The 144,179-nt window shown below is 35.1% G+C and overlaps 9 protein-coding genes, 1 long non-coding RNA gene and 1 pseudogene across 13 annotated transcripts; 6 read left to right on the top strand and 5 right to left on the bottom strand.

Moving 5' to 3' along the window:
• Positions 1–12,272: 12,272 nt before the first annotated feature.
• On the top strand, positions 12,273–12,581 carry LOC150037593 (secreted RxLR effector protein 161-like). Its single transcript, XM_090310774.1, has one exon. It carries the CDS (start codon positions 12,273–12,275, stop codon positions 12,579–12,581), a length of 309 nt encoding a protein of 102 aa, XP_090166900.1.
• A 49,555-nt stretch (positions 12,582–62,136) lies between these two features.
• LOC150037592 (uncharacterized) lies at positions 62,137–62,895 on the bottom strand. Its single transcript, XM_090310773.1, has one exon. It carries the CDS (start codon positions 62,893–62,895, stop codon positions 62,137–62,139), a length of 759 nt encoding a protein of 252 aa, XP_090166899.1.
• A 2,426-nt stretch (positions 62,896–65,321) lies between these two features.
• LOC120070760 (peroxisome biogenesis protein 3-2-like) lies at positions 65,322–76,712 on the top strand. Its single transcript, XM_039022638.2, has 9 exons — positions 65,322–65,426; positions 65,499–65,718; positions 65,853–65,914; positions 66,939–67,100; positions 67,194–67,393; positions 67,487–67,617; positions 74,449–74,576; positions 75,449–75,661; positions 76,255–76,712. Exons 3-9 carry the CDS (start codon positions 65,901–65,903, stop codon positions 76,511–76,513), a joined length of 1,107 nt encoding a protein of 368 aa, XP_038878566.1. The 5' UTR covers positions 65,322–65,426; positions 65,499–65,718; positions 65,853–65,900; the 3' UTR covers positions 76,514–76,712.
• Positions 69,009–73,360, top strand: LOC150037591 (uncharacterized). Its single transcript, XM_090310878.1, has 2 exons — positions 69,009–69,964; positions 70,074–73,360. The coding sequence occupies exon 2, from the start codon at positions 71,283–71,285 to the stop codon at positions 71,967–71,969; it is 687 nt and encodes a 228-aa protein (XP_090167004.1). The 5' UTR covers positions 69,009–69,964; positions 70,074–71,282; the 3' UTR covers positions 71,970–73,360.
• An 8,958-nt stretch (positions 76,713–85,670) lies between the features above and the next one.
• Positions 85,671–87,709, top strand: LOC120071551 (microbial collagenase). Its single transcript, XM_039023880.2, has 4 exons — positions 85,671–86,053; positions 86,678–86,872; positions 86,960–87,019; positions 87,206–87,709. Exons 1-4 carry the CDS (start codon positions 85,787–85,789, stop codon positions 87,491–87,493), a joined length of 810 nt encoding a protein of 269 aa, XP_038879808.1. The 5' UTR covers positions 85,671–85,786; the 3' UTR covers positions 87,494–87,709.
• A 1,496-nt stretch (positions 87,710–89,205) lies between these two features.
• Positions 89,206–90,839, bottom strand: LOC120071552 (putative glutathione S-transferase). Its single transcript, XM_039023882.2, has 2 exons — positions 90,378–90,839; positions 89,206–89,776 (listed from the first exon to the last, which is right to left on the bottom strand). The coding sequence occupies exons 1-2, from the start codon at positions 90,684–90,686 to the stop codon at positions 89,414–89,416; spliced, it is 672 nt and encodes a 223-aa protein (XP_038879810.1). The 5' UTR covers positions 90,687–90,839; the 3' UTR covers positions 89,206–89,413.
• LOC150037590 (uncharacterized) lies at positions 89,494–90,990 on the top strand. The gene is made up of 3 exons (XR_016527737.1): positions 89,494–89,635; positions 89,713–89,795; positions 90,333–90,990. It is a non-coding gene; the product is annotated as an uncharacterized LOC150037590 (long non-coding RNA).
• Positions 90,991–100,632: 9,642 nt separating this feature from the next.
• Positions 100,633–106,197, top strand: LOC120071942 (cyclin-dependent kinase D-3). Its single transcript, XM_039024379.2, has 8 exons — positions 100,633–101,009; positions 101,508–101,806; positions 101,921–102,029; positions 102,316–102,441; positions 103,681–103,916; positions 104,000–104,323; positions 105,405–105,526; positions 105,913–106,197. The coding sequence occupies exons 1-7, from the start codon at positions 100,905–100,907 to the stop codon at positions 105,454–105,456; spliced, it is 1,251 nt and encodes a 416-aa protein (XP_038880307.1). The 5' UTR covers positions 100,633–100,904; the 3' UTR covers positions 105,457–105,526; positions 105,913–106,197.
• An 869-nt stretch (positions 106,198–107,066) lies between these two features.
• On the bottom strand, positions 107,067–111,709 carry LOC120071819 (protein DETOXIFICATION 16-like; annotated as a pseudogene). Its single transcript, XR_016527717.1, has 8 exons — positions 111,371–111,709; positions 110,190–110,732; positions 109,974–110,060; positions 109,810–109,866; positions 109,408–109,646; positions 107,402–107,520; positions 107,212–107,298; positions 107,067–107,132 (listed from the first exon to the last, which is right to left on the bottom strand). The product of XR_016527717.1 is annotated as a protein DETOXIFICATION 16-like (transcript).
• Positions 111,710–114,069: 2,360 nt separating this feature from the next.
• LOC120071818 (protein DETOXIFICATION 16-like) lies at positions 114,070–118,344 on the bottom strand. Of its 2 annotated transcripts, none has more exons than XM_039024206.2 (8): positions 117,781–118,344; positions 116,474–117,018; positions 116,305–116,391; positions 116,156–116,212; positions 115,735–115,973; positions 114,738–114,856; positions 114,536–114,622; positions 114,070–114,454 (listed from the first exon to the last, which is right to left on the bottom strand). In XM_039024206.2, the coding sequence occupies exons 1-8, from the start codon at positions 118,072–118,074 to the stop codon at positions 114,395–114,397; spliced, it is 1,488 nt and encodes a 495-aa protein (XP_038880134.1). In that variant the 5' UTR covers positions 118,075–118,344; the 3' UTR covers positions 114,070–114,394. The 2 variants fall into 2 exon arrangements, with proteins under 2 accessions (XP_038880134.1, XP_038880135.1); XM_039024207.2 differs by having other exon boundaries at positions 116,474–117,088; positions 117,781–117,918.
• A 16,224-nt stretch (positions 118,345–134,568) lies between these two features.
• On the bottom strand, positions 134,569–138,899 carry LOC120071236 (protein DETOXIFICATION 16-like). Of its 2 annotated transcripts, XR_016527933.1 has the most exons (9): positions 138,510–138,899; positions 137,632–138,176; positions 137,455–137,541; positions 137,327–137,383; positions 136,475–136,713; positions 136,093–136,256; positions 135,781–135,899; positions 135,212–135,298; positions 134,569–135,130 (listed from the first exon to the last, which is right to left on the bottom strand). XR_016527933.1 is itself a non-coding variant. In XM_039023384.2 (8 exons), the coding sequence occupies exons 1-8, from the start codon at positions 138,801–138,803 to the stop codon at positions 135,071–135,073; spliced, it is 1,488 nt and encodes a 495-aa protein (XP_038879312.1). In that variant the 5' UTR covers positions 138,804–138,899; the 3' UTR covers positions 134,569–135,070. The 2 variants fall into 2 exon arrangements, 1 of the variants encoding a protein (XP_038879312.1); XM_039023384.2 differs by lacking the exon at positions 136,093–136,256.
• Between the last annotated feature and the right edge of the window lie 5,280 nt (positions 138,900–144,179).

The following is a 144,179-nucleotide window of genomic DNA, read 5'->3' as shown; positions in this document are numbered from 1 at the left end:
GTACCAGTCCCTAGCTCAGTTACAATTTAAACTTCAAACTATTACCTGGAACATCAGTAAATCTGGACTTTTTTCTTTTTGTCTTCTGCTGACCCTTTTATTCCTTACCTTTATACTCAATGTACCCCTGGTACACTTTGAGCTCACTGTTGCTCATTTTTTTTCCCTCTTCTTAGGAGTAATCTGACTAGGACTTCCTCTAGATTACACCCCTTCCTCTGAATTCACTGGAATAGACTTCATGTTTACCACCAACTGAACAGATGTGCTATACATTCTATTTCCAGCGAAAAGTCTATGTTTACCTGTATACTGACTTCCACTCAGGTACTAGTAGTGGATTGAGTACCCTATCGACCTTTGCCTTCCAGGCTTCACTTGTTGACAAAACAATATCACATAGCACTTTTCTTATTTTGCTAAACTATGCCTTAGTCAATTAGTCTAGAGTGTCCGTTCTGCTCACTCTCTAACATTCTTTTCTACGTTACCACTTAACTGGGAAGGAACTCTTCTGGTTCTCTTCTTACGATCATAACTTGCATTCTTAGTTGAGAGAGAATCTTTACTCAATCCCTCAACATCAATTTATGGTTAGAATAGAGTGTTCTCAACACTATCAATCACAACTTTTTCCTTATTTGCACAATTCTAATTCAAATACCATCATGCCTTAGGTACTATTGCTCAGATACCTTCTCCGTGTCCTTCGGTATCGAGCTATTCAAATTCTAAGGCAAAGCCTCAGTACCTTCTGTATGTACTTCTGTACTGAGTTATTGACATTCTAGTCTAAGCTCCAGTACCTTCTTCGTGTACCTCAAAACTAAGCTATTTATACTTACTTGCTTGCATATTCTTATCTCTTAACAACTTAGTTGCCCAAATGCATTCCTTACTAACGCATCCTCATGATCATTATAATCATAGTATATATACAACATTGATGTGAGGTGCGTTGTTTGGTAACTATTTGAGAATAGTTATCATTAATAACTTTCTGTGATCATACATTGCTAAACATTCATAAGCTTTAGCAATTTACTTAAAACTTTTAAAGCATTTAGAGTCACTCACTCCCACTGCTGGGACCATATAACCAAGAAATACAACCTGGTCTAACCAGAAATCACATTTGCTGAACATGGCATACGACTGCTTTTCTCACAGCATCTGCAAAACTATCCTCAAATGGTTCCCGTGATCTTTCCCACTGCTCGAATACACCAATATGTCATCAAGATGACACACTGGATCTATTGTAACTCTTATTTATTAATTCTTGTAACTGAACTTTCAATTCTCTAAGTTCTTCTGGCACCACGCTTAATGGTACCTGATAAGTAGGTGTTGTATCTGGAATTAAATCGATAGTAAACTCAACTTCCTGGTCAGATTATAAATCTGATAACTTTTCAGGGAAAACATCCAGGAACTCTTGTATAATTGGTACATCCTCAGGTTTCATCTTCTCATCCCATGAAACCGTCATATGGCCAAATAGGCTTCACACCTTTTACTTAGTAGCTTCCTAGCCTTCACTGTAAGCTTCCTGAAGTATTCCTTTGCTTCTCACAAATACTGTCTTTTGCTTACCAAATTTCACGAACATTATCCATCCTTCAATCAATTCATACGGTTGTAACATTTATTCGAAGAATCCATGCTCTAGAGTGACATCAATTCTAGGAAATCTAATGGAATCACTTCATAACCATACTTATCAACCACTACCCCAGAGCCTATAGAACTCTTATACTGTTACAACCCTTCCACACCATAACAACAACCATTTAGGGACATGCCCTCCACAATCTTTCTTATAAGTAGTGCGACATGCTAAGTAACAATAAAGGTATAGTACCATAATACATTAGTTCATAAATATACTGATACCTAAAGTTACTTTACCATTCATAACATTAGGTGACTCCTCTGCCTCCCGGTAGGACACTTCTTAAAACTCGCCCTGACACTGAGGGCGTCCTGCTTCCTTTCTCATTTTCCTTCTTTACATCTGTAAAGTCATATCATGTTTTATCTGAACTCCTCGACCTAGCTGGGCATTCCTCCTTGAAATGTCCCGCCTATCCATACTGGAAACATACATTTTTCCCTTTACAACAGGTCCCTCAAAGATGCTTACCACAATTCGTACATAAGGGTTTTACCCGTACCAGCTACCAGCCCGGTAGGATGCCAAAACCTTGACCTATCATCCATACAAATCATAAGTCTTGGCTTCTTCCTTCCTACCCTATGCTGACTTATAGCTCCATGTCCTTTTCAATACCTATTAGGTCATTCTCAACACCATACTTCCTTTCTGAATCCGCCAGAACGAATTCAACACTTTCCGCCAACCCTTTGGCGATCTTGTTAAATATTCTTTTCCTATCTGTGGAATCCTCGATTCCCCACCCGAAGTCGTTTCCTGATTTACCGGGTCTTTACCTTTCCATTCACTAACATTTGGATTCCCTCGAATCTCGGAACTTTTAAAGGTAGGGTCAGGGTTCCCATTGTCTGTCTGCATGCTCTGCTTGCCACTTTTCTTGACATCTTCCTCTTACTTAGTTAGTACACATGCTAAAGAATCAAGACTCAGACATGTATATATAAATTTTTCCCCTCTCTTCCCAAATTCTTTTGCTTTGATACCAACTTGTCACACCCCGCACCAAATTACCCTCCTAACCTGGATGGAATAGTGACTGCAGTAGTTACCAACCCTTTTGCTGGAACTTACTGCCTATTTTACTTGTTAACTAATGCTCAAATCCTGAATATAACTCAAAACTTAATACATTTACACTACAGGGTTCTGCAACATTGATTATGCATGGATATCACCACCTAGTGAACCCCATCAAGAATACTAGTCACTAGACAGACACATGTGTACTAGCTAATATAGGTCTTCAATTATGCTTCCCTCAACCTGTTTCTTTGAGTGGCAGAGCAGCAGCAGAAAAGTCTTATGGGAACTGACCGCTACCTGGAAAGGAAAACATTCGAAAGTGTGAGCTAGAAGCCCAGTGAGTGACTTAATAAAACATAAAACTTATGTTTAAACTGAAAGCTTGAAAACATAATATTGGAACTTAGAATACACCAAGCAAACGTGTACTTACAACCTTTTAAACCAATGTATCTGAAACCTGAATCTTAGTTGAGAATGAACATTCACTGCTCTAATTCCCAATGTCAAGCCATGGCCAAATTAGACCTCTACCTCAACCTGTTCACATTAAACTATGGCTAGAAGAGATCCCTACGTCGATCTCTTTAAGATACCGATGGCATCTCAAGCAACATCTCTAAGACATAAATGTTGATAACAACTTTTATACATCAATAATCATCATTACATCCTGGTTGAGAACGAGCATACACCGCTCTAGCTCCCATCGTCTATTACCAGCCAAAAGACCTATACCTCAGTCTTTCATTCAGACCTGCCTACATACACACGAAGTTTGTTACATACCGTCAACACATTAGATACATCTATTCAGATACCTTCCCTACAAGTATCCTTACTCATTATGTTTAGAAATACCAACGCATGTACTTTGGCAACATTAGGTATTTAAAACATAGTACGTCAAGCTTCATTCAACCTTAGCTTTAGCTCTAACACATGCTTCATATTTTGTGAAATAAGTTGGATTAAAACATATTAAACTAGCTTGTAAAACCACTAGCATGCGTTAGACATGAAAAACATACTTGAAAAACTAATACATTAGTAAACATCAAGTGTTGATAAACATTCACAAGCATTAGAAATTTCAAACTATCCTTCTAGCCTAGAAAAATATATGACTGCCCTTATCCTTAGTTGAGAGTGAACTAATAGTTCTAACCCTCAACGTCAACCTTAGTCGGAGAGAACTCTTTTGCTCAATCCCTCGATGTCGTATTACCTACGTGCACGTGGTTATAACTGAGTACCTCGTACCTTATGTACTTGATTAGGATACCTTCTCATTGTCCTTCAGTATCCTCGGGTACTTCTGCTCAGATACCTTCTCAAACGTCCTTCAGTATCGAGCTGCTAAGATACCTACTCATATGTCCTTCGGTATCAATTTGGTCGGATACCTTCTCAAAAGTCCTTCGGTATCAAATTGGCCAGGTACCTTCTCAAGTGTCCTTCGGTACCAAATTGGTTAGATACCTTCTCATATGTCCTTCGGTATCAATTTGGTCGGATACCTTCTCAAAAGTCCTTCAGTATCAAATTGGCCAAGTACCTTCTCAAGTGTCCTTCGGTACCAAATTGGTTAGATACCTTCTCATATGTCCTTCGGTATCAATTTGACCGGATACCTTCTCAAAAGTCCTTCGGTATCAAATTGGCCAGGTACCTTCTCAAGTGTCCTTCGGTACCTCGTTTTAAGTAAAACTAGTCATAACATTTGATTGAAAGGATACCTTCTCATTGTCCTTCAGTATCCATCACGTAACTAGTCACAACATTCAGTTGAACACTAAAGATTAGTGCTCAGATCATCATACTAATTCATCCATCATACTAGTTTATCATAAAAATAAAGTTACTTAAACATGCTGAAAGCATTTGGAAAAGATAACATATTTAAATCATATCAATTCCATGGAAAACATGCTTTACATAGCATGAGAAACAATTCCACAGTTACGTTGCTTGGCACTTCATCTATACACTTAGCATGAGAATAACTTTAAAGAAATCATAATTTCTAAATTATTAAAAACATTAATTCATCACAACGAGGATCAGAGGTTAAGGCCACAAAACGAGGAAAGACCACCGACTAGGCAATATCCCATGCCACTCAGAGAAATCGATATGTTATTTGAAGGTCCGACTAGAGGATATTCGACTAAAAAAAGGAAGGCAAAACTTCAGGAAGGAACAAACTAGAAATAAATTGTATCTTCTTTTTGCAAGACAACAAAAAATGGTTGACCATAAAGTTCACAGAAGATGAGGCAAACTTCCTCCATCAATCGCATAATGATGCTTTGGTAGTGGCCTTAAAAATAGCCAACATGAAAATGCATCGAGTCATTATTGACGGAAGAAGTTCAGCAGACGTGTTACCGCTCATGGCATTTAAAGCCATGGGCATAGGTGGGGAACACAAAAGCTGAGCACTACACCATTGGTGGGTTTTGAAGCAAAAAAAATAAATCCTGAAGGGAGCATACAACTTCAAGTGACGTTTAGAGAAGGAAGCAACCTCGTGACAAAAATGGTGGAGTTTTTTTTTTATAGTAGATTGCTCCTCAACCTATAATACGATATTGGGACGACCCACCTTATATAATTTAAAAGTCGTTTCATCCACATTCCACCAGGTAATGAAGTTCCCAACCACAAAAAAGGTTGGAAAGGTCAAGGGAGAGCAAAAAACAGCAAGAGAGTGCTACTATACTACTTTGAAGGCAACATAGGATATGAAGATAGATGAGAAGCAGGAATAAGGTCGAGGTCGACCTAAAAAAATAAGACATTTTCGCTTTGAATGTTTCTCTTTTTTCAGTTGTAGAGTTTGAAAGAACCTTCCTTGTTTCAAATTACTTTCTTTCCTTAACAATAAATAAAGCATTTTCGTTTATTTATACATCGCTCCTGCAGAAGGAAGGGATTAGATAGATTAGAAAGTGGTTTGAGAGGCTAACAACTTGAAGTAGAATGTAGTGAGAGGTTAACACTCGAGCGGCACGACTCGACCTTAAACGCCGAGGTCGGCAGGCAAGGAAGCCCTTTCACCCTTCGAAGAGACGTTCAAAGGCTCTTTGCAGGTAATATGTGTTAAAAAACACTTTTTGATTCGGTTTGAGCCCACTTCTATCATGAGAGGAAACTAGAAATAAGCCTACATGAGCATGACCTTAAAGAGAAACTGCGATAAATGGTAGGAAGGGATCTTAGCGTTCGAATAGTACAGCCTAACCTTAAGAACCTGAGGCTGAGGCCAACCTTGAGGTACTAAGGAACTTTGTCATTAGACAGTTTGACCTTGGTTCCGCAAGGAGTGTACCTAAGGATAATGATAATAATAATAATGGAATATATATGTATATATACGTGTGTGTGTGTGTGTATAGGATTGAAATATTTAAAAGAAACAGAAACATGAATTCAAATTCGCTAACAAATGTTGGCCCAATGACACTTACAAAGGAAAAGGAAAATACAAACACGAAAATTAAAGTGAAACATTGAATCGCGGCTAGGCCTCCATAGTGTTGTCTTCCCCTTCTCCGCTTCCGTCAGAATCATCGGATGAATGAGGCATCAGGGTTGTCACAGCAGAAGACATACTTTTGTCAGGAAAAACAGTGGAAGATCTTGAAGTTGTTATTAAAATATAGACCTATGTACATTCTTAATGTAATGAAAGGTTTTATATCTATCTTTTATAAAGAACAATTCGTATAGAAATATCTTTTTTTCATAAATGAAGTGTTCATTAAAAAAAGAAGTATTTTAACTGTTCTACTAAAAAGCAACGTATATGTTAAAACCAACCAAGATAAAGCCATTTCAAATATTTAAATAGTTAAACAGCTGAAAAACAATAAGACAAACGGTTCCTTCAAGTACTAATCTTTGGTAATTAAAATTTTGTCACATAAAGTCTCAATGAGATTAAGAAAAAGATTAAAAGCGATCATCTAAATAAGTTAGAAAACAAATATTTTAACATTATGTGTGACTTATCTTGGAGATAAGATGACGAAAATTTTAAGAATCAAAGAACCCTTAAAAGCTTGTACATTCAGGTCTTTATGATCTGGTGAATGTCAAAGCATAACGAATGGTATGAATATTATAGTAATTATTCAAAGTACAGTTATATTTACTTAAATTATAAGTTTAAAACACTTGAAAGGTTCAAGGTGTATAAAATTTGTTAGGTAAAATAAATGAAAGACTTCGATCAAATCGAGGTAGAGAGTACAGAGAATTTAAGATTTCCAAGGCTATTTTGATAGAACATGAAGTCCAGTGACAACTCTCTACACCTAGTTGCCTTAATTGTTTTAGAGATACACATTAGTGACTATTATATACTCTTTAGTTTTGGAAATACACAATAGTGACTGTTATATATTCTTTTGAACATCATTCCATTTAAAGGTGTTTCTAAAATTCCACGTGAGATATGGAGAAATCATAAATATTGTTTATGACATGTAAATGAGGTTTACATATTTTCAGAAATTTAAGGAACATCAATATAAGTATTAGTATCGAACCTTAACGTATTGGAATATTGTTCAAACAGTATGCCTATTTAGGGTTGGCAACGGGGTGGAGCGGGGCGGGATCAGGGATGCATTTTCCATCCCCGTCCCCGCCCCATTCCGCATTTTGGGGAGTCGGTTTCAAGGTAAGGGAATCCTCGTTCAGGGATCGGGTCCCCGCAGATAAATATACTCTTTTTATATTTATATTTTTAATTAATTATTTATTTAAAATCAATTAAATCTTGGTATTTATATTCAAATTTTAAATATATAATATAACAAAGTAGTAGTATTATTATTTTATTTATTTAAATTAATAAATAAAAACATTTAGATTTAATAGAAAGTTTAATATAATTATATTGTGAAATAAATATAAAAAAAAAAGTAAAAAAAGGTTGAAAAATAACACAATATATATATATATATATTTATTTATTTATTTATTTGTTTGTTTTTTTGTTTACTAATGTTATTATTATTATTAAAAATATTAAAAAAATCGGGGACGAGGATGGGGCGGGGATATATATATATATCCCTGTCCTGGCCACGTCCCCGGTCGAGGATCTGGTTTTTATCCCCGATTTGACCCCGAATCCTCGGTCAAACCAGGGATTCCCCGCCCCAAGGCCTGCGGGGACCCGACCCCGTGGGAATTTTTTACAACTCTATGTTTATCGGTAGGCGACCAAAAAGTAGAAGCTTTTCAAAGTGGCTGGATTACCCATGGCGGATAATTGTGTAGGAGGCCACAACAGTTGCATGTTTGCATATGGCCAAGTAAGACGTTCAAACTTTCCTTGTTGATTCTACAAGTTGGGTAAAGCTTCTAGCATTTTCTTTTTAAGAATTCTGAAGATCACGTGTATCAAAGTAACATATAGATAGATAAATATTCATATAGGTCTTGAATTCTGGTGTGACTGATGGTGGATGTTATTTGAGCACACTCATTTTTATGAGTATATATTTCTCCAATTTGAGGTCCAAGCTTCAGTGATTATAATTTTTATGTCTAGACTGGAAGTGGAAAAACTCACACCATGCTGAGAGATATTGAGGGAGGTACACAAAGGCACATTGTCAACTGTGGGATGACACCTAGAGTAGTTGAATATTTATTCACGAGAATCCAAAAGGTCTGCATCTCTTTGTTATGTTCAATTCGGGATTTAGAAAGGTTTCATTGGGATGGTCTTTTGATTTCTGATTCCAAAGCCTTTTAGTAGTTACATTGTATAAGTATTGCAAAATTTTTCAGTAACAATAATTAATTCAATTATGATCTCTTAGGAAAAAGAGGCTCGGAAAGATGAGAAGCTAAAGTACACTTGTAGATGCTCATTTATGGAAATATATAACGAACAGATACTTGATCTATTAAAAATTAATAAGCTAGATACATTATGGATAACACATTCCTAGATACATTTCTAATTTCAAGATACATGTAATTGTTCAAGTACATGAATGGTATGTATATATGTACTTCATTTATTTTGTGTCTTTTAGGAAGTGTCTCTTGAGTACTATATAAAGAGTTCATTTTTCTCATTTGTATGCAAGAGAAAAGAATAAAAAATCAATAGAAGAAAATTGAATTTAAAAAAAAAAAACTGAAAAAAAAAATTGAGTTCAAGAGAACAATATTCTTTTCTTGTGCATTCTTGAGTTTTGTAAGAGAATAAATTTCTTCTCTTAAAAGTTTGTGAAATTTAGAGTGGGCTCATCAACGCTTCCAACAAAATGGTATCAGAGCAAAAGGATTGAAAGATGTCATCTAACATGTTGTAGCCTCAACTTCCTTGCTTTTAGGGAAAAAATCATAGATGGTGGAGCCAACAAATGAAGGTTCTTTATAGATCTCAAGATCTTTGGGATATTAATGACAGAGGATATTCAGAGCCAGAAAGTGAGGATGGTCTTTCACTGCAATAACTCAATGAGTTGAGAGATACTAGAAAAAAGATAAGAAGACATTATTTTTCATCTACCAAGCTGTGGATGAAGATATTTTTTAAAGAATATCAGGAGTCTCTATTGCTAAAGCAGCATGGGATGCGTTGAAAAATTTGTACGAAGGAGAAGAAAAGGTAAAATTGGTCCAATTGCAAACACTTCAAGCTGAATTGGATACCATTCGAATGAAAGATGTTGAAACAATTGAAGATTTTTTCAACCGTGTTATCTTAATTGTTAATCAATTGATATCAAATGGAGAAACAATCGAAGATTGAATGGTGGTTGAAAAGATCCTTAAAAGCATGACTAGAAGATATAAGCATATTGTTGTAGTAATTGAAGAATCCAAAGATTTGTCAACTCTCTCCATCAATAGCTTAATGGGATCTCTTCAATCTCATTAGCTCAGATTGAAGTTGTTTGATTCTACTCCTTCAAAAGAAGCTTTTCATATGCAATCCTCTTCTAGAAGGCGATCTGGTGGAAGAAGAGGTGGACGTGGCGGTAAAGGCAATGGACGATTCAACACCGTAACAAATTCTGAGTCAGAGAGCAGAGACAATCAATCTTCTTCAAATAGAGGAAGGAGAAGAAGTTCAAATTGAGGAAGAGGCGAAAGTGGTGGTCGTGGAGATTTTTCTCACTTACAATGTTTCAATTGTAGACGTCATTTTCAAGCAGACTGTTGGTCTAAGAAGGCTAATTCTAATCAAACAGAAATCACTCTAATGCATGAGCAACAGGATAATGATCAACGTCTTCTCTTGCTCACATTCAACGTCCAAGAAACAAGCACCGAAGAAATATGATATCTTGATAGTGGTTGCAGTAACCATATGACAAGAAGAAATGATATTTTTATATCTTTAGATGAATCTCATCAAAATGTAGTGAAGACTGGTGACAACAAGAATCTTGAGGTCAAAGGAAAAGGAGATATTTTTGTCAAGATAAAAAAGGGAGCAAAAAGAATTACTGATATATTATGTTTTAGGTCTCAAACACAATCTTTTAAGTGTTGGGCAACTTCTCCTAAGAGGACATTATGTTATCTTTAAAGATAACATATTTGAGATTAGAACCAAGAATGGAGGTCTCATAACGAAGATACGCATGACTCACAACAAAATGTTTCCAATTAAAATATGCTATGAGAGCTTGTTTGTTTTGAGACTTTAGTAAATGACTCTTCATAGTTATGACATTGTCGATTCGGACACCTGAGTTTTGACACTTTGTCTCACATGTGTCAACAACGTATGGTGAGAGGCATGCCAAATATTAAAAAGGAAGATCAACTTTGTGAAGCATGTGTTTTCGAAAAGCATCATTGAAATTCATTTCCAACTAGAGGTTCTTGGAGAGCATCAAAACCTCTCGAGCTTGTCCATACAGACTTATGTGGACCCATGAGAACCACTACACGTGGAGGTAACTGTTATTTTCTCACATTTATTGATGACTACAGTCATAAAACATGGATTTATCTCCTAAAAGAAAAGAGCTCTACTTTCGAATGTTTCAAGACATTCAAAGCAATGGTGGAAAATGAAAGTAACTTGAAATTGAAAGCATTGCGTTCGGATTGTGGAGGAGAATATATAGTCTTTGCAGATTTCTTGAAGGAAAATGGAATCAAGAATCAAAAGACTATTCGAAGAACTCCTCAACAACGGAGAGGAAAAATAGAATAACAATGGAACTTGCAAGAAGTATGTTGAAGGCCAAGAAGCTTCTAGATCAAGTTTGGAGAGATGCAATAACTTATGCTGTTTATCTCCTAAATTGAGCTTCAACTAAAATTGTGCAAGGTATTACTCCTCAAGAAGCATGAAGCAAATTGAAACCAACTGTTAGTCATCTAAGAGTGTTTCGGTGTATTGCTTACTCTCATATTTCAGATGAGAAAAGAGGTAAACTAGGTGATAAATCAGAAAAATGCATTTTTGTTGGGTACAGTGAGAACTCCAAGGCTTACAGATTATACGACCGTGTAAGTAAGAAAGTTATTATTAGTCAAGATGTCAAGTTCGATGAAGCAAAATTCTAGCAATGGGATACATCAAATAAAGACCAGAATCCATTACTTATGAATGGCAAAGAAGATGCTCGAGACTTGGAGCTTAAAGAGACTCAACCACTGACTTCACCTTCTTTATCACACTCCACAAGTGATGAAGAAACTACTCCAAGGAAGACAAGAAATATTCAAGATATCTATAATACTTCAAGAAAAATACAAGATGATGAACATGTTGATTTTGCTTTATTTACAGATGTTGATTCTATATACTTTGAAGACGCAATTCAAGATGAGAAATGGAAAGATGCAATTGATTAAGAGATTGATGCAATCAGAAGAAACAAGACATGGGAGTTAGTCAAATTACCAGAGAATAGAAAAGCTCTGGGAGTCAAATGGATCTATAGAACAAAACTGAAGCAAAATGGAGAAGTGTAGAAATACAAGGCTAGACTCGTAGTAAAAGGTTACAAACAAAAGTTTGGTGTGGATTATGAAGAAGTTTTTGCATCAGTAACTCACTTGGAGACTGTTGTTTGATGTTAGCCCTTACAGCACAAAATAATTGGAAAGTTCATCAAATGGATGTCAAGTCAGCATTTCTAAATGGATATTTAGAGGACGAAATTTATGTAAAGTAGTCCCCTGGTTATGCCAAAATTGGAGAAGAAAATAAGGTGTGTCGATTGAAGAAAGCATTGTATGGGCTAAAGCAAGAACCAAGAGCCTGGTACAAATGTATCGATGATTTTTTCTTGAAGGATGGTTTCAGAGGATGTCCATATGAACATGCTCTCTACACCAAAGAAGACAAAAATGGTACTTTCTTGATGATTTTTTTATATGTTGATGATTTAATCTTTACGGAAAATTCAAACATGATGATTGACGAGTTCAAAGAGAGCATGAAGAAAGAATTTGAGATGACTAATATAGGTTTACTCCATTACTTTCTTGGATTGAAGTTAAACAACTTGATAATGAGATTGCAATTTCCCAAAAGAAGTATGCAAAAGATTTGTTGATAAAGTTCAAAATGGAGAATGCTTATCCTGCTAGTACTTCTATGGAACTGGGTTTAAAGTTAAGCAAGCATGATGATAGTGAAACTTTTGATGTCACCATCTATAGAAGTCGTGTTGGAAGTTTAATGTATTTAACTACAACTAGACTTGATCTTATGTTCTCAGGAAGTTTATTGAGTAGATTTATGGCATCACCGAAGAGAATTCATTGGGAAGCTGGAAAGATAATTCTTAGATATATTCTTGGAACTGTTGATCATGGAATCCACTATAAAAGGAATGTGGATAATGTTCTTGTTGGCTACAGTGATAGTGATTAGGGAGGAAATATTAATGATTTCAAAAGTACTTCTGGGTACGTATTTAATATTGGTTATGGAGCAGTTTCGTGGGCATCAAAGAACAGGATGTTGTAGCATTGTCAACAATGAAAGCTGAATACATTTCTTTGTCTGCAGCTAGTTGTCAAGCACTTTGGTTTAGAAAGGTACTACATGAATGAAGTGTCCTTAAGAGAAAGGGACCGTCAAGTTCTGTGACAATAAATCATTTATTTCACTTTCGAAGAATCTAGTTTTTCATGGAAGAAGCAATCACATACAGATCAAGTATCATTTCATCAGAGAATTGATCAAAGATGGAGAAGTATATATCAAGTTGCAAGACACAAGATCAAGTTACAGACATATTGACAAAAGCATTAAAGACAAACTTATTCTTGAAAATGAAAGAGAAGCTTGGAGTCAGGGAAGTCTAGCTTAAAGGGACATGTTAGAAATTAATAAGCTAGATACATTATGGATAACACATTTCTAGATACATTTCTAATTTCAAGATACATGCAATTCTGGATACATGTAAGTTCAAGTACATGAATGGTATGTAAACATGTACTTCATTTAGTTTGTGTCTTTTAGGAAGTGTCTCTTGGGTACCATATAAAGATTTCATTTCCCTCATCTGTATGCAAGAGAAAAAAATAAAAAATCAATAGAAGAAAATTGAGGTTTAAAAAGAAACTGAGTTTTAAGAGAACAATATTCTTCTCTTGTGCGTTCTTGAGTTTTGTAAGAGAACAAGTTTCTTCTCTTAAAAGTTTGTGAAATTTAGAGTGAATTTAGAGTGGGCTCGTCAACGCTTCCAACATGATCTTCTGGACCATTCAATTCTCATTGGAAAAGATAATACAAAAGAAAATACAAATTTAGAGTGGGCTCTTAAAAGTTTCTTCTCTTAAAAGTTTGTGTAATATTCTTATTCTTTTTTTATCATTACTATTGTAAGAATTAGGGCAAAGGTGTATAAAGCATAGGGCTGTAGCATTCAATTATCATTTAAAAAGATAATACAAAAGAAAGGAAAAATAGAGGAAAGGGAAGTCCAAAGGATGTTTTCATTCCCAGCCAACTTCGGTCTTCAACTTGGTATTAGAGCCAAAAATAGCCGACGCCACCTTCACCGGAAACAACACCTCCACCGCACCAGTCAAGTTCACCACACCACCTCTTAATCAACTCACCACCACAAAACTTGAACGAGAGAACTTCATGTTGTGGAAGACCCTCACGTTGCCGATCCTCAGGAGCTACAATCTCGAAGGTCATCTCTCCGGTCAGATACCTTGCCCACCAATGTTTATTCCAACCATCTCTGAAGCAACTTCAAGTTCTCAAGTGGCCAGCGATGACAGAGTGAGTTCATCAAAGGAACGATCACTCAACTCGCAATATGAAGCTTGGCTTACAGTCGACCAACTCTTGTTGGGATGGCTGTACAACTCGATGGTACCAGATGTGGTTGTTCAACTTATGGGATATGAAACTGCCAAGGAATTGTGGTAGGCTATTCAAGAGATCATCGGAGTTCAATCAAGAGCTGAAGAAGATTACTTAAGATAACTTTTCAACAGACAAGAAAATGAGGCCAAAAGATAAGTGGGTACCTCATATTGATGAAGTTGCACTCCGAAAATCTTGCACAAGCCGACAACCCTGTGTTGACAAGAGCCCTCATCTCACAAGTCCTTCTCGGTTTAGATGAAAAATACAATTCAGTGGTAATAGGCATCCAAGGTAAACCAGGTATATCATGGCTAGATATGTAATATGAGTTATTGTCTTATGAAAAACGATTGGAGTATCAAAACTCTATAAAAATACATAGTTCTTTTGAATAACAACCCTTTGTCAATGTAGCATTCAACAGGAATCCAAATGGTGGTAAACACACTTCAATCCCTCATACAATGGAAGTCAACAGTAGAAAAATAGCTCCAAAAGCAGTAACAACAGTCACAATCCATTTAATGGACAAGGTGGTGGTCGTGGTCGAGGAAGAGGCCGCAACAATAACTCAAACAGACCAACATGTCAAATGTGTGGGAAGTACGGTCACTCAGCCTTGGTATGTTATCATTGTTATGACAAAGAATATTCACAGAGTACTGGACAAGGCAGAGGAAACCAAGGGTCAGTCGGCCCCAACAATAATACTACTGCCTCGTTCACAGCAGCTCAGCCCTCCAACCCCTTCATGGCCACACCAGAAATAGTAACAAATCCAAATTGGTATATAGATAGTGGGGCTACCAACCATGTCACTCCAGACATCAATAATCCAACCGAATATGGAGGTAATGTATTGGTCACTGTAGGTAATGATGAACAATTACACATATCTCATACTGATCAATCTTGCTTGTCTGATGGAAGGAATGAATTTATCTTGCATGATGTCTTGTGTGTGCCTAACATGGCAAAAAATCTCATTAGTATATCAAAGTTAGCCCATGATAATGTTGTGGTTGTTGAATTTCACACTGACTGTTGTGTCATTAAAGACAAGGATATGAGCAGAACATTGCTGAAAGGGGATCTTGACCGAGGGCTATATAGACTTCAAAGGGCTGGAGTGATACATAAGACTACAGAGGGCCTAGGATCAGCTCAGTACAAAAATAACAAGTCAGCTGCCTTAATTCTATCAGGAGTTAGGATCAATGTAGTTGAATCAAAAGCTGTTTGGCATAGAAGACTAGGACATCCATCTGTAAAAACCTTAGAATATGTGATTAGAGAATGTAAACTACCTATTAAATCAAATGAAGGAAATGAGTTTTGTCAATCTTGTCAATTGGGAAAGTTATCTGTCTTACCATTTCCTAATTCTCAGTCTCGAGCTTCTAACATACTTGAATTAATACATACTAATGTATGAGGGTCTACTCCTATTGAATCTACTGATGGATACAAATATTATATTTCATTCTTAGACGATCACAACAGATATGTGTGGCTATATCCTCTAAAATAGAAAAGTGAAACACTGGCAGCATTTCAACACTTCTTACAACTAATACAAACTTAATTCAACACCGGAATAAAGAAATTACAGTCAGATAATGGGAAAGAATATGACAAAATACACCATCTCTGTCAGTCCAAAGGAATTTCAGTTCGAAAGACCTGTCCGTATACCTCAGCATAAAATGGCAGGGCCAAGCGCAAGCATCGACACATCATAGAAACAGGGCTCACGTTGCTTGCACAGGCATCTATGCCCTTAAGCTTTTGGTGGGAGGCATTCTCCACTGCTGCCCACCTTAGTCTTGTCAGGTAAATCACCTGCTGCCATTTTATTTGGTTCTAACCTTAATCTTCTTAATCTCAGGACCTTCGGGTGTGCCTGCTACTCATACCTATGGCCTTATCACAGTAAAAAATTCAAATTACACTCGGAGAAATATGTGTATATTGGTCCCAGCTCACTTCACAAAGGGTATAGATGCTTCAATCTATCAGGTAGGATCTATACAAGCAGACATGTGAAGTTTGATGAAAAGGAATTTTCATTTGCAAATCAATTGTGCACCACGATCATCCAGACGACCAGGCCAACAATCGTTAAACAACCATCGTTTAGTCCGATCGCCCAGACAACAGACTTTACAAGAGACACCACGATCGCTGAGAACGATCACCCAGATGACAGACAATGCGATCGTTCAACCCCCATCGTTCAGGACGATCGCTCAGACGACAAACAATATGATCATTCAGGTCCCATCGTGTAGAACGATCGCCCAGATGCCAGACGATACGATCGTTCAATTCCTATCGTGTAGAACGATCGTCCAGATGCCAGACAATACGATTGTTCAATCTCCATCGTTTAAAACGATCGCCCAGTCGAAAGACAACATGATCGTTCAGAACTCATCGTATAGACTAATTGCACAGGCAAAAGACAAAACGATCCCCCAGTCCTCATCGTGTAGACCAATTGTATAGACCAAAGACAAGACGATTGCAGTGAGTCCATCGATCGTGGATAGTTCATCGTCCAACACGATCGTCCAGGCGATAACCCCACCCTACCTACACACCTCAATGAATCAATAGTTCCGAGTCTTCAACCAATCCTCAATACTCTATCTTAATCATCGTCTCTTCCTCAAGCACAATCAGCCTATCAATCAGACCAAACCTTACACTCCACAAACCAGACATCCTCACAATAGTATGCATCACACCAAAACCCATCTGAGACCCTGCCTCAAACATTCTCTAAAGACCATATCAGACCAACCTTGCCTCAGACATTACATCCTCACTCTACCTCATCCTCTTCAAACTCATCCCAGCCAACCGTCACCACCCGTCCCCCACCTGCTCTGACTCATCTTATGATCACTCGAGCAAAAGCTGGCATCTTTAAACCAAAGGCTTGGTTCACAAGCAAAGCAACTGATTGATCTCAAATAGAGCCCACCAGAATCAATACAGCACTTGTGACCCCTCAATGGAAAAAGGCGATGGATGAAGAATACATGGCACTGATGAGAAATAAGACATGGACACTCGTTCCTCCATCTCCATCTCAGAATGTTGTTGGAAACAAATGGATATTTCGCCTCAAGAGGAACATGGATGGCACAATACAAAGGTATAAGGCACGACTAGTAGCCAAAGGCTTTCATTAACATCATGGAGTCGATTTTTTTGAAACATTCATCCTGGCCCTGCAGGCCTTCCCTTTCCGCCGGAGCTTCATGGGCGTTGCCCCGTTTCCCAATCAGATGTTTGGATGTGAGCTATACTCCGCGAGGAGCCAAACGGGCATATGGCCTTTCCATTTGACCTCTCTTCCCACAGAAATTTTGATTTTCTCTCTTCCGAAAGAAAAATCTGTCAATACAATAAATGACGAACCTCGGGATGTTGCAACTTGCGCGAAAGCCATCGACGATAATACTCTAATCTAATAAGGGTGTATTAGAGTGAAGTCCTCAACGATATGGGTAGTCATTAGTGCTGCTATAACACACGGTTAGATGTTGAGGCAACTTGATTTCAATAATGCATTCTTAAATGGACGACTAACTGAGGAAGTGTATATGAGCCAACCACCAGGATATGTAAGCATTTAGTATCCACGTTTGCAAGCTAGATAAGGCAATATATGGTCTGAAAGAAGCACCACGAGCCTGGAATACTGCCCTCAGCTCCGTTCTCAAACAGTGGGGATTCTATTAGTCAAGATCCGACACTTCTCTCTTCTTCTACTGTAAGGAAGGCTCGGTAATATATATTCTTGTCTATGTGGACAATGTCATAGTCACAGGTAACAATACTAAACTTACTGAATATCTCATACAACACTGGACATACATTTTTCATTTAACGACCTCAACCAACTTTGATATTTTCTGGGAATTCAAGCACACTATCTTGAATCTGGCCTACTGATAAATCAGTCAAAGTATGTTGATGATTTACTACAAAAGCTTAATATGTCTGATGTGAAACCAGTACTTTCGCCAACAGTTCAAGGTTGCAAACTGTACAAAGCTGCTGACCAACCTCTTCTGAACCGTTTATATATCGAAGTACTATAGGAGCCTTTCAATACTTAATGCACACAAGGTCGGACATCATGTATGTTGTCAATCAACTCAGTCAGTTCCTTCAATCCCCAACTGATGTCCATTGGTAAGCAGCAAAAAGGGTACTTTTGGTATATCAGTGGCACCAAACACTATGGAATATACTTTCAACCGAGCTTGAACCTCCACATCTCTGCCTACTCGGATGCCGACTGGGCATCTAACCTTGATGACAGAAAATCAGTGGCAGCCTACTGTACTTTTGTGGGAAATAATATCGTCTCCTAGTCCTCGAGGAAGCAAGCAGTGGTAGCAAGGTCGAGCACCGAATCCGAATATAGAGCACTTGCTCGTGCCACCTCAGAAGTCCCCTGGCTTTAACAACTACTAGATGAGATGGGATTACAGTCCAACACTAGACCTACTATATGGTGCGACAACCTAAGAGCAGAAGCCTTAGCTGGAAATCCGATGTTTCATTCTCGAACCAAACATATCGAAATTGATCTTAACTTCATTCGAGATCATGTTCTCAAAGGACATTCAATAACGCACATTTCTACACATTACGAGCCAAACTAGGAGTACTTGAAGTACTCTCTAGTTTGAGAGGGGATGTTAGAGAAGAAATTAGAAATGGAAAAGGAAAAGCCAAGGTGGATGAAGAAGGGATGACTCACCAAGGTAGTTAAAATTTAGTTACCAGTCACCAATCATATTGTGCCACTTGTAATATTCTTATTCTTCTTGTACCATTAATATTGTAAGAATTAGGGCAAAAGTGTATAAAGCATAGGGCTGTAGCATTCAATTCTCATTGGAAAAGATAATATGAAAGAAGGAAAAACAGAGGAAAGGGAAGTCTAAAGGACGCTTTCATTCCTAGCCAACTTCGATATTCAACTTTACTGAATGTGATACCCTTGGAAGCATAAATGGCATTGTAGAACGTAAGCAAAATCTTTAACTTTCTTAATTATGATGTTATTTGTTCAGTTTTTACAAGAGATCCTGTTCGAAATGGAATTGAATCAAAATGATCATGAATAGGAATGTCCTGAATCAGCAACATTTTGTCTTCATTTTTCCTCCTTTTGATTTATGAATTTATTTGAATCAATCGTTTAATTTTCCTACTATCCTTTATACTGTTTAGTTTGGATTTGGATTTGCAATAACATTTTTTTCCTAATACGTTACAGATAAGAGAAGACAGTAAGAAAGGGGTTTATGTAGAGAACCTCAAAGAAAGAAGTTACAAGTGCTCGAGATGTTCTTCAGCAGCTTATTCAAGTAGGTTATGAATGGCATTTTATAAATATATTGAATGGTGGGCTAAAATCAGTTACTAATCCTTATTAATACGACACTCAAAGCTTTTTTTTTCAACCATTCAATATTCATTATATGCACATCAGTATAAAAGGTCCAGGAGATTACAAGATAGGTAAATTTGCTGACTTTAATTGTGCATGTAAAATGAAAGTTCCCCATTATGATTTCAGAGTGCTGCAAACAGAAAGGTGGCATCCACCAATATGAACTGTGCTAGCAGTCGTTCCCATAGTGTATTTACAGGCATAATTGAGAGTAAGGTAAATTATCCATCTTTACCAACATCTCATCCTTCCGCGCTGCTACTATTCCACATAAAGCGAAACTCTCCTATACTGCTGTAGAAAATTTTTCATACTTTCTCCATTAATTGTATGCCACATCAACATGCTTTTAAAACTAAAGTGAGATTCACTAACATTAACGTGGAGTCCACTAATATTTATGAAGAAAAATCTATCGTATGAATAAAGGGTGTGTGGTACTTTGGTAGTACTAGAATTTTCCTCCCATAACAGGAAGACAATGCAATTCACTCTAAAGAAACGAGTAAAAAATTTCAGCACTTTTCACCATGTTATCATATCATCTTCATTTGTATGAGCACTTGAAATTTTTTTTTTCAAGGTAATCGAGTCTTTTCTTTAAGTAAATCAAAAGAGACATAAAAACTCAAAATACAAGAAATTCGAAGCAAAAAGATACAAGAACATAGCCAAAACAACATAATAGAGAAAAACATACAACCAGGAGTAAATACAAAACAACAAACTTAATAAGTCTCTATAAAAAGCAATCCAAGTTTAAGAAAAACATACACCGAGTTTGAAATATCTATTTTAGGGGGAAAAAAATATATCAATCAGTTTCACTTTCTTCCATGAGCATGCACGTGCTTTCCACCTATGCGTTTGAGATTTTTATTCTTGAGCTTTGTGTACTTCGTGTATCAGAATAAATAATAAAAATCAGTGTCTATCGTGGTTTTTCTCCCTATACTAGGGTTTCCACGTAACTGTATTGTTATTCTCTTCCCTACTCTTTTATTTTTAACATGGTATCAGAGCAAGGGGACGAAACCCTAGTCATTATGGAAGAGAACCATCCACAGTCGCCTTCAGCTGGTGGATCTTCAAGTTTTGATATGAAAACTGCTATTCGGGCCGCGGTAAAGGAGTGTTTTCAAGCTGCCTTACCGGAATTAATTTCTGCCGTCCAGTTGTAGTCAACAGAAAGTTGTCGTCAATGGGAGCCACACATGGACAGATCTGAAGAATACATAAACAGAGCCGATCTGGATTGTCTCGCGCCACCGTGATCCCTCAGGTATGGCCAATGCAACCTCTCAGACCCATCTGAGGCAGATCAGATCTGGCTTCGATCGGGGACGTCCGCATCCATAGCAACCCTTCGGCAGACAGAGTTTCTTCCGATCGCGCCTTCGACCTGCAGCTTCCGATCAACGAACAGGGTGGGCTTCAGACCTTCGACAGCTTCCGATCGCGCCTAAGGATTCGGCTTCGACTTGCAAAAACTCGACTACGTCGGCGTACCTTAGGGTTTTCGCGTTAGAACCGGCGAACCCACTCGTTCGGCAAGGAGAACAGGACCTCTCTGATTCTGCCCTAGGAGCATTCGACCAACAACAAGCCAAAAACCACCTTCAGCCGGTGACCCCCCCTCCAGCCGCGCGACTACCTTTCAGTCGTCGATCTCCTTCCAACCGTTAATGGCTGCCCTATTTCCAACCGGTAGTGGCTCGACCCAATACCCAGATGAAAACCCGATAAATTCTTTTCCTATTTTATCTACTAGAAATATCCTACCTGTGTTTCCCTCAACTGACAGTACGACAAGCCTGAGTACGGTTGGAGTCAATACCATCGCCCAGTCAGGCAATATACAGTCTTTTGGTCTTATTAGTGTGAACAGTAAAAAAACCTTGGATTGTTGACTCAGGGGCGACGGATCATCTTACTGGTACCTCTGATCAGTTTCTCTCATATTATTCAAGTGCTAGTAACGAACGAATTAGGATTGCAGATGGGTCGTTCGCACCTGTTGCAGGAAAAAGGGATTTATCTCCATTTGGGGGCTTGGTTTTGCGAGACGTTTTGCATGTTCCTAAAATTTCATATAATTTGTTATCCATCAGTAAGATTACAAGAGATTTGAATTGTCAGGCAGTTTTTTCATTCGACTCTATTTTATTTAAGGATCTAAGCTCGGAGACGACGATTGGTACTGCCTGGCACGATGGGGGACTCTACTTCCTAACTGATGATGTTTTCTCTAGGAATGATTATAGGACTAGCCTTGTCTCCTTAAATTTTTCTACCTTTAAGAATGATTTTCTGTTATGGCATTACCGCTTAGGGCATCCAAACTTTCAGTACATGAAACACTTATTTGCACATTTATTTCGCAATATTAATGTGTCTTCTTTAAAGTGTGAAGTGTGTATTCGTGCTAAACAGAGTTGTGTCTCCTTCCACTCCCAACCCTATAAACCATCCAAACCCTTCACCTTAGTCCACAATGATGTTTGGGGTCCCTCACCAACCACAACCTCCACAGGGAAACGCTGGTTTGTCACTTTTATAGACGACCACACCCAGCTTACTTGGGTCTTTCTTCTCATTGATAAGTCCGAGGTGTTGTCTGTATTCCAGTAAATTTATGCCACTGTGGAAACCCAGTTTAATGCCAGGATTGGTATTTTGAGAAGTGGCAATGGGTGGAAATTCTTTAAGCTTCATTCCAGGAGTTTCTTGCTTCTAAATGGATTATCAACAAGAGTTCGTGTGCCTACACTCCCCAACAAAATGGGGTAGCAGAGAGGAAAAATCATCATTTGGTGGAAATTGCTAGGTCCTTAATGCTATCCACATCACTCCCGTCTACCTTGGGGTGATGCCATCCTTACTGCTGCTCACTTAATCAACCGAATGCCTTCTCGAGTCCTCAATTTTCAAAACCCCTAGTCATACCCTACGACTCATTTAGTCTCCGATGTACGACTTCAAGTTTTTGGCTGTGTTGCGTTTATTCACTCCCATGGTCCAAACCGCACGAAATTTACCCCCCGTGCTCAAAAGTGCATCTTTGTTGGGACTCCATCCGCGTGGGTATAAATGTTACCACCCATCCTCTCACAAATATATTGTTTCCATGGATATCACCTTCCTTGAGGATCAGCCCTTCTTCCCTGTTAGCCATTTTCAGAGGGTGACCTCTAGTGAAGAGACTAACTGGTCCATATATACAATTCTCTTGGAGTCTGCCTCTATTCCCGAACATGTTGGTCATATCCTTCCTACCAATCAAGTCCCATGGATAACATACTATAGGAAGAATCTTAGGAAGGAAGCAGCGTCACCTGTTGCATCTCCGGCTCCAGTCCATGAGTCAAACCCGACATCAGGTATGTGTATTCCTGAAATTAATGAGATTGATACTTGTACTAACGAGTGCAAAGAGGAAAAAGGAGGGAAAGGTGCTGATAGCACCACTATAGCATATGGGAAAACGACAGTGAATGATGATTCAGACACAATTCTACCAAATGAGTTTAGGGATATATGAAGAGATCTGGTTGATGAAAGTGTTGTCAGATCTTCATCAAGACAATGAGCTCTTAATGAAACTGTTTTGTGACGATAAGGCAACAATAAGTATTGCAAATAATCCTGTTCAGCATGACAGAACAAAACACGTTGAGATCGACCGACACTTCATCAAGAAAAGACTTGAAAATGGAAGTATATGCATTCCTTATGTTCCCTCAAATCAGCAAATTGCATATGTGCTCACAAAAGGATTACCGAGAAAAAGCTTTGATTACTGTGTCAGCAAGTTGGGTCTTATTGATATTTACGCCCCAACTTGAGGGTGTGTGTCGAAAAAGTAGCTTGTAACCCTAGGGCATTTAAGTAATTGTGTGTACCCCAGGGCTTCCCACTAGTCTATTTATTTGGTCTATTCTCTTGTACTTTATGTATCGAATTAATAATAAAAATCAGTGTCTATCGTGGTTTTTCTCCCTATACTAGGGTTTCCACATAACTGTGTTGTTATTCTCTTCCTTACTCTTTTATTTTTAACAATATCAACAAATCTCTTTTTACATTAGGGTATGCTTTTTAAGATTTTATCTCAATTTTTTAAATTTTTACCAACCAGAATAATTTGTTGAACTCAAGTATTTTTGTTATGGAACGTGTTTAAGACTACAGGCTTGTGATAATGAACCTAGTGAACATATCCAATGATAAGTCACTTCACGTACCTTACAAGGACTCCAAGCTTACATTTTTGCTTTAGTATCGAAATTTAGTTTGTTATATCAACGAAATTTTATTTCACTTTTATGAAATTCAGAAACTTGATTTCTTTGAATCATTACGTAGTAATACTTGCTAGGAGTGCGAATAAAATCCCACATTGGTTAGGAATGGAAGTGATCGTGGGTATACAAGTGTGGATAATTATCTCCATTGATGTGAGTCCTTTTGGGTGGTACCAAAAGCAAAGCCATGGGGATTTATACCCAAAGTGGATAATGCCACTGTAGAGATAGTTGGAGGGTCGTTGTTGTTAGACATAAGCCTATTCCTAGTTAATTAGGGTTTAATGGGAACCCTAATTGAATCCCATCGATCCTACTTAGGGCATTTGGAACTTTGGTTGAGGAAGATAATAGCTGCCACTTTAGAATCATCATCAATCTTTCAATGGAATCCGGTATGTATATATTCTTGACAATTTGACATGAATGATTCTAGGGTTTATCTATTCAATATAGATATAAAGTAATTATGCGAACAAGTGGTATCAGAAAATGTTTTTCATATTACATTGTTGGTTTATATTTGTTTTCCATTGGGATTGTGATTCAATTTTGATTTTGGTTAAAGAATTAAAGAATAAAGTTCTAAAAAAAAAATTGAATACGGTTGAGCAACAATTTTATGATGGCAAAAGATTGCGACTTATGTGCAATCGAAGGGTTATTGTTGGAGTATTCAATGAATTTAGTAGATTTTCTCAAAAAAAGTAATCAAGATTCATTGGCTATAAAGAAAAAAAAATAAAGTATATGTGTTCTTTGGTTTCGTGGGTTTCAATAGAAAAAAAAACACATAGTGCAGAAACAACCATTTTTTTATGTGTCTTTATCATTTAATTATGTCAACGGAATCCGCAAACAAATACTATATCGACTGCTATTTGGAGATTAAAATTTGCGGCAAAGAAAGAGAATAATTTTGTGAAATTTTGGTCAGCGTTTCCTATTTGATTTTGCCGGTGATTCTTGATCTTGATTATTGATCATTTAGTGAATTTATATCTAGCCTTTAAATTAATAAGGTTTTTGAATTTGAATCTAAAGTTTTACTAGTGATTTAAGTCAAGATTTGAATAATCATGTTGTAGATTCAAGATTAATTGATCATGCTATGGTTTAAATTTAAATATGATTGATAATGTGGTGAATTTAAATTTAAATTTGATTGATGATATTTAGCGATATTCACATGTTTTGTTGCTTTAATTGTATTATGTATATGTAATTATTAAGTGAATACTAGTAAAGATTATTTGGTGTTGTTCCTCTTTTATTTTTGTACAATAATATTATTATATTATTGTATCTTATAGTTTAGATTGAGTTGGTGAAAATAATATGTTACCAAAGTAGCTTCTGTTATCTAGATTACTTTAATTCTAAAATATAAGATGTGCATATTCGTGAATTTATGCAGATAGTTATCGGCCCAAAGGAAGATAATTATTTGGCCAAATTGTGGATATGCATGTGGCAATGAGTATGTGGCAATTATAAGGATTGCTCATGTGAAAATAGTCGGTTCAAAGAAAGACTATTTTTTGACAGAGTTAATTGTTAGTACTTTGATTACTACGTTGAGAGTACCATTTACAGTTGGTGTTTTTCCCCAAAGGTTGGACATTAATGTTGTGTTAGGTATCTTGTTAAAGGGGCCCACCACATATGTGAAATTATTTTGTTATATTTTAATTGTGAGCATATGTTTTGTTGTTTATTATTTCAGTTGGTCTTACTCAAATATCTGGAAATTCGAGTTCAATCCCTAAGTTGAATGGATCGAACTTCAAGATTTGGAAGGAAAGTCTAGGGAAACTTCTCAGGTGTATGAATTTAGACCTTGCATTAAAGACCGATAAACCTACTTCTACTGAGGAATAGCCAAATACAGCTAATATAGAGAAGTGGGAACGGTCAAATCGCATGTGTCTGATGATCATTAGGCACTCCATTATGGAGTCTTTTCAGGGCTCTATCACGGAAAGTGAAAATGCCAATAAGTTCCTTGCTCAAATTGAGAAATATTTTGCTAAAAATGAGAAAGGGGAAGCAAGTAGTCTTTTGACTTCTTTAACTTCTATGAGGTATAAGGGCAATGGAAACATAAGGGACAGATAAATTAAAGGCACTTTATATCGAGATAAATGAAAATTTACTCGTACATCTGGTACTTATCTCACTTCCTACATAATTCACTCAGTTTAAGATAAGCTATAATACTCAGAATGATAAATGGAGTATTAATGAGCTTATCTCACAATTTGTGTAAGAAGAAGATAGGATTAAGAGAGAAAGGACAGAAAGTGCTCATTTGGCAACATGCTCTCGTGATAAGAAGAAAAGAAAATTTGTGGATACTGTAGAAGGGACATCTCAGCAGAATAAAAACAAGAAAAAAACAACTGAAAATCCTTGTTTTTTCTGCAAAAGGAAAGATCACTTCAAGAAAGATTGTCCCAAGTATGCCAAGTGGCGTGTAAATAAGGGTAAACTTGTTACTTTGGTCTGTTTTGAAGTTAATTTAGCTTTTGTACCTACAGATACTTGGTGGGTAGATTCTGGTGCTAATACTCACATAAGTATATCAATGCAGGGTTGCCGTGGAGCCGGCCGCCAAGTGATGATGAAAGATTCATCTATGTAGGCGATGACAAAGAAGTTCCAGTTGAAGCTATTTGAAATTTTAGACTACTTTTAAAAACTAGTTGTTATTTGGATCTGAATGCGACTTTTGTTGTACCATCATTTAGACGGAATTTAGTTTCTATTTCCAGTTTGGACAAGTTTGGTTTTTCTTGTTCTTTTGGAAATAATAAAGTTAGTCTTTTTCAAGATTCTAAGTTTATTGGTACTGGTTCTTTAATTGATAATCTATATATGTTTGATTCTTTTACTTCATTTAACTAGACCCTGTTATCTAATTCATGTGGTACAAAGCATAAATTAAATGAGAATTCCGCTATGTTATGGCACAAGCGTTTAAGTCACATCTCTAAATAGAGAATCAGAGACTTGTGTCAGATGGAATTCTTGATTCCTTTGATTTAAGTAACTTCAACGTTTGTGTGGAATGTATTAAGGGAAAACAGACAAAATAAGAAAATTAGGTGCCAACAGATGCTCAGACGTCTTAGAACTAATACATATAGACATTTGGGGTCCATTCCCTATGGCCTCTTGGAATAAACAACAATATTTTATTACGTTCATAGACGACTATTCAAGATATGGGTACCTATATTTAATTCAAGAGAAGTCTCAATCTTTGGACATTTTCAAGTCTTTCAAAGTTGAAGTCGAACTTCAACTTGGAAAGAAAATTAAGGTTGTCAAATCTGGTCGTGGTGGTGAATATTACGATAGATATGATGGATCAGGTGAACAACGTCTAGGGCCCTTTGCCAAATACCTAGAGGAATGTGGAATCATCCCGCAATACACTATGTCGGGCAAACCAAGCATGAATGGTGTAGTGGAGAGGCGAAATAAAACATTTAAGGATATGGTAAGAAGTATGATTAGTTATTCTTCTCTACCAAAATCCCTCTGGGATGAGGCACTAAAGACTGCAACATATATCCTTAATAGGGTACCTAGTAAAGTAGTAGTAGTTAAAAACTTGGACAGGAAAGAAGCCTAGTATTAGGCATCCTCACATCTAGGGTTGTCAAGCTGAGGCTAGGCCTTATAGGCCTAACGAAAGAAAATTGGACTCAAGAACTATTAGCTGCTATTTTGTTGGGTATTCTGAGCACTCTCAGGGTTTCAAGTTTTATGATCCCACTTTTAGATCATTGTTTGAGATAGGAAATGTTAGATTCCTTGAGGATGTTGAGTTTGGGGGAGAAGATAACATAAGGAAAGTTATCTTTGAAGAGAAATTGGTTTCTTTTCCTCATGTGATTATAAATGATGTTCAGGCTTTAGTTCCTGACTTCATTATTGAACCAATTATAGAACAAGACAACAATGAAATCCTCGTTGTTGAACCTGAAGTTCAAACTCAACAACCTCAAGAAGTGCCATTAAAAAGATCTACTTGAGAGAGAAGAAGTGTAATTCCAGATGATTATATTCTGTTTCTTCAAGAACATTAGGATGATGTAGGCATAATGGAAGATGATCATCCAATCAACTTCCAATAAGCTTTACAAAGTTCTAACTCTCAAAAGTGGATAAGTGCTATGGAAGAGGAAATAAAATCCATGAAAGACAATGACGTTTGGGAACTTATCGAACTGCCATCAGGAGTGAAACCCATAGGTTGTAAATGAATATATAAAAAACAAAAAGGATTCACATGGCAATATCGAAAGATATAAGGCTCGTCTTGTTGTAAAGGGTTTTACTCAAAAGGAAGGCATTGATTACAAAGAGACTTTCTCTCCGGTTTCATCGAAAGACTCTTTTAGGGTAATCATGGCACTGGTAGCTCACTTTGATTTAGAGCTACACCAGATGGATGTAAAAACTGTGTTTCTCAATGGGAACATTGATGAGACGATTCATATGGTGCTACTAGAAAACTTTGTGTCTAGTAATTCAAAGTCTATGGTGTGGAAATTAAAGAAATCCATCTATGGTCTCAAGAAAGCCTCTCGTCAATGGTATCACAAAATCCATGAAGTGATAACCTCATTTGGTTTTGAGGTGAACATTGTGGAAAATTGTGTATATCACTAGTTCAGTGGGAGTAAATCAATTTTTCTAGTTTTATATGTCGATGACATACTCATAGCTAGTAATGATGTAGGTTTATTGCATGACACTAAGAGATTTTTCAAAAGAAATTTTAAGATGAAGGATTTTGGTGATGTTTCTTTTGTATTATGAATTGAAATACTGCAAGATCGTTTTCAAGGTACTTTGAGATTGTCATAAAAGAACTACAATGATAAGATCTTGAGTAGATTTGGCATGAAAGATTGTGCTCGGGAGATACCCCGATCGCTAAAGGTGAAAATTTTCATTTAGGTCAATGCCCCAAGACCACACTCGAGACTAAGAAGATGTAGAAGGTTCCCTATGCATCAATCATTGGAAGTCTAATGTATGCTCAAGTATGCACGCGTCTAGATATTGCGTTCATAGTTGGAGTGTTAGGCAGATATTTGAATAACCCGGGGATGGATCATTGGAAAGCAGCCAAACGGGTTATGAGGTATTTACAGAGAATAATAGATTATATGTTCACTTATCGGAGATCAGAAGTTTTGGAGATCATTGGGTATTCTGATTCTGATTATGCTGGATGTCAAGACACTTTGTGATCCACTACAGGCTATATCTTCATCTTGGCTGGAGGAGCTGTATCTTATGGCTTCTTTTACCATGGCTGCGAAGTTTATAGCATGCTATGAGACATCCAATCATGGAATATGGTTGCGAAATTTTGTCACTGGGCTGCGGATAGTGGTTGGCATAGAAAGACCACTAAAATTATTTTGTGACAATAAGTCGGCAATGATGTATTCCGACAACAACAGAAGCAATGCGAAGTCAAAGCATATAGACGTAAAGTTTCTGGTTGTTCAAGAAAAAATTCAGAATGGTCAAATTTTGATAGAACACATAGGAACAAACTCTATGGTGGCAGATCCATTGATTGCAGGTTTACCACCTAAAGTTTTTCATGAGCATGTTGCTCATATGGGTGTTAGTCACTTTTCTGATTCAATGGTTTAGTGGGAATTTGTTATTAAGGATGTTCTTTGACCTTATTTTGTTTATTTTCTATATAGAATAAAGTTGATGGTTTATGTTTTATTATTTGAACTCATTTATCATGCATGCAGTTTAGCATAAAGTTTTTTAGAATGTTCTCATTAACGAATTTGAACCAGTTGAAAACAGGCATGATTTAGATCACTTTGCATGTAGTTTCCATGCTATCCATCCATAGTTGATCTATGTCATTGAATGTATTGGAATTGGTGATCAAGGAAGGTTTAGTTACAAGGGTAGTGACGAAAGTTACCTTGATTCTGTGCTAATACAGGAGATGGACCAGATTGAACTAAAGGAAAATTCTATTATTGAAATAACTTGTTTATTCGTGCTTAAGGTTTATGTAATCTAATTATATCAGGTACACAGACATAGCCCAAGTGGGAGATTCTTAGACATATTTAAATAATAATATGTTTAATTAAAGTATGGGCTATGTATGTGGATTAATAATTTATTCACATTGGGTTATTTTATTGGATTGGGCCCTATTATGTGATCTAATTAATTAAGGCCCTAGATTCCTAATTGAGTATGAACTTAATGGGTAGAAGCATATTCCTAGTTAATTAGGGTTGAATGGGAACCCTAATTGAACTAGTATATTAAGGGACCTTAGGGCTATAGTCCCTAACATACCAAAGCAATAAGCACTCAGTCTTTCTTGAATCCCATCTAAAGAGAGATCCCACTTAGGGCATTTGGAGCTTTGGTTGAGGAAGATAATAGCCGCCACTTTAGAGTCATCATCAATCTTTCAATGGAATTCGCTATGTATATATTCTTGACAATTTGACATGAATGATTCTAGGGTTTATCTATTCAATATAGATATAAAGTATTTATGCTAACAGTTGTCCCTATCAATAATGGGAAAAATTACACTTCATTAAAAAAAGTGATGAATATGACTTGATTAATTAAACGATGAGTTGTATCATAATGCAGGTTTAGGATTATGGTATTGAATATTCAAGTTGTTTGCTAAATGTTACCTAGTGCGTACATGTTTTAGAACACTATGCATACGACCAATGTAATTTTTGTTTGTTTGTAGACTTGTAGTCTTACTACAACTTATTTGTTGCTTTATGAACTTATGTTGTATCAAGATTCTTTGGGAAGAAATGCAAAAACGATCATAATTGTACATATCAGTCCTTCAAGCTGGTTAGTGAACAGCTACTGTGCCAATTCCCACTTCATCATGTGGATAGTTTTTTTTTGGGTTCAGGTTTTCTTCTGTATTATTAATAAATTTCAAGCTGGTTTGGGTTTGTTGAAGAACAATGTATGTTTGGTAGTCTCTTTTGTATGCTTTCTTTTCTCTGCTGAAGATGGTAGACAATATGGGCTCGTCATCCACCAGATATTTATTAATTATTAATTTTATTTGAAAAATTAATTAATTGAATTAATTTTTGTAAAATTAATATATTTTCAATTTAATTAAAAGAATTAAAACTGTAAATAGTTTTTTATTTTCAAAATTATTTGAAAATTGAAAAGAAAAAATGAAAATTGAAAAACTCACAAAAGTGAGATTTTCCCCACTTTTAATTGAAGGACCTCCACTAGATCCACCAAGTAGGTGGTGCTTCATTTGATGAAGATTTGAAGCGTGATGTAGTTGAATAAAAATAGAGAAGATTCAGCTGAGAAAGGGTATGCAATGTTGTGAATTTTTATATTTGAGAGGCTAGAGAAGTGTTCTTCAACAAACCCAAAAATTTATTGATCTCCTCTCAAATTCTTCCCTAAATTCATATGATTTTGAGTCCCATAACTCAATCCAAGGTCTAGAGGATAGTAGGGAAGATCTTGTGATGGGACAAGTAGATGAGAAGATTGTAGCTGAATTTGTGAATTAAAGAAAGTCTTCAAAGGTATTGTCGAAACCCTCTTTTATTTTGAATGAGCACGCTTGATTTGTTACTACAATTAATGAATTAGAGTATTTAATGATTCTGTTTTCTTCCGCTGCATGCTTGTTGAAACTAACAGTTGAGAGAGGGAAGAGAGGAGGGGAGGGGGGAGGGGGCAGGTTGGCCTCGGAGGCCGAGACCGACCCAGGGCAGAGAATGAAAAAGGGGAAGCATTGCAAGTCTTACTTTGAGAAACAGGTGAGGAAAAGCCAAGGGCTAATAAATTCTCCTCCGCAGCGTATGCTAGACATACTTGGAATCAGTATCCAATTTTCGGACAGTACTAGTGAAAGATCTTGCCACTCTTGAAAATGGAAATTCACGAGGAACTTTAAAAAGAAAAAAAAATGAGGTTAGAATATGTCAATAGAAGGCCATCCCAAATGAAGAAAAGAGAAAAAAATCTTACTATATTCCCCAAAAACTCGTTAGAACCACATAATATAACCCATTTTCATTCTTATCAAATTAGTCACGGCTAGCATAAAACCAACTATTTTTCCAGTTTTTTACTGATGTACGACCCCCAAACAAGATTTATCCTGATTTATAGTATAGTACAAGAAATCACCAAGTTCTGGGCTATGATTAATTTGAAAAAGTGATAAAAATAAAGTTTGAGCAGTTAAAGGGGACCCGTCACCAAATTTCTGCCAAAGAGAGCAACAACATGTGAGCTGACTCCATCCATTTGGCAACATTTGCGTAGGAGCAAGGTGAACAATAGATAGAAAACTTTGAAAAATGTAAGGAAGGGGGAGACAAACTCCAAATTGAAACATAGCAAGGCATACAGCAACCTCCCTTGGAGGAGGGTTAACAATAGTTTCATTCGACGCATGAACCCTCAATCGTACGAAAAAGGGAATACCATACTCGTACCAAAGAGACTCAAGTTGTCCATCGGTCATTGAAGATAGTAAACCCTCAATTGATACATAAGGTTCTTCGACAAATTGACCAAAGGAAACCGATGTCTCACAGTAGGAAGAATCCTCACTTTCCCCATCCCACTCATAAGGTTCATCAACATCATCACCAAGACTATGACTAGAGGACATTTTAAAGAGAGGGAAAGTGACCAACCTCATAAAGAAGGAAAAAAGAAGATGATAAGGTGAAGCAAACAACTCATTCTAACCCTTTATTTATATAAAAAGAGGGGAAATCTGGATTCAAAATCCAAAGATCAAAAGTTTAAATTTGATTTTTTTTTTAAAAAAAGAAAGGAACGTAAAGACTGAGGCACCACATGCCAAGCTTGCGCTCTGCAGTGCCAGGCACATTAGAGAATAATATGCATTAGAAAAAAAAAGTACCTCGAGGCCGAAAAGGCATCGAGCCTGAGCAAACGCTTTATAGTGCCAAACCTGCGCTCTATGGTGACCTTGAGCCAAGCCCGTGCAAGGTCCACACCACGACCCACAATTTTCACGACACCTCCAATGCTAAAAGCTTCCTCCAAAATCGGTAAACAGATCATCAAAATATAAATTATGTTAATGAAAAGGAATCTATATATATATATATATATATAAAATAAATAGTATACATATGAAATATATAAAAGAATACATAAACAAATAAATGAACCAAGGAAAGCCTAAGATCAAGCCTCAGAGGGGTTGATAAGTTCATTCCTACGATAATCTAGAATTAAGAACCATGGAGCCTTTGAACCAAGGAAAGCCTAAAACAAAGCCTCAGGGGGCTTGATAAGGTCATTCCTAGGATAACTAGGGATTAAGAACATTAGAGCCTTTGAACCAAGAAAAGCCTAAAATCAAGCCTCAAAGAAGTTGGGATTGGTGCTAAATCTTTATATTCTCGTAGTTTGTAAATATTGTATAAACAAACTGTTATTAATAAAATAATTATTATTTTATAAGCATACACTCAATCCAATAAAATAAGATCCTATGTTATTTTATGTAATTTAAACAAGTATGTAGAGACATACAGGTGGATCTTATTTAAATAGTAACCTAAATGGTCTGTATTAGATGGATAAGGCTGGGTAGCTTATCCTTGTGACACTACGGATACAACATGCTTTGTAGATGTTACAAGTGTTGTAAAGTGTTACAAATGATCTGATCCTGATCATTCATGTGGAGACATGTGAGCCGGGTATCCTATACAAAGAGTTTGTATATGACCAGACCACGAAATGATCAGTCTCATTATATAACGTCATAAATAATAGAGACTTACATTTCACTAAGATGACCATAGGTGACATGACCTGAATCCTAAGTGGGTTGTGAACTTCTACTTATGAAGGCGGGGGTATCCTGTTTGCCAACTCAATAAGCCTACCATTTTGGGGATTCGTCTGATTGGGGAGCTGGGAACACAGCTACACAAGACGAAATTCACTCATTCCCTGATGTTGGGGTAAGTAGATAAATTGCACCCTTAAAGGCTGATTATGGGACGTAAACAATGTGGCCACACCCTCTCTTGGCTCGAGAGGGACTTAGTCATAGTTGAACTATGACTTATTGTTCATTAAAGAAATCAGTAGTACTTAAGGAATTAGATGTGACTCAAAGGCAAAAATTTAATTTTGGTCCAGTTGTACTTACGAGCAATTTGTGAAGGGTCATCGCATTGTTGATTGATTATATCCAATGGACACAGAAATATATCTGTAATACGAAGAATGCAGTTGTCGGTCTTTAGTGGAGTGACCGGTAGTTAATGGATATTGCGTAATTTAATTAAAGAGTTTAATTAATTATCCAAGCACTATCGAAGCTTCAATCTATGGATCCATAAGGTTCCCTCTGTAACTCAACAGAGATTTAGTTGAGAATTAATTTTGGATTAGTTTGAAGTGTTTAAATTAATTGAGAAAATTTATTATATATGATATAATTAATTAAATTAATTATAGGTGATATAATTAATATAATGTAATTGATACATTATAATATAAAGTATTTTAAGAGGAATTTTGAATATGATTCAAATAATAATTATATGAATGAGATTCATACAATTAAATTTAATATTAATATGATTTATGTTAAATATCATAAATAGCTGAAAGGAATTAAATATTTGAATATGATTCAAATATTAACTATATGGATAAGATTCATATAATTTATTTTAATATAAATATGATTTATATAAAATATCATGGAATGTTGAGAGAAAATAAAACTATAGGTTATATAGTACTTGATACAGTCTAAAATTATAGGTTATGTATTATATTTGATATAACATATAGTATATATATATATATAAAATAAGGTTGTTATTATATATGTGTGTGTATATAATAATAATTATTAATTTAATTTAATTTAATTAATTTTAATTTTAATTTAATTAAAAGGAGGGAGTTACAACTCCCCTCCCTTTAATTTCTCTCAGCCAAAAACATGGAGATGAGGTTGGTTAATCAATTGATTTTCACTTCTTCTTCCTGGGATTTCTAAGAGAATAGTTCTCTCTGCACAAAAAATCACAGAGAAGAAAGATTCTTCTCTTTCTCTTCTTCCTCTTCTTCATCTTCTTCCCTCTTCTAAATCTAGGCCCACAACTCTTGCTCAATCCTCAACCCAAGAGAATACAGAGGATTTGTTTTGTGGTGGTGTCCTGAACGGAGAAAAGATCGTGATCTAGATCGAGGGAGACGTGAAGAAATTGGCATTAAGGGTATATAATATTTCTTCCCCAATTTTTCATAAAAAGTATGCTGTAAAATGTAGATTTATTTATGCATAATGTTCTTCTTGTTATTCTGTAATTTCTGAAATTTTGTGAAAACTAAAAATGGGATCGATCCCCGCTTCCGTTGTGAAACTGTCACTGGTTTTCCTTCAAATGGTGCTTAATAAGGTCATTCTTAGGATAATCTAAGGATTAAGAACCTCGAAGCATTTGAACCAAGGAAAGCCTAAAATCAAGCCTTAGAGGGCTTGAAAAGATCATTCCTAGGATAATCTAAGGATTAAGAACCTCAGAGTCTTTGAACCAAGGAAAGCCTAAAATCAAGCCTCAGAGGACTTGATAAGGTCATTCCTAGAATAATCGAGGGATTAAGAACCCCGGGGCCTTTGAATCAAGGAAAGCCTAAAATCAAGCCTCGGAGGGCTTGATAAGGTCATTCATAGGATAATCTAGGGAATAAAGAACCTGGGAGCCTTCTTAAAGAGAAAATCCAAAAGTTGGAGTTGATGAGCTCGACAGGCTTTTCCACTAGAATTATAAAACAAAGATAGAAGAGTTGATTTTTTTAAAAAAGAAAAAACCAAATAGCCTAGAACTCCGAGGTGCACGTTGTGTAGGGCCGAGGTTATCAGGTAAACCATACTCCCAAGTAGGGACAAATAATTTTTTTTTTCAATAAATTGGTTTTTCAAAGTCCCAACTAGGGAGTGAGAGTTACTATTATAGATCATTTTCAAACCAAGAATTTCGAGCTCGGGAAGACGTGAGGGATGTAAGAAACGAATCAATGGACTGAAAAGGAAGAAAATGAGAGTTGTTGGGACAAAAGCCTAACTTGCCCACCTCGGCCTCGGGTGGGTTGGGCTAAATAACCTAACTTGCCTCCACCGAAAAAAATAGGTCCAAGTCCTTTTGACTGCCCTAAATCAACTTTCCCTAATCACATATACTCTTCCTAATCCTTTATGGGTTTAAGATTCACTCTTTCTAATCCTATTTAGGCTTAGGTAATAGGCATATCTCCAGGTAAGTTATTCTCCTCCATCTCTAGCTTGCTCTATCCCTTTGCTAAATACTGACTTAAGCATTGGAGTGGCAAGCGCCATACCAGTGTTTACTTTTCTTATTTTGCAGGTCATCTTTCTTTCCCAAAATTATAAATTTACTGTCAAAGGCACGTGAAGGTCAGCTTAGTCCCTCTGCTCGGATTTTGTCATCAACAATTTTAATTAATATAAATTATGGAAAGAATACAAGGTTAATATGATTAAAGTAAGTGGATTACGAATTCTTGTTAATTTTAAAGTAGCTACAAATAACTTAGCATGTTGAATTTTGTAAATTTTCAGTAACAAAAAAAAATGTTTTATTGAAAAAAATACCAAAACTAAAAGAAAAAAGACGAGTCTAACTCAAATGATGAAGACACATGTTCATTTCTTTGAAGTCAAAAGTCTAGATTTTTAACTTGACATTTTTCGTATTAATATATACATATTAGATAGTTGATTTTAAATAAATAAATAAAAAAAAGGTAAATTTGTTAGGTTTTATGTCCTAAAACTCATAGATGGTAAATGTTGTTGACCGTCTGTCTTCAATAAAGATTTATAGATGTTAATTCAATAAATATTATTGTTTGTGTTGTTTGTCTTTTTTTGTCTTAATAACCCTAAATCATATAAACTAACATCCAAGGCTGCCTTATGAGTCTTGAATTGTATATGAAGACATACGGGGATCAATGTTCAAGATATAACCTGAAGGGTCTATAGTATAGGGATAAGGCTGGGTACCTTATCCTGGTAACACTATGGATACGACCACTTTGTATTTGATACAAACGCAATGTTCCAATGCATTTGTGTAGTTGACATGTGAATAGGGGTAAATTTGCATAAGATCGAACCGCAAAATAGTAACCACTAGATGTAACACTGTTAACTAGTTAAATTCCTATAGGATGGCCTAGGTAACTTAGTCTTAATCCTGAGTATATTATGAACTCATGTTCACAAGGGATTGTCCTTTGATTCGTATGAGTGAGAGTGGTCAGTTCGTTGACCCAATATGCCTACCATTTTAGGAACAGAACCGAGTGGGAAACTGGAAACATAATAATACAAGATGGAATTCACCCATTCCCGTCTTCCAGGTAAGTAGATGAGTGTTCCTTTAAGTGTTGTCTTCGAGACTTGAAAAAAGGACCTTACCCTCTCATTGGCCTGAGAGGGTTTCTATTTATTGGTTGGACCATAAATAGGTTGTCATTGAAGAAGCACTAGTACTTAAGGAGTCAGAGGTAACCCAAGGGTAAAACGATAATTTGACCTAGTTGGAGTTACGAACACTCGTGAAGGACTAACTTGTTGTTATTGGTCATATCCATGGACACATAAATATATTTGTAGTAAGAAGATTGCAGTTGTGGGTTTTTAGTGGAGTGTACCCACAGTTAACGAATATTGATTAGCTTGGTTAATGAGTTTAACCAACTAATTTCATATCGTATCATATGAGCTTCTGACCTACAGGTCCATTGGGTCCCCTTGTTAGCTCACTGTAGGATATTTAAGAGAGATAATTTGAATTGTTCAAATTAATTTGAGGAAACCATATATTAATGTGATTAATATATAATTGATATGAATATGTTCTATAATTCCAATTAAATTAGAAATTAATATTTGAATAAGATAGGCCCGAATTGACGCCGAAGACCTATTCGAGGTCAAGGTCGAGATTGTTAGGATCATGTCTGGTCTTGATCCACAAGAAGATTGGCTGGGATGGGGAGCCCGGGCCCTCGATAACCCCCATGGAACGGGGAAGCACTCCTACGCTTTCTTTCGTACTCCCTTCTTTCTCCCCCTTCGGTTAAAGCAAGCCCGTCCAATCCTTTATGCATTACCCCTTTCCTGCCTTCGACTTCAAGCAATAACCAGCTCGCTGAAGGGTGGGTTTGAGCTAGGGGTTACGCAAGTCCGAGCTTCTTCTTGTGATGACACTTTGGATCAAATCATTTGAACCGGGTCCAGGGGTTGACTCTATGGCTATTGCGCTTTTTCCGACAGCTGCTAACTCACTGGCACGCTTAACGCCCTTTGCGCCTGGTCTTTCAAAGGCTTGGGCTTGAGCAATTCTGGGTTTTATATATAAAAGGTGGGAGAACTCCATTCTTCCTTGCCTCTCTTTGAAAATGCTCTTAAATAGCGGTTACGCCATCAATAGCGAAATCGATGGCACTCGCCTTCTTTCAACATTGAATAAGTAACTTCTTTCCTATTCGACGTTTCTCGCAGTTGTCAGCTCCGATGCTTTGGTTTTTTCTCCTTTACCCTCTATCTAATAATATAATAATGAAGGGTCTTTTTGTGTTCGGGCTTTCGAGTTGGATATCACCATATACTAGTGCTAGTGCGGGTGAACTCGATGGGAGAGGAAGAGATCAAATATGGCATTCCTGGTCTTACTGTGCATTCATGCAGCAAGATTCAGATTGAATGGGCATAGAGGGAATGGGGTCTAGTTCCATTTTCAAGGTGAAAGCCTCGAAATCGAAAAAGGCTTAGGCATTTCCTAGCAACACAAGGCGAATGCGAGTGAGGGATAAGCTTTCCCCGTTCGCTAGACGAGCGGTTACTCTAGCAGCAGATACGTTCTAAATCGATTCTTTCACTATTCTATCACCCCCGGTTCACTTCACTCCCTAAAGGTGGATTAAGACTAAGGCTACTCTCGGGAGGCAAGGAAAGGGATATTCAATCAACCAAGCAAAGAACCACTACCACAGTCTTCACCAAGACAACAGGAAAGAAGAGTCAAGGGCAGGGTAAGAGTTTCCCTTGACTCAATTAATTAATTTAAGAGAATTAGATTCACAAAGAATTGATTAATAGAGATGTATGCACATATACATACGATGTTTATGATATATATATATATAATTGGATTTAATGTATAAATAGTTATTTAATTAATGTGCAAATTAAATTAAATAAGTGTTAATTAATTAATTAATTGTGGAAAAGGGATATAGGAAAAGGATTAGAAAAAGGGATCGACCCTCCTCTATATAAAGACCTTCCTATGGCCCATTTGTGACATACTGACAAACAAAACACACAAGTGTTATTGTGCAAAAATTTTCCTAAACCACAAAGAGAATCTTTTCTACTCTCCAAATCCCTTTTTTCTCATCTTCCTCTCCAAGTCCCTTTTTTTCTCCTCTTCCTCTCCAAATAGTTGAATATCACCTATCCCTCTATTAAAATCCTAGAATAATGAGGTTACTCTCGTGGTAGTATTCGAGATTGTTCAAGAAATCGATCGTGATCAAGATCGTTGGAGGAGCCATTCGTTGGAACTTAAAGAGGATTGTTCGTGAAGCTTAAGAATCTATAAAGATAAGAATGGTTCTAATCTTATTCTCTGAAGCATGCTATATTACATGTTTATATTCTGTTTTAATATACTAAATTTGTTCATGTAAAAAAATTGAATTGCAGGATTCAAGGCGTTCACAATGCTTTCGCTGCGAGATTCGATCCCTTCAAAATTTACACTAAATTAAAACTAGAAGTAAAAATGGTTAAGTTTGAAACCTCAAAATAAAAGAACTGGCCCTATTTTAAGTTGTAGATCTCATTATCTGTAATTACTATGTATATGTTAATTATAGTAGCTACGAAAACACTACAAGAAAATAGGTTTCCATCGACGTCGCTATCGTCGACGCTACAAAAAGTGTTGGCATAGGTCATATATGTTGACACTAATATGGACGTTGGCATATATAGCCTTTCTCGATTCCACTCTTGACCGACGTCAGGAAAATTCACCTATTTCGACGCTCGTGTTAAGGCGTCGGGATAGGTAGCTTGAAAAGCATCCCCGTAAAGGCTATCTTGACACTCATTTAAAATGGCATCGGGATAGCCTTCCTTTCCCAACATCATATTGAACTGTCAAGAAAGAAGGTCTTTCCCGACGTTGCATTTAGGCATCGAGAAGACCCAATTTTAAACCTAATCTTCTCACATTTCAGATTTCATTTTCCTCTCCTTCTTTTGTCCAGCCGCATAGCCTCCCTTCCCCAAAGTGCTTAGTTGTCCATCCTTCACTAACACGCTGACTCCTCCTCCTCATACCCTTACCAAATCTTTTCTTTTCTTTTTTTTTCTCAAGTTGTTGTTGCTCTTCCTCACGTCGCCTACTTTATTATTATTATTATTATTATTTTGATTTTAGCATTTATGTTTGGTTTATTGAAATTTGTTAAACTTTTATATGTCAAATTTTTATGTTACAGTGCAGGTGGCCAGTAACCTCTCATAGTTGGAGAATCAGTCTTTGAGCGAGGACGTTGTCCTTGGATAAGTGCGAGAAGAGACCTTTCCAAGTCAGTCCCTCAGGTCGGTACTTCCATGGCCATGGTAGCCCCGTGTCATTACCCCCATTGGCATAGGAAGATGGTTCCACGCAGCGCAAGGCATCTCTTCCTGCGGTCAATTACGAAAAGACCTTCCTCTGAGATGTGAAATGAACGGAATGATCAGTGTTGGAGATGTTTTTTAATTGCTTAAGTTTAAATTTAATTTTTGGGTTAATTTGTTTGAAATTTGTTAAGAATTTGTATGTACAAGTTTTAAACAAAGAAAAAGGATGGGTTTATTTGCTTCAATTTTAGTACTTGGTTTGTTTTGCTTAGTTTTTTTTGTTTTAAGTTTGAATTGAGAGAAAACTTTACTTGTTGGATAAAGGGAAAACTTTCACTTTTTTTATTGGATTGAGGGAAAACTTAAACTTGTTTGTTGAATTGGTTTATTTTGTTTAAATCTATTTTTTGGGTTAATTGCTTGAAAATTTTAAAACCTTGTTTGTTGAATGGGTTTATTTGGTTTTAAATTTAGTGGTTTGTTTGCCTAGATTTATTTTTTTAAAGTTTGGATTGAGGGCAAACTTTGTTTGTTGGATCAAGGAAAAACTTGATTGTTGGACCGAGGAAAAACTTGATTGTTGGATCGAGGAAAAACTTACTTGTTAAATGTATTGAAAATAATGGGTCAAATTTAGATTGTTGAAGGTTCTAAACAAATTAGAGAAATAAGCAAATTAGATTGTTGAAGATTCTAAATAAATTAGAGAAACAAGTCATTAACATGAAACTTTGCATGTTCCATTTGCTTCTCTTGAAATAATTTGATTGTATGGTGGTTTAATTTGTTTGGAGTTTGATGTGTTTTCAAATAAAGTGCATATAGCTCTTTAACTTATGAATATGTGTTTTTTTTTTTTTAAAAAAAAATCTCTACTTCAAAGCATCAATTCTACATTAAATCACTAACAGACTTGATTAGTTTGTTTTCAAGCAATATATAGGTATGAACAATAAGATTCAAGAATTGAAGAACAACAAGATTAGTTTGTTTTTATTATGATTATGCAACCTATTGAATGCTAGCCAAAATAGGTATGAACAACAAGATTCGAGAATTGAAGAACAACAAGCCGAGCTAGAAGGCTTGAAAGATTTGATCAAGCAATTTATGAACTCACAAGAAGGAACGCTAAAATAAGTATGAACTAAAAGATATTTTGCTTTTTTTAAATATATATATATATATATATATGTAAGAGTTAGTTTTGAGAATTATTTTGCTATCCTGCAATTATGGTAGCAACTAAAATTATTTATATGATACAATAGAATGTTATTTGTTTTTGTTATGATTTTGAATGTGGGGGCTAGAATAAAGTTGGCAAGCTTTGAGTTGCTATTCTATAGTTATGGTAGCAACTGAAATTATTTGTATGATGCAGTAGAATGCTCTTTGTAATTGTTAAGCTTTTGAATATAGGGCTAGAATAATTTTGTTGTTCTGAATATAAGGTAAGATATTTTTTTTTTTAATGTGGGGGTGAGATGTGTTGTTATTTTGAATGTGAGTTGACGTTGTAAGTTAATAATTTGTGATGTAGTTTTGAATGTTGAGTTGAGAATTGTGAGTGTTGGATTTTTTTTTTTTTTTTTTTTTGAATGTGTTAAAGAAATGTTCGTTAATGATTTTTTGTGATGTTATTACTGTTTTGAATGTAAGTTGAGAATTATGAGTTAAAATTTTTTGTGTTATTGTTATTTTACATATGTGTTAACGAAATGTGAGTAGATAATCTTTGTGTTGTTATTGTTGTTTTAAATATTGAATATTGAATTGTGAGTTAACGATGTTTGTATTGTTCTTGTTGTTTTGAATATGTATTGAGAAATGTGAGTTAATGATTTTTGTGTTGTTTTTGTCGTTTTGACTCAATGAATGTGTTTTAATTATAATTTTAACTTTTTTTTTAATTATCAAGACCCAGGTTACTTTTAGTTAATATATGTGTTGAATGAGAAATTTTGGCGAATCACAAGTTGCCACATCACCAATGAAAGCCCAAGCCTATTAGAAAAATTATAAGTTGGATTGGGCTGAATAATTAAAGTTGCTTGGGCCCAACCCAATTCAAACCCATGGTGAAATTTTAGGTTAAAATTAAAGATTAGCTCAAGCTCAGTATTTTGGCCCAACAACAAATGGGTCCAAGCCTGACTTTAGCTCAAACCCAATTTGGGCCCAATAAAGTAATTAGGCCTAAGCCCATGTAAGACCCATGAGAAATCTCTATAAATAGAGGTCTTATCTCTTCATTTGGAGGGAGAATTGAAGGCAAAATCTCTTTGAAGATCTGAAGTCTGAAGCTTATAGGATTTGAAGAACATATCTCCTCTAAAGCTTTGAAGATTAGAAGACACTAAAGCTCTAAAGATCAGAAGACATATCAAAGCTCTGACGATCAGAAGACATTGAAGCTCTGAAGATCAGAAGACATATCAAAGTTCTGAAGACTGAAGTCCTCCGAAGATACAAGCAATCTGATCAACCTTGAAGACTGAAGTTCTTTGGAGAAACAAGCATTCTGAAGACCAAAGTTCTTTGGAGCTACAAGCATTCTTCCAAGACTTTAACTCCAAGATCATCACGTGCTTCGCTTCATCAAATCAAGCATACGCATTCGATTGAGAGAGAATAAGAGGATCAAGTACTAGAGATCGAATCACATCGCATCAAATCAACATCAACATCAACACCAACTCAAGTTCAACTCCACGAAACAAGTTTCTCTGGAAGCCTCATGTGAGCACTAATCCTCAAAGAAGATCATCAAGCCCAAAGGCCGATCATCCAAGAAGATCAACAAGCCCAAAGGTCGATCATCCAAGAAGATCATCAAGCCCAAAGGCCAATCATCCAAGAAGATCAATAAGCCCAAAGGTCGATCGTCCAAGAAGATCGTCAAGTCCAAAGTTCGATCATCCAAGAAGATCATCAAACCCAAAGGTCGATCATCCAAAAAGAACGTCAATTCCAAAGGCCGATTGTCCAAGAAGATCAACAAGCCCAAAGGCCGATCTCCAAGAAGATCGTCAAGCCTAAAGGCCGATCATCCAAGAAGATCATCAAACCCAAAGGCCAATCATCCAAGAAGATCAACAAGCCCAAAGGCCGATCGTTCAAGAAGATCATCAAACCTCAAAGGCCGATCATCCAAGAAGATCAACAAGCCCAAAGGCCAATCATCTAAGAAGATCAACAAGCCCAAAGGCCGATCATTCAAGAAGATCAACTAGCTTAAAGACTATAGTTTATTTTGAAAGCATCAAAATATTATATATTAGAGATTGTACTCACTTTCCACAAAATTAACACAAATACAAAGTTCAAGTTCCACGAATAAATTCCTTTTGAATCTCGTGCAAACAAATTGGCACATCCAGTGGGACATCTCTACCTCCCATCTCTCTCTCATCATCCAAGTCAATAAACCTACACATGGCACCAAAGAAAGTTGTATCTAAAGCTACCAGCGCAAGCGATACTTATATAAGCTCTGTCATCATGGAACAACTAATGGAATCTCCTAAAGGCGGGATCGTTATCAGAGAAAATGCCTTGTTCAACGGCTATGTTTCTGCCACTAATCTATCAGATAAAGAATCGCACTTTGATGTAGTATCTATCATGGTGACTGACGTAACGGTTGAGTCACCCATGGCAAAGATGAAAAAAAAAAAAAAAGATAAATTCCCTAATGAAAGCTGTAGAAGAGCGAGATCATGAAATCGCTGCTTTAAGAGATTAAATACAGGCTCGAGAAATTTCTGAGTCAAGTCAATCTCTAACTACAAAAGCTAATGACAAAGGAAAACCTGTCTTACAGAAAGACCAACCGCAGCAATCTACATATGTTGTCGCCCTATCAGTTCAACAGCTGCAAAATATGATTACAAACTGCATAAGGGCTCAGTATGGAGAACCATCACAGTCCTCATGTACGTACTCCAAGTTGTACATCAAGAGAATTGACGACCTGAGAATGCCAGCTGAGCCTCCAAAGTTCCAGCAGTTCGATGGGAAGGGCAATCCAAAACAACATGTTGCACACTTCATCGAAACCTGCGAAAATACAGGAACCAGAGAAAACCAGCTAGTCAAGCAGTTCGTCTGTACCTTGAAAGGAAATGCTTTCGATTGATATACTAATTTGGAGGCAGAAGTGATTGACAATTGGGAACAGCTAGAAAGGGAGTTCTTGAATAACTTCTACAGTACAAGGCGCACGTTTAGCATGATGGAGCTGACAAACACCAAACAATGGAAGGGAGAGACAGTCATCGATTACATCAACCAGTGGAGAGCTTTGAGTCTGGATTGCAAAATAGACTCACTCAATTTCTCGATAAAGAGAAATATGACCAGTTCAAATGTATATACAAAGAATTTTTTTTTTATACATTCGATTATTAGATAGTACCCATAAATCTCATGATGGGTACCCAAAGATTCATAGTGAACTTCGATAAGGGCTATCTTTAGTGGAGATGTGCACTAAAGGAATGCACTGGGAGCTTCTCTACATCCTACAAGGGATAAAACCTTGTACGTTTGAGGAGTTGGCAACATGCGCTCATGATATAGGGTTGAGCATCACCAACAAGAGAACTAAAGATTTACTAGTCCCTAAAGGGAGAAAATACAAGAATGAAGCCAAGGGCACTAAAAAGATCATGGATAGTGCCACAAAAGAATCTATGGTCGTTCATGTGACCCCATTGAAATTTTCCTCCAAAAGAAAACAAACAAAATTTGAAAGAAGGCACAATGAGGGTAAGAAGCATCGTCCAACTCTTAAAGAAAAACAGAAGAAGGTTTATCCATTCCCTGACTCTGATGTGGCATATATGTTGGAGCAACTGCTAGAGAAGCAATTTATTCATCTGTCGGAATGCAAGCGACCGGAACAAATAGGAAAAGTAGATGATCCTAACTACTGCAAGTATCATCGGGTCATTAGTCACCCAATTGAAAGGTATTTCCTGTTGAAAGAACGAATTCTGAAGTTGGCTCATGAAAAGAAGATTGAGCTAGATTTGGATGAAGTAGCTCAAACAAATCACGCTACAGTAGCGGTGACTTCAAGTGTTCTCACACTGTCTGTATCCCATGCTCAAAGACAAAGCCTGATCCAATTCAGAGCCTTCAAGCCTATAGTTGTTTGGTTTCAGCAAGAGATTCAAATAGCAAATTCCAAAAAAAAAAAAGATGAGCTTGTTGAAGATGACTACGAAGGGTGTATAGTTGTGACTCATCGAAAAAAAAAAAGTCAAACTCCACCCAAAAAAGTCGTGTTCCTATCGAAGCTATAGAAGAAGGAACAAGACTCATAAAAAGAAAGGCAAAAAGATGACATGGAAGCCTAAGCCTACTAAGAAAGAAGATAGGGACCTCCCTCAATTCCGACGATCGGAAACTTTGGCAGAATTTCTCTCAAGAAGCTTTTTCAACAATCATCTAGAGAAAGTATCATAAGTTATTGCATATCATACTATCGGCATAGTAGAAGTCGATAAAAATCATATAACTACCGAAGAAGTCAACGACTCAGAAGAAATGAAGCAAAGAACTTCTGTCTTTGATCGTATTAAGCATTCAAATGCTTGATCTTCGGTCTTTCAAAGATTTTGTATGGCCACGGTAGAAGAAGAATACCAATGTCCAACGACTACTTCTATTCGAACTTCAACCTTCAAAAGACTAAGTATATCCACATCAAAGAAAGATCGACCTTCGGCATCTGCTTTTGATCGTCTCAAGACAATAAGCGATCAACATAAAGGAAGGATAAAAATTTTGAAGGAAATATTATTTCATGAAGAAAACAACGATGAAAAGATTCATAGTCGCGTTCCTTCACACATAAAGAGGAAATTGTATGTTGATATAAATACAGAAGGTTCCTTGATAGTGAAGCCAAGACTCATTATATTGATGAATCCTACAAATAAAGAGGATGATCAAAGCCATGATGAAATAATAGCTTATGAAATTTAAATGTAGAAGCTCATTACCGCAAGAGCCTAAACTGCATGGTGCTCCTGGCCTGCATGAGTTTAAAAGGTGAAGGCCCAAAAAGATCTCTTTATTGAACTACATTATGACTTGATCCCTATCATTGTAAAGGGTACGTAGGCAGCTTGAAAGAAACTTCAAGTTCAGTCCAGCAAACAAAAAACAATTGAACTACGTTATGACTTGATCTCTTTCATTATAAAGGGTACATAAGCAGCTTGAAAGAAACTTCAAGTTCAGTCTAGCAAAGAAAAAACAATTTAACTATGTTATGACTTGATCCCTGTCATTATGAAAAGTATGTAGGCAGTTTGAAAGAAACTTCAAGTTCAGTCCAATTAAAAAAAACTTGAACTACATCATGATTTGATCCCTTTCTTTAAGGGTATGAGGGCAACTTAAAGAAATTTAAGTTTAGTTCATCAGAAAGGGTACCACAACCACCTAAGTTTGATACTACAAGATTGATGTTGGTCATCCCTGTAAAAGAATGACACTCCAGATTGAAGATGTCCATCCCTATTGAAGGCAACACAACGGATTGAAGAAGTTCATCCCTCGTAAAGAGTTAGCACGGTAAATAAAAAGGCACACACTTGGAATGCACTTCGCTTCCTCCTCAAAATCAAACTTGTATGTTTCTCCATCTTCAAGTTCAGAAGTTTCATCGATGCTTCATCTTCATGCTCAAGTCTGGAGGCTTTGCAATGCCATCTTCATGCTCAAAGTCGTGAATTCGAGCTCAATGCAAAGATTCATCGATGCTTCGTCAAACTCAAGTGTGGAGGATTCGCCAATGATTCAAGTTCAAGTGCGGAGGATTCGCTGATGCTTTATCAAGCTCAAATGCGGAGGATTCGTCGATATTTCAAACTCAAATGCAGAGGATTCGCCGATTCTTGTAGCTCAAGTGTAGAGGATTTGTTGAGGCTTCATCAAACTCAAGTGCGGAAGATTTGTTGATGCTTTGTCAAACTCAAATGTGAATGTCTCGTCGATGCTTCTCCATCTTCAAATTCAGAGTCTCCATCGATGTTGCTCCATCTCCAAGTTCAAGATCAGCGTGCATGGCCCCACTTCCATCTTCAAGTTCAAGATCGTTGTGCATGGCTCTGCTTCATCTTCAAGTTCACGGTTGGTGTGCACGGCTCTGTTCCATCTTCAAGTTCAAGGTCGGTGTGCATGGCTCTGTTTCATCTTCAAGTTCATGGTCGATGTGCATGGCTCGGCTTCATCTTCAATGTCTCTGTCTATAAAATCATGACGTGGCTTCGCTTCATCTCCAAAGTCTGGTGTGGTTTGGTTCATCTTCAAAGTCGTGGCGTGGCTTCGCTTCATCTCCAAACTGATGGCGCAGCTTCGCTTCGTCTCCAAAGTCTGGCGTGGCTAGCTTCGTCTTCACAAGTCAAGACGCGAATTTGATGCGCTTTAAGTTGCTGTGAATAAGGAAGAAGTCTTTGTCGACACTTGAGAAGTTGATAATGAAATTGAAACACAAGTTATGAGCTCTTGTAAAAAAAAGAATTTGAAAAAATTATTATTAAAAATTATAGGGAGAAAGTTATTAAAAATGTTTTAAAAAAAAAGTGCAAAAAAAATCCAAAGAAAAGCGTAAAAAGAAAAGCAAGAAAGAAAAAGAAAAAGAGAAAAAAAAAATTGAAAGAATAACAAATAAAAAAGAAAGACTAAGAAATACTAAAAAAAGGTAGAAAATTTAAAGGAAAAAAAATCAATTGAAAGAAAAAATGGTGAAAATAAAATTTACAAAAAAAAAAAGAGAAGAGTTTGAAAAAAAATAAAGTGACGAAAAGTTTTAAAAAACAATAATAAAGAAAGAAAGGGAAAAAACAAAAGAAACATAAAAAGGATGAAAAAATACCATTAAAAAAAGAATAAAAATGTAAATAAAAAGTACAAAAAAGAAAAAAGAAAAAAAAGAAGAAGAAGAGAAGAAAATAAAATAAATAAAAGAAAAAAGAAAAAGAAGTTAAAAAATTTAAAGGAAAACCTTTAATTCCCCATCATTTTTCTTTTGGCTCACAATGCCCTTGAACAAAAATCTCTTGCAACTTACAGTTTGTGTTCTGCTCTGTCCAACTCTTATTGGTCAGTCGATTTGTAGGTCACGCCATTGCGTGCTAATGCATCATCTTTGTCGGCAAAAGCTTTGGTCAGATGGTGACATCCGACATAGCCTCCATCAACGACGCTAAGAAAAACACAAAAAGGGGGGGGGGGGGGGGGGGAAGAAGTAGGAGAAGGCAGCCATCGACCATCCAACAACACACGGCAGCGACAATGTATTAAGCTACAGCCAAGGAATGATAACTTGAAAAAAATTTGGAAAAGATGCAGAAAAAAAATCTTAAAAAGAAGGAAGAATAAACAAAAAAAAATTTAAAAAAAAAAGAAAAAATTGAAGAAAAAGAAGTATGCTTGATTTTGATTAAAAAAAAAAAAAAATAGAAGAATGAGGTAGTAGAATGGAAGGTTATGAAATTCTCACACACTTCTTCCCTGTTTATATAAGAAAAGGAATCAAATCACAACTACCAAAGATCTCAAATTCAAATTTTTTTTAAAGAAAAAAAACTCATTTTTCTCAACCACTTGGAAATTTTGAGAAATTGTTGGAAGTTGTGATTCCATCACAAGTTAAATGCAACCTAAAATTCAAAGATTTACTTGGTTAGATTTCTTTTTTTAGACTTCATTTTATCTCACCTCAAATTTTGGTAGGTCAGAAATTCCCTACAGATTATCAAAGTTTGAATAAATAAAATTAAATTAAAGGCCAAAATTGGGGATATATTCCAATTTTTGTATAGGTGGACAGTAGGATTCCAATCTAAATCATATTTTTTGGAGGGAATTCAAATTATATTTAAAGTCACTCTAAATTTGATGCCAAATCAAAATTTGAATAAAATTAAAATCATATTCCAAATTCAAGCCAAGATTTGGCGTAGTAACCAAATTTTACCCCAATGTTAAAATTTTGGCATAACTTTAAGTGTTGCCTCAAATCAAAATATGTTGTACTTCATGCTTCACCAAATCAAAGTTGAAGGAAAGAGAAAGACGAATCAAAATTCTACTTCAAATTTGCATCAAGAATTGAGTATATTTTGAAATCTAAAATATGGTAATATTTGGAATATTACTCAAAATTCAATTACAATTAAGGTGGAACATAAATTTTATACTCAAGTTCAAATAAAAGCTTACTCTTAAACAAGAAAGCCAAGAGCTAAAGTTCATCTTTTTATTTACATGGCCTAAAATGTGTCAAGCAAACGTCAAGTCAAAATTTTGAGCTAAATTCTCATATCTTGATCAAGATGATGCATCAAATTAAAGAAGTCAAAATCATACTTTGATTTCAAATTATATTTTTCGAGATTCATCCACCGTATAGATGTGCATAGATGTAAAAAAGGGGCTTTGGTTGAATGAGAAATTTCGGCGAATCACAAGTTGCCACGTCACCAATGAAAGCCCGAACCTATTAGAAAAATTATAAGTTGGATTAGGTTGAATAACTAAAGTCGCTCGGGCCCAATCCAATTCAAACCCATGGTGAAATTTTGGGTTAAAATTAAAGATTAAGCTCAAGCTCAGTATTTTGGCCCAACAACAAATAGGTCCAAGCCCAACTTTAGCTCAAACCCAATTTAGGCCCAATAAAGTAATTAGACCCAAGCCCATGTAAGATCCATGAGAAATCTCTATAAATAGAGGTCTGATCTCTTCATTTGGTGGGGGAATTAAAGGCAAAATTTCTCTGAAGATCTGAAGTCTGAAGCTTCAAGAATTTGAAGAACATAACTCCTCTAAAACTTTGAAGATCATAAGACACTAAAGCTCTGAAGATCAGAAGACATTTCAAAGCTCTGAAGATTAGAAGACACTGAAGCTCTGAAGATCAGAAAACATATCAAAGTTCTGAAGACCGAAGTCCTTTAAAGATACAAGAAATCTGATCACGCTTGAAGAATGAAGTTCTTTGGAGATACAAGCATTCTGAAAACCAAAGTTCTTTGGAGATACAACCATTCTTCCAAGACTTAAACTTCAAAATCATCACGTTCTTCGCTTCCTCAAATCAAGCATATGCATTCGACTGAGAGAGAATCAGATGATCAAGTACTAGAAATTGAATCACATCGCATCAAATCAACATCAACATTAACACCAACTCAAGTTCAACTCCACGAAACAAGTTTCTCTGGAAGCCTCGTGTGAGCAATAATCCTCGAAGAAGATCATCAAGCCCAAAGGTCGATCATCCAAGAAGATCAACAAGCCCAAAGACCGATCGTCCAAGAAGATCGTCAAGCCCAAAGGTCGATCATCCAAGAAGATCAACAAGTCCAAAGGCCGATCGTCCAAGAAGATCATCAAGCCTAAAGGCCGATCATCCAAGAAGATCAACAAGTTCAAGGGCCGATCGTCCAAGAAGATCGTCAAGCCCAAAGGCCGATCATAAAAGAAGATCAACAAGCCCAAAGGTCGATCATCCAATAAGATCATCAAGCCCAAAGGCCGATCATCCAAGAAGATCATCAAACCATCCAAGAAGATCAACAAACCTAAAGGTTGGTCGTCCAAGAACATGATCAAGCCCCAAAGGCCGATCATCCAAAAAGATCAACAAGCACAAAGGTCGATCATCTAAGAAGATCAACAAGCCCAAAGGCCGATCATTTAAGAAGATCAACTAGCTTAAAGACTATATTTATTTTGAAAACATCAAAATATTATGTATTAGAGATTATACTCACTTTTCACGAAATAAATACAATTACAAAGTTCAAGTTCCACGATATAAATTTCTTTTGAAATCTCGTGCAAACAATATGTTTATTTTGTTTTGGAACAATATAAGTTGTAAGAATATTTATGAGTATTTAAATGAAATTTGGTTGTTTTTCCTTTTTATATATTTTTAAAAATATTTATATATTCTATGAGGATATTCAACTAAAATTGAAGTTAAACAAATAAACTGTTTTTTAAAATAAATTTATTTTTATTAAAAATTAAAGTCAATGTCAATGTTTAACTGGCGTCGACAAAAGCCATCTATCCTAACTCCATATGTACAATATCACAAAAGTTTAATACATATAAAAATAGCATATCCTGAAGCATACAAATGGCATCGGGAAAGCTCATTGCCGACACCTAGACGTTGTGTTGTCGTAGAGGGGCTTTGCCGATGCCCTAAATTTGGCGTCGAGAAAATCTGATCATGGACCTCCAGATACCTAACGTCGGCATAAATTGTCTATGTCGAAACCTACAAAAGAACGTTAAGATAAGGTCTCTCGACGGACCTACCTCGACGATTTTTGCCAACACTAAAAAAGCGTTGGTAAGAGCTTTTGCCGATACTTAGGAGGGCTTTCCTGATGCTTTTTGGCGTTGGAAAATGGTCCTTTTTTTTTGTAGTGAAACCTAATAATATGCATAATTTTAGGTTTATTTGACCATTCAAAAAGACAAGGTAGAAATTTAAAGTTTTAAGACTTTATTTGACAATCATTTAGGTCTCGTTTGGTAACCATTTGGTTTTTTAGTTTTTAGTTTTTTAAAACTAAGCCTACAAACACCCCTACCACCTCTAAAGTTCTTACTTTGTTATTTATTTTTTATCCATGTTTTAAAAAATCAAGCCAAATTTTGAAATCTAAAAAAGTAGTTTTTAAAAAACTTGTTTTTGTTTTTGAAATTTAGCTAAGAATTCAACTATCATACCTAAGAAAGATGCAAACCTTTATAAGAAAATGTGAGAAAATTGGCTTAAATTTCAAAATAATAATAATAAAGTTATCAAATGGGACCTTAATTTTTTGTATTTTAAAAATTATGTTTGTTTTCTCACAATTTTTTATTCGTGATTTTAATATTTCTTATATAAACATTTGAAAAAAAATTAGTCAACTTTCAAAAACAAAAATAAGTTTTTATAAACTATTTTTTTTAGTTTCCAAATTTAGGTTTGAATTTTAAAAACATTCTTAAAATGTAAACAACATAGTATTGGTGTAGGAAAATAATGTTTATATACTTTAAATATTAAAAAACATATAGTTAAAAGAAGAAAACTAAGGTTTCGTTTTTGGTTTTTGGTTTTTGAAAATTTAGTCTATTTTCTCTAATTTTCTTACAATGGTTTGTATCAAATTTAAGTAGAAGGGTTGAATTCTTAGCCAAATCCCAAAAACAAAAACAAGTTTTTAAAAACTACTTTTTTAAGTTCTAAAAAACCGACTTGGTTTTTTAAATTGTTGGTAAAAAAAAATAGATACCAAAGCAGAAATTTAGAAACGAAAAGAGTATTTATAGGCTTAATTTTCAAAAATTAAAAACAAAAGCCAAATGATTATCCAAGAGAGTTAACTTTTTTTTTTTTTTTTGAGATTGATTATATATGGATATGAAAATCAAATCTAAATAGCATATCCCTTAACTAGATCAAAATTTTAATGGTAGCTTCATAAAACTTCAAATGAAAGGTTTGTCTTGGACTAGTATTAAATAAGAAACAGATAGAGAATAAAAGGGAATTGCTCACTGAAATCTTTTATGTATTATTGATATAGAATGAAATCCCTAATTTGCTCACTGCAATTTATACAAGGAAATCCCTAATTTGGGAAAGAATAAAAAATGAAAATAATAATTAAATACATACAGATGGCAGACTATAAATGGGTAGCCTCTAACCATCAAGATTCATTCTCAACAAATTCTATTGTTTGATTGTTTTGGAGAGCCAGTGACATGGGCAAGCTAACTGTATTTTATTCCTCTGATTTGGTAGCCTACTTGTCCTTCCTTAATACCCTCCCTCAAACGAGAAGGCAGTGCAACTACACCGAGTTTGGAGCGCAAGTTGAAGAATTCCCTGAGCTTATGGGAAGAACCTCGTATGGAATGGTTAGAGGACCGACAGGCCTAGCTTCTAAGCAAGAGGGGAATCTATGTGCACATAGGAGATAAAGTGGACAAGTTGAGTTTTAGTTTAACTATCTACCATGTGTGTAGGTATGGTTGAGAATAGACTCATTCGAGACTGAGATTTGGATGTTAACCTCATAATTGTGTTATGCTTGTATTATTATGAGTTGAAAGAGATTCTATAAGTTGTTTACCATTCACTAAGCTTCTTGAAGCTCATTCTTTTCCTTCATATTTTTCTTTCCAGGTAGCTAAAGATGAGGAGTTCCAAAGTGCTACCAAGGTCAAAGCCTACCACGCCACAACCACACTTTCGGTTTAAAGTTGTTGATGTAAACTTTGTAGTTAAGTCTGTGAGTTGTATAAATGTTATACTGTTTGTAATAAAATGATTTAATCAAATAGTTGTTTATATCCTTGGCTTAAAGTTTAATGAGTGCAAAAGGTTCAGATGGGCAGTAGGTATCATGAAAGAGTGATATATGTTGTCTTCACGCTTCCTTTCGGGGTCTAGAGGTAGGCTCAGAAGAGGGTGTGACAAATTGTATCGGAGCATAAGTTTCTGGAAAACCTGAGGTTTATATTCAGGAAAACCAGAGGGATGTGTGATAGATTAGATTCCATAGGTTTAAAGAGAAACCTAGGATTAGTCAAAGTGAGACTAAGGGGAATAGCGGAAGTGGCGGACCAGCAAACAACCTGAGCTGGAACTCACAATGTTACCTGAAGGTCTGTCGGGGAAGGTAATAATGAATTAAGTTATTCTAAATTAGAATTTGAGATAGAAAAGTTATTTGTAGATAGTTTGGTTCGACGACTAACTAAGAGATGACTAGGAGAAGTATCGTTAGATAAAATAAGGAAATTAATATCAGAGTAGCGCAGCGAAAATGTAGTAATAGACAAGGTTATAAAGGTTTACGACAAGGGTTGTTGTGAAACCTTAAATTGAAGTACGTCTGAGCAAATTTCGAGCACGAAACTTTCTTAATAGGGAAGTAATTGTGAAATCCGAATCCCAACTTCCATATTTAAGCAAGTAATTAAGGAAATGAACTAAGTATAAGTTAAATCTTATGTTGAAAGGAAGAAAATAATTCTAAGTATTGAAGTAAACATTTGAATAGCTTTAAGTTGGAGTTTAACAGATGGAAATTTGGTCAAGTGTTGAAGCCTAGAACAACCATGCGTTGAGGCTTGTGAGGCATGAGCACATGGTGAAAATTGGTTATGCGTTGGTATAGGGTGTGCGGCTAAGACACCAAGCGATGGGTCAAAACATGATGGACGCATGTTGGCCGAGCATTGGCACGAGGTGCTGCCCAAGCGTTGGCACGACAAGGGTTGCTCATGCGTTAGGATGACAAAATGTTGCGTGAGTAAGCAGCGAGGAAGGGCCATCGAGTGGCGAGGATGATCACATAGCTGCTTGCAAGGCTACACAATAGCGCTAGGCGATAATGCTAGACGATGAACGCAAAGCTAAGCGATTGAGGCTGGGCATGCGATGGGCCAGTATGCGGCGTTGAGTGCAAGGCGCTGGCTACTCGATACGTGCTAGAGCTACGCGATGGAGCAAGGCAGCGTGCATTGAGGCAGCGAGCGATGAACTATACAATGAGCGCAAGGCTGTGTGTTGTACGCGTAAGAACTACACGATGAAGCTATGCGATGGGCCCGGCCATGATGGACGCATAGTGTAGTGTCTATATATTGATGGGGCTTACGGCACACAAGGCTTGCAAGGTTAGGTGGTGAATGCATTAGTACTATGCGATGGTTAGGGCATTTGAGGTTAGAAAGGGGCTCCACGGGAGCTTATGGAAGGAGTAACCTAAGCGTGGAGTTGCCGTTAGTGGTGGCATGCAATGGTCATATTCTTAGTTGAACGCATGCGCCAAGGGTGAGCCATGCGAGAAGTATGCGGCAAAGCAAAGACTTGTGATGACTTGAGGTTAGTGTGGCATAAAGGAGGGTGATGCGATGATCAAGTTGTTGAGGTTTGTGCCCTAAAGTCTTGTGTCTAGTAGTTTGTAAACAACTTTGTACGAATACTTGTGATGTATAATATAAATGATATTTACTTCACTACTTGACTTTGAACATTTAGATTTTTTTTTTTTTTTTTTTTTAATTTTACCACAAACCAATAAACTTAATATCCCTGGTTATCTGTATGTAACTTAAGCATGTATGTGGTGACATACAAGTGGATCATGTCTTGAGTGATAACCAAGATGGTTTGTAGTATATGGATATAGGAGGGAAACCTTATCCTGGTAATGCTACGGATGCGGCTCGCTTTGTGGAATGGTCACAAGTGTTGTGACTTGTCATAGATGATCTGATCCTGATCGTTCGTGTAGGGGACATGCGAACGGGGGCGTCCTATACAAAGAGTTTGTATAAGACCTGACCACGAAGTGTTAACATCTCGTTATATAACACCGTTCATAACTGAGACTTCACTTCACTAGGATGACCATTGGTAACATGACCTCAATCTTGAATGAGTTGGGAACTCCTACCATTGAGGCAGTCCTTTGATTTGCATGGGTGCGAGTGGCCAGAACGCCGACTCAAACCTACGATTTTGAAGATTCGTCTGATTTGGGAGCTGGAAACTCAGCTACACAAAATGGAATTCATTTCTTCCCTAAGGTAGGGGTAAGTAGATAGATAGCTTCCTTAAGGGCTGATTCTAGGGCTTGAACGATGTGGCGCCATGCACCTTCTCATGGCCCAAGAAGTGTTCACACATAGTAAGACTATGTTGTATTGTTCATTAGAAGGATCAGTGGTACTTAAGAAGAAAGATGTAATTACAGGAGCAAAATGGTGAATTAGTCTGTTGTAATTACGAGTATCTGTGAATGGTCATCGTACTGATGACTGGTTATATCCAATGAACATAAAAATATATCTATGGTAAGAAGAGTTCAACTATCGGTCTTTAGTGGAGTACTTGGCAGTTAATGAAAGGTGGATATCGTGACTAAAGAGTTTAGTAAGCTATTCACGTACCATTGGAGTTTCGAGCCATAGGTCCATAAGGTCCCCTTGGTAGCTTGGATACAAGTTAAGAGTCAGTTTCCGGGTCAATTAGAAATGTTCATATTGAGAAGAGGAAGTTCGATTATATATGATATAATTGAATGAGTTAATTAAATATGATATAATTAACTTTATATATGAGATACATTAATTTGGAGGAAATTGAATATAAATATGATTTATATCTAGTAGAGGAAAATACTATAATTAATATATGATATTAATTATATGTTATGAGTATGATAAGATCACATTCATTGGACGATTACAAAGGAAATGGGAAGGCGCCTCTCCTGTTCTAAATAACGGATGAGTACATTATAAATAGCTGACGGTGTGCAGGAGACAAGTGCGCGAACATTGTGAAAAGATAGTGTCATCGTTTAGAAAACCAATGTCTATACAATAGTTACTGCACGATCGCTTACATATACGATATTCCTAAGCGATCGTATACCGATTATACCATCGCGCGCTATTATCTAAACAATCATTTACCTTTTTCCTAAGCAATCGTTTAGCTCCCGATATTTACTAAACGATCGTACAAACGATCGCTTAGTTTGTCCTACACGATCATTTATACGATCATTGACCTTTTTCTACACGATCGTATACTTCACCTAAACGATCAAGCATCCTGTCTATATGATAGACGACCTCTTCTCCCACTCGCTTGTAGGTACTCTTGAATAAGAGTTCCTTCACAAGTCATGCGATCAAGTAAGCATGCGGCCATGTAATTGGCAGGATGCGATGATAAGGGGAACTTCAAGAGCAAGGCTGAGTTAACAATTCATTCGGACAAGTGGATAAACCGTGAGGAGTTTGAGCTTCAGCTAGGAGGAGGTGGATAAATTTTAAGGCATGCAAAGAGGATTTGTGCATGGGGAGGACAACGCAACTCCATGCAAGTAGGAAGTGGAATGGAAGTAGGTGGTGGCAAAGCAAGGTGAAGACACTCAAAAAGTTCCTAAGTAGGAGGTGTCATGCATTTGAGCCTTAAGAGATGATGAGGATTTGTTGCTAAAGGCCTATAAATACCACCTCAAGGCTTCTCTTCAATTTATAATACAAATTCTCTTGAAAGAACATTAGGAAGAGTGTTGAGGGCGAATTCAGAATAAGCTTTGCGTTGATCATGAAGAGCATGCGTTGATAGCAAGACCATGCATTGATCAAGTGGTTCCAAGAGGTGGAGATGCTATCGAACAGTGAGGTCATGAAGTAACATCAACTTGGAACGAGGAGTTCTCCCAAAATACTCGTGTGTTTTGAATGATTCTAAAGCCACTTAAAAGCTGTGAGTGTGTAGTTTTCAAGGTAGGGATGCCAGAGAAGAAGCATAAAAGAATAGGGCTGGAGACTGGAGGAAATATAGAAGGGTCAAGCTCTCGGGTAAGCTTGAGCCAGTCTTGATAATTTGAAGATTTCGGCCAAACCACGAGAAGTTCTGAGCTGAGATTTTAAAGTAAATAAGTAAGACATTTCTAAACCTATTTATAGAAGGAAGTCACTCAAAATAAGGTCTAGAATGATGAGTAATCTAAGATTCAAAATGAATATGGAATTTAGGGTTCAAAAGGGAGCCAAAAGAAACCAAGGAACTTGGAAAGAGAGAGGTTCTTGCCAATCAAAGTGAGTGGTATTTCCTTTAAGGTATTAAGCATATCTTTCATGTTTACGTTTATGTTGTGAATAAGTATCCAAAACAAGAATAAGAATATGTGGCCAGGATGGTCAGGGGGTTAGTAGACCTAGTTCCTAAGCCCGGGGCAAAATCGCACAGGATAGTCAGGGAGCCATGAGGCCTAGTTCCTGAGCTTGTGGGAAGAACATTGTATGGGATGGTCAAAGGGCGGACGGGCCTAGCTTCTGAGCCCATAGAGGGGAATCTATATGCACATAGGAGATAAAGCGGACATGTTGAGTTTTAGTTTAATTATCTACCGTGTGTATAGGTAGGGTTGAGAACAGACTCATTCGAGACTGAGGTTTGGATGTTAACCTCGTAATTGTATTACACTTGTATTATTATGAGTAGAAAGAGACTCTATAAGGTTTTTACCACTCACTGAACTTCTTAAAGCTCATTCTTTTCTTTCATGTTTTTCTTCCCAGTAGCAAAAGATGAAAAGTTCCAAGGTGCTGCTAAGGTCAAAGTCTACCACGCCACAACCACACTTCTGGTTTAAAGTTGTTGATGTAAACTTTGTAGTAAAGTTTGGGATTTGTATAAACATTATACTGTTTGTAATCAAATGAGTTTAGTCAACCAGTTGTTTATATCCTTGACTTAAAGTTTAATGAGTTCAAAAGGTTCAGATGGGCAATAGGTATCATGAAATAGTGATATCTATTGTCTTCATGCCTCATTTCGGGTTCTAGAGATAGGCTTGGGAGGGCGTGTGATACTGAATGTGTGTTAATGACTTTGTAAGACAGTCTTCTATTTGGTCGGATGATGGTATGTATTGAACATCCAGTTGTCCTTTTAGGACCAGGGCTCGTACAAAATGAAAGTCAATCTCAATGTGCTTAGTCCGAGCATGAAACATTGGATTAACAGCCAAGGCCCCTACACTTAAATTGTCACACCACAAGACTGAAGTGGACATCGGAGACAGACCAATTTCCCCTAATAATTGTTGTAACCAAACTATTTCAGCTGAGGCATGAGCCAAGGCTCTATCTTAGTGCTTGATTGAGCTACAACCAATTGTTTCTTATATGACCACGATACTAGATTTACACCAACAAAGACATAATAGCCTACTATAGGTTTTTGGTCATCCACACTTGTTGCCTAGTCAACATCAGAAAATGTTGTAATTGATAGATCCGAGCCAGGTTGAAAAAACAAGCCAATTTTTTTTTGTTTCGTTGATGTACCAGAGTACACGTTTAACAGCCTGCCAGTGAACATCTATGGGTTGCTTCAAGAACTGACTGAGCTAATTTACCATATATGTGATGTCGAGTCGTGTGGTGTCAAGTATTGTAAGACGCCAATCGTGCTACAATATAGAAACGGATCTTCAAGAGGCTTCCCATCTAATATGGATAACTATTTATTAGGGGACGGTAGGTTTCAAGTTATAAAAGCCAAGTTTGTTGAGTAAGTCATCCACATATTTCTCTTGATTTAAAATTATGCCATTCTCTAAATAATGAATCTGCACATCCAAGAAGTAATTTAAGATTCCCAAATCTTTGAGAGCAAACCCACTGTCAAGAACTTTTATCACTCGTTCAATAAATATAGCATTGTGTCACAATGACATCATCAACATATGCTAATAGCAGAAGTAAGATCGAACCATTACGAAATATAAACAGTGAGGGATTAGACTTAGCATTGTGAAAACTCCAAGAGACAAGGACTTCCTTTAACGTGTTATTCCATGCTCGAGGAGCCTATTTCAAACCGTAATTTGCTTTATTTAGTTTACAAACATGGATTGGGTAGTTAGAGTCCACATACCCCTGTGGTTGGTTCATATAGACACTCTCCTCTAAGGCTCCGTTTAAAAAAGCATTGTTGAAGTCAAGTTGTCGTAGCATCCATCCTTTTCATACAACAAGAGAAATGACAACCCGAACAGTTGATGCTTTGACTATTGGACTAAAAGTCTCGAAAAAGTACACACTAGGATTTTGATGAAAGCCTTTAGCCACCAATATAGCTTTGTAACACTGGATAGTGTCGTTGGGATTCCTTTTTACTCGAAATACCCACTTGTTGCCAACAATGTTCATAGATGAATCCAGAAGTATAAGAGTCCAAGTATTGCTTTGCATCAAATTTGAAAATTCAACATCCATAGCCTCTTTCCATTAAGAGGTATTGATTGCATCTTATACCCTTGTTCATTCCGTAAGAGACTAGTCCCTCGATACTTGAGTTGTCAAGACCTTTAGCTTAAAGATGCCTGCTTTCCCTTTCGTGATCATAGGTGTAGGTAATTTGATAGGTGGTCAAGGAGAAGAGAGTTCCACAAAATGCAAAATAGGAGGTTGTTGGTCAGGGGATAGAGTAGGGGACTTAGGTAAAGGGCTAGCAGCTGAAACCAAGGGTTGTGAATTGTTGTGAGTCTGTAGGACTGTTTTGTGGCAATATGGGTGATGTTGGGGGAGGAGTAAGTGAGGAATTTTTAGTGTCTATGGGCAATGAGGAATGTGGATTGGCATTTGGTGTAGGAGGACAACATGGGGAAAGGGAGCTTGGAAGAGAATTGGTGATGGGTGTTATTTCTATGGGCAGAGGAAGCCAAGTAACTGGAGTTGCTGATGGAGTAGATGTTGTCTGTTTCTCTTCAAAACCCGTCTTAAATGGAAAATCATTTTCTTTAAACATAACATGTCTAGATATGAGCACTTTTCCTGACTTCCTCAAGCATTTATAAACTTTATGATTCATACTTGGCTCAATATAGACACGCTTCTCAGTATGAAAGCTAAATTTATGAGAGTTATATGGTTATAAACAAGGAAAATATGCACAACCAAATATATGTAGGTTGCCATAATCAACTGTTTCTTAAATAATATTTCAATAGAGGACTTACCTTGAAGAACTGGGATTGGAAAACTATTGATGAGGTAGACTGCATATGTAAAGGCACTCCACCAATGGGACAATGGTAAAACGGCTTGTGCTAACAACATCGACCTAGTGTCAACCATATGTCTATGTTTGCGTTCAACCCTTCCATTTTGAGACGAGGTATATGGACATGAATACCATGAAGAGATGCCTTGTTGATGACAATATTGATGAACTTTAACATATTCACCTCCATTATCGAATTGAAGAGCCTTGATCACCCCATCGGATTGAGTTCTTACCATGGCAACAAAATGATGAAATGTTGTGAGTGTATCACTCTTCAGTCGTAGTGGGTAAATATAAGTGTATCCACTATAATCATCAGTAAACGTAACATAATATTTGTACCCTTCCACGAATAAGATGGGAGTAGGACCCCACAAGTCAATATGCACAAGACTAAATTATTCAGTAGCTCTTGATTTTGAGATAAAGAATGGTTGAGAGTGGGCTTTGCCAAAACGACAAGATTCACAAAACATCAATTCTTCGTTAGCTTTGACAGGTAAATTACAACTTTTGATGACTGACTCTAATATTTTTTATGATGGATGACCAAGATATCTATGCCAAACCGTCCTAGATACTCTACTATTAACAGACACAGCAGAATTAGAAAATGCAAGGGCAGACAGATTGTTATTTATGTCTACTATCTGTTTATTGGCAGTAAAATTTTCCTTATTATCTACCTTGATCACAACATTCTCCAATTGACAGAGTCCATCTTTAAGTGCACCCTTCAACATAGTTTCCCCCGTGTCCTTTTCCTTAATAAGGTAGTAATCATTATAAAACTCAATGAGGACATTGTTTTCTTTAGTGAGTTTAGATGCACTGATTAAGTTTTTTGCAATATTAGAAACATACAAAATATTTTTAAGTTCCTACATATTTTCACTATCACTCAAATATGCACTACCAACATGAGATATTTTCATATTATTTTCATTTGCCACTGTGACAGAATGCTTACCTTCATACTTGTTGGGATTGGCAAGATTGTTGTAGTCGGCAGTCACATGACTCGAAGCCCCACTGTCGCCATACCAGTTTGGATCAACAACTACCTCAGGACCGGTAAGAAACTGATTACCACCTTGAGAAGTAGCCAAGACAGATTTATTTTGTGGGACTTCTTTGTGTTGTTGCGTATTAAAACCACCTCCCTTATTTTGGAGAAAAATTGGCATTTGTTGTATCTGTTGTAACAAAAAGTAGGTAGTGTGCCCTATTTTTCCACATACTTGGCACATTGGTTTATTTGCTCTACCTCGACCATATCCTCTGTAGTTCTCGTTACCTCTTTGATTTTTGCTTGAGGACTGATTGTTGTTGGAGGACTTCTGATTGTTACTCCCATTTGTGCTTCTGTTATTTGCCATGTTTACAGAGGTATTTTGATTAAAGCCTACTGTGACCTTCTGATTTGCTTGATGATCAAGATGTTTTTCAAATAGGAGAAGTTTGGATTTCATATCAAGCCAAGATATATCCATCTTGCTTTGAATCGTGGCTACGATGGTATTATAATCTTCATCAAGTCCTAACAAAACCGATGACACTAGAGCTCGAGTGGAAACTGGACTTCCAGCTTGTTTGAGGTTATCGACATTAGTTTTCATAATACGTAAATATTCCTCCATTTCTAGATTACCTTTCCTTGTCGATTGGAAGATTTGCCGAAGATAGTCCTCTTTAGCTTTGGATTGAACTTCAAACAACTGATGAATGCTGGTCCATAGATCTCACGACACGCACACCCCATAACCTGGACTGCCACTTCGGGCGTCATAGAGTTATACAACCATCCAATGAGAAGTTGGTCTACTGTCATCCATACTTCGTATTGAGGATTGACCTCTTGAACACTCGAGGAGAAAGATCCGGTACTGCTGGAACTACCATCTGATGCGATAGTTCCTATGGATGCTGCTACTTCGATGGTGGAACTCTTCTCGACAGTAGTCTATAGATACATAGGAGGACAAACTTTCTGTCCTGTTAAATGACCTTTAAGTCTGTAGCTGCGAAGTATCAGAAGAGTTAGGTTTTTCCATAGCAAGAAATTGCTTCGATCCAGCTTTATAGACGTGATTTGGTTGAGTAGTTGGTTCAGGGGTGGGTTGCCAAAGTTGTTACCGCCAAAATTAACGGTTGAGCTTCCGGTAGGATTGGTCTTGGCCATATTCGCTCTAATACCAAAATAAGAAACAAACAGAAAATAAAAAGGAAATTGCTCACTGAAATCTTCTATGTATTATTGATAAAGAATGATGCAATCTATACAAGAAAATCCCTAATTTAGGAAAGAATAAAAATAATAATTGAATATGTACAAATGGCCGACTTTAAATGGGTAACGTCTAACCATCAAGATTCTTTCTTAACAAATTCTGTTGTTTGATTATTTTGAAGAGCTAATGACATGGGGCAAGCTGACTGTATTTACTCCTCTGATTTGGCAGCCTACTTGTCCATCCTTAATAGTGTATATATATATATATATATATATATATATATATATATATATATATATATATATTTTACGGAGACTTGAGTTACTTTTTAAGTAGTACTTTTACGTAAAAAAAAAACATAGTGTTTTCAAATTTTAAGCACTTAAAAAATGAATCCACACATCAATTATTTTTTAGTGTAGAAAAAGTGAACCTATGTTTTCAAAGTTGATAATCTATTCTTCAAGTCAATTAAGCTTAGTCTCGGTCACAAAAAGATCTAGTAGGGTTAGCAAAATTCCTCGCGGGATCGGGTCTGCACCCTGATCGGAGCCAAGAATCCCCGGTTTGATCAGGGATGGGGTCAAACTGGAAAATTTTTTCGAGCCCCGTCCGGGGATGGTATCCCCACCCCGACCCCGACCCTGACCCTGACCCCGATTTTATATAGTTATATTTTTAATATTTTATAAATATATATTTATAATATATAAAATAACTTATTTATATGCATGTTTATAATGTATACTATAGACTTATAGTGTTGTGAGTCCAATATTGAATATATAAATTATAATTTTAAGCCAAAAAGTCAAGCCCAAACTTAAAAAATTAAAAGAAAAAAATGGGGAATCCCCGCAGGGATGTAATAGGGGATTCCCCGCGAGGAATTAGTAGGGGAATCCCCACGAGAAAATGGGGAATGGGGCCCCGCGAGGACGGGGGCGGGGATGGGGGGGGGGAATTTCCCTCATGGGGTCGGGGACAGGGGACCCTCCCCCGGCCCGGCCCGGCCCCGTTGCCAACCGTAAGATCGAGGATGTGTTTGGCTTAAGTTTTCAAGTGCTTAATTTTCAAAATAAGTTTTTTGAAGAAAAAAAAAAGAGTGTTTGACAATCATTCACAAAATAACATTTGAAGAAAATGAGTCTATGAAACAAGTTAGTTTTATAGAAACACTTTAAATTAACTTTTGGAAAAGTAATTTTTGAGTGTTTAATGGTTAATCTCTCCCTAATTTTTATAATTTATTAAAATTACCAAAATGCCCTAATTAGTCATCTATCTCACTTCCTCTATATTTTTGCGACTACCACTAGTAATCTACTATGGTGAAATTTCTGGCAACCATCCCCGACGACCTCCATTGGCGGTCACCTCTACCCACCACCACTGCACGCCACCTTCGGCCGTAACCACCGTCGGCTAACTCCCGTGACCACTACTGGCTACCACCTCCGACCTCCACCACCTACAGTGACCAACTTCGATGATCATCACCACCAACTCCAATAGTGATCATCCCTAAATGACCAACTCTGACAATCATTATTTTAAATTATTAGTTCGTAGCATTTTATAGTCGTCATTTATAGCAATTTGACATTAATAGAAACACTTTACTATATAACAAGACCAAAGAAAACTTGGATATAAAACATTTTTTTTTAAAGAGAGTTGCCAAACACATAAGTATATTTTTATTTTAAGTAATTATTATAAAAAATGTTTAAACGGAATGACCTTTTATAAAATACTATATTGGGAAATTTAATAAATAAAAATGTATCTCCGAGTGATTTTAAACCATCAATTTTAATGAATTCAAAATCAATCTAAAACCCGATTGGATTTAAATGTTAGCTTCCGTGGTTGAGACATTCCACTACCAACGAAAAAGAAAGAGGAGAAGTCTACGAAAAGTCGAACTCGAAGAGGTAAACAATTAAAAACCAAAATTTATTAACATATTTAATCTATCAATCAAATTGGCCACTCTCTTTTCTTAGCTTGTAGCTTACTTGCCATCTTCAACCTCCAAACCCTCAAAATTTCGCAACCCCAAGGAGACTAAGAATCTGTGTTGTTTCAAAGGGAAAGACTTGCTTACTACTCTACTTGTCGAGTTGCTTCCCATTTCACCTCTTCGCTTTATAACGCTTGGGATTGTTTCGATTTTTCAAGCCTTATCGTGGAGTTACGCGTTTCTCCATCTATTTTCCTTTCTGGGTCAGTGATACACTGATACTATTGTTTTTTTTTATTAGCTTATTTGTTATCCGTGTCATGTTTTCTGTTTACTGACTTTTTAGAACGTTTTTCTTCTCATCTCAAACTTGGGTTTCTTCGAAATGGATTTGCAGTCGAAGAAGGCATGGTGATGGATATTCGGTTTAATTCGTGACATCAAAATGTTTCCGATAAGGTCGGTTCTCATGTTTCTGCAGCATTATTTCATATGACTCCCTCTGTATTGCCATTGATTGAAGTGGCTTTCTTCTGGGTAGTCTTCTTTTTCCCTCGATCCTACTGCCTGGAAGCTGAATTTATAAATCTGCGGCTGTTTTTTTTTTCTTTTTAGCTGATCTAAACTTTGGTTCCTTCGTTATTTTCTTTGGTAGAAATGCTGCTATTCCCTGATTCGAGACAATTAGATTAGGGTAGGATGGTTGGTTTCTAATTGATCAATATAGAACGAATGGTTTCACGTTCTTTGATGACAAAATTGATTCAGAACGAGTGTAACTTCCATTTTTTTATTTGATGTTCTCCCGGGAAGGAACAAAACTATGGTACTTTTACCGTTACTACTTTATCAAGGATAAGACTTAATAGTTGTGTCATGTATGTGAATTGAAATAACTGAATGAGCAAGAACCTCTCGGGGAGAGGGGATAAGCTTGGGCCTACCTACCGTTGTGAAACATCCAGAGGAAACATTCTTGGCTGTTTACAGCAGAAAAAGAAAAGGAAAGAAAAGAGAAAAGATCATTGAGTTTTACGAGTAGATTACTAAACAGTAGAAATAGTTAGTTAACAAGCATAAAGGGGGAAAGGAAACCAAAACCAAGATCACTATCAAAAGGTTGTATAGACAGGGATGTCTTGGCCAACTTAGGTAGACTCTGACTAACAATATGAACAATTTGACTAGTGTAAAGAATCTCATAAAACATTTGATATCTTAGTTAGTTGGAATTGTGGTTTGAACACATGGCCTCTAAAGTACCCTTTTGCACCTTGTCCACTTTAATATTGGGCCAACCTAGCATCACATAATATTTAAAACTATCGTTTAACTTCAACCTATCGATCTCAAAATATGGTTTGGGAGTGCAAATTGACTTTGAATGTAGATTTTGTATGTTTGTGGTTGATATGGAGCTGTGAAAATTGTTTGGTTTCTCCCATTTCATGATGTCTTATTCTATCTAACAATGTGCGAGCAGGGATTTTTGGAAAAGGCATAAGAGGAAGATTTTAATTACAGTGGGAGTTTTAGGAAGCGGATATTTTCTTTATCGACAATATGATTATTACAGTCGAAGGCTTCATGATATCCAGAGAGAACTGGCTAATGAACGTGAAGCAGATGAGCTCATTAAAGCTCAGTTAAGAGATGCTTACTTTTTCTTCTCTTCTTTTTATCAGTCTCTGTTTTCTGAGTTCTTTAACTTTTGTGTTCGATGGATTTGTGCTTGCAGAATACAAGCTCATTTTGAAAACATTCAAAGAATAGCTGATACGACGACTCTGCCCCATGCTATACAACATTTACACAGTCGGATAGAGGAAGATTTGGATCTTTCACACCTGACAGAGAGATTAATGATGGGGAAGGGTCAGCCAAACACTTTGACATTAGCAGAGAAACTTGATTTATGGGAAAACCTCAAAATACTAAGTATGAAGCGATATCACTTTGGTGTTTATATTTTCTGGTTTTTAACTGAATGAAATAGACTGAGATCACCACGGTTGGTATGTGTTTTTCCAGGCTTCACAAAAATGGTGATATCACTCTGGGCAATAACTCTGTTAAGCTTATACATTAGAGTTCAAGTCAACATCTTAGGAAGACATATGTACATTGATACTGCCCGTGGTCTTGGTAGCTCCCATTTGCTTGTAAGGCCTGCTACTTTTGCCATTTCGTACTTTTGTGAACTGTTTTCGCACTGTCACTATTGGAATCATTACGATCTAGCTTTTTGTTTTTGAAATTTGTGATTTTTCCTTGTAATTTATTGATTATGGTTTCACATTTGTTGAAGAAACATTTGAATTCTTGGCTATTTATTTTTTAAAAAATTTTAAAATATATTTATTAGTTTTCTAATCTAGCGTAGATTTTCAAAACATTTTTAGAAAGAAGTAATGAAACAAAAAGCTTAATTAATTATTAAATGAGGCCTACATTAATCGTTTTATTATCTACTCGGCTTCATATTATTATGAAATATTTGTTGTCGATGATGGTACTTTTTCTTTTCATTTTGTTACATTGAAGTACTTGACAATGATTTCTGCTGAGTATCTATTAGAAATTTGGGTCTCTTTATGATTTGTGCAGTTTTATTATTGACCAAATGTCTTTTTATATTATTTATGAGGTAAGAATCATTTACCAACTGAAAATACCCAATGCTTTAGATTTCTGACTAGAACTTCCAGTAATTGATTAATGCAATCTCATTTCTAGCATCGATTCCATATTCTGGGTTTATAGAATAGAGCAAACCAGAAGTTTGTCTTTATTTAATGCATGAACCGAAAAATCTGATTGAATCTGGTATATTCACATTATGCATAGGCCCCACTCTCTCAAGTATATCCAAACAGTTTTGAGTGCCGATTGAGAGTTAAAGTCATTTCTCAAAGAGGGGTAAAAAAAAAAGAAAAGAGTGGGTTAAACTCATTTGGAAGTCTTAGATTTTGGCGGGAGAGACGAGAGATCGTCAATAAAGTTTAAAGCTGATACATTTTTTAGAACTCTTGCCCAAGACCTTGTATATGAATTAGAAGCATCCCTGCTTACTAAGATCTGTTAACTTTTGACCTTTTTATTTCATAAAGCTTGAAAATGAGATCAGTATATCAGGCGTCACCACCGTGGCATAACTAGAGAATATGCAAGCTTTTTGAGAAAGTGATATTGAATATGTGCTATGAAGAAAGAACAATTAGGATGGGTTTGTGGAAATTTGGTATCTCTCATGTAGGAGAGAAAGAAACACTACCACATCGTGGCGGTAATGAAAGGAGATACGAATTGTTTGTTACTTTTGTTTTTGTCGAAAAAACAGCTTGTAACTCTATGGGTATTTTAGTAATTGTGTGTACCCTAGGGCATCCCACTAGTCTATTTATTTGGCCTATTCTCTTGTACTTTGTGTATTAGAATTAATAATAAAAAATCAGTGTCTATCGTGGTTTTTCTCCCTGTACTAGGGTTTCCACGTAACTGTATTGTTATTCTCTTCCCTACTCTTTTATTTTTAACATGGTATCAGAGCTAGGCGACGAAACCCTAGCCGTCATCGATGGAGCTTCGAGCGTTGACATGAAGGTAGCCATTCAAGCGGCTGTGAAGGAGAATCTCCAAGTCGCCCTACCACAGCTGATCTCAGCCGCCACCCACGTCCAGCCGCCGTCGGTAGAGGAGAGATTTAACCCTGTCGAGATGTTCCAGTTGCTGTGCGAGGGAGGGTCGCCCGTGTTGTTCCAGATTGAAGCTGCCTTCGACGATCAGAAATGCTCGATCGCACCGTCCACGTTGTTCCAGACCAAAACAACCTTCGTTGATCAGAGACACTCAATCGGGCCGAGCCACGCCGGTGGGTTGCTGTTGAGCCCTTCGTCCGTGCTGGTCGCGCCGCTCGTGCTGATTGTTCAAGCTCCTACCCAGCCGATTCCGTGCGTTGAGCCGCTTCTGTCTGAGGCACCGAGCCGATTCCATGCGCCGGTCGATCGTTCAAGCTATTTTTCGTGCGTCGAGCCGAGCAGCAGAGTAGCCTCCGTTTGTGAGTTACCTAGCCGGTGGATTGAGTCTAGCTTTCACGGCTGCTTCTGCCTCTGTCCAGCTGTTCGTAGGAGCTTCTTTTTCAGTTGCGCCCAATCATGGTGGCTCGACACAATGCCCAGATGAAAACCCGGTAAATTCTTTCCCTATTTTACCCACTACAAATATCCTGCATGGTTTTTCCTCAGTTGACAGTACGACCAGCCTGAGTATAGTTGGAATTAGTACTATCGCCCAATCAGGCAATATACAGTCTTTTGGTCTTGTTAGTGTGAACGGTAAAAAACCTTAGATTGTTGACTCAGGGGCAACGGATCATCTTATTGGTACCTCTAATCAGTTTCTCTCATATTATCCAAGTGCTGGTAACGAACGAATTAGGATTGCAGATGGATCGTTCGCACCTGTTGCAGGAAAAGGGGATTTATCTCCATTTGAGGGTTTGGTTTTGCGGTACGTTTTGCATGTTCCTAAAATTTCATATAATTTGTTTTCCATCAGTAAGATTACAAGAGATCTGAATTGTCAGGCAGTTTTTTCACCCGACTTTGTTTTATTTTAGGATCTAAGCTCGGGGACGACGATTGGCATTGCCCGACACGATGGGGGACTCCACTTCCTATCTGATGATGCTTCCTCTAGGAATGATTATAGGACTAGCCTTGTCTCCTTAAATTTTTCTACCTCTGAGAATGATTTTCTGTTATGGCATTACCGCTTAGGGCATCCGAACTTTCAGTACATGAAATACTTATTTCCGCATTTATTTCACAATATTAATGTGTCTTCTTTAAAGTGTGAGGTGTGTATTCGTGTCAAATAGGATCGTGTCTCCTTCCATTCCCAGCCCTATAAATCATCCAAACTCTTCACTTTAGTCCACAGTGATGTTTGGGATCCCTCACCAACCACAACCTCCACAGGGAAACGCTAGTTTGTCACTTTTATAGACGACCACACTCGGCTTACTTGGGCCTTTCTTCTCACTGATAAGTCCGAGGTGTTATCTGTATTCCAACAATTTTATGCCACTGTGGAAACCCAGTTTAATGCCAGGATTGGTATTTTGAGAAGTGACAATGGGCGGGAATTCTTTAACGCTTCCTTCTAAGAGTTTCTTGCATCCAAAGGGATTATCCACCAGAGTTCGCATGCCTACACTCCCCAACGAAATAGGGTAGCCGAGAGGAAAAATCGTCATTTGATGGAAGTTGCTGGGTCCTTAATGCTATCCACATCACTCCCGTCTTACCTATGGGGTGATGCCATCCTTACTGTTGCTCACCTAATCAACTGAATGCCTTCCCGAGTCCTCAATTTTCAAAACCTCTTAGACTGTTTAAAAGAGACCTACCCTATGACTCGTTTAGTCTCCGATGTCCCACTTCGAGTTTTTGGCTGTGTTGCCTTTGTTCACTCCCATGGTCCAAACCGCATGAAATTTACCCCCGTGCTAAAAAATGCGTCTTTGTTGGGTATCCACTCCATCAACGTGAGTATAAATGTTACCACCTATCCTCTCACAAATATTTTGTTTCCATGGATATCACCTTCCTTGAGGATTAGCCCTTCTTTCTTGTTAGCCATCTTCAGGGGGAGACCTCTAGTGAAGAGACTACATGGTCCACATATATAGTTCCCTTGGAGTCTGCCCCTATTCCCGAACATGATGGTCCTATCCTTCCTACCAATCAAGTCCCATGGATAACATACTATAGGAAGAATCTCAGGAAGGAAGCAGCGTCACCTGTTGCATCTCCGGCTCCGGTCCATGAGTCAAACCCGACATCAGGTACGTATTCCTGAAATTAATGAGATTGATACTTGTACTAATGAGTGCAGAGAGGAAAAAGGAGGAAAAGGTGCTGACAGCACCACTATAGTAGATGGGAAGACGACAGTGAATGACAATTCAGACACAGCTCTAGAAAATGTGAGTGATACTAAAGATAATGGTGAAAAAAGTGTGATTTCTGAAGATGAGAAACAGGAAGAGGAGACTAGTGATCACAGTGGAAATTCTGACAGTTTGAAGGAATATGATGCTTCTCTTGATCTTCCAATAGCTTTGAGGAAAGGTATTCGGTCATGTATAAGGTACCCTATGCATAGTTACATGACATACAGTAACCTGTCATCTGAATTTAGGGCCTTTACCACTAGTTTAGATGCAGGGGTGATACCAAGTAACATACAGGAAGCAATGGGAACTGAAGTTTGGAAGGCTACTATTATGGAGGAGATGAGAGCTCTAGAGAAAAATGGAACGTGGGACCAGGTGATCCTACCTAAAGGGCATGAGACAGTTGGGTGCAAATGGGTTTTCACTATAAAGTACAAGTCAGATGGGACTGTTGATCGGTACAAGGCCAGGTTAGTTGCCAAAGGATTTACTCAAACCTTTAGGATAGATTACTCTGAGACATTCTCTTCCGTAGCTAAACTCAATACTATCTGAGTATTGCTATCAGTTGTAGTTAACAAAGATTGGCCTCTACATCAATTGGATGTAAAGAATGTCTTTCTCAATGGAGAACTTGAGGAGGAAGTCTACATGAATCCTCCTCCCAGATTTGAAGATCAGTTCAAACAGCGAGTCTGTTGGCTGAGAAAGTCTCTATATGGGTTGAAACAGTCTCCAAGAGCCTGGTTTGACAGATTTGCTACCTTTGTCAAAGGACAAGGGTACACCCAAGGGCACTTAGATCATACACTTTTTACAAAGAAGTCAACTTCAGGGAAGTTAGCAGTTCTCATTGTATACGTTGACGATATTGTGCTCTCCGGTGATGATGATGATGAAATTATGAAACTCAAAGCAAAGATGGCCAAAAAGTTTGAACTTAAAGACCTTGGGAAGTTAAGATACTTTCTCGGAATGGAAGTAGCTCGATCTAGGGACGGAATCTCAGTGTCCCAACGGAAATACACGATTGATCTTCTAACAGAAACAGGAATGCAGTTGAATATAATTCAAAGCTCAGCAATACTAGTAACAGTGTTCCGGTCAATAAAGAAAGGTATCAACGGTTAGTTGGGAAATTGATATACTTATCTCATACGAGACCTGATATTTCATATGCAGTGAGTGTCATCAGTCAGTTTATGTTGGCTCCTTGTGAAGAACACATGATAGCAGTTGAACGCATCCTACGATATCTGAAAGGTACACCAGGTAAGGGGTTAATGTTCAAAAAGTCTGATAAACATTGCATTGAAGCCTATACTGATTCTGATTGGGTAGGATCTGTTGTTGATAGAAAATCAACATCAGGGTATTGCACATTTGTTTGGGGTAATCTTGTGACTTGGAGGAGCAAGAAACAAGGAGTTGTGGCCAGAAGTAGTGCAGAAGCTGAGTATATGAGTTTAGGGATATGTGAAGAAATCTGGTTGATGAAAGTGTGGTTAGATCTTCATCAAGACAATGAGCTCCCAATGAAACTATTTTGTGACAATAAGGTAGCAATAAGTATTGCCAATAATCCTTTTCAGCATGACAGAACAAAACACGTTGAGATCGACCGACACTTCATCAAGGAAAGACTTGACAACGGAAGTATATGCATTCCTTATGTTCCCTCAAATCAGCTAATTGCAAATGTGCTCACAAAAGGGTTACTGAGACAAAGCTTTGATTATTGTGTCAGTAAGTTGGGTCTTATTGATATTTTCGCCCCAACTTGAAGGGGAGTGTCGAAAAAACAGTTTGTAACCCTAGGGGTATTTTAGTAATTGTGTGTACCCTAGGGCTTCCCACTAGTCTATTTATTTGGCCTATTCTCTTGTATTTTGTGTATTAGAATTAATAATAAAAAATCAGTGTCTATTGTGGTTTTTCTTCCTAAACTAGAGTTTCCACGTAACTGTATTGTTATTCTCTTCCCTACTCTTTTATTTTTAACAGTTTTTGTTATTCTTCATGCAGTTTGAAGAGCTAGTGTTATAAGTTATTTTTGTTTCAAAGAAAGCTAGCAGAGGGCCTTCGGTTAAGTGTGAAAACTTGTCAGCAGTCTTCTATATTCTGAACTTTTATGAATACATGTAAGACATTAAATGGAATTTGAAGGACGCATCATGGTCTAGCAAATGACTCTTCCATATTTTGTAGAGATTTCAGTTTGCTCGGTCTTTTTAGAAACACATTTTGGAGTCTTTGGGATGTGCTTGGTACGTAGTGTGGTCAAAGAATTCTCCTTTTCGAGATAAAGGGAAAAGTCCTAAGACATGCTTCATTTCCCATATGAGCGTAATGAGCCATGGTCCTTGGGAATGGGCTTGAAGAACTACTTCACTACTATGGATTGACTTGGTTGTCACTTGTCAAAGGAGTCAGCGATGAACACAAATGTCACTGGTGTTCATCCATGGTGACCACTTAAAATATTAACTATCCTCCGGTTTCTGAATGGTAGGGTCATACTCATGCAACAGTCAGTTATATTTGCTGAGGTGTATTTAAATTTGTTGGGAGACCCATGGTTATCAAAGAGATAGGAAAAAATTCAACCAATATCATTGTCTTTATGAATATTCAGTAACAACAAGATAAACAAGTTTACGAGTGTTTGATCCCTAATGCCAGTTAAGGAGCTCCATTATTCGATCCTTATCATCCTTCACTGTAGCTCGGAATGTCTACTGTTTAGCTCCAACTAAAATAAAACGTCTACACATCCAGGGTCATTGTTTTAGATTTTTTGGTGCATTGGTCTTTTTTCTACATTCCATTTTCTTCATTCATCAAGTGGATCGACCATGTTACCCCCAATAAATCAGTGGCAAACTTAAATGTCAATGCTTTGGCCCGCCGAAGGCTTCTATTAATGACATGAGATATTAAATTTAGTTGATGTCAGGCAGCGTGTGTCACTGTTTATTTCTTTTTTGACTTGTTCTCTTTTCTCTAAAATTGGTCTTTGTTCGTGATTCCACAGGAGGAGGCTGATCTTATCGATAGGGATGATCAACAGAAATTTCTGTCCATCTCTGATTTTCTCTGTAATTATGGTCTGAATGCTTTGATTCCTAAATTGCAGGTAGCAGTAGGAGAAGTTCTCAAGAGGTAAAGGCTTTGTTCGAGTATAAAGAGAAATATATTTTTTGCTTGAAATTTTTGTGGACATCATATCAAACACATTTTTAAAGTCTGACGTGGATATTTTTTAGTACACATGGACACTATCAAAGAAATTACAACTGTTTGTGGTCACGTGACTTGATATAATATATGTATGTATGTAAACACACACACACATACATATAAATAATCAAGTTTTTTTTAATGGTTTTTTGGTTATATTTTTAGTGCGATTTTATAAACAAATGAATGATATAAAATATCATGTTTCTTCATTATCTTCCTATTAAAGAACTCGAACATTGCTCAATTGGTTAAGACGAATATTATCGACCAAAGGTCCAAATCCCCACCCATTTGAACTAAAGAAATACTATCTTTTTTAAGTATTTGCCTTGCATTTGAATCACACAGTTGCAAAGTCCTTTGACTACTGGGAACTGATTTTATTTCTTCATAAAACTACATTCTAAGACCAAATATGATGGATTCTATAACTTCATTGCATAATCAGCTTAACATACTTCCATTCTTTCATGTGAATCTGTGACGAATGAATCACATGGTGCTTAAGGTACTTCTTGGGGAATTGAACTGTAGAAGACATTTGTATAGCAGGCTTCTGGTGAAGTTGCCTTGAGAATAAACAAGAAACTGTTAGCGACATATCAGGGTAGTTTAAGGGAAAAAAGCATTTTTCATTCCAAGCTCTGCGGTTAAGTTAACTGGAAGTATAGTTCTCCCAAAGCCTTGCTTGACAATGTCTTACAGAGATCTTGTCTCTATGTCTTGTATATCTGGCTATTTCAACACTCTCAGATGTGATTAATATTCTTTGTCGATTTTCTTGGTTGCAGAAAACAATTGCGAGATGTCTTTAATACAACTATATTTCGCGAAACTACTATACAAATAATTAAAATCTTCATGAGCACGGGAAGTCCCCATCATTGGTTGGACTACTTGATGCCCGGCGACAATCAGTCTGTAACCACCGATAATGATGCAGCTGCCCCAAATTTCAATAAGTTTGACCAACTTATGATGGAAACTAGAGCAGTGCTGCTAAGGTATGGGGATTATAAATCAACAGCCACTATACTGAAGATAGAATTATTTGACATGCACATGGAGTATTGAATAGAGATCAAGTTTGTTGTGCACTTGAGACTTGAGAGTCAGAATTGCTTTGAATCCCTATTTTTTGCAGTCTTAAATGATTGCTTAAGAATGCATTTCAGCTGAAATCATGCTTCCTTGATAATGCATGGTCGTTTCTACATTCCTCTTGTGAAAATATTTCTTGTTGAATGGAATATTATCACCCAAGTATCCATTTAGGCAAATGTAAACTTTAAATCACATTTCTTTTTGTTAAAGATAAAACATCTTTATTCTTGTTTGAATACTTCAAATTTGTTATCTGGTATTCCAAATGATCAAGCATGGGTCACATTATGTGTTATCTACGATTTTGGGCCTACGATTTAGAGAGGTGTTATATATAAATCATCTAGCCTATTGGTGCTTTTGTAATATGTATTATCTGATACTCCTCTCTGTTAATAAAACTGCTCTCTTTTTTTTGTGTCTATTTTTATTGTTTGCTCTTTTACTTTCTTTATATGTCCATTTTATAACAATGCTCATTTTATGGGTTCAGTGCTGAGTTTGGGAACATCGTCGAGAAATCATTAGAAGTAGGAGTTGATGGGTTGATGGAAGAAATGGAGGCTTCACTTGCTGGAGGCAGCAGCAGAACATCAGGAATACCACTGGCCAGACTTGTGCCTAGAGTTGCCCAGATGGGGCTATTGCTCCTTGAAGATCCAATAAAAAGTAGATTCATCCAAATGATAAGAGGTATACCAGAAGTGGAAATCTTCTTTACTCTCCTTTATGCAAATATGCCTGCCTCTTAGAAAGAGACATCATGGCATTGGCTTGCTTGCACATTCTTGCCATTTCATTAGGTTCTTGTTTTTGTTGTGGGGTTACTCATCCTTGTAAAAAAGTTTCTGGTTTGGCTTGGATCCTTGAAGTTTCACAATTTGAAAGGAGCACTTGGGGTAAGATAGTGACAATTTATTTGATAATAATTCGAAAATTCTTTCCATTTCACGTTTCTTGGTTCTATGTTATGTTGATATGAAATTATATTTGTTGGCCCGTCTTTTTTACTAATTTATTTATTTATTTATAACAGATCTTTGTAGTTTACTTATTATAAACAATATCCATCCAAAAGAATTAGATGAAAAAAATGTATTTTTATTGTGTGGAGAGAAACCGTCTATCTATGAACTATTTAGGGATGTTTGTTTTAGGGGTTGGACATCCTTGTTTGTGATAAGGATTTAGGAAGTCTAACTTCCTACACTATTTTCCATGTGTTTGAATATTAAATACTTTCAAATCCATGAGTTACACTTTTTATTTTTTTTTAAAAAAAATTTAATTTAGGAAGTTTGTCGGCCAACTTCTGGACACCACCTTTGGTGATTGCTGTCGGCCAACATCGACCACCATCTCTAACGACCGTCGCTGACCACTTTCAATCACCACTTTTGAGTTCTGACGACCCTAGCGGCGAACTTCTGGCTATCGACTCTAGCCAAAGTTCGAGTGTCGTTGGCCAACTTTGACAGCAACTTCTGGCGACTGTTGTTGACCAACTCGGACGACCACTGTCGGCCACCTCTGGTGACCCCTATCGACAAACTTCTTGCCACCGACTTTGGCCAAACTTCACCTGCCACGGGCCAACTTTGGAAAACATTAAGGGGTGTTTGTTTCAAGGGTTGAGCTTGGGATGGGTTAGGTATCTAGAGTTGGCATAAATTCCTGTGGGGTTGGGTCCTTGCCTCAATTGGAGCGGGTAATCTCCAGTTTGATTGGGGATTATAATTGGATCTCCGATCGAAGATGGGACGGGGAGGGTATCCTTGCCCCGTCCCCATCCTCGACCTCGACCCCGATTAATTTTTTTTTTTTAAATATATATATATTTATTTATTTATATTACAATAAACAAAAAAAAATCGGATACCCATTTCCTCCGGTGGGAAAGGGGATGGGGAATCCTCTGTCCTGGCTTGGCCTCGTTACCAACCTTATAGGCATCCTAAGTCCAATACTTGTTTGAGAAAGGAGTTCAGGAAGACAGCCTCTGATGACCACTATCGGCAAACTTCCGGCCAATTGATTCTGGCCAAACTTCGGTTGCCACCGACCAACTTTGGAAAATATTAATAAAAACACTTTTAGTATAGAACAAACCAAACAAACTCGTATATAAAAATCCTTTTAAGAAAGAGTTGCCAAACACGTGTATTTTTATCTTTAGTAGGTTTTTAAATGAAGAGTGTTTAAATAAAAAAAATTCTAATTCATTTCAAAGAGGCCCTTAGTTTAATTACAATAATATTTTTTTAACTTTAACCCTCTTCTAATTCTTTTTCCACTTGGAGTTTTTTTATTATTATTATTTATTAGATTAACTTTCTTAATTCGCTCTCTCCCCTTCCTTTGTTTATGTGTTTCATTTATTTTAAGAGATTTTATTTTGTTTTTTCTATTTTTCCTAGTAGTAAATAGATCACTACAAGAAACATCCTTTATATCCCTTATATATATATTTTTTGCATATTATTATTATTATTATTATTATAGACATATTTTAAAGAAAATTTGAATGGAAAGGAAGGCTAAAAAGTAAATTGAACTAGTTTTTTTTGTGTAATTAAGTATATTTATTTAAACTACATGTGTAAAAAATCCTAATTTAGATTAGTAAAGAAACAAAAGTCTATATCATTTTATCTCAAAACCTAGTAAAACCAAAACATCAATTTATTAAAACAATAAATTAAAAAAATATATAATTTTAGTCAAATCTATATGATTAAATATAAGAAAATATTTCACAAACTTTAAGATCTATAAATTGGCTAAACTTCCTAGCCTAACTCTAGGCTTAATAATTCAAATATGTGCACCAAATATCCCTAATAAAAATATTATTAGTATATAACAAATCAAACAAATTTGTATATAAAAAAGTACTTCTAAGAAAGAGTTGCCAAACACATGTGTTTTTATTTTAAGTATTTTTTTTTGTAAACAAGATTGTTTAAATAAAAAAATTTAGTTCATTCCAAATAGACCCTTAGTTTAATTACAGTAATATTTTTTTAAATACACTTTCTCTTTTCTCTAATTCTTTTTTCATTTGGAGTTTTTCTTTTTAATTATTATTATTTATTAGATTCTCTTTTTTAATTCGCTCTCTTATCATCTTTGTTTATTGTTTTCTTTATTTTAGGAGATTTTTTTTTTCTAATTCTCCTAGCTGTAAATCGATCACTACAAGAAACATCCCTTATATTCTTTTTTTTTTTTTTTTTCTTCTTCTTATCATATAGACACTTTTTGTGTAATTAATTATATTTATTTAAACTATATGTGTAGAACACCCTAATTTAAATTAGTAAAAGTGACAAAAGTATAACATTTTATTTCAAAACGTAGTAAAATCAAAATATAAATATTCTTTTAAATTTTTTAAAACAATAAATTAAATAAAATTATAATTTTAGTCAAATTTCTATTTCAAAATTCAAAAAACAAATATTCTTTTAAATTTTTTAGATCATTTCAAACTTAATTATATTAAAATAATTAAAATGACAAGTTTGAACTAATCTAAAATTTAATAACTTATTAAATACAAGAAAATATTTTACAAACTTATGATTTATAGATCTACCGTTCATTCTCAGGCTTACTAAGTTTGTACTCCAAACACATGCTTCTTAAATCTAACTTCTAAAACCTGATTTCAAACCCAGTTTCTTAAACCCTACCTAAACTTAACATTTCTAGGTTTAGTTTAGCATTCCAAACCTGTTCACCAAACGACCCCTTACTTCATAAATGACTTAGATGGATAAAGTCGAGAGTTTGCGGTACATAGATACTTGGACATAGAAATGGCACCACATAAAATAGTTTAATTGATTAAAACATTAGTAATTTCTGTTCAAATATAAGGGGTTTTTTTAAGTTTATTTTTTAGGTTCAAATTATGAAACTCATCTCATCGTTTAAATTTGGGAAAATATAAATAATAAACGCGTAAGTAGTTAAAAGTATCACTACTTATCCTTCTAGATTCTAATGGTTAAGGTTAACATTCTTTCTTGATTACCACCAATGTGGGCTAAATCTTTTAATTTCAATTATTATAATTAAGGAGAAATGAAATAATAGCACTTAAACTATTTTTTTCTTTTTCTTAATAGCTAAATTTGAAGTCATGGCTATTTTTTTTCCCTTAAACCATATATGTAGTGAAGAAATTGAATCTCTAACTTTGAAGTCATAGTACTATCAACTGAGTTATACTCATTTTGACGATCACAATAATAAGTTAATTGTGGTTATACGTTTATTTCTATACAAAAATTCAAAGTGTCGATTTAAGGTGTATTTTAAAATCCATTTCTATATAATTCGATCTATATTTGTATTCATAAGTATAAGTCTTATCGAGCATAACCTAAAGTTTATACATTGTGAAAACAAAAATGGCTTTATACATAGATAGCCTTAATTGTAAGCTCATATTACACTATTGTTTATAACCTTCTATTTATTTCAAAAATATCCCAATAGACTACAAAATTTCATTAACGTTGGTGTCTATTTACTATAAAGGGCTCATCCATTATTTTTATAAAATTAAAAAATTAAAAAAAAAATCCTAAGGTTTTGGGTATCTCTCCCCATGCATCATTGATGTTCCTTCTCTAAAAAGAAAAAAAAAATAGAATCCATATTATTTCTCCTTCTTCTAATCGAATCCTTTCTTCTTCCTCCCTCTCTTTTTCTTCTTTTCGGCGGTGCAAGTTATAGTGGTTGGCGACGGGAGATGGACATCGGACGGTGATCGGTGCAAGATGAACAAATCTGGTGAGCGGTGATCAATGGCGCGAGGCGCGGTGGATTTGAGCAACCTGAGGTTCTGAACGTTGGCTAGGATTCCATCAATGACGGTAGGTAAGACAGCGACAACGAGCAAAATGGTGGTGGATAGGAGTAGCGATAGATCTAAGAGTTCTGTATAAGAAGAGATGAAGATGGGGAATGTTCTTGTGCACGTTGATCAATGAATAAATGTACATATATATATATATAAATGAGGACTACTTTTTATTTAGATTTTTATTTAATGATATATATACTTATATATATGTTTTAGATTGAACATTGAGCTATCAGTGATTTATATACTGTAGTAGATATTTTTGTTTACTTCTGACTACTTTGAATTTTTTATATATATATATTGATTTATATTGAACATTGAGTCAAATTGTGCTTTATATAATTTGTGATTTAACTGATAAATGAATTCAATGTATACTCGTAATTTATATATTGGACTATGATATCGAACGGTACAATCATTTATTTGAATATATTTATATTTTATATATTGGTTAGAATATTTGCAAATATTTAATACAATGTTCTAATGTATATTTAAAAATAACCATGAATCCACAAAAAAAAAAAAAAAAAAAACCAACAAGTTACCGTAAAACTAATGGTATTTTAGAACATATCAAACATATTTATCAGTATAGTTCATATACTGGTTAGAACATTTGTAAAAATCTAATACAATGTTTAAAGGTATATCTAAAAATAACATGAATCTGCTAGTAAAACGAGTTGCTTGATACGTGAAATGCGATAAATGAAAAATAAAATTATATTAATTGCATTCTTTTTCCTATTGAAAATGGAAAGAAAATCTCAACAACTAATTAATATTATATAATACATACATTTTCTAGTAGTGTTTTGTAAAATGTGTGTTGTCTCTCATTAATTACCTAAAGAACAGTTATAAAAAATAGAAAATGGTAAATTTATCCAAATTTATTTCTAATTGTATTTATTGAAAATTTTCAAATTTAAAGATATTTATAAAATATGTGGCCAGAAGAGTATTTTTTTTTTTTTATGTAAAATAAAAAAAAAAAAAAAAAAATCTTATAGGTCATTTACACACATGTATAAACAAAAAAGAAATAGAATGTTGCCCGTTAAAGAAAAGAAAAATAAATTAATTGTACTAAAATCCATGGGTTAAAAAACACTTTTGGTTTTTAAACTTTCATGTAAGTAACAATTTAGTTTTGAATTTTATAAGGTAATGATTTCGTCCTTACACTCTCAAATTTGCAACAATTTAATCTCTAAATTAAATAAGTGACAATATAGTTTTTATACTTTAAAATTTGTAACTATACAGTCTCTATTATGAAAAAAGTCTCCAAAATTAAATGTCAACTTTCTTGTGTAACGACTTGATCTATATAATTAATAAAAAAAAATTAACTCCCTTGTAGTTTATCGATCTACATGTGTAAGAAATTATATTAAATTTTAATAATACTTTTCATAATAAAGACTAAATTGGTACAACTTGTAAAATTCACAAACTAAATTGTTACTTATTAAAGTTCAATGACCAAGGCTCTATGTAGTAACTATTTTGTTTTTTATTTTTTAGTTTTTGAAAACTAAGTCTATTTCCTCTTTATTTCCTACAATGATTTACATCTTTTTAAGTATATTGATGGAATTCTTAGCCAAATTTCTACAACAAAAACAAGCTTTTAAAATTATTCTTTTGTAGTTATCAAAATTGGCTTGATGTTTTAAACCATTGATAAAAGGTAGATAACAAAAAAGAGATTTGAAAGTGTAGTGTCTATAGGCTCAATTTTTTTTTTAAAAAAAAAAAATCAAATGGTTACTAACTAGGGCATACATTGTTGTAAATTTGAAAGTACAATGACTAAATCGTTACCAATTAAAGCTCTGGGAATAAATTGTTATAATAAAAAAGTTTTAAAAAAAATCAAATATAAACTAAGGACCCACCAACTTTGTACACTACTCAACTTCAATAATAAGTATTGCACATTTGTCGATTGATTTCATCTTTCCATTTTTTAAATACTTTTCATATTTAAAAGAAATTTAAATTTTCCCTTTTCTCTACTTTCACACCTACCAAGTAATTTCATTAACTTTCTTAATCTACTTTTTACAATTATCGAGGAACTCGATCTTACAACTCTATACCTTTAACACAATTTGGTGGACCAAACGCCTCCTAAAAGTATAGGGCCCAAAAATGATATTTTAACGATATTTTATAGAAAATTGGAGGAAATAACAAAATCGAGGTGCCTTTTGATTTTTGTCAAAAAAAAAAAGGAAATAATAAGATTTTTAGTAAAAGCATGTCGCACACATGACATATATTTTTTAATCCCCAAATTGCCCATAATGTGGTCAATTAACAGTTTTTTCGAGTACGGTGTAATTGTTATACCGTGTATAATTTATCAATAGAAATACAGTGTAAATGGAATTGTTTATTATGAGACCGTATATCAATTTTCAATAGAAATAAAGTGTAAATAGAACCTAACGGATTCAATAGATGGTGTCGAATTTTTCTCCCATTTTAAAATTTGAATTGACAGTTTCATATCTGTTTTGATTTGATTTAATCACTTTTTGAAAATTTTCAGAATTAATAAATTTTTAATTTATTTATCACCATTTTGATTTTAATTTATAATATATCTTTAAAATTTACATGATTTTATTGGTTTTTATTATTTTAAATTCAGATTAAATTTTTTTAATCCTGATTAGGATTTTACTTAATATTTTATATATATTTTCATCTAACAGATTATATATTTCATTTAAATTTTATCATTTTTGTTTATTTTTAATCACCTTTTATTCATTATCATCTTATTATATTATTATACAATTAATTTGTCTTTTTAACAAACAAATAAGTATTTACTCTTGCAATCTTGTTGTATTTGTTATGCCTCTACAACTGGTTAGACTTCTTTTGTAGGTTTTGTGGTTGATGGAGTTATAAATACAGTGTAATTGTTAAAGTTTAAATGAAAGTGAAATTATGAATGCAGTGTAATTGTAAATAAATGAACTTCCTTCCTAATCTTTTAAAATGAAAATAGAATTATGAATATAGTATAATTATAAATAAACGGGCTCCCATCCTCATTTTTCTCTCGCGAATTATATTTAAATTTAAATTTTATTATTAAATTGGATTTTATCAAACTACTTATTGATTTAATCACAATAAACAAAAACTTATGGATTTTTCTCTCCAATTTATATTTCAATTTATCTTTTATTATCAAACTTGATTTAATCTAACTAACTTTCAATTTGTTTAAATGTTTGCTACAAATTCAGTTGATTTGATTTAACCACTTTTTGAAAATTTTCAGAATTAATAAATTTTTAATTTATTTATCACCATTTTGATTTTAATTTATAATATATCTTTAGAATTTACATGATTTTATTGGTTTTTATTATTTTAAATTCAGATTACATTTTTTTAATCCTGATTAGGATTTTACTTAATATTTTATACATATTTTCATCTAATAGATTATATATTTCATTTAAATTTTATCATTTTTATTTATTTTTAATCATCTTTTATTCATTATCATCTTATTATATTATTATACAATTAATTTGTCTTTTTGGCAAACAAATAAGTATTTACTCTTGCAATCTTGCTGTTTTTGTTATGCCTCTACAACTTATTAGACTTCTTTTGTAGGTTTTGTAGTTGATGGAGTTATAAATACAATGTAATTGTTGAAGTTTAAATGAAAGTGAAATTATAAATGCAGTGTAATTGTAAATAAACGAACTTCCTTCCTAATCTTTTAAAATGAAAATGGAATTATGAATACATTGTAATTATAAATAAACGAGCTCTCTTCCTCATTTTTCTCCTGCGAATTATATTTAAATTTATATTTTATCAAACTACTTATTGAATTAATCACAATAAACAAAAATTATCAAATTAATTTGATCTTTTTTCCTTCATATTTTTTATATTTTCAAATTTTCATATAGAAGCACGTAAAAATGACTTGTTGTACTTAAAAATAAACATATATAAATGAGAATTAAATTTTAAATGTTTGAAATATGTGCGAGTATATATATATAATTTATTATTAATATTAATATTATTAAAAAGAGATAACAAAAAAATCTTAAATCTCATATTTTTCATCTTCTTCACTTAGTTGCTCATATTCTTCATCTTCTTCACTTAGTTGCCCTTCAAAATCTCTTTCTTTTTATCAATCTCATGTTTGCGACCATTGGTTCAACAACCCTTTCTTGAATTCCATCGTCTCGATCTTTTTCACTCGCACACATGTTTGCTACTTTTGTTTCTATTTTTAACATCGTTTTCAACAATGACGTTCCGGGATTGATAGTGTTTAAAGTTGGTTTTCAAGATCCTATGAGTAAAATGGTAATATGGAATGAAAACGATGAAACTCCCTACAACTGGTTTGGTGTCAAACACAATATATTACAAATAATCATATCGTCCTAAAGTTGCAATTTCTTCAAATATTCACTTGCCAACAACAACTTCAATGATCCAATCAACTTTGTTCTTTCTCATCTTGAAGAAATTCCATCGTTGTAGACATCGATAAGTTTCTAATGACCTCCATCACTTGATTATCATCTTCCCTCGCATACACATGTTCTATAGGCAGTCAGAAGCATTAATGATCATATTGGGTGATTTTTAATTTTTGTTTCTGAAATATTTAGGTACCGTGTATTTGTGGTTGAAGAATGTTTAGATAGAGAGTATTTGTGGTATTTGAGTTGTTTTTGAAACAATGTATCTTTACATTCTCGTTTGTATTAATTTTGTTGTTTTAAAATAGTTTTGTCATTTACTAATAAGTATTTTCTATTATATAAATTCCTTTTAATATTTTTAAAATTTTGAAACATTTTTACTATTTATACAAATGAAACTTTAAAATGTGTTATTTATCATGTCACCCAAAACATTATCTAATAAAACTAAAATTAAAGTATAGAGTTAAAGAATAATTTCGTTTTATTTAAATCATTCAAAATTTCCATTTCAAGAAAAATCAAGTCCATTCATATTCATCAAATTTGAGCAATCATGACATACGAGGATTTGATCCGCACCAGATATTTGTATGGATGAAAGGAAGACAAAGAACTTTCCTCTTTAGGCAAAGTGAATAACGATGAGCTCACTCACAGTAGCGGCTTCCTCTTTGAGCTCCTCGCCCTTAACCCAGTTCGCTTCGAGTTCATCCAACAACTTTCTCAATCCCCAAAAACTCTTCCTCAAAATCCCTTCTAATGCCAACGCGCAATTTGCAATTTCATTCAAATCTTCAAATCGGCCTTCAATTTGCAGGTTGCCGAGATTGAAAACATGCGCAGCTTTAGACGAAAAGGACCCAAATGGAGCAACCCCAGTTCTGGTAGAGGAAGAGGGTTCCGACAATGTATGTGATGTTTCTGCTTTTGATATTTATCTAGTCACTGAGATTTCTCGTTAGTATGTTGATTTTCTACTCAGACAATCAATGACGTTAATATGAGTTCTATTGAGGCTCTGTTGGGTTATCGTCGAATTGCACGAGGACGATATCTTTTAGGAGTTCAATTTGGAAAGAAAAGTTCAATTATGTTCTTATTGAGAAGTTGTATTGGAGAATGAAATACGCTCTGTTCTCTAGGCTGTACGCTCAACATTTTCTACATTTTCTATTAGGTGATATAATATTAAATTTATCTTCAGTCATCAGCGAAGCTTTTAGATCAATTGGTGATTTAACATGATATCAAAGACCATGATACCCAAAAAATACAATAAGTGAAATCTACTCCAAGAATAAAGATCCTTAAGAAGTACCATCTTGCAGGGCATGTTGGAGATTCTACATTGAAAAAATGAAGGGACGTCATAATGTTTATAAAATTGATCGACTACTCTTCTTATTGTCAATTGGTTTTGATTTAGAAACCTTGTGTTATCTAATAGTTCTTGTGTAGCTTCACTGTTCAAATATAAGTGAACTTGCCGCTGTACATTATAGATAGTCTATATGACCAATTAACTTCTGTAGATTGTGAATGAGGAAGTGGAAAAGAGTGTCAAAGTGCTAAAAAATGCGGCAAAGACAAGAAAGGTAGCAGCAGAAGAAGTTTTGTCTGCACTTTCTGTACTCGAGAAGGCCAAACTTGACCCTTCAAAGTTCTTTAATACACTTGGTGGAACAAGCTCTCCTGGTAGAACCTGGATGCTTATTTTTACTGCTGAGGTTGGTTTTATTTCCGTTTCTTTTGCCAATTAAGAAGATTTAACCACTCTCGTTTTCTAAATACTGGATTTTAGTACTGAATTGCAGAAAAAATTGAAAAAGGGGCGGTACTTCCCTGTTACAGCCATCCAGAGGTTTGATGCTGCTGTAAGTATATCCGTCTTTCCATCTGGACTTTGCTATATGATCATTACATTTTCACTTTACAAAAATTGTATGAATTTTATAACTTAACAAACCTTAATGTGCACTAGGAACAAAAGCCTAGGAATGCTCTCATTGATCTTCCAGATCCTTTTTCTTGAAACTAATTCATCCTTGCCTGGATTTTAGGGAAAAAGAATAGAGAATGGAGTGTTCCTGGGACCTATTGGAAGCTTAACATTTGAAGGTAGAATTTCATGGAAGACGAGAATACTAGCTTTCATTTTCGAGCGAATTCGAATAAAAATTGGACCTTTAAACCCTTTAGAGATTAGTCTTGGTCAAAAAGAAGAAAGGGAGCCAAGCAACAAGGATCCTTTCTTTATCTGGTTTTATGTTGATGAGGAAATAGCTGTTGCTCGTGGTAGAAGTGGGGGAACTGCATTCTGGTGCCGGTGTCGCCGTGTCAATACTTAGTTATTTTCTCCATCAGACATTTGACCTTCTGCTTTGTACATGTCGAATATGTATGCAAGTATCAAATTATCATGTACCTCGACACTGTCATATTCAAATGTTCGTGTGCTATATTATTAAGAACGTGTACATCCTTTGAACTACCTTCTCTCATCTGAAAGGTTGCAATTGTCATAAATATTTCAAACCGGTCTAAATGAATTTCTCTTCATACTATCCTATTTGCTAACTCTGAACGTATCAATCATTTATTTATTTATTATAGAGCATACTATTTGCAGCAGCAGAAATTTTCATATGATTTTCAGGCTGCTTGTTAGGTAACTGCCACTTCATCCAGATCATTGTTTCTGTTGAGCTCACCTTAGCTTTCTCTTTCTTTCTCTAGAATTTAGTGTTGGAGGCTGGTGCCAATGATCGTCTATAATTTTGGGGGTTCAAGTGTAGCTGAGGTATCCTTTTAAATTTTTCTTTAATTGTTATGGCAAGTTAACAAAATATCTTATAACCGTTGAATGATTTATGTAGACGCCAACAAGCGAACCTAGAAATGCTCAGCTGTCCGTTGAACCAACAAATAATCTGCTCTTCTGAGTTCTGCACCGATTTCATCTCGAGGAATGATGGGTAGTTTAGATGCAGTCAGTTCAGAAGGGAGCAAAGGAGTTTGTGTTTTACTCTTGTTATTCTAATTTCTTTCATCAATCAGTGCTTTTGTATTAATTGATTAAAATGGCAACAAATAAATAAATAAATATAAAGCCAACATGCATCCCCCATCAAGGAGGAAGGAATCAGTCCATCATTTCTTCAGCACCGTTCTTGACTCAACGGATGGTGACTTGAAGTATGAGGGCCCGCCGGGAAGACCGTCAGTTCCTTCACTCCCAACTCTTAGAATAGGTGACAGTTAGACATGAACTGAGACAGGGGAAGTCCATAAGAAGGGCTGAATCCAAAGCATTGACCTGGCCCTGAAAGACTAGTTCTTCCCTCTACGACAAGAAGAGAATTGTCAACAAAAGAAGAAGCAGAAAGCAAAAAAAAAAAAGATGAAGACATATGAATCCACCAATTATGACAAAGTTGACTTGCATCAACCTCTCTTTTTCTCCTCCTCTAGCTTCAAAGCCTTTCATTAGACGCATTGAGCTCTATTCTATTGCATCTACCTTGTGCGATACAGAGCTGGTTACCATTGGTCCGACTAGCCTATCAGACTTTTCGAGCCACTTCATCTATGCCCTCAGAGATGTCTTAATCCAAAAAAGGTTGAAGAGTTGAACATCTTAAACTACCAATTGACCCAAAAGCTTAAGCCGATGAGTGAAGATAGATTTAATTATATCATTTAACACTCCTCTCACTTGGAGGTTTGAAATATGAAGAAAACCGAACAAGTAGAAATCAATATTAACCGGGGAGAAAATAACATTGCAGGGGCTTGAACACTTGATTTTATTGGACCACCTGCTTTGATACCATCTTAAATAATTGATTAACCCAAAAGCTTAAGTTGATTGGTGAAGGTAAATTTAATTATATCATGTAATGGAACAGTCAATGAAATAGATACATATCACTCCAGGGTAAAAAAAAGAGTATTCAAACACAAACACCTATTGATTTGCCCAAACACAAAAGCTTATTCAAACACAAACACCAATTGATTTGATACCATCTTAAATCACTAATTGACCCAAAAGTTTAAGTTGATGGGTGAAAGTAAATTTAATTATATCATTTAACGGAACACTCAATGAAATAGATACATATCACTCCATGGTAATAAAAGAGTATTCAAACGCAAACACCTATGATTTTTTAACCTATGAATTTGTTTCACGTTGACTAGCTGTATTCTTATTGTGAGAATAAACTCATTTGTAATGAAATATGGACATTGGATGAGACATCTTATTACTTTTTTGCAGCTAAGGACCGGACGTAGCTCAGACTCCCCTTGAAGTAGTTGACAAGAATTTCTCTGGGTGGAAGGGATTCTTTGATAACTGGAATGTGGATGAAGTTTTGAGCCCATTCATGAAGGGATGGGACCCTCTCTTTGTCAAACACATTCATTTCTCCCACTTCATCCAGAACATTGAGCCAGTGGCAAATCCAACCTGCAGCTAAATCTAGGTAACCGATTTGCTCCCCACCAAAGAATTTCTTTCCTTGTATTTCTTTATTAATCAGTGCCAAATTTTGTACTGCAGCCTCTACAGCCTTCTCCTTCTCTTCTCCTTCAGCCTGGCAAGCTTCCCAGGCACCCAACAAGCCCTGCGTTCAGAAAAATATGGTGAGTATAATAGCCTGTGATGAGATATGATCTTGTGAAGTTGCAGATTTGAAGTGCAGACAGTTTTGTTGTCGTTATCTGAAACCACCCCATTTAGATTGAAGGTCTAAATTTTGCTTTAGTTTTTGAAAATCAGCTTATAATTACTTAATAAGTTTATTTGTTTTTTTTTTATCTTTTTCTTACTAATGTTTTAAAAAAAACCAAGCTAATTTTTGGAAACTAAAAAGGTAAATTTTTAAATAAATTTTTAAAAACTTATTTTTGTTTTTAGAACTTGAATAAGAATTCAAATGTTTCTTTTATAAGGGTGATAATAGATATTCTCATAGTAAAGAAACTAGGAAGAAACAAGCATATAAATTTCAAAAACAGAAAACTAAAAACAAAATCGTTATTAAACAGGAACCTAAACTATTGTGTTGTATACTCGGATTCATTCATATGACCAACAATTTATGCTGTCAGATTAACAAACTTCAGAACATGCGATCACTGAATTTTTATCCTTAAAACTTCTTTGAATTTAAATTTCAGGACTGGGAAGCAGCAAAGTGTACGGAGCAAAAGAACTCTGGTTACCTTCTCATCTAAAAACTTAGCCCAGAAGCGAGCATTGGCTCTGTCATACGGATCTTCAGGCAATATCGGGTTCTCCTTCCAGGTCTCATCGATGTATTCGATAATGAGAAGCGACTCGGAGATGGCATTGCCATTGTGCAAAAGCACAGGTATTTTCTTGAGCACAGGATTGGACTTGAGAAGCAGCTCACTTTTGTTTCTCAAGTCTTCAGGTATGTACTCATACTCGATTCCTTTAAGCTTCAAGGCCCATTCAACCCTTATGCAGAAGAGGCTTGAAGCTGACCCTATAATCTTTACCTCTGCCATTGTTGGTGATCTTTGATATATCCTTTGGTGCAAATCTCTTGCCTTTTATAGTCTGTTGCTTTTGGATGATATTATTAATTTTTTGTCTAATTTTTACTTTTCTGACGTAGGAAATGGCTTCTTTGACTATGAGCTGGAGTCAAAGGATTACGCTATTGAGTTTTTAAATGAGGTCCCACCTTCTTTGAAAACAGCCATCAAATGAATACTTCCCATTTTCTTCTTCAGAAGGAGCATGCTTATTAGTAAACATTCTCAAGGGCTTGTTTAATAGAAAATTCGAAAATAAGAGATTCAATGAAAACATTTCTGGTTGATAATAGATTTAGAAGCTAGATTTAATTTAGATAATTGTTTAAAATATGTTAGATATTATATTTATATACTATAAAACTAGTTGTAGTTAGTCACTAAATATTAGATCACAATAAATTATTATTAATTTATTATGAACATATTTTATGTTAAAAATTTTGAATAATTATTATTCTATAACACTAATTTATAATACAATGCATGATATATATTTTAATTTTAAAAACATAATTTGGAGATATAAAATGGTATAGTATATTTTTAAATATTTTTATCTTTATTTAATATAATTCTACACTTTAAAATTTAAAATTCAAAATTTAGATATAATGAAAACAAAAACATGTTTTTAGAATTTATAGCATTTGAATTATAGAATCCAAAAACATTTTTTTAGAAACAGAATTTGAGTTATCTATCAAATACATAGTTTGTTGAACTTAGTGAATTTGAAAACATAAAATAGAATTCGATTTTTACCATCTCACAAGTAAATTAGCTATTAAGTAAGGGGTAAAAGATCATGTAGAGAATTGATATTAAATATATGGTATGAATGAAAATTGGAGCTCTTAGATCTGATCTGTTAAGTGTTACCCTTGAAAGATTCAGAGTCAAGCATGGTCCATTTTATAAAGATATGTTTGAAATTTTGATTCTTCATTACAACGTCATTGCTTACATGTTTGTTTGAAAAAGTACTCGGTGACATTTTATTTCTTGCCATAGTTTTAAATTAATCGTTTTTATAGGTTAGATTTATACAAAAATACGTCTTAAATTTTGAGTTAGATTTTAATTATGTTCTTATACTTTTAGAAATATTAAAGATATTAAAAAGTGGTTTAATTATTTTGTTGTAATTTGTTATTTTTATTAAAGTTCGTTATCTAGTTACAACCCCTTATCTCTCTTTACTGTTTACTTTTTTTTCTCTTAATATCAAATTCATTAAGTTTAACTAATTAATTAATATTTTGAAGATAACAAACTTGAATTAATTGATTAACAATTTTAATGTTTTGAAGTATTTATTGCGTAGAGTTTGGAACTGCGGTTCCAACGCAATTTGAATAACTCAAATCGGAGTTCAAACGAAGAAGATATGACCGAAGTAAATTTAACAAAAAAAAAAAAAAAAAACCCGAGTTATGATGTGACAAGTTTTTCTCATCAAAGTGGACCAATTGAAATGTGTCACTTGGAGGAGTGACACATACTCGATTTTTTCATTTTGGATTGATTTTAATAAGAAAATGAATTTAATAAGAAAATGAATTTAAAAAGAAAATGAATTTAATATTATTGTATGTCTGTGTCTAATAGCCAGTTTTGGACACATGGTAGACTTTTATTTATTTATTTATTTTGTTGAGTTTTTAAAAAGAAAATAAATTTAATATTATTTTTTTTTATCTAATGTTTAGTTGTTTCAAAAAGGAAAAAATTTCTGCCATTGATTTTTCTTTTTCATGATCTAAAGGCCCAAATCGAATTTGCTTTTTTCCTCTTCTTTTTAAACTCATCTACTTCTCTAAAATTTATATAATAATTTTCATAATTTTCAATCCTCTACAAAAATACAAAGCTTCCATTGTTGCTCTCTCAAGGCTTCAACTTTATTATTTTCATCGAGATTTATCTATTGCGATGATTGATTTGTTGTGAGCTTAAACTTTGTAAATCCATACTCTTTTAGAGAGTTTCTCGAGTGTGTTCTTTAATTTTTCTAGATAGTTTGTAAGAGTTGCTCTTGATCCTGAAAAAGAGTGGTTGTAATGGTTTGATCCTAATTCATGGAAAGGATTTAGTTTGCTTGAACTCGCAAAAAGAGCGGTGTAGCGGTTTGACTCTAATCCATGGAAATAGTCATGAGATCCTTATTCAAATCCCAAGAGGCGCTCGACAAAGTGAATGTAGGTCGAATCTGTGGTGTTAATTTCTCTATCCTTATAAAGTATCTTATTAATATTTCCAAAAATTATTTGAAAACTTAAGTGTTAGAGCTATGATAACTTTAGAAGATCATTCTATTGATAGACCCCAATTCTTTATTGGAAATAGAAATTACGATGTATGGAAGAATAGAATGAAAATATTTTTGCTTACTATGGATTTCAATGTTTTGTATTTTTGTGAGCATGTTTTAGCTAAATTGGAATTGAGTAATGAATTACTTATATTTGATGCAAGCCATAAATATATATATTGTATATTAGATAGACAAATATGTGATAAAATCTTAAATTTTGAATATTTATATGATATTTAGAATTTTCTTGACAATATGTATAGTTTAGAAAATTCTCCTGATAGTACTAACGATTTTTTGGATGTGAAGGAGAATTGTAATTCTCAAAATCAATACGAGATTTAGGACATCAATCCTAACACAACATGACTCGATTATTGTTGCTGAGGGGTCACAAATTATTCATCAGTCAGTTAATAATCAAGCTTCAATTGCTTGTGTTACTCAAGCCAGTTGAAATCACTACACGAAGATCCACAAGAGTAAAGAAACCTTCATCATATTTACAAGAATATCATTGCAATTTACTCTTTAGTCCTGTGAATCATAGTTCAAGCTTTTGTGAATATTCCACCTGATACCCAATGGCCAAATATCTCTCCTATGAATCATTATCTCCTTCACACAGAAATTTTGTCCTTTAAATTTTTCTCAACGAGAACTTACGTTTTATCATGAAGTTGTTCCGTTTGAACATTGGCGTCTATCTATGCAAGATGAGTCAAATGCTACGAAATTAAATAAAACATAGAACATAGTTCCTTTGCCAGTTGGGAACAACTCTATTAGTTATCGATGGATCTACAAAATTAAACACAGAGCCGATGGATCAATCGAACGTTACAAGGCAAGGCTCGTTGCAAAAGGATATATACAACAAGAGGGGTTAGACTATTTTGAGACTTTCTCACCAGTAGCTAAGATGGTGACTGTCAAAACTCTTTTTACCATAATAGTTTCTAAACAACAGCCTCTAGTACAATTAGATGTCAACAATGCGTTTCTTCAAGGTGAATTACTTAAGGAAGTCTACATAGACTTACCATTGGAGTATAAACCTCATGCTTCAGTTCGGGGGGAAATGGTGTGTAAACTCCATAAATCATTCTATAGGCTTAAACAAGCATCAAGACAGTGGTTTGCCAAGTTTTCAATGTTTCTTATTTTTTTGGGGTTTTCAACCGTCAAAGGTCGATTATTCTCTTTTCATAAAAGGGAAAGATGAAACTTTCTTGGCACTTCTAGTCTATGTAGATGACATTATCATCATCAGAGCAAAAATTTTCTATATTCAACATCTTATAATAGTGTTAAATGAACAATTTCGTCTTAAGGATTTGATTCTTTGAAAATTTTCCTTGCATTGGAGTTAGCAAGATCATCATCTGGTATTTTTTTTATCCCAAAGGCATTATGCTTTACAGCTGGTTGAGGATGTTGGGTTATTTGGAGCCAAACCAACTGTTGTTCCTATGGATCCTTTACTAAAATTGTCTTCCTTAAACAACGACGCTTTTTATGATGTTTCAGTTTAAGAAGATTGAATGGCATACTGTTGTATCTGACAAATTCATGATCGGACGTTATATTTGCAGTATATAAATTGAGCCAATTTATGTCTAAACCAACCAAGATACATTTAAATGTAGCCAACCATATGCTTCGCTACATAAAAGGGTCCCCTGTTAAAGGATTTTCTTTTTCCAAGAGTTCAAGATTATTCAATACGAGCATTTGCATATGCAAATTGGGGTTCATGTCTTGACGCTCGAAGATCGGGCATGGGCTTTTGTGTTTTCCTTGGGAACTCGTTGATTTCGTGGAAATCAAAGAAACAAAAAACAGTTTCATGGTCATTCGCAGAGGCCACATGTCGCACATCGGCTGTAGCTTCTTGTGAGATTATTTGGCTTCAAAGTCTACTTGTTGAATTGCAAGTCAAGTTTCCAACTCCAAATCTTCTTTTTTGTGACAATCGTGCTGCCATATATATCGTGTCGAATCCTATATTTCACAAAAGAACCAAACATATAGAACTTGATTGCCATTTCATTCGGGATCAAGTTATTGATGGTTCAATCAAGTTACTGATAATTCAATCTTCTACTCCATTAGTAGATGTTTTCACTAAGTCACTTTTTGTTGCATCTTTATTTCCTCTTCTTAGCAAGATAGGTGTTTGAGACATCTATTCCCAAACTTGAGGGAGAGTATTAAAGATATTAAAAAGTGGTTTACTTATTCTGCTATAATTTGTTATTTTTATTAAAGGTTGTTATCTAGTTATAACTCTTTTCTTTTTTTACTCATAATACCATTGGTTCATTCATTAATAAGATAACAGAGTCATTTATATCAAATTTATCTTGTAATAAGAAGTTTTGATTTTACTCTCTTCGAAGAGTACTTTTGAACTTTTTGAAAAAAAAAAATTGATATACCTTTTTAGGTGAAATAAAGAGTGAAACTGAGTGACAATTGATGTGTAATAATTTATAAGAATTATGCAATATTATCTATAACTATATAGAAGATTAATTTTATTGTTAAAATCATTTTCATAATGTTGTAAATGATGTCATATAAGCCTTTTAATTTTCACATTAGTTATCGTGTCATTCTTCATCTTAAATTTTAAAAAAATAGTCAAAGGTGGTTGTCGAAATATGATCGTCAAAAGTGGTCATCGGAGTGAGATGTTAGTAGTTGCTGACGATGGTTGTTGTTGAAGTTAGCATTAGAGGTAGTCATTAGAGCTTGTTGATGGCGATAATTATCACAAGAGTTAGTTATCGATGATGAACAGTGGATAGAGTCATTGGAAACATTGGAGGGAGAGAGAAAGAACGAGAGAAAGATGAAGTTCGTCGATAAATGTGCAAACTTCAATGGTGAATACAGATGAAATGGTGAAGTTGAGTTATTTAGCACCGACTTGTGAAGTTGGTAGGTCGAAAACTAATTTGAGTTAAGAACCGAACTCAACTCAACTTCACAAGCAATGATGATAGATTCCATTGCACACTTAAAGTCCATTATCCTTACATGCATCTTGCCCTAGATTTAATAGAATAATATTAGATGTGGTATATGACATCGTCATCTTCTCAATGATTGGGGTAATTAGGTAGTCGTCTTGTGGATCCAAATTCTCTTAGTGGGCCTTGTCCATTCCAACTAATCATCCCAATCAATCTCCTTCACAATACCAAACTCTCTTCCCAAGACCTTAGCCTTGTTGGAAATGACTTGTTACTAGGATGACACTTTTGTAACTATTTTAATGTTATAGATATGAAAAAAACGTTTTGATGGTTAGAAATCTTATAACCATTTGGTGGTTATAGATTTAATCTAAATTTTTTTTTTTGAACTTTTCTATAAATAAAGGATATAAAATTGGTTTGAGCACGTATATAGATTTCTTCTTCTCTCTATTTTCCATCTCTTTGATTTTGTCTAAACAAAGGTTTTTCTTTGTTTCCAACTTTTTTTAGCTCGTCTGTCAAGAGTATTTTCATGCTTTGCTATTTATTTAAATGAAAAGTTAAAATCAGTTATTGATAAGAGAAATAACAAATTTTAACTTTTACTTCGAAAAAAAATAACAAACATCCTTTTGTAAAAATGGTAAAACAAATTCAAATAATAATAAATTCAAATTGGCAAAAGTCCAAAGTATCCCAAGCATGTAAACGAGATGTTACAAACCCTCATCAAGAATTTTTTTAAAATTATAATTTAATTAAAACCAACCAAAATTACCATATACCTCTTTAATAGGCTAAAAAACACGAAACCCAGTTTCATCTTCCCAAAAAGTAAAAATTCTTTTATGCATCAATCACTTTTAACCTTAGACAGCATGAGCAACAATTCTACATGATGACAACAAACACAGCCAGTGACGATGACGTTCTAAAAATCATCGGCAGATGTTGACTTGGCAGTCAACCTGCGACAGTGGGTTACAACGAGCGACATCAAAGAAATTCGAGAGAGAGAGTGAGAGAGATGGCGTGCAACTTACCAGATGGTAGACAGTCATCAATGAGTAGCCGTTGACGACAACGGGTTATATGTTGGAGTTTATGGATTCATAAACTAAAATTTGACTTTGACCTAGTCAAAGAGTCCAAGTTTTCTTCTTCTCCTTTTTGAATTCAAATCTTTCAATAAATTTCTCAAACCAAATCAAACAAATATTATCTTCTCCAAATTAATTAAATATTGGCACCAAACTCCAAAACTAAAGGGAAAAAGAGTTCTACAATATAAGATAGTTATTTTTTCTCAAAAATGACATGTAACCCAACTTATTTCAAAATATTTATCAATCCCAAAATTTAAACTTTAATTTATGGAAACTAATCACATTCGAAAATGTAGGGCATTATATTTGTATGGAAAGAGAGAGAGTGCATTCACTTGAAGATCCAAATGAAAATATGGAGTCTAAATTGTGAACTTCAAATATCCAAATAAAAATATGGAGTCCAAATTGTGAACTTGAAAATTAACTACATTGGAATTGAAAAAACTGAGGGATATGTATATAAAAATGAGAAGATAAATATAAAAAGTCAAATTTAAGAAAAGTAATATAATATAAGATTTGAAAATTCAAATCAATGTTTGAAAATCGAAAATTCTTTAAATACAAATTTGAAAATTTTTCAAATTAAGAATTGAGATTTATGCCAACATATCCGCATGGAAAGAAGAAATTAATTCATATCAAATATCTTAATGAAAATCGATAGAGCCTTAGTTGTGAACTTGATGAATTAATTATGGGGAATTTAGCGGAGTTGTTGGATTAATTATGGTGCAATTAAAAGAATTGTTAAGGCATTTATAGTGAAATTAAATACATTTTTTGTTCTCCACATGGTTAAAAGAGAAGTACTATATTCCTAAGTTTGAAAAAGCTTAGATTGAATCAAATCCACAAAATAATTGAAAAATGTATTTGCAGAGACAAAAATTTCAATAACTTGAAGTCATGATAATCATTTTTTTCATTCCTTAATCATTGAATAGCCATAGTAAAGGGAGAGATTAATAACAAAAGAGTTAATGGACACTAATTGAGAGTTGACTAGGTCTTTTATAATCCTTTATAGTCTAATTTGATGAAATATGAGGTTCATCTTGTTGATAAAATCAATTAATTATGAACTGAACAGTTTAAAACGAAATTATAATAAATATAATAATGAAGCCAAATTTAGAGAAAAATTCGCAAGAAACGAAATAGATTTATTCTTATTCAGGTTTAAAATGAAAATTCTATAAAAGACAATGATAAAAATAATTTATAAATCGTTTAAATAAAATTATAATAAAGATATTGATAAAAGCAATCTTAAAATCGTATGACACAGTTAATATTAATAAAAAAGAAAAAATATATGAAATATAATATGAGATTTCAAAATTCAAACCAAAACTTGAAGATATAATTTTTTTTAAATATGAAATTGGAAAATTTTCAAATTAAAAATCGAAATTAATACTCAAATATTTGCATGGAAAGAGGAAATCCATCCACGCTAAATATCTCTCAAAACAAATCGAAACATGCAAAATTATTTATTTGATGAATTTGTTACAATATGATTAATGAAACTGTTGGATTAATTACCATACAATTAAAGGAACTGATAAAGGCATTTTTTGATTAAGTAAATATAGATGTACGTGCATTGGATCTATTTGTATTTTTAAGAATGTATGTGTAATTAGTGTTATATGATTGAATTTAGGGCTGACAAGAAAAATAGCAAAATTTAAAATTTCATTTAAAAAAATGGCAAAAAGTTTTAATTGTTAAAATAGCAAAACGAATTTAAATAATAGAAAATACAAATTGATAAATGACCAAACTACTCAAAAACTAACAAATTGAATACAAATAAACAATGCTTCAAAAACAACTCTAAAACTGTAAATACACTTTATCTGAACTTTTAAAAGCAAAAAAATTACAATCTCAATCAAAAACTAAAAAACAAATAGCATGGTGTTCGAAAATCTAAAAACTTGCCAATATGATCCGAGAAACAATTGACCACGATGATAGTGAGAGAAGAAATAATGGAATTTTCTAAAGGTGCTAACAAATAGGAAATAGGAAAGAGAGAAAGAAAAGGGTGAGATAAGATGAAGGAAAAGTAGAATTAGGATATATAGAGAGAGGATTAGGTTTTTTTTTTTTTAATAAAAAAAATGAAACAATATAAAACAAATCTTATCCAAATAATAAATAGGTATATAAATATGTTTTATATAGCAATGATATATTGTTGTATCATTAGATTACATTTTAAAAACTATAAACTATATAAATAGTAATAATATATATATAAAAAATAATATAATAACAAAATGTATAAACAAATAATAAAAAAGATAAAATCAAGAAGAATCTCAAATTCAAATCTGGAAATACTTAAAATGAAAATGAAAGTAAAAAGCGCATAACATTCATGTTACAAATACACTGTAAATGTATATTAGTTAATTTTTAGAGCTCATCGAGGACAAATTGGAAATACGTTTAATTTTATATTACATTTTGAAGCTATAACAACATATTTAAACTAATGAATTTTTTAGATAAAACTAAATCTAGTAACAAAAAGTTAAACCAATTTGCAATATTCCCAAGTACATTAGAAAATAGTCAACTACCACACATAAATCATAACTCCATTTCTCCGACATTCCTCAAATGGGGAAGTTTTGATTTATTGTAGTGTCTAACTTTGATTTTCTTTGATGAACAAGATTTCATCTTCCTTGGCAAAAAAACAAATAAAGTTGATTATAATCATGAAACAAAAGAACAAATGAAGAGGAAAATTGATAGATCGATGGAAAGAGGAAAATAGAACTAATCCATTGTAAAGCCATAGCAAAAACAATAGCTTGAAATTTATATATATATATATATATATATAAACCACAACAAAATCTAAATTGATAAACAAGTAACAAAAGTGATGACTATTTTTTTACGATAGTGATGGATATTCTTTTTCCAAATAATATAAAAATCTAATAATATAAAACAATTTAAACCTTCAAGGATATGAGAAATATCCAGCTAATATATTAAGAGCATGTATAAATTTGTGAAAAAAAATATTAAAAGATTAAAAATTTGATTAGATAAAATGAAATTTGATAATATATGGAAATTTAAAATATAAATTTGGTAGAAAAATCTAAATATTTAACTAAAGTGAGATTAATTCGAATGGTGGTTAAACAAAATCTAAATTAATAATAAAATATGCAAATTAGTTGTTCTTGAGGAAGGTAATTGTTCTTTTTGATAAAAATCAATACTTACCTTTATACCTTATTTATGATTTACACTTATCATGTAATTGTAGTTTCATTAACAACAACTACGAATCAAAACGAAACCCTAAATTTTATCATAACTTGACCTTATTTATTGGTTGATTTTATTGAAACGAAATCCTAAATTTTGTTATATGCTTCCATTACCCTTCAATTTACCTAATAATAATGATTTGGGCCGTGTGCATTGGCCCAACTTTATTCAAATCAAATGAGCATTACTATGAATCGACTTAACCATTGGCGAGGAAAGAGAGAAATCCTTGAACCAGCCGAAAGTGGCTGCTTTTCCACGCTCTCGTCTCTCTCTATCTTCAACGGCTTTCTTTATGCTACGAACTGAACTGCACACTCACCATGCCCAAACCCTAATTTCCTTCGACATCCTTCGAGAATGGTGCCCTTGAGAATTCTTTTCTCTGAACCTATATCTCTGGCATGAGAAGGATACCGGAGGAGGTAAGAAGACGTTTTGAAGTAGTAATTTGGATGCAGCAATGGCTGAGCTCGATCCATCGAAGAAAGTGGCCGATAGGTATTTAAAGCGTGAGGTTCTCGGGGAGGGTACCTATGGTGTTGTATATAAAGCCATTGATACTCAGGTAGGTCTTTGCCCATCCTTTTTAACACGATTCTGCATCAAGGTGATATGCTTTCTTTGCGTGAAAAGCTTAACGCCTTCGATGACTTTGGAAGAAATATATGGGAATAGAGAAGAGAGGGGTAATTTGAAAAGTTGTAGCTGAAATTAGCTGTAATTGATTTGACGATAATTTCGAGATTGCTACGGCAGCTAGGATGGAGGAACATGGCGATGGCTTCCGGAGCTATTTAGAGTATTTTTTCGAGTTTGGTCACTTTGGTTATGTTTCAATGTGGAGTGTCCGGTTCTTTTGTGTAAAATCAGATTTGTTTACCTGAACTGTATCTCACGGTAGCTGAATAGTTGTCTGGGCTTAAGGCGTTAGTTCTTTTGTTTACTTGAAATTCTGATTGTTAGCTGCTTGAAAAATTGAAACTTAAACTATATACTCAGTTTCATTAAATCATCGAAGTAGGATTTTCAACCTGATTTACCGACTTCCTTTGTTACTTTCTAGACAGGTCAGACGGTTGCAATCAAGAAAATTAGGCTTGGGAAACAAAAAGAGGGAGTAAATTTTACAGCTCTTCGAGAAATAAAGCTGCTTAAAGAGCTCAAAGATTCAAATATAATTGAGTTAATTGATGCCTTCCCTCACAAAGGGAATTTGCATCTTGTATTTGAATTTATGGAGACAGACCTTGAAGCTGTCATACGTGATCGAAACATATTTCTTTCCCCAGCTGACATAAAATCATACCTTCAGATGACGTTGAAAGGCCTTGCATATTGCCACAAGAAATGGGTTTTACATAGGTATCCAAAATTTTTATAATGCTATTTTTTTGGCTGTTTAGCTGTTCAAATTATTTAGCATCTGGATACCTGCGACTTACTTTCTTGTTATAATATGCCTGCTGGCACTTTCAGGGATATGAAGCCAAATAATTTGTTGATAGGATCAAATGGTCAACTGAAACTTGCAGATTTTGGTTTAGCTCGGATATTTGGGAGTCCGGATCGTAGATTTACTCACCAGGTATACTTCTCCATCTTTTGTATTATTGATATATGCAGGTGAAGATTTCTTGCTTTGAAATCCCTCGACTCGAATTTGTTATGCGTAGTAGCTGTTGCTTTTAAAGCTGGTCATATTAAATGGTCTGGTTATGTATTGACTATTATAGATGGAATTGTTTTTTCAATATAAAATAGTACAGGCCCAGAACCCATCCTCATTTTATTGTGGCCAGATATTTCATCAACGTCCCTGAATTTCCATTCATCTCAATCATAACACATATGTCTGCAATATTTCAAAATAGGTGTTTGCTCGATGGTACAGAGCACCTGAGTTATTGTTTGGCACTAAGCAATACGGTTCTGCAGTAGATGTTTGGGCAGCAGCTTGTATTTTTGCTGAACTACTACTTCGTCGTCCTTTTCTTCAGGTATGTCTATATTTGTAAATATAAACGGTCCTTTACATGATGAGGGCCGATATGGTGATGTCTTTCCCATGAGAATCATATTTTCTCCTCCATTTTTATGCTTGTGATATGTAGACTTCACCATGTAAATAACTGAAGCATGAACTTAGTCTCATGTATTAATTAGTCTTTCTATTTGTAGTGATTCCATATTGACATTCAAAATTGAGATGTATGATACAAAATATGAGAATTTTATGTTGTGCTCGTTCTTAAAAAGTGGAGAGTGGGAGTAAATGGTTTTTCCCCATATGCATGTGCAGCAGCCTTGGTCACACAAGCACGGTTGCCTAGGCAATCATGCTCCCACGGAAAAAAAAATTGTTGCATTTGTTCTTTTCACTCATTTTATTTTTTTCTCTACCAGAAAACTCATTGGCTTCAATGCGAGCCCTCTCTTAATAACAACCAACCAACCAATGTATATTTTGAGCTACCAAATTAAGCATGGTACATCCACATGGTTGTGTATTTACAAATCAAACTTAGAATTACTGCATACAATCAATTATGAAGCTTCCATCTATTTTGGATACTAAATTGTCGAGTATGAGTCATATCCTATGCCATGATAAGAATGTTTCTATAAACACGGTGAGTCTTGCATTGCCTACAGTGCATTAGACTTTCCAAATATGTTTTAGCATGAGAACTGATTCTGCTAATACCAATGAGGGAATATTTAGCTCACAAATTTAACAACCCTTAGTTTATTAAGCTTATAGTTGAGCAGCCTATGTTTAGGTAATCTTTGTTTAGTTTCTTGGAAGAATGGGCTGTAGAATCCTGAGTTTGTGTAGATGGTGTTGTTAAGATGTGGTGTAAAGGTAAGTTTCATAGCTTGTAAGTTTAACTAAGCCGTATTTTCTTGACTTCAAGTTACCTCCATATTCGTTTGCCAATTTTTTGATAACTATACTCTTCCAAGAGCCCTAATGCTTAGTCACTGACAATTATATGCCATTACCGTATTTTCTCAACTTCAAGTTACCTCCAGATGTTATTCGTTTGCCAATTTTTTGATAACTATACTCTTCCGAGAGCCCTAATGCTTAGTCACTGACAATTATATTCCATTATATTTTGAACCTGTACTTGCATATTGTTCTTGGATTATATTATGTAAAATAGATTTATGTTCAAATTTTGATTTCTTGTATTTCTTTTGATTGTATCTTAAATTATTTCTGTCATTGACAGGGTTCAAGTGACATTGATCAATTAGGGAAGATTTTTGCAGCATTTGGGACTCCTACGCCTTCACAATGGCCTGATATGTTATACCTACCTGATTACGTTGAGTTCCAATATGTCCCTGCACCTCCTCTACGATCATTGTTTCCTATGGCTAGTGATGACACACTGGATCTCCTATCAAAGATGTTTGCATATGATCCAAAATCTAGAATTACCATTCAACAAGCATTGGAGCATAGGTTTCTTTTTTAATATATGAAAATATAATTTAGAAACCTATAACTGTTTTGGATACATTTCTTACAGTTTTTCCTTTTTTTAGGTACTTCTCATCTGCACCACTTCCTACAGATCCTAGTAAGCTTCCAAGGCCTACTTCAAAGCGTGAACCTACGAACTCTCGAGTTTTGGACTTAAATTCAAATGAGGGTCCTACTGTCCTCTCACCTCCCAGAAAGTCGAGAAGAGTAATGCCAGAGCGTGAGGCTTTTGAAGGAAATGCATATAGAGCTGATAGGCTTGATGACCATGTTAATGAGGTGCGAGAGGTAGCTGCTGGAAATACAAGCAAGAATGAGGCAGTGCCTATGTCATTGGATTTTTCTATTTTTGGTGGAAAACCTCCAAATAGACCTACAATTAACAGGTAAATTTTTCTCATTCTGCAACAATAATTTTATTGTGTAAATTGCTAAGCCGATTGTCTGCCTTACTTGAAAATGGGTTTGAAGCCATGGTATATAGGTCTGGACCTTCTTGAATGTAATCTCATAGTGCAGGTCTGAATTAATTGAACTTTGACATGCCATGGGATAGTAACCTTTCTTTATTTTTATTTTTATTTTATTTTTTAAATAAATATTTTTTATGAAGCTGTGAAAATTATAATCACATTGGCAAAAGGTAGACAACTTAAGGACAAGGGGCAGAGAGAACCCTCCCTAAGAAAAACTACCGTAAAAAAGCCTTCCAATTTCTAATTATAAAGGCAAGGCTATAGCCTATAAGAACACCCAAAATCATGGGATAGTAATCTTACAGGTCCCCATTATCAGAGATACAAACCGCCGTGTCACGACATTATCAGAGATACAAACTGGATACTTTTTTTTTTGGGGGGGATAATAAACAATTTCGTTAGTTGAATGAAATTTTTGAATGAGGGATGTTTTAAGATAGTTGGACCAAGTTTTATTTGTGTTTTGATTGTAAGTACCTTATTGTGCAGTATGTAGTGTATTTCTTTGATAACTAACTGCAATATCAACATGTTCCTTAATACTGGTCGTGTCCCTTGAGCTGTTTGCTTTAAGTTTTTCTCATGGGAAAGCATATAGTAGTGGTTCTTGAATGTGCATGGTTGGTCCATCTGGATGGTGCTTCAGCATGGGCATAAAACCCCTCTTTGGGTAACTTGTACACCTCCTAAGTCCCAGCTTGGGATGGGGGAGGTGTTGTGAAATCACAACCCGTGGGCATAATATAAAGACCACATAATCACTAATTTAATAACTAATGTATTTAAGGATTGATTAATTATTTTTTAATTAATAAATGGTGACAAATTAGTTCACGAATCAAAGCCTACCGAGAGGAAAGATGCAGACTATTTTTATATATACATCTTTTAATAAGAAACTAAACATATCATATATCATTTAAGTATGCACGTGGTCTTCATAACACCTAGAATTCTGAATAGTTTTTGTATTTGCCCCCTCTGGCAGTGCTGACAGATCACATCTTAAAAGGAAATTAGATCTTGAATTCCAGCAATAAGGAGATTCTGTATCAGTGTACTGCAATATGAATTCGGCCTTTCAATTGAATGCTAGCCTGCATTTATGAGGTACAATATCTTTCGAGTTTGTTTGAACCTGAACTATTCTGTTTTTTACTTTTCATGTAACCTCTCTTTTTGGAAAGAAAGATCTCTCATCCTGTAATTTCTATGATCGATGAGTTTTAGCCCCCTTTCCTTTCCTCTTCCCTGCTAGTTAGTATTTTAAACGGTGAGTGTTCTTCTCAATTGAGTGCTTGGAGAGATGGATCCAAATTTCCGTATGTTTAAGCGGCTTTGTAAACTCTGTTAATAATGCACCCCTTGTAATATTTAGATCAGTTCAAGATTTCTGGTGTCCGTTATTCAATATTCAGTATTCACTCTTTAGTTGGCTTAGTTAAAAGAAATCTTGCTGTATATCCTCACATGATTGCTATTTGGTTGTTTTCTAGGGCAAATTGTGGAATTACTTCCCAAGGTAAAGACTGCCGGATCGTTTATCTTTTACCTTATCCCCTTGAGCGACTGCTAAATTATACCGGTGTTTCATTATGTAATTTTTCACATATAGCTAATTGAAGTTGATTCATTTGATCTCTTATCAAAATATTTGATGCCTCTGCCTTGGACCATTTCTGCTACAACTCGGTTTTGGGAAGTGTAACACTTTGACAGCTTCGAAGCAGTATTCAGTACACAGTAACAAAATGAAATAAAATTATTATACATTGTGCAAAGATTCACTGATTTTTCTTCTATCATGTGTGTGTTGTGTGGTGATTACTATTTGGTTAGTTAAGGCAACTGGAGAAAGAACTTCCACAGAAGCTTAGACTGCCAAAATTTGCACATGATGAAATAATTTCAAATGTTTTAGAGGCTTTTATAATTATTATAGACAGAAAATTTGATTTATTTAGATGGTCATAGGTAGTATTTCTTCAGGTTCCAGAAAACCGTATTTGAAAGTGTTGGATCCATTAAATTAGTTGTGAATGATTAAGAGGATGTTTTCGTAAATTACAAAAGATTTTGAACATTTCCACATTTCCTTTTCTCCAGGTAGGGAGTTTGATAATATGAACTTCAATAAGATAATCAGACAATCTAATAACATATTTTTATTAAATTCTCTCCAGAAGTGAAAATGCTCCCTTTTAGAATGGGATTTTAAACTCAAGCCAAATAATTCAATGCCAACAAAAGTTCATTGATTATATAAAACATATAAGTTTTGATACATCATTTAAGTCTCCAACAATTATTCCAATAATTATATATCATAATAATTACATATCATAAGCTTACATTTCAAATTGCTTGTTCAATTAATAGTTTTAAGATTCTCCAACATCATGTTAAGAATAGCTAGAAATTCTGGACGAATATGCTATATATTTGATGAGAAGTAAAAATGAATATAAAATATTCGAGTGACCGAAACCGAAGCAATTATTGGAGGAGAGAATCATAGTCGAAAAGAGGATTCCTCACTTCTTTCTCTAATTTAAAACCGTGCAAGAGAATTTCTAGCTTGATCTACGACTGAAATGTTAGGTTAACTTCAAATTGTTCAACAGTGACAATGTTGTTCTAGTCTTGCATGTTAGCCTGATTGCTCCACATACAGAGGGACTGTGTAATCCTGGCCTCTGTTTGTAGCCGCTTCAGCCTGAAAAAGAAGATGAATTTGAACAAATAGCAATTGTGATGGAGAAAACTCATAATAAGCAATTACAGTGCTGCCTCACCTGTTTGTCCCAGTTTGTGCGAACGGTTACTCCAAGCAAAAACACCACTTGCACTAGAAAAGCACATACAACACCCAACCAGAGTCCCTGCAGAAGAAAATGATTTAAGGGCCAAAAACAGAGTTCAAAGATTCAGAATTGGGGAATGTCTATGGAAATGAAATGTTGATGGGAGAGACAAGGTTTCTGCCTTTCCTTTCATGTTGAAGACAAAAGCTAAAGATATGGAACAAGGAATTCCCACAAGGTAAAAAGAAGCCAAATTGATATATGCACCCATTTTCTGCCAACCACATCCTCTTGCAACTCCTGAATTTGTGGAAAAAACATTTAAAATAACTTAATCACCAACAGAATTATAGATGCACCTGATTAGAGTGCAGATGATAACACATTACATGCACATAATGTAGTTGAACTAATATATCTCGAAAGATCATGATATTGAGTTTAATATTTAAGGGAAAAGCTTGGAGATTATCTTTGATTGGGCGTAATATGAGGTAATCTTGCAGAACTGTTTCATAAGTAGTCACATTTATTCGTTCTTTTTAGGTATAACAAACGTGGAAGTATGAGAATTTGAACCTCTGACCATAAGGGAAGGAGTACACGTCAATTATTAGTGAACTATACTCATGTTGGCCATTAGTGAGTCACCATAAATAATGAACAAAGAGAATAGAGTGGGATACCTAGAAATTGTAAACAAGATGGAAGGAAGATGGTTGAATGCACCCCTTATGAACTGTGGTGCTATCCACTTGAGTTATACTAAAGCCCTCTCCCACAATGAAAACTTGCTGTGGTTGAACTGTCTTTCTTGAGAGCATACTACTAATCCAATAGACCTCAATTATATCATCACCTTGTGCAATAACTACCGCCAGACCACTTCGTATCACACTTTATAACCCTTCAATTGAAGGAAGAGCCATCCTTTCATTGGGACACATGTCTACTAGTGCTCTCACAATCAAGAGAAGTAATGCTTGTAAAATCACTAATCAACCTAAAAGTATAAGCTGATAATCAACACTTCCTTTAACTTGTGAGCTTGAAAATTTTTAAGAGGTCCAACAAGTAAAAGTTAATATCAATTGGAGAGAAAATTATGTTACAAGGGTTTGAACACAAGACTTCTACTAAACAAATGAATTACAATGTTATTTTTAGTGACTGTTGGGGGTCAAGGGGTCTTCATTTTGGCTTGTCCTTAACTGATACATCTTAGTTCTTCTAGGCACCTTTAGAATTTGAAATTTGGTGTTGCAATTTTATGCCTTTTAAGAGTGGTTAATGTATTTAAGCGCAAGCAATGATAGGGAAGTATCCACAATGAAACTCACTCTTGAAAACCAATTAGAAAGGGATGATATCAAGTGCATAAGCCCAATTCTTGTCACTTTGGGAACATGCGGATTGCCGCCCTACTGAAAGGGCTCCCCATATTTGCCACGTACGTGGGTTTAGTCCTCTAAAGCCTGTTAGAGCTCTCGTAAACCTTCTTGCTCATGGTTAGATCAATTGGTTTTGGGTCAAATAGGAAGTCCTTCCTTTTGTAGGCTACCTTTTTCCCTCATCTCGAATGAAAAAATGAAGACTCTTTCGGGTGTAAGACCTAGCCTGATTTTTTCTATTTCCTTTTCCTTAGAAAAGTGATTGATATCAAAGAGTCTTAGTCCCGTGGATGTCTGACTGGTGGATGAGGGTATGGTTCGGTCATTCTATCCAGACATGATCACTAATGTGTGGTTTAATTGGGTTCCTCCCATAAAACCTTCCTCCACGAAAACCTTCCTCCAATACCCGAGTCTTTTGCACATTGAAAACCAGTCTGCAAGGTGAAGGTGCCTAAATGCTCAATAACCAATTTCATCCTTTGTTTAGCCACTTGAGACTCCTTGCTGTATCAAAGATTCAAAGGTGACATGACCATCCAACAGGCCAAGTAATTTTCAGTACAAGGGCCTTAAAAATGATATTCTCATCAGTTGAGAACTTTCTGATGCCTACCAGGTCAAAAGTTTAGAGTTGAAAAGTTGACTTCAACTTATTGGAAGACACACACACACACAAGAAAAAGAGCAAGCACATGATAATTAATAAATTAAATTAGCAATAAGTTTTTAGAAGGATTTCCAAACAATCTAATGGGATTTCTGAATGTTAATGCAAGCTAATATGGATGAGTACCTGAAAGAACGCTCTGGACACCATCTAAGAAGCTAGAAAATGCTACAGTTGGCATCATAGTTGCAAGGTATCTGACAACTTCTTCTTCTTCACTATAAACTTGACCCCAGAAGTCACGAAGCAGAATCATGAGAAATCCTACCAGAACACCTTCTGCAACCACCATTACTAACACAATATACGCCACGGTACGTGCTGCTTGTGGATGTTCAGCCCCCAACTCATTTGATACCCGGATACTATTATTCAAAAACAAGTAAAATAAATTGACAGGTAGAGAAAAAAGTTTGTTTACATGATGACTACTCATGAAATTCTAGCAATCATCATTGTAAAGCACAAGGCTTTGGTTGGTTGAAATATCAATATTGACAAAGGAGAAGCATAGACTAGGATTATTACCTTACAGCCGCACTAAGTCCATAAGAAATCATCCAGAATAGTCCAAATATGTTAAGGCTGAAACAAGAAATTCATCTTTTTAAGAACTGCATTGGGTACATAATGATTAGAAAGAATTACTAATCAGTCATCGTAGAACAAAAGATCTGCCATAATTTACCAACCAGATAGAAAGTACTGAAGTTTCTAGCTTGGGGTTAGGGAGAAGACCAGAGAGAATAACCATCATCTCAAATGTCCAAACTTTCAAGCTGTTGAAATCATGTCAGCCCATTTATTAGAATATATGACCATTTTGGCTAACAGGTTACAGAACTTTGGAACTAAGTGGTATGAATATTTCATTATAATTTAAATCAAACTATAGTTAAGAAAGATACCACAGCATAATAGCTGAAGGAATTGAAATCCTAAGGAAAGCAAGTACATTGTGCAGAGCATCTAATGTAAAACCTGTCCATGTTTCTGAGCAACTAGAAGAGGTCTTGAAATAGAGTGCTATCAGAAATACATTGATCCAATAAGAGATTGAATTTGCCAGAGCAGCTCCTCTAATTTGCAGTTCAAATTTGAAAACAAATATCCAGCATAATAAGATGTGGATTAAAGCAATAACTCCAGAACTTGGTACCATAGGGAAGACAATGTTTTGAGTTTGTAAGAATTTCACCAGACACTAGCCGACCATATGCGAAAACACTTGGGATCATGTAACGGGCATAAAATCCAGCTCCTTCGGATATCTCCTGATCTTGGTGCAATGCAATTAGAACCATTTTTGTGTTTGTTGTAATAATGGCAAGAAATATGCTAACAACTAAGAGAACGAACATCACACATTGAGTATGTATTCCGAGCATATGATATTGCTTTGCACCGAACAACTGCCCACATAAGGTATCCAATGCACTAGCCATTCCCATCTGATTATACAATAGAGATACAATGATTTGTTCTGGATAACTTGGTCAAGTAAACAAATTATGTGCACAGTTCATGGAACACTAGAAAGATGGACTAGCCTATATTATGCATTTCTTCAACCTACATTAGTTTAGTTTTTACTTTTTACTTTTGAATGATGAACTAAGATGAATAACGTGGTTTGATCAGGCTAAAGATATTGTTCTAACGTTGTAACACAGAAACTTTGTTAAATCACCAAATAACCAAAAAACTTAAGCTAATGGATGAAGGTAAATTTGATGTTATATCAACACTTTAACACTCCCGTCACTTGTAGGCTTGCAAATTGTTTAGACCCTCTTAGACCTCCTGCTCTGATACCATGTTAAATCACCGATTAATCCAAAAGTTTAAGTTGGTGGGTGAAGGTAAATTTAATATTATATCAACACTCTAATAAAATCAAACAACATTTATTTCACTCTAGCACTTTCAGCTTCAAATAAATGTGGAAAGTGATGGTCAAACATTGTACAGGGAGGTGGCTCTAGTTACTGCATCCTATTCATTACTGGTTAGAAGCATATAAAAGAATAGATGTTGAAACCAAAAATTTTGGTTCCCGAATGTCTAGATAAGGAGAAATAGAGCTCACCAGGAAGCTAAAACCTGTGACTGAAACAAAAGAAGTTGCCAATGAAGCTGCTGCCAGAGCCAATTCACCAAGATGACCCACAAACATCAGAGAAATTATCTGTAAACAGTATTGTAACAGACCGACAGAAAATAGAGGCCCGACCAACAGTAACTGTCTTTTCACTTCTTTCGAAACTTCTCCCTGAATGTCCATCATGCCTCCTTTTGCTTCATTAAAACCATTTGAAGGCTTTGTCGAACAGTCATAACAAAGAATTTAGAACCATCCTATCAGTGTTTAAAGGAACAAGATGGAGAATTAGAATGTCTATGAATCAATTCAGAGATTCCATTATCCTTGGTCATAAAGAAATTAACATATGGCTAAAAGCAACACTTTGCAATGATGACATTATACGAATATTTTCCTTTCCTCGGAATATACAACCTCGAGATCCAAGTGGAGTTTCAAATCAAAGTACTTAGCACAAAATCAAACCATACCCCATTTTCGCACAATTTTTTGTTCCTCTAGCTAAAGAGGAATAGTCGTCCAATTCACTATATTTAATTCATCAATGAAATTGTTTCCCTTATTAAAAAAAAGCATAAAATCTTTTCAAGGCCGTTGAATGTTAACGTTAGTGAGGAGGGAAACATAAAGATTTGGTAGGAACTCAAAGACCCTGGTCCAATTCACTATAGCTAGAAGGAAAAGGGGAAAGAAAATAGGAAATGGTAGTGACTTAATAATGTAAATATCACGATGGGGTAGGGTCTTTTGGCATCTTTCTATTTGATAACATGGAGTTCCATCTCAAAACTAATTGGCAATGAGAGGAGTAACTCATCTATCTTATTAAGATTTTAAGGTCCCTAGATTTTTCTAACGTGGGATCCCCAATATATCCCTCAAGATGGTGCCTCTTTTGTGTTCAACATTTTTGGAACGGATCCTAAATTGTTTTTTAGATCTAATGTTTGTTTGGGCTTCATGGACTCTAATACCATATTAGATAACATGAGATTCCATCTCAAAACCAATTAGCCATGAGAAGAGTAGCTCATCTATCTTATTAAGATAGTAAGGTCTCTAGATTTTTCTATTGTGGAATCTTCTAACATTTTCTTAGTAAACAACAGGCGCATGAATGGAGTTAGCAGTTGTTAGAACATGTAATCCCATATTTCTATGCTTGTATGATATAATCCACTTCGAGAGTAATAGTTGTCTTAATATCGGACAGTATTTGTATCCTCAACTTGTCAATAAAGAGTTGGGAATGTGAAAATTTATAGTCTGGTACTGGAGTGAAATCTCTTGAAATTAGAACAAACCTCTCAAATGCTTGGAGAGCATGAAACTCCCACAGGCTTCTTACAACTATTTTGCTAAACTCTTTCTTCTTAGTACTATCATAATTCCTAAGAATTTTTTATGAAGAAAGAAATAGCGTTTACATAAGCAGCTGCATGAGAAAATATTAAGTTATTTTGGGCACTATTGGCTATAACTGCACTGCTGTAAATTCCATCTCACCAGACAGGAAAGATTTATGAATCATGATTGCAAATTCTTGGTCATAATACTTGGAATCAACCAACTTATAGTGAACTTGAAATAATAAACAAAAATCACAGATTTATCTCTAAAAATACACAGAAATCTGAAAGAGGAAAGGCCCTCCACTAGCAGGAAAAGTGCAGAAATATTTCACATGAGATTCTTCCTCCTTTCCTTCCGTGGTGGGAGGCTTGCTTCCTTCTAGCATCATCAAACCAAAACATGAGATGAAGTAAACTTACAAGATTTTATATTAAATTTCTACCCAAAACAGGACTCCAAAGACGAGCTCACCATGTATAGAAACTCTTAACATAAATGCTCACCTATGGCAGCAGCTAATAAAAAGAAACAATAGGAAAAGAGGTTGCTTACTCTGTTGTTGTCAAGGAAGCATGGTGCCTTCTCTAAACTTTTGTGAGATTTCTCTTTCTATTATTATTATTATTTTTTTATGAATTCACATTCATGCACAGTACCAAGTGTCCCAGTTTAGGGAGGTGTGCCTTAACCTGAAAAATGACAAAACTAAAATGGTGACAATTTTCCAGAAGTACAGGAGATAACTGCAATTGGAATTATGAAGCCAGTATGACATATAACCTTGTCTTTTTAAAAGGAATTCAGGAATTCATGATCACCAGGATCAGAATTATGAACTGAGAGAAGAAACAGCGTCCTAAAACTGAAACATAAGACCTTAAAATGCAGTTATTGTTGTGTTGGATTGTAGGGGACATGCTCACTTTATACCTTGTATCTGTTTGGTTGCTTAGCTTTCTCTTCTGATTATTGATTGGATCCGTTTGGTTATTAGTAGCCTTGCCTTTAGCTGTTTGAAAACATGTATGAACTATTAATCCTCAGTACTCTCCCTTTCTATTTGAAATATCTCAATGAAAGTAAGAATTTGGATATATCTTTTACTGATGAGATTGAAGCTATAACTAGGAATGATCATCATTTAAGAGCATTACTTTTGAATATTATAAGATCATCATTTAAGAACATTACTTTTGAATTTTATAAGCTTTTTGAAGTAGAATTGACTGCATTTGTTGGTTTTCAAAGGATAACTACTGTATGGAGGATTCATTGAAAAATTTCTCTAGACCATCAAAAAGTTTCTTTAAACCTCGAAAAGATCAAAATAATTCAGCAAATGATCACAACCCACCTTTATTCATAAGGGTAATGTTCTCTTACAACATATTTTCCACCGTGATGCTGATGTTGATCATGTTCATTAAGCATTGAATTTAAATATAATTTTACATAATTTCCCTTTAACTTCGATGGGTAGACAGAATGATTTCCATGGAAACTGAGAAACCGACTTCGAGAGCAAGAATCTTAAGGTAGTTTTCGTCCAAGAAAATGAGGCTTTTGGGATTGTTTCCACAATTTGTTGACTTTCAAAGACAAGTAGCTTCACATCAAGAGATTAATCACAGAGTTTCTCCACCAAAATCTTCAGTTTCATGAGATGGCATTCACTGGAATTACTGCATCGTACACTCGTTCTGTAGCCATCTTCGCCTAAAACAAGGGATAAATGCATCAGAAATATCAAATTTCAAGGGAATGAAGGAAAGTAGAGATTTGAGTTTAGAGTTGTACTTCTTGGTCCCAGTTAGTGCGGATGGTAATGATAGCAAGAGAAACTGTTTGGACAGCAAGTGCACAGATGATGCCTAACCACAGCCCCTGTTAAGGAACGTTTTCAAGAGAAAAAGGTTAAAAAATGGATCAGTGGCAATTATAGGAAATGAAGTAAAATAGCGAGAATGAAGGTGGAGATCACTGTGATTATCATTTTTACCTTTCCGCCAACCTGCAAGACAAAAGCAAGCAAGACTGCAGATGGGATTCCCACAAGATAATATGATCCAAGATTGACATATGCACCAATTTTCTGCCAACCACATCCTCTAGCAATGCCTGCATTTTATTTAAGCAAAATAAAATTACTTTCTGCAAGTAAAATGTGTCTGGTTAGATCACATAGGATAAAAAAAATATCGTACAGACAGGAGGATCAAGTTATCTGCGACTGTAGAAATATAATCCCAAGTCTAATATTAACAAAACAAAGAACAGCGAGATTTAGCAATTTACCCATGTCAAAGGAGACTGGCAGACAGGTTAAATTCATAGGATTTCATACTATTTATCAAGGTTTACCAAAAAAAAATCTAATATTCTGTAAAGAACTTGCTGACTGGTTTTCTGCCAGAAAATAGAGTTTCAAAAAGATGATGTTTGATTTCTTAGAAACCAAATCGACACGAGTGGTGCTTTTTGGACAAGTCCTCTTTCCTTTCCATTTCATGTCTTAATACCCAACTAGAAAGTGTCGTTTTTAGACCACTTGATTTGGAAGTTGATTTTAATGATAGGGGCCAATCACAACCACAACAAGCTAGCTACTGGCCAAAAAGATAACACTGTAAACTATCATGGTTGTTGGCACATGGTACTAAATTCAAACTATGATGGTCACCCATCAATGATTTCAAATTTCTCATGAGTTTTTAAAGTGTTATCCAGTTAGATTGGTGATAATACATGGAAGCTGTGAGATTAATGTAAATGCATGCAAGTTGATTCAATCAGTCATGAATATCAAAGAAACGAGAACTAGTTACAGTAAGAGAATTCAATCATTGAATTAGAACTTGGACTCTCAATAATTGAATGCTAGCAGAAGGGTGTCTAACTCACAATCATTGGATTCCACCTCTACAATTTTCGATCCAAGGCTAGCTCGAGTCAGAGAAGAAAAATATACGATTGTACAAGAACTACAAAATAAGAACCTGATAGAACACATTGAAGTCCATCAAGAAAACTGGACACTGCAATTAGGGGAACTATGTCCGCTACATATTTGACCACTTCTTGTTCGTTGCTATAAGCATAACCCCACACATATCTTATAAGAATCAAGACAGTCCCAAGCAATAGCCCCTCGATAATGGCTATTATCATAACTACACATGCTGCTAGCTTTGCTGCTGCAGGACGACCAGCTCCTAGTTCATTTGAAACTCGAGTGCTTACAAAATACAGTAGAAACATAGAAATCTCAGTTACAAATATATGCTATCTACTCTTAAAAGAAATGCAAGGTTCTCAGTTACCCAATTCAGGAAAAATGGAGAAAGACATGAAAATGATCACTTTTAAGTTATTGGTAGAGAAAATGGAGATTCTTCTGCGAAACAGTGGCAAATTTACCTAGCAGCAGCACTCAGGCCCATTGGGATCATCCAAACGGTTAAATCTGTATTAAGGCTGGTAATGAAATGTGATGGTTAAGCTAGAGGTGGTTAGATAAAGGAAGAAAACGAGCTTGCTCTTGAAGAACTGATGTATCTAGTTTATACCTGATAGAAAGCACTGATGTCTCTAGTTTTGGATTTGGTAGAAGTCCAGACAGAAGAACCATCATCTCGAATGACCACAATTCCAGACTGTTGAAAATCTTTATGAACATTTTTAGAGAACCGCATCTTTGTGATTATGATAAAAGGAGAAACAGTAAAAGTGAATTACCAAACCATGACAGTTGAAGGGATTGCAAGTTTAAGAAAATATGGGACGTTGTGGAAAGCCAGCCCTGAAAAGCCAGTCCAAGACTTCGAACATGAAGAAGAAAGCTTAACATAAAGTATCAATATCAATGCATTGATCCAATAAGAAATGGAGTTTGCCACAGCAGCTCCTCGAGTTCCAAGCCCAGCTTTGAATACCATAACCCAACAGAGGGGGATGTGAAGCAAAGCTGCTATTCCAGAACTCATCATCATTGGGAAAACAACATTTTGGGTCTGTAAGAATCTGTTCAGGCATTGAACAAGACCATGTGCAAAAAGGCATGGTATCAAGCATTTAGCATATTTCCCAGCTTCTACTGAAATTTGAGCATCTTGGCCAAGTAATTTCAGGATTTCCCCTGTGTTAGCCCAAATGAATGCAAGAGGAATGCTCACAAGTAAAAGAACAATAATTGCTCTTTCCATATGGATACCCAACATATGATACTGCTTTGCTCCATAAGATTGGCCACAAAACGTATCCAGAGCACTAGCCAGCCCCATCTAGACATGTATTCAAATTGAGACCAGTTGAGGCATCATTCTCAATAAAACCGTGATTTATTGAGTACATCTGTTATATATGAGACATCATGGATAGAAAACAAAATTGCAGAATCCAAAACCAATAAATACACAACCTCTTTGTTCGCTTTGTGATGCTAAGTAAAAACGAATAATCGTCTTCTGGAATAAGACAGACCACCGACTTGTGAATGTTGAAATAATTATATTAAACTATGGCATCGACACAATATTTATGGATATTGAATTGTTAGAATTGAGAATATAAACGAGTAAGATCTTCCTCAACTAAACACACCAGAGTTTTAAATTCACAGCATTTCAACGATCAGAGTAAGATCTTCCTCAACTAAACACACTAGAGTTCTATGTTTAGCGTATTAGAGACCATAATCCTTACATCCTATTTATAAACTCTTCACCGATCCAAGAAAGAGTTACTGAAAATCCACTTAATAAAACTAAATACTCCATAATAGTTTATGGAACTATTTAATTATAAGTTACTTTAATTAGTCAAAAAATATAACTATACCAATATGTTGTCCACATATAGTTTATCAGAATAAAATTGATTAAATATTCTAGCAAATGTAGTCCTCCATAAAAAGTTTGAAGGTAGATAAGTAAAGACCAATGGTTCAATCTCCCATTCTACTTAGAACGGAAGAAAAAAAAAATGTACATAGCAACCGCAAGGAGATATAAATTTCCCAAGAAACAAACAGAAACCCAACTCACCAAGACGGTGAAACCAGTCACCGCTGTAAAAGAAACAGCCATGGAAGCACCGGAGAGAGGCAATTCGCCGAGATGACCCACAAACATGATGGAAATCATCTGCAAACAGTATTGGAGAAGACTGACCGACATTAGAGGTCCTGCTAGCCATAGCTGCTTCTTTACTTCCTCAGCTATCAGTTTGCTTCTGATATTCTCATAATTTATTTGTCTCTCGTCTTTCGAATTCACTTCATCTTCAGATGTGTGAATAAGGGGTGAGTTCAATGACGAGTTCTGATCTTCCTCCTCCATCTGATGCTCTGCTCACAGGCAAGAAGAGAGCAGGGGAGGTGAAGATGAAGGTTCCATATAAATTATATATAAAATAGGACAATTGTTGCCGTTGACGCCTGTTTTGCCTTTTCACTCCTTAAATATGCTTTTAAATTCTCAACCACAATATCTTTGGGTTTTAGCTTAAATTCTTGGATCTCTATGACTCTGGTCTAGTCGGGTACTCCCCCAAATCATAGATACTTCTATTTATAGTCTTCGAGAGGTCGAGAGGTTCTTTCTGAGTTTGGCTTGGGACTTGGATACAATTCTGTATGTGATTTGACTTCTCACCTTAGACTTCAGTTAGATTGTGACTTGGGCCCAATCAATTTAATCGACCTCAGCCCAATTTACAATTTTTGTGCCCAAAATCAATCGTGTGCTTAATTGCCCTTCAACTTGATCTTTTAATTTGTCATTTTGGGTTATTTAGATTGAGGGTGGTTTTAAAAGTTAATTGGGAAAAATAGATGGTTTTGAACTTATTTAATGAAAAGGGGTGGTTTTTTTGTCTCCATCCCAATGCGTCTCTTGAAGATATGTACTCTGAAATATTTTATTATTTCTTTTTTAGTCCTGTACGTTGCATTTAAAAAAATAATAATTAAATCGGTCCTTCAGGAATATTTTATTTAGTTTCTTTCCCCTGTACGCCGCATTAATCGCACACAATCACTTAGTAAACTATGCGATCGTTTAGTAATTATACACGATCGCACATAATCGCTTAGTAAATTATCCACGATCGTTTAGTAATTATACACGATCGCACACAATCGTTTAGTAAATTACTATGCGATCATTTAGTAAATATACACAATCTCTTAGTAAACTATGCGATCGTTTAGTAATTATAACGATTGCACACAATCACTTAGTAAATAATCCACGATCGTTTAGTAATTATACACAATCGCACACAATCATTTAGTAAATTACTATGCGATCATTTAGTAATTATACACGATCGTTCAATGCGCCATTCGGGAATATTGTATTTAGTAAAATACTATGCGATCGTTTAGTAAATTATACACGATCGCACACAATCACTTAGTAATTTATACACGATCCCTTATTAGATTATATACGATCGCTTAGTAAATTATACACGATCGCTTAGTAATTTATATACAATCGTTTAGTAATTTTAGTACAAATTTATTTAAATGATGGCTTAGTTATTTATTTGCTTAGTTAATGTACAAGACCAATTGTATTCTACAAATTTAGCACAAATTTATCTAAACGAAAACTAAACGATAGCGTAACAGTTAGATAAACGATCGCTTAGTATTATCTAAACGATCACTTAACAAAACCTAAGCGATTGCTTAGTTTTAGCCAAACGATCACTTTATAAATTAGTAGACGATCGCGTAATGGATATCTAAATGATCGCTTAGTATTATCTAAATGATCAATTAACAAAACCTAAACGATCTCTTAGTATTATCTAAACGATCAAATAACAGAACCTAAGCGATTGTTTTATAAATTAGTACACGATCGCATAATGGATATCTAAATGATTGCTAACAGTTAGCTAAACGACCACTCAATATTAGCTAAACGATCACTTAGTATTATCTAAACGATTGCTTATTATTAGCCAAACGATCGCATAATGGATATTGAAACAATCGCAGAACAGTTAACTAAACGATCGCTAAACAAAACCTAAACGATCACTTAATATTAGCCTCGTACGCCGCATTTAAAAAAAACATTAAATTGGTCACGCGTACGTCAGAGTGAGTTAACTCACTCTGGCGCGCCGCGGGCAGATTGCGTCTATTGAACAGACGCATTCTGACCATTCTGACCAAATTTGGCGTTTTCCCCCCGTTTTAGCATAAAAAAATCCCACATTTTACCTTCATTCCCACCGTTTTCATCTTCTCATTTCACAAATTTCTCTTCCTTTACCAATATCATCTTCTTTTTCACAGATTTCATCCTCCTTCACCGATTTCATCTTCCCCTTCACCGAAACCTTCATTTCATATTCCCCTTCATCACTGAAGCCCTCATTTCATCTTCGCCCAAAATAAAATTTCCTTCATTTCTTCCACATTCTTCATTTATTTTCAAATACCGATCATTTTCTACCTTCATTTGTTTTAGTGTAGTATTTTATTTGTTAAGTCGATATATTTTTGTTTTTTTAACTTTGAATTAAATTTTTGATAATTTTTACTTATTTTTTTAATGTTTATTTTGTTAATAGTGGATATTATTCAAAGTTTTTCTGGTAAGTTGGAATATTTGGTAAGGTGCAAAATTTTTTTTGGTAGTGTGTAATATTTTTCTTTTAATAAGTTGATATATATTTTTTATAGTGAGCAATATCTATAAGTATGTTGATATATTTAATAAGTCGATATATTCTCGGTTGTTACTTTTCTAGTTGGTATTTGATTGATATTTAGATTTTTTAAATATTACATCATAGTCTCAAATTATTTATGTTTAAACATATAAAAAAATCATTAATAAAAAGAAATTTAACGTTCTTAATGGAAAAAGAAATAAATCTAAAAATAGGTTGAAAGAAAATTTTAACAAATTCTAAAAATAGGTATTTAAATATATTCTTGATGGAAAATAAACAAAATTTTTTAAATGTAGAATTTATATTTAAATCTTTTTTTATTTTGCCAAAATTTTAAAATTTATTAGTAGTTTTTAATATAAAATTAAGAATATGTGGAGAAAAGAATAGTGATATTATTTTTTAAAAAATATTATATGTAAAAATAATGGTTTTTTTATACTTTTAGTAAAAATAATCTAACAAAAAATTTTAAAAATAAAAAATTATCCTTAATTCATGTTAATAGTTAAGAGTTTAGAAACATAAAAAAAGTCATTAATAAAAATAATATAATATATTCTTAATGGTTATTAATGTAAAATTATTAATATGTTCCTAATGTATATTATTTTAGAAAAAAAAATATTACATAAATATCCATAATTTTGTATTGACTTTTTTTTTTGATACAATGTTTCTGAGAAAATTCTACAATAAAGTCATTTAAAAGGTATGTATATAGTTATTTACCCATTATTTGGAATGATGTATTCATTATTGAATATTGAATGTTAATGTTATTATTAGTAATATTGTATTGTTGTAAATTTTTTGATGATTAAAGAACAAAGTTTCATGTCAATATAAAAGAATATTTATTAATGATTTATGGTCAAATGATAATGCATGTCTTAATATTTTGTTTGTTTATTAAAAAAAAAAACATTCATTTATTTGTACATATTAAAAAAAAAAAAATAGTAATGACACATTAATGTTGTTGGCCTAATATATATACTTACAAATATTATGATAAATATCATATTGCATTTGTCAAACTGCTATGGATGTTGTGGAATTTTTATGTTATATGTACTGAAACATTGTTAATGAGCCAAAAAGGATAGAATATGATAGGCAACCATCTCTTCTTATAAACATGCATCGTCAAGTTGACTTCAACACATTAATCGATGGATTATGTGATGCATTATCCATAAATAGAGATGATGAGGTAGAAGTAATATTTAGATATGGTAATTATGTAACGGGATCTACTTTCTATATCCCCATCTCATTACGAAGTGAGACTGATGTACGGTTCATGATGAGCAATGCTCCATACCCTCCAAATAGAGTTGAACTGTATATATCCTAACCCAGTGTCCCAAGTCCAGCATCAACGAGAGAAGAAGTTGAAACTACTATTCAGTTGGAAAGCCATGTTGTGGAGGATGAGCAATGTGATCTAACTATTGCCACAAACGGCGAATAAGTTGAAATAGACGATGATGATATCGATCTAGATGAACTACCTGCTCAATTTTATGGCGTACATGAAGTCCCCGAAACATTTACTGAGATAGACCTGAATGAGATGACCATTGAACCCGATTCGACAACAGGGGATGACAGTAATATGGGGTCTGATTCACTGCTTAAGAGGATGATATTCAATTCCAAATTGGATTTAAAAAATGCAGTGAAAAACTATTCAATCATTTGACATCAAAATTTTGAAGTTATTGAGTCGAAGAAAACAACATGGGATGTCAGGTATAAGAGATATGGCAATGAGTGCACGTGGAGACTTCGCGCTGTTTGCCGTAAAAAACACGGTAAATTTGAAATCACCCAGTACAATGGCCCGCATTCTTGTATGTATGCAAGACTGAGTCAGGATCACAATCAATTGGACTCAGATCTAATTGCATCTGAGGTAAGTAGCATAGTGAAAAAAAATCCGTCAGTTGACATCAAAACATTACAAGATATTATCTTGAAACTGTATGGTTATTCCACCAGTTACTGGAAAGTGTAGGACGGAAGAAGAAAGGCAATTGCGAAGATATTTGGAGATTGGATCGAATCGTACTATTTGCTGCCCAAATGGATGAATATCTTGCAAATCACAAACCCCGGTACAGTCATCCATTGGAGGCTAAATGAGGTGGATCATGATGAAAGGTTTGTAATGTTCAGTAGCGTGTTTTGGTTGTTTGGACCTGTTATCGAGGCTTTCAAGCATTGTAGGTTGCTACTTCAAATAGACGAAACCCATTTGTATGGGAAGTATGAAGGAACATTGTTAATAGCTACCTCAGTAGATGCAAATGGTCACGTCTATCCGGTTGCATATGCCATTGTATCGGATGAAAGTGCTGACTCGTGGGGCTGGTTTCTGAGGAATTTATAGGATCATGTGGTACATAGAAGGGAGGGAATGTGTCTAATTTCAAATAAACATAGAGGCATTATATCTGCAGTTAGAAATCCTAGCAACGATTGGGTTGAAGTACACCACAGATTCTGCTTGCGACATGGGCGAGTAATTTTAACAACAAGTTCAAGAATAGTTTATTGAAGAGTCTGGTGTATAGTGCAAGATCAAAATTTCAAGTTTGGAAGTTTAATGACCGTATGACCGAACTTCAAACAACAAATCCTAATTGCTTACGATATTTTACTTTCATAGATCCTAAGCAGTGGATACAGTCACATGATGGTGGTTATCGTTATGGATGGCTAACCACGAATGTGGCCGAAAGTACAAATGTTGTTCTGAAAGGAGCCAGAAAGCTACCGATCACTGCACTAGTCCAAGCAACATTCTACCAAACTATTGCTTATTTCGCCGCTCGTTGTGTAAAAATAGAGACTACCCTTGAATCGGAGAGTGTTTGACGAGGTAAATTATTCACATCTTAGTTACCCACGTTTTTATACTAACTATCGAGGTATTCTAAGTAATTGTCGTATTTGTCATAGGTATGCGGTAAAGAAACTAAGTCACTGGGAGCAACGTGCAACCAAACATTCCGTCAACATATTTGACCATCGAACAGGATTGTGTGAAGTCACCATCTCAATCAACCCAATAATAGTAAAGGGTGGAAACATACACCGAATAAAGTTAAGTGAAAGAACATACACATGCAATAAGTGGTAGAGTTTTGGAATCCCCTGTTCTCACACTATGACTGCGTGTAAGACCATTGGGGTAGACTACTTTCACTACATTGAAGACTATTACAAAATTCCCATTTATCTAGCATATTATTCATCCTAGTTTGAGCCCATCCTTGATAAAAAAATGTTGGCCTGATCCTAACTTCCCAACTATTTATCCAGACAAATCACGAGTTAGTAAGGTTGGAAGACCGTGTACTTCTTGCACGCAAAATGAGATGGATTGATGATAACGGACAGAAATGCATGTTATTACAGTGCTAAGTTATTAAACAATGCAGATTTGAGATGATAAAAATATACAAGATTGCGTCCAAAAGCGTTAAGTTTACAATATTGCAGTCGCATGCGTCCATCGCATTAAAACAGTTAACTTATGTATTTTTGTGCAGAATATGATTTGACGCAAGACAGAAAATGCGATCCAAAGAAATCAACGGCCAAGCGCATCAAAAGATTGCGTTACCACAAGGTTATGTGGTCATTTGCGCTCGCAAATATCTGCTAAAAAAGGTTGTTGTATAGAGCAGCGCAACTTGGTGGGCACATCTGGGTGAAAAGCATAATAAATCACGATGGGATAGAAAGTTGATGACGGTCGATTCCGAATTAAGTTGACAAGCCGTTAACGATCTACTGTAGCAAGTACACTCAAATTTTCGGTGACAAATATTCAGCGCATCAGACAGAGAATTAATGTTATCCCATCAGTGCAATCATAAGAGAGAAGAAGCCTTTCACCCCAAAGCTCTATAAATACTAGAGGCCACCTTCAGTGAAGAAGTTCGACAGTTAGAGAATTTTTCCCTTAATTAGAAGTAGCCTTGTTCTTAGTTTTTCTTTTATTTAGAAAGCCGAAGTGTGGGAAGTGAGATTGTACCAAGAGATCGTTCTAGTGAACTTGGAAGAGTGCCGGAAGCATCGACATCAGAGAGAGGGCCAAAGCAGGAACATTTTTTTAGCAGAATAGAGTTAACAGTGTAAAAGCCTTGGGAAGCAAGGAGTAATCGAATGTAGGGACAACCCAAACAAACTCCTTAATGAGAATAAACATGTCATTAATCCCTAAATTAACTAAGCTCATTATAAGGACAATTTACTTAGTTACTTAGAATTACGTTCTTGGATTGATTAAGACATTAAGCAAGAATGACCAATTTTATCCTAATATATTTTCATTCTGTAGGTTTTGTTATTAATTAGGTGATCTTAGATAGCCTAGATATCATGCTATAATTCGAACTAAAACCTATTACTATTAGATTGAACATGCCTTTGAAGGAAATCAAATCAGAGATTTCCATGAGCAGCGGAAGTGATCGTTCCAAATTTCAATCTGATTGAACACAAAACAATTACATTCTCAAGCAGAAACATACAAGTTATGCATCAATAGAAATTACAACATGCTTTAATAGAATCAAGGGATAGAGTATGCGTACCTTTGAAGAACCATTCTTCAAGTATCCCTAGAACGAAGTCCAATGCATCTACAAACAACACACAAACGTAATGAACATACTGCAACCAACAACACGAACACAACGAACACAGCCTCCACGAACCCAATCGAGTCTCACTCAATTCACGAACTGAGTAAAAACACTACCATAAGTGTTACCTTGGTATTCTCGGTGTGAGAATTCAAGAGTAGTGGGCTATGTATGACCTTGGCTTGAGAAAGAGACTGGAGGTCTACGATCAAGTAGACGATCAAGAAAGTGGGAGATAAGAAGCTAGTCTATCGCATAGACGATGTGCTCGATCATTTAGTAAATGAAGCCTATCGTATATACTTTGCTACTCAATCGTGTAGCAACGATCAGTTGAATGACTATCGTATAGTCAATTCTACACGATCGTTTAGTCTCTGTCAATGCTATCTCTTAGTAAAACTCTTTTACTTGATAGTGTTGGGGATGGTGCCCTAAACTCTCGTTGGGTTCTATAGTTTGTAAACATTGTATTGAACAAATGCTTGTGATGTAATAATATATGATATTTTCTTCACTATTGTCTATGGAACATTGGATGTTTTAATTGCTTTACCACAAACCAATAAACTAAGATCCCTGATTGTCGTTGTAACTTAAGCATGTATGTGGAGACATACAGATGGATCATGTTTTAAGCGATAACCAAAATGGTCTATAGTATATGGATATAGGAGGGAAACCTTATCCTGGTAACGCTACAGATGCGGCCCGCTTTGTAGAATAGTTACAAGTGTTGTGACTTGCTACAGATGGTCTGATCCTAATCATTCATGTGGAGACATGCAAGTGAGGGCATCCTATATAAAGGAGTTTGTATAAAACTGGACCACGAAGTGTTATAGTCTTGTTATATAACACCGTTCATGACAAAGACTTCACTTCACTAGGATGAGCATAGATAACATGACCTCAATCCTGAGTGAGTTGGGAACTCCTGCCTTTGAGGGCGGTTCTTTGATTTGCATGGGTACAAGTGGCCAGATTGTCGACTCAAACCTACCACTTTGGGGATTCGTCTGATTGGGAGCTGGGAACTTAGCTACACAAGATGGAATTCACTCCTTCCCCGAACCAGGGGTAAGTAGATAGATTGCTCTCTTAAAGGCTGATTCCGGGGCTTGAACGATGTGGCGCCACACATCTTCTCATGGCCTGAGAGGTGTCCACACATAGTAGGATTATGTTGTATTGTTCATTAGAGGGATCAGTGGTACTTAAGGAGTTAGATGTAATTACAGGGGAAAAACAGTAAATTGGCTCAGCTGTACTTACGAGTATCTGTAAAGGGTTATCGTACTATTAATTGGTTATATCCGATGGATACAGAAATATATCTGTGGTGAGAAGAGTGCAACGGTCGGTTTTTAGTGGAATGCTTGGTAGTCAGCAGATGGTGGATCTTGTGGCTAAAGAGTTTAGTCAGTTGTGTTCACATACCGTTAAAGCTTCGAGCCATAGGTCCATATGGTCTCATTGGTAACTCAATGAATTCAAGTTGAGAATCAGTTTTTGGGTCAGTTTGAAGTGTTCAAATTGACAAGAGAAAGTTCGATTATATATGATATGATTGAACTAGTCAACTATATATGATATAGTTGACATGATGTATGAGATACATTAATTGGAGGAAAATGATATAAATATGATTTATATCTAGTAGATGAGAAAAGGACTATGGTTTATATGTTGCATTTGATGTGATATTAAACTATAGGTAATAAATATAATATGATTATATTTATTTTTTTAATTTAACAATTATGGGATAATTGTTTGCAGTATTTTTTCCGTAACTGAATGAGATAGTGAGAGGTTGCATTCAGTTTTCGTAACTGAAGGATAAAATGAAAATGGTTTTCATTTTGCAAGAGATTAGATATTCACTCACTGATTGAGTACAATGCCTATTGCCTAGCAAATCGAGAACATACATAACTCCTCAAAGTTTACTAAACGATCGTGTACACGTGCGCATTTCCTAAACGATCGCATAGAATTACCTAAACAATTGTCTAGCTTTTTCTAAGCGATCGCGCACCCGAGCGTTTTACTAAATGATCGTCTATACGATCAGTCCTAGTTTACTACACAATCATGTACCTTTACCTAAACGATCAAGCATCCGTCTATAAGATAAACTTCCGATATCTCCCACTTGCTTGGTCGTGGTAAATGATCATTCCTTCCTTCTTCCCTCTACCAAATCCAACAGAGCCCACACCTCCCAGATTCTCACTCTGAGAATACCGAGGTTTCTGAGTGGTGGTGTCCTCTCTTGTTACCTTGTTTGTGAGGAGTCCGTTCGTGGGTAGATGACAGCGAGATTTGGTGGACGATTTCATGGACGATCTCAACGACAACGAGATTTGCTTCCTTTGACGAGAGCGAGATTTCTACGAAGAAGAGTTCTTCAACTGGTATGTAACTTGTTTCTTTGTTGTTAAAAGTTCAAAGCATGCTGTAATTTATTGTTAATGCATAACTAGTATATTTGATTGTGAATGCGGTATTTTTGTCACTATGAGTTTGGAACGATCTTGCTTCCGCTCAGAGGTACTCTTTGATAAGAGTTCCTTCAGATAGCTTGTCACCGTGAGTACTTTCTGAATGAAGCAACTTCTACTAATTAGGAAAATAATTTTCCTTTTATCTCACGAGTACAATAAAACTTCCAATAACCTCCCACTCAATCGGTTATTAGAGAAAAGAATTAATTACCATATAATTAATATATTATAAATAAATATGATAACCAACTTATCATATTATATTTATAACCTATAGTTTTAATATTTCATCTCATGAAACAAATAAACCATAGTTCTTTTTCTATTTTATGGTACTTAATGTAAATCATATTTACATTAATTCCTCCAAATAATGTATCTAATACATCACACCAATTATATCATATATAATTGTATTTCCTCTTGTTAATTTGAACACTTCAAACTAACCCCAAAATCTGATTCTCAACTTGAACTCATTGAGGTACCAAGGGGACCTTATGGACCTGTAGCTTGAAGCTCTAATGGTACGTGAATAACTGACTAAACTTTTTAGTCATGAGATCTACCATTCGTTAACTATCGGGCACTCCACTAAAGATCGGCAGTTGCACTCTTCTCACTACAGATATATTTCTGTGTCCATATTAACCAATCAACAGTGCGATAACTCTTCACAAATCGCTCGTAAGTACAGTTGGGCCAATCTACTGTTTTTCCCCTATAGGTACATCCAATCCCTTAAGTACCACTGATTCCTCTAATGAACAATAAGTTATAGTCTTACTATGGCTGGGTCCTCTCTTCCAAAGAGAGGGTGTGGCCATTATGTTCAAGACCCGAAATTAGCCTTTAAGGGAGCGATTTATCTACTTACCTCTACTTCGGGGAATGAGTGAATTCCATCTTGTGTAACTGAGTTCCCAGTTCCCCAAAAAGGTATGCTTGTTGAGTTGGCAATCTGGACATTCTTACCCATACTAATCAAAGAACTGCCCTCATGGGTAGGAGTTCCCAAAACACTCAGGATTAAGATCATATCACCTATGATCGTTTTATTGAGATGTAAGTCTCAATTATCAACGGCTTATATAAAGAGACTAATCATCTCGTGGTCCGGTCTTATACAAATTCTTTGTATAGGACACCCCTGCTCGCATGTCACAACACTTATAAACATCTACAAAGTGGGTCGTATCCGTAGTGTTACCAGGATAAGGTATCCCTCCTTTATCATTATACTACAGATCATTTAGGTTATTACTTAAGTCATGATCCACTTGTATGTATCACATATATGCTTAAGGTTACATATAATAACCAGGGATCTTAGTTTATTGGATATGAGTAAATGCAAATAAAATAACATTTATTTTATTTATAAACAATGTGTACAAATTGTTTACAAACTATGAGACTCCGGGAGAATTAGGACACCAATCCCAATAACCTTCAATGCAATTACGGACATAAAAAACACACATAGTAAAGACAAACATACAAGAAATTGAGTCGTTAGTTCATGTCATACCCCCTCCTAGGTTTCACCTCTTACCCAAAAGCAGGCGTGAAGACAATAGATATTGCTCTCATGACATCCATTGGCCACTCTTACTAGTATCCTTTAAAACAATTAATTTCGCAGTGGAAAACTTAATGAAATAAATGAAATTGTAACTTTGTTTAGGAAACAAGTTTACACGTTTTAAACTATGTTTTACAACAGTAGCCTCATCCCGACTACAAACTTTACTCTAGTAATTATTCTATCTTGTGGCAGACCTCGACCACTTCTTGCAACCCGGACTCTTCTTCTACCTGCAAGGAAAACATAAAAATAAAGCATGAGCTTTAAATCCCAGTGAATGGAATCATAATTCTATAAGTCTATTTCAACTTATAAACATCATAACATGAGGTTACTACGCAAACCTCCATCTTGAATGAAGCTTTTCACAAACCTACATATTCACACGGTAAATAGTTAACATTTCATATTTATAACATTCATAAACTTATGTGCACATAATTCTCCCTCTCATGGACTCAGAAGCTAGGCCATTCGGCCCTCTGACCATCTCATGCAAGGTTCCTCCCACAGGCTCAGGAACTAGACTTCTCGGTCCCCTGACCATCCTGTGAGATTCTATCTCAGGCTTAGGAGTTAGGTTCGTTGACCCCCTGACTATCCCAATCCCATGCTCTTCTCATGGTAACAAACATTCATTCATAACAATAGCATATTAATTTAGAATATGCTAAAAGACTAAAATAAGAAACCACTCACAGTGATCTGTTGGGATTGCTCTTCCTTCCTAGTTCCCCGGTTTCCCTTGGCCTCCTGTTGAATCCTATTTCAGATTCATTTTGGAGCTTAGTTTTCTCATCATTTAGAATCATATCTCAAGATATTTCCTTCTACAAATATGTTAAGAAATGTCTTAACTAGCTTATCTTAAAGTTTGGCCCTGAGATTCACTCTCAAGAGTTCGAAGTCTCAAGTTTTCTCTATTTGGCTCGACTGTCTCCTTACTGGTGAGCATTTCTTGGTTCCCTTTAAATTTGATAGCCTTAACCTTAGAATTTTCTCATAGCAGCCCTCATACTAAAACTACATTCAATTTAAAAGCTTTTGGTCTAAGAATCACTTGATTTGCACGAGTAGTTTGGAAGAACTCCTCGTTTGAACCTAGCACTGTCGTCTGTCCGTACAGTCTGCACCGCCCAGCGTCCTTGCTTTGATCAACGCACGGATCAACACACTTTTCCTTTGTTCAATGCAAGGTTTCCTCTTAATTACTCTCAACTACTCCTCTTAGGTGATCTCTCGAAATGGAAACGTTTTTTATGAATTGAAGTGAAGCCCCTTGCCCTATTTATAGACGTTCATCCTTCACCTTGTCTTGACACCTCCAGCTTGCAGCATGCCCAGGCGTTCCCTTTTTAAGCTGCCAACGCCCAATCTTGCCACCACCAGCTTGAAGTGTCTGCCTCTTTTTCCTCCAGCTCAACCTAACTGATTTGCATGCCTTCTCCTTCGCCCAACTCAAATTGCATGGTCTTCAGGCATCCCCTTTGATTGCCATATGTCTAGTTAGTTCTTTTCAGCCCACAGCTCTCATATATCCTTGGCTCGTAGTACATCGTATAGCTCGGCCGTTACCGCATGACTTATCGTTTAGTAAACTCTCGCTGTCACTCATTACCAACGATCTTGCTGTCACTCATCATGTAACATCTACCCATCGCATAGCAACTACGCCTCATTGCATAGCTCCATCGTCTAGTGATTTCTCGCTGTCACTAATCACCTAACAATCTCGCTATCGCTCATCATTCAGCGCATAGCCTATCGCATAGCTCATTGTTTAGTGATCTCTCACTGTCGCTTATCACTTAACAATTTCTCTGTCGCTCATCGCATACCTCTCGCTGTTAAGGATTTCGTTGTCGCTCATCATGTAGCACTGATGCCTATCGTCTAACGCCCATCGTCTAGCGCGTCCGCTTATCGTGTAGCGCCATAGTCTAGCGTCTGCGTCTATCGCGCAACGCCCATCGTCTAATGCTTCACCTATCGTGTAGCGCCATCGTCTAACGCTTGCGTCTATCGTCTAGCTCTTGTACCTAACGCATCGTCTAGTGTCTACCCTTATCGTCTAGTGCCCGAGCTCATCGTTTAGCACTATCATCTAGTGCTATCGTCTAGCGCTTATATTGATCGTGCAGTGCTATCGCCTATCCTATAGTGCTATCGTCTAATGCATCGTTTAGTGTCGCCTGTAGCTACACGATTGTCCATGCACACAACACTTCAACCGACTCTGTCGCATGTAAGCTAAGCTCCAACATTTGGTTGTTGCATGCCTTGCCCAATGCCTGGCTTATCTTCACTCGGCCACATTTGGCTTTCTGGGCTTAATAACTTCTAAAACCTTAGCCTCATTAGGTGCCCCATGCGTTAATGTTAACACCAAACACATGGTTTTCTTTTCACTTCACACTTAGCCAAATTTCACTAATTACAGCTCAACTCAAAGTTACTCAACAAACTTATTCAAACACTTAGAATTTTCCTTTCCTTCAACATAGGATTTAACTTATACTTAGTTAATTCCTTTAATTACTTGTTTAAGTAGGAAAATTGAGATCCAAGTTTCACAGTTCATCAATCCTATATGCTTGTGTTAGAATTTGAATCAAAGAATGAAAATCACAAAGAAACAGAAACATCCAATAAAAAATTCATAACAAACCTCAAAGAATTCGAGAAAATCCCTACAAACCTAAAAAACCAAAGTCGTGACCTTCAACCATTCATCACATCTAACTCACAATGCCAAGATACACAATTACAACTCAAAATGAAAGGAAATCTCATGAATTTTGGCCTGGAATGACCAAAATCGAGCAACATGCTCTCTAAGACGGCCTAACTCTCCGTCCCTTTACCTAATTTAGAAAGAACATATTTATACCATAGTCGCAATGTTGCAACGCTAAGGGTAGTGTTGCGACGCTCTTGTCGATTTAGCCCTCGAGCGTTGAGGTAGAGTTGCAACTCTGGTGCAACGCTGTGTTGCGACAAGGCGTTGGTGGCACTCTGTTTATCTTCGCAGCATTGCGACGTTGCCCTGTTTCCATGCATACTGCCTTCCAACGTCACACGAGAGCGTTAGGTGAGGGTTTCAATGCTCTGGTCATGGGTATTTTAGACTTTTCTCCTCCTTTGGAGCCCGGATGCTCAAATTACCTCTAAATTTCTTCAAATTGACCCTGTTTAACTCCAACTACTCGGTTCTACCTCTTTGGTGCTCAATACCTATAAAATAGCATAATTAACATAAAAAATTCATCAATGAGTCAAAATTAAGCTAGGAATTATAACTCTTTTTTAAAGCTAACAATGACACAAGTTATCTCTATTAGTATGTTATCAGTGATAGAAGCTATCATCAATAATCACGATATAAGTGATATTAGTAATATCGATGATAGAACTTAGGTGATATCCATATATTTATGATATCAATAATATAAAAGTCGATTCCATTTGATGAAAATCTATTATTGATAGCCACTGTTAAAAGTTGTCAGCGATAGCTACTGATAGAAGCTATATATCATTGATAGAAACTCTCATTGATATCTGTATATCAGTGATACGCCTTAGGTATATAGCAATTAAATGAATGATATTAATGATATTGGTGATATGACTTAGATAGAGATATCAGTGATAGTTACTTATAGAGCTCTCATTGATAGACTTCTATCACTTATAACTTTAAACGTTAATCTTTAAAAGTTGATAGTTTCTTTGAAAGTTGTTAATTACGTATCAAAGTCTATTATTGATAACCACTGATAACTTTAAGTGTTAATATTTCAAGTTTGATTCCAGTTGATGAAAGTGTATCAATGATAGCCACTGATAATTGATAGCTAATACTTCAAGTGTTACTATGTCATATTTCTCAAATTGAAAGTTATCATTGATAGCAGCTATCAGTGATAACTTTCAATTTGAGAAATCTGGAAGAAAAAACACAATATAGTGGGCTGCACGAGGACTTTTTAGTCATTTACCAATATGGCTATCACTGATAGCTACTATCGGTGATATCTGTTGCTAATTTGTCCTAATATGTTTATCCTATATCTTTTATATTTTAGGCATAATTGTTATTTGTGCAACCAACTCTATTTTTTAAACGAAAATTACCTTTTCAGTCTTCGAATTTTTAAGAATAAGGTATTTGGTCCCTAAAAAGTTACATTTTGAAAACTGATGAACCAAGCACACCTAACATTCAAAACTCGAAGTCTAAAAAGGTAATGTCACTTAGTTTTTTGTATTTTATCTCTGAGTAACATTTTGATCAATTTTCGTCTTTATATATCTACTTTTTAAATAGAAATGTTTATATTACAAATATAATAATTAGACTTCTAAAATTATGTCACATGGGTAAAAAGCTTTCAAATTTATACAGTTTTGATTCTAATAGATCCACGTGAACTTATTAGACATATAATTAAAAATTAGCTAATAAATTATCAAACACAAAATTAAAAGTTTATAAACATTTTAAATGTAGAGTCAAAATTTTATTTTATATATTAAACGCTTTTAAAACTTTAAGGATTTTCAATACCCAATCCTAAACATAAATATCCTTAAATTTTGTGGATTGTATCAAACTCCAAACTTATAATTGTACAACTTAAAATTCTAAACTCTCATGACCATCCATTGGAATTTTATTTTAAAATCATCCATGCATAATTTTCATAAGTTTGACAACAATTTTTTTTTCCATGAAACAAATGGATGGTTGTGAATTTTCATCTTCTCAGATTCTTTTAGTTTGATCGGCTTATTTGTGAAGAATTATATCATTGTTTGAGGCTAATTTGGCAGAATTTTGGGAGAATAATAAATTTGTTAAGTGATTTTGAGTTGACTTAGTTGAATTATGAGTTTTTTTCTTTTCCACCTTTAGTTTCAAATTTTAATGTTACAAAATTTAATGTTTTAAGTTATTTATTTTATTGTTTAATTTATTTTTTATTTTTTTATTTTGAAGTTTTTAATTTTAGGGTATTATGTTTATACTCTTAATATGCCTTTAATTTGTAAATTATTAAGTTTACACTTTGTTCCGATAAAAGTTTGAATTTCATTCTTATTTTCATTTTTCTTCACTTTGTTTAACAAACATTGAGATATTAATCTGCTTCTGCAAATATTTATTTTTTTCATCAATTTCATTTTCTCAACAGTAGTATCAAAGATACTTTGATTTCTTTTCAACGGACTTTAAAGGAATCATATAAATATAATGATAAATTACTACCGGATAATCTAAATTGATTTGCTTATGAAAGTTTAGAATTTAATTCAGTACAATTATTAGTTTAAAATTTTAATTGATACGACTCCAAAGTTTGGAGAGTATAAATTGAATTTTCTCCAAATAACTTTATTCAATATTTCCAACGCAAGCAAGAGGATATGTTTTCCCCGGGAAACAAACAGAAAACTAACTCACCAACAAGCTGAAACCAATCACCTGTTCAAAAGAAGCCTAAACAACGTAATATTCATTACCAATATTTATCCCCAAGGACAAGAACAAGACTCCAAATTGTATATTTTTCTTCTCTAATTCTCCACCTTCACTTTGCAATGCTGTGGCACCTCCACTTTTCAATATACATAGCATAAAATAGTAGAAGACAACAAACTGAAATGCTGGATATAAATATAAGTGCACAGGGTACCTCCTGAGCTTTGATTGAATGATTTCTAAACAAATGGAGACTGAGATATCAATTATTTGCCTAAGAGCCATGTTGCAAAAATGAAGCTTTCAGGCTTGCTTGACTTCCACAATTCATTGATATTCAAGAGAAAGTAGAGCTCAATCATAAAGCTCCTCCACCAAGAAACTCTAGTTTCATGAGACAATATTCCTTGGAATTGCTGCATCATAAACTCGTTCTGTAGCTTTCTTTGCCTGGAATAGCAAAAATGAATACATTAGAAACCTCAAGTCCGGGAAATAAAGCAAAGTTGAGATTTGAGTTATGAATTGTACTTCTTGGTCCCAGTTGGTGCGGATGGTAATGGTTGCAAGAGAAAATGCTTGGACTAGGAGTGCAAACATGATGCCAAACCACAGCCCCTATTAAGGATCATTTACAATAGAAAAAAAAGTTTTAAAGAAGAATTCTGGAGTAAGAATTATGTTAGATTAGATTATCCAAAATGCTTCTGTACTTTGTCTTTTGTTTCAAATTTATCCTTATTCTTTCAGAAGTTGTTACCCTTATACCTTAACCTTTCATAAGCGTTTCAAAACAACCTTCGGAGTAGAAATCTTTTAAAATTTCAGATAGAAATTGGGACTTGAAATGGTGGGGCATTGAATTAAAATGAGAATTTGGATCACACCACACCTTTTTAGATCTCAATTTTCATCTGAAAACTTAAAACTATTTCTACTCCAAGGGTAGTTTTGGATTATATATAACAGGGGAAGAGTAATACTGCAACTTTTGAAAGAATAAGGGTATTTTTAAAACAAAAGAGCTAAGTTCATGATTATTTTGTATAATTTGGCTTAAGAATGAATGACATATGATCATTCATGATTATCGTTTTTACCTTGCCACCAAAGTGAAAAACAAAAGCAAGCAGAACTGCGGATGGAATTCCCACGATATAATATGATCCAAGATTGACATATGCACCAATCTTTTGCCACCCACATCCCCTAGCAATGCCTGCATTGTTTTTATGCACAAACAAGTAAAATGTGCCTGGTTAGACCACAAGGGTAAAAATATCTTCATGGAAACACCAAGTCAAGTAATAACAGGCGGTATACATGCAATCCCAAGTCTAACATTAACACAAAGCAGAGATTTAGCAGTAACCATGACAAAAGAGAGAGATTAAATTCATTTGGCTGCGTACCTATTTACCAAAATATGCATTAAAAGGTCTGATATCCTGTGAGTACTCCTTTGTAAATTTTTTATAATCCAACTCAACACAAGTGGTACTTTTTGTGTATGTTTTAATGGGAATACGCATCTCATCTTACTGCCTGACCAGAAAATGTCATCTAGACAACTTGTCTGTAGATTTTGGAATAGATGTTAATGGTAGAGACTAATCACAATCATTATGGATTGCATAATTATCAAAAGGGTAAATTTTAAACTCTAATGTCCATCAGGTAATGTTGGTTCAACTTCGACTTCAATTTTCATTCCAAGGCTAGTTGAAGTCGAATGAAATGAAACATATATAAAGAGAAAAAGTAAATATTTGTGGAATATGATAAAATGAAAACCTGAAAGCACACACTGAAGTCCTGAGAAAAATTCGGAAACTGCTACTATAGGAAGCATCTTTGCCAAGTATTCAGCCACTTCTCGTTCGTTGCTAAAAGCATAGCCCCAAACATTACGTATAAGAATGAAGAAAGTTCCAACCAGTAGCCCATGAATAGCGACCATTGTCATAACTACACACCCAGCTAGCTTTGCTGTTGCAGGATGGCCAGCTCCTAGTTCGTTTGAGACTCGCGTGCTTACAAAATGAAACAGAAACATATGAATCTCAGTTACATTTTTCTTCTTCTAAGAAGCACATATACGGATACAGACACGGATATGACATGACAAGACAAGAACATGACTACACAACATTTTTTAAAAATCTAGGACATGACACAGCAAGGATACATTTATTAAAATCTACATTTTTTAAAATATATATCATTTTTGTATCCGATGAAAATTCAAAGTAAATGGGTTGATGCATTTATATGCTTAAAAAATTAGTTTTATGTATTTTATACTAAAAAAATTATTATTGTTGTCATATATGTCTTTTTTATATCTATTCAATAAGTGTTCTATGCATTCTAATACATTTGTTGTACTAATAAGTGTATGATATGTGTCCAACAAATACCAGATTATCTAAGTGTCTGACACGTTTCGGATACAGACACACTAGCCAAACTAAAGTGTATGTGCTTTTTAGTTTGTCTTCTTTCCATTTTTGTCACAAATGACAAGTGCAAAGTTTTTAACTTTCCAAATTCAGGAGAGATGGAAGAACAGCATGCGAAAGTGATCATAGATGGGGTTCTTGGTAGAGACAGAGAGATTCTATTGAGAAATTGTATGAAATTTACCTTCCTACACCACTCATGCCAAATGAGATCGTCCAAATTACTGCAGCTGTAGTAAGGCTGGTAAAGAATATGTGTCAGTGCAGCTAGTGGTGGCTAGATAAGAAGAAAAAAGAACGTCTGTTAATTACCTAATTGAAAGCACTGATGTCTCTAATTTCGGATTTGGTAGAAGCCCAGATAAAAGAACAATCAACTCAAATGACCACATTTCCAAGCTGTTGAGAGAATTTTGTTAATCATTGTGAAACAAATTAATACATCTTTATGATGATGATAAAAAGGAGAAATAGTAAAGTGATAATTACCAAACCATGCAAGCTGAAGGAATTGCAAGTTTAAGGAAAGATGGGATGTTGTGAAAAGCCTGCACTGAAAAGCCAGTCCAAGACTTGGAACATGAAGAAGAATACTTAACATAAAGCATAGCTATGAACACATTGAACGAATAAGAGATGGAGTTGGCCATAGCCGCTCCTCGGAGTTCGAGTCCAACTTTGAATACCAGAATCCAACACATGGGGATGTGAAGCAAAACTGCTATTCCAGAACAAATCACCATTGGGAAAACAACGTTTTGGGTTTGTAAGAATCTGTTCAGACATTGAAGTAAACCATATGCAAAAACGCTTGGAATCATGCAAATAGCATATTTCCCAGCTTCTGCTGCAATTTCAGCATCTTGACCAAGTAATTTCAGAATTTCTCCAGTGTTAGCCCAGATAACTGCAAGAGGGATGCTCACGAGTATAAGAACAAACATTGCTCGCTGCATTTGAATTCCCAGCATATGATACTGCTTCGCTCCATAAGATTGGCCACAAAATGTATCCAGAGCACTAGCCATCCCCATCTATACATACATAGAAATTAAGACCATTTTAAGTAACATGACTGATTTTTAACTTAATAACTCAAATTGCATCATTCTCAATTTGCTAGTCTTAAATCGCCAACCTGCCCTGATGACTGATTCCATCTTAAAACACTGATTGACCCATAAGCTTATGATGAGAAGTAAAGTTAATATTATATCATCTAACAGCTAGATAATATTCAAACTAAGACCAATTTAAGTAAGATGACTAGTTTAGAAATCGAAGTGAATCATTCTGTATAAACCCATTATTGAATATTGAGCAAGACAATGAGTTTTTCTGGAGAAACAAACAGAAACCCAACTCACCAATAAGCTGAAACCAGTGACGGTTGCAAAAGAAGTGGCCATGGAAGCACCAGAGAGGGGCAATTCGCCGAGATGACCGACAAACATGACGGAAATCATCTGCAAACAATATTGTAAGAGGCTGACCAATATTAGCGGCCCAGCTAGCCATAGCTGCTTCTTTATTTCCTCCGCTACTTGTTGCCTTCTATGGTACTTATCATCGGCTCGTCTCTCGCCACTGAAATTCAAACCATCTCCAGAAATGTGAAGAAGGGGAGAGTTCAATGAGGAGCCGGTACCTTTCTCCATCATTTCTCTGCTTGCTGAGAAGTGCAAAGGGCTAGGCCTGGAGAGTACATATAAACACGTGAAGGAAGGGAGGCGTGGAAAATTTGGAGATGGCTTCCTACAATGTTGAATAATCATTGGTTGTTATTTTTATTTTTTATTTTTATTTTAAAACTTGGTTGGTTGTTATTTAATTGTTATTTTGTAAATGTGTGGAGAAGTCGTAACGGTATGCCTTTTTAGTACTTAATATAGGGTCAGAATTGGTTTAGATTAACTTTTCAAGTGTTTGTTTTTAAAAATAAATCATTTTATAAAAAATGAACTGTTTGACAATCACTCAAATAAATAGCTTTTAAAATATGATATTTTAAATAATTTTTACCAAAAAAGTTGAAATAATAATGTGTGTTCAAAAAATACATTTTTCTCTGGTTAATCTAAACCATCATTTAATAGATTGTCTTTATAATTAACTTTTTGTCACTGGATTTTATTTAATTTTATGATAAAAGTCCCAAGTTTATATATTCACTATTTAGGCGAAGAGCCAAGAGCCAAGGAAGCTCGAGGTCTTCCTCCCAATTTACTCAAAGAGCTACAATTTTAATGAAATGGCAAAAAGATAAAGATGAAAAAACTATAGTAACAGAATTATCCCACGATTCACTCTCTCATGTAACAACTTTCTCCACTCATTATTGACTACATCATTTTGCGTATTTTGCCCTCCCCTTTGGTTTATTTATTTTTTGTATATACTCATGGAGTGTTGTCTCAAAAAACTCCAAAATTTTAGGGAAGGCATCTTCCCATGACTGTTCTTCAACCTGTGGTTCAGTGGCGTTCAATTCAATCAATACGTCATGTCCTTCCCCCTTCCCCCACACACGACTTTTATCATAGACTTCAGAGACACCTGAGACTTCATCAAACTTCTGTCTCCTTGCAAGTGCAGCTTCCATTCCCCTACTTGGAAGTCCATCTCAAATGGCCGCTTATCACATTCCACATGACTCAAGGTCATTAGCCATTGCACCCAAGAACTATGTTCGTATTGCCCGACAGTAAAGGATCAAATCATTTACAACAGTTAAAATTGATAAGGTAAGTACTACACCTTTGCAGATGTCCGTCTTTGGTATGGATTTGCCCGTGCCCAGCATAATTCTGTAGCTTGTAGTCGGTGAGCGTAGGATGTTGAATGCTTTTACCAACTCCTCATCAATAAAATTATGGGAAGCCGTGTTATCGATCAAAAACCATGACTTGCCTATCCCTCGCCAACCTCATGACTTTTATTATTCTGGGGGAACCTAATCCGACCATCGAGTTCAAAGACAGACCCATTTCATCAGACTCTTCTGTTCCCATATCCAGTGTTTCTAATGTCGTCGACACTTCTTCCTCCATCTAGCCTGTTACTTCCTCCTCATTTGTTAGGTATGGGATCTCTTCATCATGGTAAATTACTACATTCAACTCTTTCTTCTTGCAATGGCCCGTTGGAAATGAAGTAGGCCCTCACAATACAACTCAATAGATAAAAGAAAGAAGATTATTCTCTTACTCACATAAGATTGGAGAAACTAAAACATGAATATTACTTTATTTTTTTGGCTTGCTTACAAATGACAAATCCTGCATATATTTATACTAGTAGGAAAATACATCAAAAGATATCAATGATAAATACAAATACATGTGACTTTTCACCAATACATGAACATTCATCAATGTATCTTGTAATTCATGTATTCAACTATTCCTTGAATCTCAACTATTCATGTATCTAATTAAATGTAAGTCATGCACCTTGAATATAAGTCTAGATTAATTCTATCATCCTCTCTTAATCTAGACTTGAGCAACTCCAAACTTTTCTCTGAACTTAATAAATAAGTCAAACTTCAGTGCCTTCGTAAAAATATGTCACCTGATCTTGAGTCTTGCAATGTTTCTCCATCACTTCTCCATCTTTAACCAAGTCTTTGATAAAATGATACTTGATTCTAATATGTTTGCTTCTTCCATGGAAGACTGGATTTTTTTTTTATAATGCAATGGCAGAACCATTATCAAAATATAAAATAGTTTGACTTCTTTGCGTACACTTCAATTCTTTCAACATCCATCTAAGCCATAAGATAAAGAGATGTATTCTGCTTCGGTGGTAGAAAGAGTAATAACAGGTTGTTTCTTTGAAGTCCATGAAAAAACACCCGAACCAATGCTAAAAACATAACCAGCTTTTATGATCATCAACATTACCACCCCAATCATTATCACAAAAACCAACTAACACTGATTCTGAAACTTCCTTGTAATAAATTCCAAAATTAATAGTGCCAAGAATGTAACGAAGCACTCGTTTACCCGCTTCCCAATGACTTCTTTTCGGGCTTGACATGAATTTGCTTAACATATTTACAGCAAATAGAATATCAAGTCTTGTTGCAGTCATGTACATCAAGCTTCCAACTAAGCTTTGATATAAGCTTGGATCAACATTTTCTCCAATATCATTCTTGCTCAATTTCAAATTTGCATCCATGAGCGTGTTACAAGGAAAAGCATTTTCCATTTTGAATTTTTCAGCAAATCACGAGCATACTTTTGTTGTGAGATGACAATCTCTCCATCTTTTTATTGACTTCAATTCCAAAAAAAAAAAATAATAGATGAGACCCATATCACTCATCTCAAATTCTCTTTTCATGGAATTCTTAGAATCATCACACAACATTTTATCATTTCTAGTAAAAAGTAAATCATCGACATATAATGAAACAATAAGAAATTTGCCATACTTTTCTTCTTTAACATAGAGTGCATGCTCTTATGGATACCTTCAAAAACCTGTCTTTATAAAGAAACTGTTAGTGCGACTATACCAAGCTTGCGGAGTTTGCTTCAATCCATACAAAGCCTTTTTCAACTTGTACACTTTGTCTTCTTCTCCTTTTTTCACATAACCCAAAGGTTGTTCAACGAATATCTCTTCCTTCAAGTGTCCATTCAAAAAAGCGGATTTTACATCCATTTGATAAACTTTCCACTCATTTTGAGCAACCAAAGACAAAATCAATCAAACTGTTTCAATTCTTATCACAGGAGCAAAGTTCTCTTCATAATTCACACCATATTCCTGCTTGTAGCTATTTACAACAATTCTTGCCTTGTATTTTTCAATTTCATCATTTAACTTCAGTTTTATTCTGTACACCCATTTTACTCCAAGAACTTGTTTGTTTACTGGAAGATCCACCAACTCCCATGTTTCTTTTTTTTTTATTCTCGATCCATTGCAATCTTCCATTTTTCATCTTGGATCGCCTCATCAAAATTTATAGGATCAACACTAGAAAATAATACAAAATCAGCAACATCATCATCAATTCTACTAGCAGCATTATAAATTTCTTAAATATTTCTCATTCATTATAAATTTCTTAAATATTTCTCATTCTCCTTGGTGATATATCATCATCACTTGTGGGAGATGGCGATGCAGATGAAGATGACGCCACTGCCTGAATCTCTACTTGCTATGAGTCTTGAGCATCTCCATTCCCATCCATGTTAACATGATATAGGCTTTCTACTTCTCCAACAACATTCCAGTTCCAGGATTCATCTTCAATGAAAATCACATCCTGACTAATAATAATCTTTTTCAACAAAGGATTATACAATCGATAAGCTTTAGAATTTTCACTATAGCCTACCATAATACATTTTTCTGATTTATCATCTAATTTTCTCCTTAGTTGGATCATGTTTAAGTGACAACTTGAACGGTCTGTAGTAGATGGATAAGGTTGGGAACCTTATCCATAATGACACTATGAGTACGACCCGTTTTGTAGTTGTTACAATTATTATAAAGTGCTACAAATGATCCGATTATGATCATTCATGTGGAGACAAGTGAACAGAAGTATCCTATACAAAGAGTTTGTATAAGACTGGACCATGAAATGGGTAGTCTCTCCTTATAACACCGTTGCTAGAAAAGATTTACATTTCACCTAGAAGATCATAGGTGACTTGACTTGAATCCTGAGTGAGTTGTGAACTCCTACCTATGAAGGAGGTCCTTTGATCTGTATGGATGAGGGTGGCCAAGGTCGCCGACTCAATAAACCTACTATTTTGGGGCTCGTCTGATTGGGGAGCTGGGAACATAACTACACAAGAAGGAATTCACTCTTCTATTGTTAGAGTAAGTAGAAATTACTCCCTTAAGCGCTAATTTCGGGGCTTGAATAATGTGGTGCCACACTCTCTCCTGGCCCAAGAAGGATTCGATTATAGTTGGAGTTTAACTAATTGTTCATTAAAGGGATTAGTGATACTTAAGGAGTTAAATGTAATTACACGAGCAAAACGATAATTTTGACCCAGTTGTATTTAGTAGCAATTTGTGATACGGATGTTCATGGGTTAGATTTGGTTGAAAGACTTTTTAGACTCAACCCAATTGTTCGGTTTGTAAATTTCTTCAACCCAAATAACTCTTATTAAAAAATGAACCCAACCCAACCATGAAATATTTGGGTTGGGTTGGTCCGTGTTAATCGGGTCATTTATTTAAAATTTTGTTCTAAAAAGAAGCAAAATGTAAATATGTAAAAATCTAATTTAATTATATTCATATATTGAATTAAGATTAACAACTCAATTTCAATTTATATAATGAAAATTTTCTTTCTAAAAAAAAACTATTTTTAAGAGTTGTTGAAGAATAAATTATCCAAAAATTGATAAAATTAAAGAAACTAAAATAAATATATTTATATATTAGTACATAAGTTCAGGTTGGTTTGGGTTATTTTAAGGGACCCATGAACCCATCCAATTCATAAAATTTTTATTTATTTGAACCTAACCCAATCCAAAAAAGTTCATAACCCAATCGAAATCGAGCGTGCTGGGTACGGTTGATCGATTTTTTCGGGTCATCGGACTTTTGAACACCCCTAATTTTGGTCCCTAATTTTGGGTTTTTGCTTTGTGTTGTTTTTTTAAAAAAGAAAAAGAATTTAAAGAGAAAAGAAATTTAATATTATTTTTGTGTTTGTGTCTAATGACTTCTTATTTTAAAAATAAGAAATTATCTCAACCATTTTTTCTTTTCCAATATCCAATGATCCAAAATTAAATGCGATTTCCAATAATTTTTCCTCTTTATTTAAACTCATATTATTCAAATATTGAGAACAATTTTCATAATTTCAATCCTCCCCAAAAATACAAAAACTTCCATTGTTGCTCTCTTTAAGCTTTAATTTTTCTTCTTTTCATCCTCTTGAGAGAGATATGTTATGTTGTGATGATTGATTTGTTGAGTATTTTAAATTGTAAATCTACTCTTTGAGAGAATTTTCCTTATATTGT

Source organism: Benincasa hispida, chromosome 2, assembly GCF_027475165.1.
Source record: "Benincasa hispida cultivar pf3 chromosome 2, pf3_genome.v1.1, whole genome shotgun sequence".
NCBI lineage: Eukaryota > Viridiplantae > Streptophyta > Magnoliopsida > Cucurbitales > Cucurbitaceae > Benincasa > Benincasa hispida.
Note: the sequence above shows the minus strand (reverse complement) of the source record. Positions and strands in the feature narration are given on the sequence as shown.

Excerpts from the sequence above, each read along its gene's own strand:
- LOC150037591 (XM_090310878.1), top strand. The coding sequence starts at position 71,283 with ATGAGTCAAACCCGACATCAGGTACGTATTCCTGAAATTAATGAGATT.
- LOC150037593 (XM_090310774.1), top strand. The coding sequence starts at position 12,273 with ATGGAGAATGCTTATCCTGCTAGTACTTCTATGGAACTGGGTTTAAAG.
- LOC120071551 (XM_039023880.2), top strand. The coding sequence starts at position 85,787 with ATGAGCTCACTCACAGTAGCGGCTTCCTCTTTGAGCTCCTCGCCCTTA. Across the intron at positions 86,054-86,677 it reads AGGAAGAGGGTTCCGACAAT|ATTGTGAATGAGGAAGTGGA; the intron begins GTATGTGATGTT and ends TAACTTCTGTAG. Across the intron at positions 86,873-86,959 it reads TGCTTATTTTTACTGCTGAG|AAAAAATTGAAAAAGGGGCG; the intron begins GTTGGTTTTATT and ends ACTGAATTGCAG.
- LOC120071236 (XM_039023384.2), bottom strand. The coding sequence starts at position 138,803 with ATGATGGAGAAAGGTACCGGCTCCTCATTGAACTCTCCCCTTCTTCAC. Across the intron at positions 138,177-138,509 it reads TCACTGGTTTCAGCTTATTG|ATGGGGATGGCTAGTGCTCT; the intron begins GTGAGTTGGGTT and ends ATGTATGTATAG. Across the intron at positions 135,299-135,780 it reads TTTTTCACTTTGGTGGCAAG|GGGCTGTGGTTTGGCATCAT; the intron begins GTAAAAACGATA and ends GATCCTTAATAG.
- LOC120071942 (XM_039024379.2), top strand. The coding sequence starts at position 100,905 with ATGGCTGAGCTCGATCCATCGAAGAAAGTGGCCGATAGGTATTTAAAG. Across the intron at positions 102,030-102,315 it reads ATCGTAGATTTACTCACCAG|GTGTTTGCTCGATGGTACAG; the intron begins GTATACTTCTCC and ends ATTTCAAAATAG. Across the intron at positions 103,917-103,999 it reads CAACAAGCATTGGAGCATAG|GTACTTCTCATCTGCACCAC; the intron begins GTTTCTTTTTTA and ends TCCTTTTTTTAG.
- LOC120071818 (XM_039024206.2), bottom strand. The coding sequence starts at position 118,074 with ATGGAGGAGGAAGATCAGAACTCGTCATTGAACTCACCCCTTATTCAC. Across the intron at positions 116,392-116,473 it reads CCTTCAACTGTCATGGTTTG|TCTGGAATTGTGGTCATTCG; the intron begins GTAATTCACTTT and ends GATTTTCAACAG. Across the intron at positions 114,857-115,734 it reads ACTTCAATGTGTTCTATCAG|GCATTGCTAGAGGATGTGGT; the intron begins GTTCTTATTTTG and ends AATAAAATGCAG.
- LOC150037592 (XM_090310773.1), bottom strand. The coding sequence starts at position 62,895 with ATGGAGGAATATTTACGTATTATGAAAACTAATGTCGATAACCTCAAA.
- LOC120071552 (XM_039023882.2), bottom strand. The coding sequence starts at position 90,686 with ATGGCAGAGGTAAAGATTATAGGGTCAGCTTCAAGCCTCTTCTGCATA. Across the intron at positions 89,777-90,377 it reads CTAAGTTTTTAGATGAGAAG|GGCTTGTTGGGTGCCTGGGA; the intron begins GTAACCAGAGTT and ends TTCTGAACGCAG.
- LOC120070760 (XM_039022638.2), top strand. Across the intron at positions 67,394-67,486 it reads GGAAAACCTCAAAATACTAA|GCTTCACAAAAATGGTGATA; the intron begins GTATGAAGCGAT and ends GTGTTTTTCCAG. Across the intron at positions 75,662-76,254 it reads ACTAGAGCAGTGCTGCTAAG|TGCTGAGTTTGGGAACATCG; the intron begins GTATGGGGATTA and ends TTATGGGTTCAG.